Raw genomic sequence first — 142,920 nt, 5'->3', positions numbered from 1 at the left:
TTTTTGAAAACACTGTTTAATACTGTAATTGAATTGATGAATAGGTACGGAAGAAAGGATCAACCATGTGCAGGAGAGCTAAATCATCGGTTATGTTTAATTGCATATTTTATGTGAACTTGTTTTAATTTGTTACACACTTCAACTTGGTTCGATTTCAACTTTGTAGTTATTTTCCTATCTTAAATACATTATCCATATTCAATATATAAGTCTTTAGAAAATACCATCTATTTATTTTCTTAAGGAAAATTTTAACTTTCAAAAGCTGCTTATTGAAATTTGTCTTATTTAGAAAATTTGATCAACAAAAAAAAAACGGGAATTAATTGTTGTGTACAATCTCCAAGCTACCTGCTACTTCTTATTATTAATTAAATATCATCACATGTGCATGTTTTTTATATTTCAATCATTAGTGTTTAGGGAAACACAAACGAATTATCTTTCTTGTTTTGTCAAAGCATATTCATACTAAAACTAAAATTAAAAACCAGGCCAAATGCGACAATATTTGAAACACAAATATAACTTTTTAGCCTTAAAAGGTATTTATTTATTTTAAATTAAATTAATAAATAGACTGTCATATTTAAAATTAGTCGAATTATTAATTAAATATGAACAAAACTAAAAATCACATTTTTAGAAAAAATATTACAAGCTCATAAAATATGACATGAAAATTGTATATTTTTTTGATCAGTTAATTAATAATTGAATAAAGAATGTGGTTTTTTTTTTATATTTCATAATTCAAGTAGGTTTGTTTTGGTTCACCACTTACAACAATAAATATGAATTTATAAGAATGAAAGTTGAGCTGGTGTGAAGAAGTAATAAAATGAAGGTGGAAAAGTTTATTATGCAGAGAGGAAGAAATTCGAAAAAGCAGGAAAGGAAAATAAATTATGCATACGTGATGATAATGACAATGAGGAAGAAGTAATATAATTAAAAGCCAGAAAGAACTAAAAGGTGATATTTGGCATGTTTTTTGGGATCCGGGACATTAAATTATGACTGAGCTCGGGAGTTGGAAGTTTTGAAGAAGAAGTTATTGGTCTGGAATATATTTATTTTTCCCTTAAATTTATACAGTTGAGGAATATTGAAGAGGGAATCACATGTATGGTTGCATTGCATAGGAGGTGTAGCTGAGAAAAAGAGATGATAATTGAATGAGAATGAAGAAACGAAACCAGAGTTTACATTCTCATGTTAAGAAACATGTTCTTGCCTAAAAAAACCATGAAAAACAAGAATTAGAACATTGTTACGAGTTAAACTGATGTTTTGTAATGAAACATGTACATTTGATTGTGTAGTGTTTGACAGTGTTGTAATTGTGAAAAAATTATGGGTAGGAGGGACCAGCAAGAGAGAGAGAGAGAGAGCACACAATGAATGGCACCAAAAGTCAAAAAAAAGAGAAACTCAAATCAACCTAACACTGTACAGAGAGTCTCTCTCTCTCTCTCTCTCCTCTACTACACCGTTGGCACTGCAATGTGTTGCACCTCCCTCTACTTCTCTTCTGTCTAATAACAACAACTTGTCATAGATATCCTTTCCCTTTTCCACGTTTAATAATTTTGAGAAACTAAAAGAAAATGGGGTGGGATCAGATTTAACAAAGTGAAGCTCTTTTCTTCTGGAACAAGTGGCCTTTTAGTGTAGAACCGGAAGCATATATTGTACAGATTATTATTATTGTTATCCCAAATATCATGAAAATGACTACTTGCTCACATGACCCCAATACGCACATTATTCATGGGCCCCCCACGTAAGTGTAGTAACCCTCTTTTCTTTCCCCTTATTTCTCTCTCTTTCTCTCTCTCTCTCTCTCTCTCTCTCTCTTGATGTGTTTAAGAATAAAACTGGGTTGGAACAAATATTTTTGGTTCTTTTGTTACTTGTAAAGAAGCTTCCTTTGAGGTAACTACACTTGGGTTAGCTAAAACTCACATCACCCTCTTTCCCATCTCCATCTCTCTAACATATTCAGCTGTTTAGGTCAACAATAACCCCGTTTTGAATCCTCCATGCCTTGTCTTTCTTTAGGGTTTGATGCCTCATGGTCAAATATGAAGGCACCGACTCTTACAATTCTCTTCTAGTACTAAATAAGCACCTGCTTTTCTTTGTTTTCTTCACAGCCTCACATATCTATCTGCCTACTCAAATATCTTCTCAGCTCTCCAACTATATATTTATTTCTTGGTAATTTAAATAATTTCTTCCTATGTATATATATAATCTTGTCAATTTTCAGACTCTAAATTTTGCGTTTTTATTTTTTATTTTTACTTCTTTTCCTCCTCTTCCTTCTCCTCCTCTTGTTCTTCTTCTTGTTGTTCTCCTCTCTTTATGATTTCATTTTTTTTCAATTATTTGGTGACATTGTTTAATTTGGTGAGATCCAGAGGTTATAATTAGCAGAATTGAAGGTGGGGTCAGTGTGTAATTTTATGGAGTTGATGCAAGAAGTGAAAGGGTATTCCGATAGCAGAGAGGAGGAAGAGGAAGAGGAGACAGCAGAAGAAATCGTCACAAGAGAAGAAAGCAGCAGTAAGCACCACTACCCCTTTTCTTCTCCCTCTTTGTCTTTATCTCCTGCTCCTTCAATATCAAATTATACTTCTACTACTTCTGCTGCACGTCCTCATCACCATCATCATGTAATAAATATTCCTCACCAACAAAATCCATGGCTGGGGATGAATATTCATGATCATGATCATCATCTTCAGTCTCCAGAGACCACTGAATCTCACAATTCATCATCTGGGTTAGGGTTGTTACACCAGGATGCAGCAGCTTCCAATTTCGTCATCGGCAATCATCATAATCATCATCATCATCATCACCACACAACAAAGCAGCTAGATTTCATGGACTTGACACTGGGGAGCAGCAAGGACGAGGGGAATTTGCAAGGATCGGGAGGTGCTGCTTCTTCTGTGTTTGGTCATCATGCAAGTGGTAGTTCTTCTGCCGATGGTAACGTTAACAACCTGCAGCAGCCTTCTGAGAAGGAGCACATGTTTGACAAAGTTGTGACACCGAGTGATGTGGGTAAGCTGAACCGATTGGTGATACCAAAGCAGCATGCTGAGAAGTATTTCCCTCTTGATTCCTCAGCCAATGAGAAGGGGTTGCTGCTCAATTTTGAGGACAGAAATGGTAAGTCATGGAGGTTCAGGTACTCTTATTGGAACAGCAGCCAGAGCTATGTGATGACCAAAGGGTGGAGCCGTTTTGTGAAGGAGAAGAAGCTTGATGCTGGTGACATTGTGTCCTTCCAGCGTGGTGTAGGGGATTTGTATAGGCATAGGTTGTACATAGATTGGAGGAGAAGGCCTGATCACCATCACCACCATGGCCCTGACCCTTCAGCCACACTCTTCACACCTTTCTTTCTTCCCAATCAGCAACACTTCATCAGATGGGGTGCCACTGGAAGATTCTACTCCCTCCCCTCGCCAAACCCACCACGCCACCATGACCATTTGCAACAACACCTCAATTACAACACCATGTATCATCAACATCATCATCCCTTTCATCACCAATTGCAAGGTGCTGCTGGTGCTGGAGGAAATGGAACTCATCACTACAACAACTATCATGACATGAGTAGTTCAGGATCTGGCTCGGTCTATTACCTCAGGTCAACACCCCCACCAATGCCATTCACTGATCACCAAACCTTGAACACAAGACAACAACAACAAGAGGGAGGCAATGTTTCTCATCCTCCTATAATCATTGATTCTGTTCCAGTTGCTCACCACCACCATCATCACCAGCACCACCGTGGTGGCAAGAGTGGTGGTTCTAGTACTAGTACAAGTCCTAGCACTGCAGGCAAAAGACTTAGGCTGTTTGGGGTGAATATGGAATGTGCTTCTTCAACATCAGAAGACCCCAACTGCTTCAGCTTATTGTCCTCATCTTCAATGGCACATGCGACAATGGCTAATTCCAATTCACCTCCCTCTTCTTCACTACCACCTCTTCAGCTTTTGAGGGAAGACTCACTTTCATCACCATCATCAGCAAGGTTTGGGGATCAGAGAGGGGAACAACCTTCAATGCTTTTTGATCTGGATCCTTCTTTGCAATACCGGCAGTGATAAACAAATTGATGAAGAAACCAATAATGAAGAAGATACGAGTTTGATCTAAAGTCACCTGGGCTAGCTACACTTTCTTTTGCAGCATTTTTATTATATTTTAAATTTTTTTTCCCTTTCTCTTTTGTTTCTTTCATCAGCTACAAAGGAAAGAAAAGGCTCCCAGACCTTCTTGTTCTTCTGCTTCTTCTTTTGATCAGTAATTAGTTTTTAGCTTTTGCACGTTTTGGAGTCTTTAGTACGTTTAGAACTGCTCAATGAATTAATTAGCTTGGGATTTGGGCCCTGAAGAAATGGAATATCCATCGTTTCACAACCTAAAGAGGGAAATGAAATCCATATGGAGATCGATTACGTTTAGACCTTTTTCAATTGTGTATAGTACAATACAAATATATATTATATTATTATTTATTAATATTATTATAGTATATATATATATGTCTTTTGCTATTTCTATTTTAATATTGCTTCAATACTGTTCTCTCTCTCTCTTTCCGTTTACTGCATTTAATGATACACAGAAAAGCTTGTTGCTTTCTTCTTTCCTCTAATGTTTCTGTTAGCCTTGTTGGGTTGATGTCGTTCAACACACTGCTGCTTCTGCTCCTGCTGCTTAGTTAGGCATTGTAGCTTTGCAGATAAAGGGCAGAAAGTTGTACAGCTGTAAAAGGGTAATTTTTTCTGATCTTATTCCTCCTCCATTCATCTAATTTGATTACCTTTTTCCACTTACTATGCTGTAGTTACCATAAATAATTTATTCATTATATATTGATCAAGAGTACTAACCCTCCTCCCTCCATTTTTTACCTCTATATCCCTCCACATTGCTACTTACTAGCACCTTTTTTTATTTGTATTTTCTGCTGATATGCTTTTGTAACTTCTCCTATTCATCAGCCGCCTTCTTGTCTGGATTAACACTGCACACAAACGTGATATTGGGAAAGTGAAAAATTGGAGGGTGTTTGACCCCATTTACTCATGCCTTAAAGAGTAAGTAGCCTGATTCTGATGCTTATTTCAATGTTTTGTCTTTGATCTATTGATTCTTATCTTAATTTAACAGATACAGCCTTTAGACTTTTATGGATTTAGATTCCTCATGTGATGCTTAATTAGTCTTTGTAACAGTTTTGCTACTGTCAACAGTTGAAAATCAAACTCACTCGTTACTAATTATATACATTTTTTGGATTTGTCACAGATATTGTAATAATTACATTACAGCTAAGACTTTTGGACAGTGAATCAAAGAGCTTTACTTTGACAATCCAGGTGAAAAATTATTAGCTTTAGCTTCTACTCTTTCTCATTTTGTTTGCTTTAAACTTCATATTATATGACAGATATAAAACATATGCAAGGATAAGAAAACACAAAATCATTTTGATTCATTCGAGATGTGTAGCATCATGTAATTGAAGGGAAAAAAAAACTTGATACGTTTTGAAATTATCGTGTGAATTAATATAAACTGGGTAAAGAAAGTTGTGTTGTGTGTTTGTAGAACTGATGGGGCAGATTGATGCACTTTGCTTTAGGTTTACAAAATGCAAGACCTTTACATTTTACTATTTGTATATTTTGTCGAAGTTTACTTGGAGTAATAGATCATAGAAAGCACTTGTGTATACATGTTTGAAAATATTAGAGTGGCATTGAATGCAAAATACACTGTTCAAGGCATAAAAAGGAGATATCAAATGGAATGTGGTGTTCTCACACGGTGAGAAATGGGAAAGCAAAAGCAACACATAGGACAGTAAGATCAACAGTAAGCGAGACTAGACATATATAGGAGCAGGACCTTTCTTTTGGCTACACAGACTTGAATGTGATGTTTTCTATTAAAATATATATAGCAGTATCTCAGATCCTTTGGGGTAAAGTCAATTTCCATGAACCATCAAAAGCCTTGGAAGAATCCTTGTCACTGCTGGAATTTAAAGACTGAAAGAGACTAGAAATGAAACCTTTTTGGGATGATCTACTTCATTTCAAATGCTTCGAAAACCAACAAGAAATCGGTAAAAGTTACCCAGGATAAAACTAGCCAAATAAAACATCAAACTCTTCATTCTTTTCTTTGATCTATATTTTATTATATTCTCCTGTCATCTTTGATCTTGCAGACATAGTTAGATAAGGAAATAAAACAATATTAAGAAAGAAAGACACAAACATATATTAGTTTTTTGGTCATAAGGTAACAATATGAAGGTGATTTTTGTAATCCTATTTCATTTTCCAAGGAAGATTTGGGATTCAACACCTTTGTGCTTCATACATATCCATGCATGAAATACATACCTTCTGTTAATAACTAAGAGCATCCTAGAGTCATAGGTTGATTAAAGTTATCCATAAATTCAAGGGCTTAATTATTCCCTAGCTAGGATTAGGCTTCTTGTTTAATCATAAAACCAAGACTTTTATATTGATCATATAATGATATAGTATGATTATTTTTTCTTAGCAACGTGAAGGTTATCATTGTTTTGGGAATTGCATCATCCCAAGTACAGTGTTATAAAGCAATTAATGTTTCTCAGTTATACTGCGGTATTAATGTCAATGTAATTAGTTCTATATCCACTTTTAGTTAATAAGTTATTGTTTGCCCCTTGTGCATTTTATGCAGAAGGAAAAACAGAAGCTCCACCAAATCACTGAAATCAGATCTTATGATATAAGGACTCACACACCTACCATTTCAGTGAGATTTTAGAAACATTTAACCAAGGTACAGTTTTTCTGAGTACTCCAATTTATATCTCTATATATATATATATATATATATATACATATATATATATATATATATAGATATATATGCATATATTATTTAGGTCACAAACAAGATTCGGTCACTAATGTTAAGTCAGTAAACAGTAAACATCAAATAGTGTTCAATTTAGCAGAAAAACAAATATTGGCTTGATACCTCTCTCAAGAAGTTATCAACAGATGCATGCATATAATCATCATAAAAAACTGGATATAGATAATGTCTTTTTTCTGTGCGTGGTTGATTTAGTGATTCAGCATCTTTTATACTTGAAAGTGCAATTTTTGTAGTCATTTAACCTCACTGTTGTTAGAAAGTAATTTAGATGTTAACTGAACTTGTGATAGGCATTTATTTCAATGAAATTAAAAAGTATATATATATATATATATATGTATGTATGTATGTGTGTATGTATACGTATGTATGTATGTTGAATAAAATAAAGTATTGAAGGGTGTGAAATTGAAAAACAGAAGGAAAAATAACCTTTAAATTAATGCTAAATTAATAATCTGGCTCCCTGTATTTAAATTTTATTATGCATAGTTGGCTGTCATAAGGTTGGCTGCATTCACTCTCTTATAAATATGAACAATTTGGAATGTCATGCATCACAGCAACATTCATAATGTATTAGTTGAGTTTCTGGCCATGCATTAATTTAATTTTTAGTACATTCTTATTATACTTACATTAAATAAAGTACTGCCCTTATTTTATTGAATTTGTCATTTTATTATTAATGCAGTTATTGCATAAAACCAGGTATAGATGGGAAATAAATTTGAAATGACAGATAAATGTGAGTGTGGTAAATTTAAGAATACTGGGACCAGTTTTGTAGGTTTAAAAGTAAAACTTCAAAACCATAAAATTTCTTCACATGCTACTTCTGTGATCTTGAAATTTCATACAGTAGAAGCATACTTGTTTTGCTTAATAATGGTATTTCCTGTGTCTTTCAAAAGTTAATTCTAAAAAATAACACTGGAAATAATTATGTCTTACTTTTTAGTATAATTAGTCTTACTTTTCACTATATATAACCTTTTAGATTTCTATTTTTCTGAGTTCTGTTAAAGTTAATATATAATTTTTTTTTATAAAAAAGGTCACCTTAATGCATTGCAAACCATTAAAAAGTACATAATTTAAAAAATATATTTTTATTACTTGACCAAATAAATTTAGAATTATTTTTTAACTTTCACCAAATTCAATCTCAACACTATTAAGATCAGCTAAAGTTACATTCACATATTTATCTTTTATCCCTTTAATAATTATACTTTATTAAAACATTTTCCATTGAAAGGGTCATTTGATTAGGTCTAAGTTTTACCATACCACATTACTTATGATTTTTTTTACAATTTTTACTTTAATGAGTCTTATAAAACCTTTTTTTTATTATATTGTACTATTTAGTAGGTGAGAGAAAGATAATAGGTTTTTAAGATAAAAATATATTATTTTATTCTTATGATAAAGAGTGATTTAAAGTTAGTTGTCTTAAATTTTATATTATGCCAGTATATTTCAATTAAGAATAAGATCCATATTTTAAACTACCCTATTCACAGTTGAAAATTGGTTTCTTCATAAATCTCTTTCATGGAACTGATTAATATTTCAGGAATACATCAATATATATTAGGCCCTTAAAAATGTTATTGCATGAGATTTAAGCGTGTGAATATTTTGAGGCTGTGTATTTATTTTTCTGGAATGCAAATCCCAAAGAAACAATGGCAAAAATGATCAAGACTGTGATAATTCATACCTTTCTGTTCTTAACAATAGCAACAAAGTATCTGTAAGCTTTTTTTTCTTAACTAAATATGATCTTTTTTTTCTTTAATTTAAAACATCTGTGCTATCATCAACACATATGCACAATTATATATATATATATATATATATATATATATATACACACCCACACACACAACAATAATTAAACTTAAAATCATATATAAATCATACAAGTTCTCTGCCACTAATCATATTTTAATAGTTTTCATTTTTTTTATAACTTTGGTTATTTTCTTATGTCATCTATTTAAAAGTTATTTATAAACAAAGTTATTTAATAAAATTTATAGTGTAGCAAATATAATGTGAAATTAGTTTATATACGTAATACTATGTTTTAAAAAATATATATGTTAAGAACAACAAAATTTGATTAAAAAAATTATATATTAATACGTGAAGTAAATTTTAACACATTTTACGTTACAATTAATTTTTGCATAAATTATTTAAATCTATGATGATGGTTATTGCATGAATATTGCTTTGATTTTTTTTGCGTGTGTGCTCTTGAGTTCAAGAAATCTAATCGTTACTTAGCGAAATTTGCTTGAAAAAATTAATTTTAATTTGATGAATATAGAATGATAAAAAGAAATCAAAGAATTATATATATATATATATATATATATATATATATATATATATATATATATATATATATATATATATATATATATATATAAAAGCCTTAACTTAATAATCATTTAGGTAATGAGTTAAAAAATGGTGTAATATATACATACAAATGAAAGCAATTTGTGACATCATGTTTTTACCAACTGCACTGCGAGAATAGCCAAAGTGAATAGCTAAATGCATTGCATATATACATTATTAACTAAAGTGTATAAACAAGAAAACTAGTGTAATTTGTTTTTATTTTTAATATAAAATGTCATCTTAAAGTCTTACAACATTATATTATATATGTTTCTAATCATATAAAGTTTTTGGAATTATCACAAAATTTTGTTTTATTTTAAAGTCAGTTTCAACATAGATGTCAGTTTCAATATATATATATATATATATATATATATATATATATATATATATATATATATATATATATATATATATATAGACACATAATTTATGCCCAAGAAACTAAAATATTACAACGATGGACATATTTTTCCTTAATTTAGGATATGTTTGATTCCATGTTTAAATGTCAAAAATAAAAATTAATCTGTAGATAAATGAGAATTAATCAAATATGTACTCACGCAACATGATTTGCATTTGATTACAATTTACTGACTTATTAAGCTTTCATGAAAATATCTTTCTATTTTATAGAAAGTAAACATCCTTTTCAAGTAACAAAATCAAATTAATCCTCAAAATAGTCAAAATCAAAATAGTAAAAGGTGCTTTATTAGGATATAAAGGGGTAGATAAAATCATTAAAGATAACTAAAGTGTCCGTCTCCAAAAGAGTTTTTTATTAGAAACAAATATTTTCTGTCCCTAAATTAACTAGTTTAGTGTGTGTGTGTGTATTTATTATAAAATTTGGATACTTAAGTATACACACATTGTTGAAAATTTTAGTCTCATTATTTGGATTACTATTTTTACGTTATGGTGATCATTTTGTTAAGTTTAAATATAAATAATAGTAATATTTTGTTATCAAAATATATTTATTTTTCTGATAAAAAAAATGTTATTTTACTACATTTTTTTAAGATTGTATAATTATATTGAAACATTTACATTTTAAAATAGAATAAAATTCATTGAACTTTCTAAAAATTTAGTCTTTCGAATTTAATTTCAATAACAAGTTCTAACCATTTTACCAATTCCCCAAATCAGTCACACCACCTTAATCGAAATAAAATATTAAGGCGGCAAAGCGTGGTTTGAGATTTAGTTAATTATGAGAACTGTTAAACAGTCAACACTTAAGTTAATGGAATTAACTTTTGAAACTAGAATTGGGGTATTTAAGAAATACGAAAATCAAAGTCAATGATTTCCAATACTTATATATATATGTAAAATTTTAACAAAAATATATGACTATCTAATATAGTTTGAAATTGACACGTAAATATATGAATAGGTTAAAAAGAAAAAAAAAACTCACGGGCTGATATTTCTAATAAAAAAGTTGTAATAATTATGTGCAAAGTAATAAATAAATAAATATAAGATTATTTTAACTTAATAAAAATGTTACAGTCGGGGCAAATATAATATTTGAATTTTAGTTATTTTTAGAGCTAAGAAAAAAAGGATCATACATAAATTATGAGAAAATTACATGTTGGATTGTGATTATATATTATGTATGTAGTAGTGATTTATAAGAGTGAACATCTGATAAAAAAAATATGAATTAATGTTAACTTGAGAAAGCTTACAGAAAAGAAATAGAGTTAATGAAAAAATTGTAAAAGAGGCAATGGTGAAAGAAGTTAAAGATCTGAAATGAAATGAAAAATGAAATGAAATGGGGTTTGGAATGAAGGGTGCCCCACCCTAGAAAAGTAGAGGGTATATAGGCTAATTAAGAGGAAGGTGTGAGGTTGCATTATTAATATTTACGACGATGATCATAAAGTAGATTGTACCGTAAAGTCAGCAGAAGTTCTTCACCTTTTACCTCCCATAGCGTGGCCTTCCATTTATTAACTGTAAATCGGATCATTGGACGCATGCAGTGCACACCAGTGATCAATCCAAATCATTGTAAATTGTACTAAAACTTCAATGGACCACTTCCCATTCCACTTCCAATACATCTACACAACTTCTTTTGTTTTTTTCCCACCATTCTATATTCTACCAACAAATCACCATTGCCCCTTTTCGTGTTTTCGTTTTTATCATACCTTGTGAGTTTCAAGCTGTAAAGGAATCTTTTTTTTTTCTTTCTTTTATTAATTTTCAGTTAATCAAACAGGATTTCTCAGTCCTTTCTATGAAAGTGAGACTCGGTTTAATGTATATATATCTTTTTCAATAAATATTTCGCAAGATCAACTTTAGGGCTACATTTTTGTTACAGTAGCTTTCAAAGCCCTAAAACTAAAGAAGATATGTACAAGTACCAGACTTCAAAAAGCATATGTTTTAATGCTACCACCAACTTTATATGATGAAGAATAATCAAGCAAATTCATTTGGACCATGATGATGATGATGATGATGATGATTATGATATTAACAACCTGTGATTAACACTGATCTGTGATGATCATGAAATAACAACCTAAGGACAAGGGCATCGTAGGAAAAGGGAAAGATCTTAAGAAAATCTTTGTGTTTGAAAGAAGATGGTGGTGCAGGACCAGAGAGAGAGAGAGAGAGAGAATGAGTGAGGGTAAAGATCATGGGAGTGACCAGGACGAAGTGAACCCGAAAAGTGACAGATCCTTTGGGTATAAGTTTTTGCTGGGGCTTTCCATGTTTCCCAAGATGATAAGTTAACAGATCAGATGCATGCACATTGATTTCGATTGAGGACCATGCAGCCCAAAAAGGAGATAGAGAGGACCAGAGAGAGAAGAAAGAATGGCAAAGAAAATAAACCAAACAAAACCAAATCATCTTTACCACTCACAGTTACATTTGGATCCATCTACATGCACATCTTCTTCTCCCTTTCCCTTACTTTCCAATTTCAAAAATGTAAAATTATTAAGCTTTTTCGAGTTAGGTTTTTCTTTTTCTTTGCTTTGCTTACAGATCGTGTAACAGTATTTACACAACACAGATTGACTGGAAAGTTTTTATAGAAAACTTCCGAAACATCTTTGGACAAAGGCATGAGAAATGTCACTTCCAGTTCCAAAGAATCTGATAGTCAACAATGGCTGCTTTCTCAAAACGTAAGCTAAAGCATATAGGTAGAAACTTTAGAGTTATTACATTACAAGTATATGTGAGAAGGGGTTTGGCTAGCTAGCCTCCACATGTGTTGTTCTTTCCTTTTGTCTGTTTTCGTTTTATTGCACCAAATTTGAAAGGAACAAGAGAATGTAATGTGTACGAAGTTTCTTTAGTGGCACCCATGTTGTTACTTTGGGATGTGGTCTCAGACTCATGGCTCTCGATCGCTGTGCATGTGTATGTGTGTGGATTTTATATCAATATTTTTTTGGTGTGAATGACAATTAGTACTGTTATGGAACAGGTGCATGTGGAAATTGTATAAATGACGTTTTCTAGTTAGGTAATGCACTAATGCTTGATGAGACAGAGTAAAGTTGGAAGCAAAAATACTGTACGGCAGAGAGAACAAAATTATGGAAAAAGCAAAATTTAGAACCCTCTATACAACTTTTCAATTTCTCATATGCATATATATATTCCTCAACTCAAGCATTGCGTTCGAGAAGTCTGATCCGAATGTGTTATTCTTGTCTGCAACTTTGGTGTGGTGGGAAAATCAATATTCAGCATATGTGATCAGATTGAGACAGTTTAACAAAGGTAAAATGTGAATGAGGAAACTGATATAATAGTGAAATGCATTTAAAGTTATTGTACAAAATGAAGTGTATATTTAAAAGGGTTTACTGAGAAATTTGCAGTGTTGTAGATAAAGAGTTTTATGTGATAAGATTTGATGGTGGGAGAATAGAGGTGCAATGCAATGCATGGTTGACTTGAAGTACGTGGTTTTATATGAGGGGACCGAATATCAATGGTAGCCACAATTTTGCAGAAAAGATATTCAATGAGCTACCATAATGCAATGTACCATTTACTCATCGGAAATAATGAACAAAATCATTTCATTAAAACAAACAAATCAAAGGTAAGATTTTTTTTCTTTCTTTCTAGGAAAATAGCTGGAATTTAATTGTAAGTATGTTTTACTTCTGTATTTTCTCAAAGGAAATATTCAAATAGTTATTTTTCAAATTTCATCACTTGTTTCATCTCACAAAATAATTATTTGTATTTTCTAAAATCTAATTTTTTTAAAACTAAAATAACTATTATAATAAAAAAATTATCTAAAAAATTAAGCATTATTTATTATAATAATTTCATTATTTTTTTTCATAAAAAAATGTCTTTTCACTATTGTTACATAAAAAGTAATTAATCTGGTTTTTTTATTGAGTAATAAACTTATTCTGTCCATTAAAATATATGATAAAATTCAAAATGAATATAAAACACATTTCAGGATAGTGGACGTAAATAATATATTTCATGATGCATAGGATGTAAGTATTTCAATATATTTGTTTGTTAAGAGAGTATGTATATGAGTATTGTGGTGGTTATATTAATAGATTCTCACCATATTAGTCATTAAAATTTTTTTATTTAGATATAGCGTCATTGATAAAGAAAAATATTAAAAAGTTAAAAAAAAATAGTTTTAGGATATGTTTATAGATTTATGCTTTTTAAAAAAAAATATTTTCGATTAAAATAGTATAATTGATAAATAATATTTTAAATAAATTAAATGAAATTATGTTGGAGTTATATATATATATATATATATATATATATATATATATATATATATATATATATATATATATATATATATATATATATATATATATATATATATATATATATATATAGGCTAGTAAATAAAAATAATTTTTAATTCACATATGTTAAACTAACTTTATGTATCGATGATTATCCATGCAACATATCGATTAATTGTGATATAAATGTTTCTATTATTATACTTGTAAAAGTAAGTATCGTTATATCTACATATAAAGATATGTATATTTATATCTATAACATTCATTATTTTAAATAAATCAAATCTGAATAATAAATACAAATTGAAATTTTTGAAAAAGATTATTTTATATCCGTGAAAAGCTTTATGGAAGAAAAATTTTGGATATTGAAAAGATTGATAAAGGTTGATTATGAATTTTATAATAAACTAATAGTTAAGTTATCGTAGGAAAATGTTAAAAAGTTTAAAGTTATTTAAATTTTGATTATAAATTTATGTTTTTATTTGTAGTTAGTGAACTAAAGTAATTTTAAAGAAAATTATTTACATCAACAATAATTTATGTAAAATTAGGAGGATTCTTTAAAGTCTTTAAATTTAAATTTTATAGACGGAAAGATGTTACTAGAAAAAATCTTGTTAAAAATAGTCAACTATATGTCTTATTAAAAACAAGTTATTAACAAAATAAATAGATACTTAGCACTATAAAATAAAACATGATAAAAAAAAAAGTCATTACTTAAATAGTAAAAAAAAATATTATACTATATTATGACCGTTTACTAATAGTAAAAAAAATATTACATTTCAAAATATATATCTGGATTAATTCGAAAACTTGAAAAGCATATTATGAATTTAGTAATGCATTTTAGATTGTGCAACTGTAAATATGCTTTTAAATTTCACAATTCAGATCAGGTGTGGACCTATTAGGCTTTTCCAACACCCTCATGGAGGTGTAAAAATAAAAGATGGGTGGAAAAAGCAATTCTTATATTTGTTGGAACAATTAGTATAAGGCCTTAGAGACCTATGCCCTTCGGCAAGAACACTCGACCCAAATTCCCTAGGTAGGGATTGATGAACTTGGTACCGATTTGGTTTTTATATTAATTTTAAACTAACCCACCATTATTTAAACATCTGTATTATGATAAATGAGATTATTAAATCTAAACTTCAACCAAATCAACTTATTTTAACTGGCTCAATATTTTATAGCTAAAATTGAATCATATGAGTGATGTCTATTAAAATATTTAGTAATACATTAAATATCAAGGGGTGGTGGCGCAGTTGGCTAGCGCGTAGGTCTCATAGCTTTATCGAGTTATCCTGAGGTCGAGAGTTCGAGCCTCTCTCACCCCATCTTTCGTTTTAACGAATTGTTGTACTTATGGTTAACAATAAACTTTTTCTACTAAAGGTATTACTGGACTGCTGGTGGTAAGATCAATGCGTGCTAGATAATTGCATGAGAGATGTGTTTCAAATGTTTCTTCACACCTTAATTTTTCTTTTTCTTTTCCTTTTTAGCTGGTATAAATGCACAAGGCTGGTTTTCAAGTCTAATCTAACGCTTTCCCTTCTCATTCATGTCATTAATAAGTGTGTATGTATGCATGCCTTGTTAGAGTTGGATGTTTAAATGAAAGATTAACATGAATAATGATTTCTGTATTCTTATTGGCCATTTCTTTTTCAATTCAAATCTTTACAAAACTTTCTCCCCTTACACCCCAAGAAAAACAGCCAGGCTCATCGATATTGGTCATAGTAAATATGCTCAAACTTGATTCCATATACAAAAATTAGGTCCTTAAGAAAGGGAATCTTTTATGGATTTTTGCATGCTGAATTTGAATATTTCTCTAGAGTCCCTGGAGCAAAATCAGGCACCTAGTTACCATTTTAGGATCCAGAATAAACCATCCTTGCTTCAGAAAACAAAGATCAACTGAGCAATATAAAAATGAAGTGGTTGTCTAGCCAATCCTTTGTTCAACTGATATGGGAAGATAACTGCATTGTCCATGCATTCCAAAAGCTGATAAAATATATTATTAAATACTAAAATCAAAGAAAATAAACTGATTCAGCAATACACTTGGTATCCTAGAGACACAAGTTCACTACAAAAAAGTACTCTGTCCAGAAACTACAAATAACCATACAAACATCCTAGTACACAATCTATCTTAAATATACACACGACTTCATCATGCCGTTTATAATACTTTCTAATACATTTCCTATTATACATACTTTTGAATTATAATGCATAATTGTCATTATGCAATTTCTAATAAATTGGCTATTTTAGAGTAAGTTATTTTTAATAGCATATACTCTTATCCACTAATCCAATAATGGTACGAAGTTCTTAGTTCGGACCATATGAAGTTGTTCGGTCTTAGATGATACTCATCTTCCCATGACCTTTAAGTGCAAGGAAAACTAGATATTTCATTCCAATTGTTCTCAACAGGATTATATACTGTAGAGTCACATGAGGATGTCTCCACTCCCCAAAAATCGTCTTGAAATATACTTTCTTGTTTCTGACTTGCTTCTTGGTTGGAAAATAGAAGATGTGTGTCACCATCTACAACATCATATGATGTTTTAAACCTTTTTGATGAATGGTATTCATCTGAATTAAGATATTCAGTACACATAGTTGAACTATCTTCAATACTATCGTCCTGCAATGATTTCAAAAGAAAATAAACAGATGAATACATTGCTAAAAGTGCTCAAAAGAATATAACAATATCACAAACTCAAGAAAGAGTACAGTTCTCAAGTCCTATGGTCTATGTAGGGGAAGAGATTCAGGAAAGGCAAAAACGGGTATAGAAATAGATTGACTTATCTCAAGTCTCAATAATAACCCATCAATCGATCATGAATCAGAACAAAAGATCAAAGCCAACTCAAACCAGACATTTTTTTTAGTATCTTTCAAGAATCTAAACAAGAAAATCCTTCTACATTTTGAAAAATGACAAAATTCAAATCACCATAAAGCACACTACAACTTTTAACTTACTAAATCAGCGTGAAAGTTCAGAAACGAAAGAAGATACACTCATCAATGTTATTTGGACTTTGCAGAATAAATATTTACCAGTTTAGGGACGATTTCTGCATCTATATAAGAGCTTTCGCAATATGCTCTTTTCAATGACTTTGATTGAGTGACTAAATTTTCATCAGCTAATAATGAATTCCAGGATTCAAGTAGAATTTGTGTAGTTTCAAAAGGAATTTGCTTAGGATCTAATGGGGTCTGCATAGTTTCAAGAGGAGTCTGCATAATTTCAAAAGAGTTTTGTGTAGTTTCACAAGGAGTCTGCAAAGTTTCACCATGAGTCTGCATAGTTTCACAAGGGATCTGCCTAGTTTCACAAGGGCTCTGTCTAGTTTCACAAGGAATCTGTCGAGTTTCACAAGGGATCTGCCCAGTTTCACAAGGGATCTGTCGAGTTTCACAAGGGATCTGTCCAGTTTCACAAGGGATCTGCATAGTTTCACAAGGGATCTGCATAGTTTCAGAAAGAAGCTTCATAGTTTCAGAAAGAATCTGACTAATGTTTTTTTCATTTCTAAAATAGGCATCGTCATCCTTCTCAAATTCAATTAGTAACTGTTCGATTGGGGAGATGCGTTTTTCCGTTTGATGTGTTGCCTGACAGATTGTTTCCATTCCGGTAAAAGTACCTCCCTGGAAAAGAAAAAGTCATATATATATATATATATATATATATATATATATATATATATATATATATATATATATAATTAGAAGAAGAAGTATCAATTCTCGGCATGTTCGCATGTCACAGTGTATATATATGTTCATGAAAGATCCTTCAGCTTACAGATGGAACTCCTTCTGCTATTGCCTGATTTTCATAGTCAGAAACCACGCTGCTACTGGATTCCTCTTCATCACAGATCAGTGCAGCAGTTCCTTCTTCGGTCGTTTTCCCATGTTTCTTTATCAAGCAGCATAGCACAAAAGCATCCTGAAAAAATTGGAGTATAGTAAGCATTCACTTGCCACAATTCACAATAGTAAAAGGCCAAGACAAATCAGGCAAACGTATGATGAAAATTAGTGACGAATTTTGAGTGTTCTTAGATAGAAAGACTCAATTAAAAAATCCAGCAAGTCACTCCGTAAGCTTTGTCGAGAAACTAATTATTACCAACAGTCAAGATTAAAGCACATAAGTCACATGAGATATTTTAAAATTTACAAACTGTTTTACTAGTCAAAGCCAGGCTTCAAATACTCATCTGGGTTCGACTAGTTTACACTCCTACACACTGTAGTTTAGGACAGAGATTATTTCCGAGCAGAGTTACAAGTTTTTTAAAAAATGAAATACATACCTGGTTCTGGAGAAAGTTAAGAGCCTGATATTCGTGAATAACCCATTTGGAATTGACAGTGACACCTTTGGAAACATGACCACTCTGGAAAACAAGAGTCTTCTTGGTCCCAATGACAGTGTTGGTGTCCCCTGTTCTAACATCACGGGGTTTTCCCGTTGGTTTCCAGAACCCACTCTTCGTTGTCCTTTTAAACCTTTTACTATTTGAGTACTTCAAATTAACAGGACTGAAGAAAAACCATTTTGAGTCTTTGAATGGTATTACTGATTTTGCTAACATCTCTATTTAAAACAATAAAAGTTGAAGCAAAGATCAGAGCAAGAAAAAGGACAGTTTTGATTTCATGAAGAAGCATGGAGAGTTTGGCTTTCGATTATTACCTGGTATTTCCCTAGGATCCACATCGGAAAGATCTATGTCAGTCAAGACATGGACAAGGGGATGATCATCGAGCAACTTGTGTTTGAGGTAAAAGTCGACAAGTTCTTCATCTGTGGGACGAAAACCCATTCCTACAATCTCCATTGGTTTTTGTCAACACTTCACTTCACTGTGTTTGTGTTGTCTTATGAAACTGAATTTAAAATGCCACATTCACTGACTTAACTCCTTCGTTAAGAAGTTGTTGTTGGAAAATAATATTTCAATATTCGTGTTTGAGGCATACTTTCAAACTTTATAAAAAGTTCATAATATAACTCTATAAAATTAATTAACATATAATTTAAGTTAGATCACGCATTTATGTTAACTATTACTGAATAGCTCTAATAATGCATCTAAGTGATCTTATTCGTAGGTTATTTTATAAGAAAATTCAACAAATATTTGAAATGTTATCGTGATTTTAAATCCAAATACATAAATATTTGAAATTTTTGTTTCTCAATGTGTGAAGTAACAGATACAATAAGAAATTCAGTGACTTGTATTGCACTAAAACCGCGTAAGAATGAGAATCTTTTCTCTCACAACCCACGGCACTTTCTACGAAATGGACAAAATGAAATTTAACATATTTTATCATTGGTTAGGGATATAATCTGTTATGAGTCTCTATCAGAAGGATCAATGGCTTTAAACCTTGGTCCCCAAGTTTCTCCCATGTCCCACCATTTCAATGTTCTTTCAAGACTATTGGTAGTGAATTTCTATGCATCTTTTTCTTTTTATTTTGGAGGTTTGTTATTAGAAGAGTCATGCATGTGCTAACAGCTAGTGAACTCTAACTATCCATGTTATCACCTCAATTATTGTTTTCCCTTCCACGTTTTTTCAGTATATATGCGTAAATACCTTTTCATATTCAGCTTTTCCCCCAGCAAGTTATTACTTTTTTATGCATTTTACTACGCAAAATTTATTATTATTACTTTTGATTTAGATTATAACAATAACTGCTTTTACATGTATTTATATTTTAAATAATCTCAATTTTATAAGGTTTACACTCTTTAAAATTAACTATTGATTAAATTATGTTTTCAATGTAAGGTGAGATTTGATGGAAATGAACTTTTCTATGAAGGTTCTAGAAAGAAATTGGTAACAGTTAGCATTGCTGAAAGTGGTAATATGAATTTATGAAACTGTGAGACTTGCTTCCCAAGTTTACCATTTCATCGAATCTTTTTAATCAATTCTCCTTGCTGCCCCCACCATGTCCTTAAGGTGTTTGTATAGTGTTAGTTTCTTATGCTCCCCACTAGTTTTTGTCCCCTTAAAAATTGGTAACTCATTCCGTCAAAGGATAACTAGTTTTATGAGCATATGGTTATTGTTAGGGATCACAAAAACATGATAACCTAGTCTATTTAAGCTCGATCCACCAATCCGACCAAAAGAATGGACCGAGCTTAACTAATCTTTGAATTAAAAATGAGTTAAAATTTACAATCCGGTCCACCGAACTATTGGGCTATTATGCCAATTTTGATTTTCTTTTTCTGATGTAATATACATGGAAATTTACATAAAAATGAGTTAAAACGGATTGAAAAGGATTGTTGAGTTACAGGGTTTTCGAAATGTCAGACTACGATAATATATTCAGACTATGTTAATATGAAGTAGTGTGATTCAGGTTCCAAATTTTTTTAATAAAATTGAACTATTGGATTGTCGGACTGACCTCATTTGACTTATGAGTTGGCTTGTCAGGCTGTCCAGTTTGATGGACCGGATTAGTTCGGGTTTTGAATTGAAAATGTTGTTCTTACCTAGCTGTTTTGGTCGGGTTGGTGGGCTGACATGCATCTTTTAGTCTGGGAGAGTTACTCTCTCCACCACACCCTTTACCTTTTTTAACTTTTTCTTAAAACCCTAATTTTTTACTTTTTTATTCACTCAACCGCACACCACCCCCACACTCTTACTTTCTCTCTTTCTCTCTTATTCTCCTCTTCCTCTTTCCCCAATTTCTCATCTTCCTCTTTCCCCAATTTCCCATTTTCGTCAAGGTTCTCTATAACCATGTGTTTTCTGTGGGTTGGATGTTGTGCATGTGCTAGGTGCTGCTATATGCCTCTGTTATGTCTTAAATGAACAAGAAGATAAACACGAAAGGCGACAACGAATATGGGGTATCCGTAAAACACTTAAAGGGATCTCGAAATCCGTTCACAGATATTGACATTCGTTTACCCTTCAACGGATGTCGATATCCGTCGACGAATTTTGAGATCTGTTTAAGTGTTCTACGATATCCCATATCCGTTTAAGGGTGAATCTGTATTCACACCTGAGAACCTGCTATTTGACACCATCATTGGACCACTTCAACCACCACAATAGCACAGTTAGAAGGGAGAAGAAGCAAGCGAAATCTGATTTCTGTGGGTATGCTTGGGTGTGGGGGTGCATTGATACAGTGGGTGGATGTTGATGAAAGTAAATACATTTTAACCACCACGAATTAAATATTTTACAAGGGCAAAAGAGGAATGAGGAGGTGTAGGGAGCAATGTGTGGTGGTGGAGGGAGTAACACTCTTAGTCTGATTGACAGGCCGACTCGCGGGGCTTGGCCTTTTTAAACAACCAGGGCTCATTGATATTGGTCATAGTCAATATGCTCAAACTTAAGATTCCAGATACAAAAATGGGGTCCTTAAGAAAGGGAATCTTTTATGGATATCTGCATGCTGAATTTGAATATTTCTGTGGAGCAAAATCAGGCACCTAGTTACCATTTTATGATCCAAAATAAACCATCCTTGCTTCAAAAAACAAAGATCAAGTGAGCAATATAAAAATGAAGTAGTTGTCTAGCCAATCCTCCGTTCAACTGATATCGAAAGATATATGCATTGTTCATGTATTCCAAAAATTAATAAAATATATTATTAAACGCTAAAATCACAGATAATATATTGATTGAACAACACACTTGGTATCCTAGAGACAAAAGTTCACTACAAAATGTAAACTGTCCACAAACTACAAATAACCACACACTTCCTAGTTACACAATCTGCTATCTTAAATATACACGACTCCATCATGCAGTTTCTTATACTTTCTAATAGATTTGCTATTATATATTCTTCTAAATTTTATTGCATTATTGTCATTTTACAATTTGTAATAAAGTGGCTATTACAGAGCAAGTTACCTTTAATAACATATACTCCTACAATTAAGTACCACTAATCCATTAATGGAACTATGTTCTTAGTTCTCATCATATGAAGTTGTTTGGTCTTGTCTGATTTTGATCTTCCCATGACCTTTAAGGGCAAGGAAAATTAGATATTTCAATACTATTGATCTCCCAAAGGTTTATTTGTTGTAGAGTCATAACATGATGTCTCCATTCCCCATATATCATCTTGACATATACTTTCTTGATCCTCTTGATTTGCTTCTTGTTAGAAAATTGAAGACATGTGTCAGCCATGTCCAATATCATATGAAGTTGTTTGATCTTGTCTTATTTTAATCTTTCCACGACCTTTTATGGGCAACGAAAATTAGATATTTCAATATTATTGATCTCCAAAGGGTTTATTTGTTGTAGAGTCATAGCATGATGTCTCCACTCCCTAGAAATCATCTTGACATATACTTTCTTGATTCTCTTGATTTGCTTCTTGGTTAGAAAATAGAAGACATGTGTCACCATGTCCACTATCATATGAAGTTGTTTGATCTTGTGTGATTTTGATCTTCCCATGACCTTTCAAGGGCAAGGAAAACTAGATACTTTAGTACTATTGATCTCCAAAAAGTTTATTTGTTGTAGAGTCATAACATGATGTCTTGTTAGGTTTCTGGGTATGAAACCTAACTGTCTCATAGCACACACTCACACAATAGCACCCAAATGGTAAGAAAAGAATGAAAATATGTATTCACATCAACCAATGTCATGTACAACCAGTAACTGGGAGCATAATCCCCCTCCACAGGATCAAGGTTCCTGTCTATACAATTGATATAAAAAGTTGTCCCCTCTACCAAACTCCCCTTGCGTTCTTATAAAGGCAACCCACTTCTAACTACCCAACAACAATTAATTCCTAAATTGAACAATTAATTGTTCAATTGTTTTCTCTCTCCTGCATGTTAGCAAAATGATGAAGATGAAGTTTTGTTGATGTCCAAATCAAGTCAAGAAGAAATCAAGATTCAAGATGTTATGAAGACTTGTATTGCTATGGAAAGCTTTTGTAATAATTATAGTTTAGTGTCTAGGACTTAGATTATTAGTGGTTTTATGTATGCATTGAAAAGTGATGTAAAAATGTACCAAGAAGTAAAAACTGTGCAGTGCTAATCGATTAAAAGGGGTCAGTAATCGATTATTCCAGAGAGCAATGGAAAATCTCAGCATTGCATGCTAATCGATTAACAAGGGCTGTTAATCGATTAGCGCTAATCGATTAGCATGGGCTGTTAATCGATTAGCAAAGTGTCCGTTTGAAAAACTAGTCGTTTTTGAGCCGTTGGACTATCCGTTGTTTTGTCTTTTAGTGACTAATCGATTAGCAACTTAAGATAATCGATTAACACAGTGAGAAAGGCTGAAAACGAAAAATGGAAGAGCCTTTGGATGAGTCTATAAATAGACTCTCATTTCCTCTCAAGAAGAATAGCCAGAGACACAGAAACTCTTCCCTTGTGCTCAAAATACTCAGAAATTCTTGAGACTTGTGTGTTCTTGTTCGGCTTGTGAAACTCTTGTCTGTGGAGCTGGTGAAGTGCTGCTACGGTGATAGAGGAAATAACCGATTCATCCTTGGTGTGTCTAAGGAGGTGTTCGGAAGAGAATTATCTTTCGTGAAGTATTCGGAGGAGGTGTTCATCCTTTGTGAAGACTCAAAGGAGGTGTAGTTTCATCTCTTGTGGTATCAAGAGAGGTGTTTTCTAAACTCTTACAAATTGTTTCTTTGTGAGTGTAATTTGTAATTGTTTTGTGTTAGTGAAAAGGTTTATCTTGTTTGAGATAAACGACTGGACGTAGGATTGGTAAGATCCAAACCAGGATAAAATCATCTGTGCAAATTTCTCTCAACCTTACTCTTGCTTTATTTGTCTTTATTAATTGCTAAGTAAGTTTATTTGAGTAGAAATTAAAAGGCACAAGTTAGTATTAAAAACCCTCTTGGTTTGTTATTCCACGCTAACCATTCCGCTGCAGCCGCTTCTGACAATTGGTATCAGAGCTTGCTTTGATAGTCATTCAAATGGCAGGATCACATCAAACCTTTGCAGAGGGTGCATCAATCAATAGACCACCACTATTCACAGGTGAAAATTACGCATTTTGGAAGGTCAGAATGCAAATTTTTATGGAATCTATTGATATAGATATTTGGGATGCTGTTGCATTTGGTCCTTTTATTCCAACTAACAATATGCAGGAACCAAAGCCCCGTGATCAATGGACCATTGAAGAAAAGAGAAGATCTCAGAATGATGTAAAAGCCCGGAATATCATTGCATCAGCGTTGACTGTTGATGAGTTCTACAGGGTCTCTGTCTGCAAAAGCGCTAAAGAAATGTGGGAAACTTTAAGAGTAACTCATGAAGGCGGAGATGAAATTGGGTGTGCTAAAACGAATACTTTGATCATGGAAGAGAATAATTCAAGCTCTTCATCAAGCACAACATCAAGTATGGGTGATTCTGATGAGCAAGCATATATCTGTTTAGTAGTGAACGATGACGCTGGAAGCCAAGTAAGTACCTCTAGCGATTCTGATGATTCTGATCATATTGATGAAGATGAATTACATGAAATTTATAGAGAATTATTCATAGAATCAGAAAAACTAGATCTTGCTCATAAGAAATTGAAAAAGGATTTTAAAGAATTACAAAAGAAATAGGAAAAATCCTTAGAAGAAATACAAACATTAAATAGTAAAATTTCAAATGTAGAAAATGATACAAATATATCTGCTGAGTGTAAATTTTGTGATAAACATAAATTGAAAGTTGATAACATTGAAAAATCAATAGCAGATGAAAATAAAGAATTAAAATCAAATTTTAAAAATATTTTTGAAGAAAATAAAATTTTATTTTATGAAAAAGGTAAATATACTAGTAGTGATGAATGTGCTTCTTGTCAAAATTTTAAGAAACTACTAGAACAAACAACCTCAGGAGAATGTAGTAAAAATAATGAAAATAAGGTTGTTAAAAATAAGTATGTTCCTAGAATTAAAAATAAACATAATCATAGAACCCGTAGAACATGGGTAGAAAAAGGAACAACTTATAGGAACACAAACTTTGTATCATGCTTTTATTGTATGAAAAAGGGTCATACTTCAAATAAATGTAAAATTAAGCATTATGGTGTTCCAAGTGGTAGATATGTTTGGGTTATAAAATGATTTCTTTTTTCTAAATCTAACCCAAAGGACCCATACAAAATAGTTGGGTACCAAATGTTTCATATTTAAGAATATTTTTTTTAAAAAATGTTTTTGCTTTAAAACATTTGAAATAGAAGAATGTGTGCATGTTGTCTTTGATGAAATTGTAGACCTTGAGGCAAAACCTCTTGAGTCAGTTGAATTACATGCAGGCTATGATGAAGATTTGTAGAAGACAACAAATGAAGCGAAGAATGATGACAATCCTCAAGATGAAGATCTAAACAATGTTTTATAAGCTCTTTCTCCTAAAAATATTTGCTTTAAATATCCTATTGTGCATGTTTGAATGAATCTTTAAATTTGAAAATATTTTTAGCTCATATGCATACATGCTTTTATTAAGGGGGAGTATTATCTTAGGGGGAGAACATCAAACACAACTTTTTAATTATGATCAAAAAGGGGGGAAAATGTTTAAAGCTTATTTGCCTATTTGTGCTATTTGTGCTTATTCACTAACCTTTTCTTCCTTAAGTTGTGTTTTAAATACACATTATTACCAAAAGCTTTAAATCAAAGGAGTTTTTGATCATAATCAAAAAGGGGGAGATTGTTAGCAAAATGATGAAGATGAAGTTTTGATGATGTCCAAATCAAGTCAAGAATAAATCAAGATTCAAGATGTTATGAAGACTTGTATTGCTATGGAAAGCTTTTGTAATAATTGTAGTTTAGTGTCTAGGACTTAGATTATTAGTGGTTTTATGTATGCATTGAAAAGTGATGTAAAAATGTACCAAGAAGCAAAAACTGTGCAGTGCTAATCGATTAACAGGGGTCAGTAATCGATTATTCCAGAGAGCAATGGAAAAGCTCAGCACTGCATGCTAATCGATTAACAAGGGCTGTTAATCGATTAACACTAATCGATTAGCATGGACTGTTAATCGATTAGCAAAGTGTCCGTTTGAAAAACTAGCCGTTTTTGAGCCGTTGGACTATCTGTTGTTTTGTCTTTTAGTGACTAATCGATTAGCAACTTAAGATAATCGATTAACACAGTGAGAAAGGCTGAAAACGAAAAATGGAAGAGCCTTTGGATGAGTCTATAAATAGACTCTCATTTCCTCTCAAGAAGAATAACCAGAGACATAGAAACTCTTCCCTTGTGCTCAAAATACTCAGAAATTCTTGAGACTTGTGTGTTCTTGTTCGGCTTGTGAAACTCTTGTCTGTGGAGCTGGTGAAGTGCTGCTACGATGACAGAGGAAATAGCTGGTTCATCCTTGGTGTGTCTAAGGAGGTGTTCAGAAGAGAATAATCCTTCGTGAAGTATTCGGAGGAGGTGTTCATCGTTCGTGAAGTATTCGGAGGAGGTGTTCATCCTTTGTGAAGACTCAAAGGAGGTGTAGTTTCATCTCTTGTGGTATCAAGAGAGGTGTTTTCTAAACTCTTACAAATTGTTTCTTTGTGAGTGTAATTTGTAATTGTTTTGTGTTAGTGAAAAGGTTTATCTTGTTTGAGATAAACGACTAGACGTAGGATTGGTAAGATCCGAACCAGGATAAAATCATCTGTGCAAATTTCTCTCAACCTTACTCTTGCTTTATTTGTCTTTATTAATTGCCAAGTAAGTTTATTTGAGTAGAAATTTAAAGGCACAAGTTAGTATTAAAAACCCTCTTGGTTTGTTATTCCACGCTAACCATTCCGCTACAGCCGCTTCTGACACTGCACACCTATTACCCATTATAACCTATCATATTAAATCCTATCATTACACCCTGCTGCAAAACAACCTTGTCCTCAAGGTTGGTACAGTAATGCTTGTTCCCATGGCTCATTTGCATCATAGGAAGGGAACCCACTGGCTGCTGCCTCCAATTCAGGTCTCGAGGCTTGGGTGGTGGTCTATATGAAAGAATTGTTGACTCCTTTAAGAGTTGCTTTTTTGCCAGAATTCCCATGGACCCTATGATTCTTCTATATTGCCTTCTGACCTGGTGACCACTTACATGGGCCTGGATTTTAACTCTTTTCTAATGAATGATCAAGAATTCTTTTCTCTTCTTCCACCCCCAAAACCCTTTTTGTATTTTTATAGCAGCAGTACTGGCGAAGCCCTCTCCTTGCCCAAATTTGTTCATCCTAGAAGCTAAAAAGGAAAGAACTTGTTGATCTGACCATCCAATTCCTTCATCATCATCATGTTGAGCTAACTGTTTCCTCTAAATGTTAAATTGTAGCCCTGTAAAGAAATATCTCTGTCATTGGTCTTCTAGTGTTTTATATGTTTGTGACAACCATATTTTTTCCCCACTCAAGACAACTGCATCTTCTACTTTATTTCCAGCCATCATAGTCACCCTGTTCCCACCAGATTTTGCTTTCTTCCCTCTGTCTTCACCCTTCTTCACTATTTTATCATACACATCACAACCTACCCCACTATCTCTCCTAGAAACGGCAGCTTCTGCCACTTCCTGGGCAGCAACACAAACAATGCCTCCATCACAGTTTTTGTCTTCTGCACTGATATCTCTTTCTCTTTCCTTCCCAGAAAGAGCAGCTTTTGCCACTCCTTGGGTAGCAACACCAACAACTTTCTCATCAGCAGCTTCTATGATTTTTGCAGTTTGGCCTAACTTTTCAAAAACAAAACCTCTATCTCTTTCTCCGAACCCCATTATCAATGCCTCTTTCAACCATTTCCAAGAAAGGTTCTTGGTTTTATTTTTCCAGGCCCTGAACCAATAAATTGTGCCTCCCTCCATGCAGCTGTAAGCCAACCTGAGCCTCTCCTTCTCTGTGATATTTTGGGTGTCAAAAAACTTCTCAACTTGAGAGATCCATCCCAACGGGTCCAACCCCTCAAACCTGGCCAATTCTACCCGCTGCCTCCAATTCTGCTGCCCTTTGCCCCTGTCTTCCTCCAGCTCTTCCTCTGAACCATCTTTCTTTCCTCTCATGATAGCTTTCTCACTTCTTTCTGAGCCCATTATGTGAATCTTGATTTCCTGCAACATTTCTTTTATTTCTTGGATATCTCTCCTCCATTCTGCCATCCCTATTTTCTGTTCACTGACCCTTCTCTCCAAGGTATTGTCTCTTCCTTCCATGCTTCCACCCTTTCTTGATCACTTCTTGATCCCTTCTTGATCCGACAGTCCCCTCCTAAGCGGAGCAGCTTCTTGATCCTTCACCCCCACTTTGATCCGGCAGGTCAGAACAAATTGTTAGGTTTCTGGGTATGAAACCTAACTGTCTCACAGCACACACTCACACAATAGCACCCAAATGGTAAGAAAAGAATGAAAATATGTATTCACATCAACCAATGTCATGTACAACCAGTAACTGGGAGCATAATCCCCCTCCACAGGATCAAGGTTCCTGTCTATACAATTGATATCAAAAACTGTCCCCTCTACCAGACCCCCCTTGCCTTCTTATAAAGACAACTCACTTCTAACTACCCAACAACAATTAATTCTTAAACTGAACAATTAATTCTTCAACTGTTTTCTCTCTCCTGCACACCTACTACCCTTTATAACCTATCATATTAAATCCTATCATGTTTCCACTCCCCAAAAATCATCTTGTCATATACTTTCTTGATTCTCCTGATTTGCTTCTTGGTTAGAAAATAGAAGACATGTATCACCATGTCTACTATCATATGATGTTTTAAGACTTTTTGTTGAATGGTACTTGTTTGAATGAAGATATTCAGTACACATAGTTGGAATATCCTCAATATTAGCATCCTGCAATGATTTGGAAAGAAATGAACAGATGAATTCAATTCTTGAAGTACTCAAACAAATACAACAATATCACAAACTAAAGAAAAAGTGTAGTTCTCAAGTCCTATGGTTTATGTAGGAGAAGAGATGCAAGGAAAGGAAAAAATGGATATAGAAATAGATTGCCTTATCTAAAATTTCAATAATAATCCATCAATCGATCATGAATCACAAAAAATATCAAAGCTAACGCAAACAAGACATTTCACTTGTATCTTTTAAGAATCTAGTGGAGAAAATGTATATATACATTGTGAGAAATCTGACAAAATTCAAATCACCATAATGCACAATGCAATTTTAACTTAGTAAACCATGAAAGTTCAGAAAAGAAGGGAGATACGCTCATCATCAATATTATTTGGATTTTGCAGAATAAATATTTACCAGTTTAGGGACGACTTCTGCATCCATACATGTGCTTTCGCAGCGTGTTCTTTTCAGTGACTCTAATTGAGTGAAGCAATTAAGAAAACTGAACATGTTTTCTTCATCAATAATAAAACTCGCATGAGAATTCGGCAACTCCTCTTTCTTTATAGTTTCAAAAAGAGTTTGCGTAGTTTCAAATGAAAGTTGCACAGTTTTAGATGCTATCTGTGAATTTTCATATGGAATTTGGGTAGTTTTAAATGTAACTGAGTTATTTTCAAATGGAGTTTGCAAATCTTCATTTGAAATCTGGGTAATTTCATACTGAGTACTTTGAAATGGAATCTGGTTATTAGCAAAAGTCTGAAAATTTTCATATGAAATCAGGGTATTGTCAAATGGAATCTGGATATTTTCAAATGATGTCTGTGAATTTTCATATGGACTTTGGGTAACTTCATATGGAATTTGGGTAATTGCATATGAATTTTGGAGACTTTCAAATGGAGTTTCCAAATTTTCATGTGAAATTTGGGTAATTTGAGATGAAATTTTGGTAATTTCAGATGAATTCTGGATACTTCCCAAGGTTCCACATCGCAGATATCTATGTCAGTCAAGACATGGACACGGGAATCATCACCGAGCAACTTGTGTTTGAGGTAAAAGTCGACAAGTTCTTCATCTGTGGGACGAAAACCGTATCCTACGATATCTGTTAGTTTTGGGGAACACATGAGTTCAATGTTTTCATTGTTTGCGTTTGTGCTTGTGTTAGGGAACTGAATTTATCATGCCACATTCACTTCAATGTTCTTTCAAGACTATTGGTAGTGAATTTCCACGCGTCTTTTGCTTTATTTTGGAGGTTTGCTATGCTGCTCACTTCTAATCATGAACGTGACTCCAAAGTTTGAAATACTTTTTAACAATATGGAAGAGTCATGTGATTGTTGGGTTTGGCATAAATTTAAATGGATTGTAGTTAATGAATTCGTCGTTCGAGTCTTATGGACAGATAATGTATTAGTCGTTGGAGATGGTAATTAATGGATTAGTCGTTTATAATAGTTTATAGTCACTTTTGTTTGTTTTGAGTACCACAGTAGAAAATATGTGAGTCTATAAATTGTATAGTTGAATGCATGAATGAAACAAGAGGTGAATCAAGTTTTTTCACAACATTACAAAGTGGTCTCAAGAGTCAGTTTACTTAAGTATTTAAGTGTTTAAAAATAGAGAGAGCTGATATGGCCAGAGTCCCTACCCAAGTTCACAAAAGCAGTCAACTATGATAATTTGAGTCTCCAAATGAAGGTCCTTCTTTGTTCTAAAGGAAATTGGGAGGTGTTGAAAAATGGTGACGAAGCATGGGATATATTAGAGAAGGTGTACGAAGGCGATGTTTGAATGAAGCAGGTGGGACTTCAAACACTCAAGAGCGAATTAGAGAACAAGAGGACGAAGGAGACAAGAGGAATTTCCGAGTACATTAGTTAGGTTGAAACTATGGTGAACCAACTCAGTAGAAATGGAGAGACGTCCTCTAGCCGAGTTGTGCAAAAGATTCTAAGGTCATGCATGGTGTGCACGATTGAGGAGTCCAAGAACTTATCAACTGTTACGTTGAAGATCTTGTCGAGTCCCTTAAGATACACGAGTAACAAAAGAAGTAGAAGAAGAAGGCAGAGCCATTTAATCAACTTGCTGATGTGGCAAGTTTGCATCCTCTGTCTTTAGGAAATTGGGTCTTTGGTGGTTAGGAGGCACAAACTAACTTTTTGAGAGCTTGGAGGGTTACTAGGTCTTGTGGGAACACTTTCTTCTTCCTCTTAATTTTTCCATCTTCTTTCATGATCATTTTTGTAAGCTTGAGGCTCTTCATGGAAATTGAGAGTCAAACCCATCTTATTGGGGATAATAATTATTGAACTCTTATGTATTTGTGTTAATGCTTTGAATATATATATATATATATATATATATGCCACTTCCATTAAAAAGCTAGTTTTCTTATTTCTATTCTTAACGCTTGCTGAAATAGGGACATGGATAACATTATTTGTGGTTCATTAGGTATTGGGAAGTGTCTTTTGAAACCTAGACTTGAAACAAGATACCTAATGGAGCCTATATCTAAGGATGGAATCTTACCCATTACTTAACTTAAATCCTAGATCTTAATGTATGAATGAAACAACAACCGTCACAGTTTTTCCCAATAAGGGTTGTTGTCTGGAGTACAACTCCAAGTACAAATAGTGAACTCCAATTATTCTTTTGTCATCACCTCAATTATTCTTTTCCCTCCTAAGCTTTTTCAGTATCTGTGTAAATGGCTTTTCATATTCAGTTTTTCCTCCAACAAGTTATTACTTTTTTTATGCATTTTACTGTGCAAAATTTATTTTTATTACTTTTGATTTAGAGTATAACTATAACGTTTCTACATGTAATTATTTTTAAAATTATCTAGACTTTAAAAGGTTTACACTCTTTAAAATTAACTATTGACTAAATTTTATTTTTCAATGTAGGGTGAGATTTGATGGAAATGAACTTTGCTATGAAGGTTCCAGAAAGAAATTGGTAACAGTTAGCATTGCTGAAGCTGGTAATATGAATCTATGTTGTGCATTCTCTTTGTTGTTCCACCATGTCCTTAAGGTGTTTGTACATGGTTGGTTTGTTATGCTCCCCACTAATTTTTTGTCCCTTTAAAAATTGGAAAATCTTTCTGTCAAAGGATAAACAGTTTTATGAGCACAAGATTACAGTTTATGTTAAGATACCACAATACTGGTAGGAGTTAATTGTTATTCCTTTTTCACATGTTGCAAGGATCTGCAATAAGGAGAATTGAATGAGGATTTGACTCCCTGAAAAAGAAAAATAATACAATTGAGATGGTAATTAAGTTTGAGTTGTTATATACCAGTTGATTATTTCACTCTTTTCAATTGTGGATTTCTTACGTGTATCTTGGTGAATGAAGGTTGGATGTTGGAGATGGCAAAGAAGTGAATCTAGAAGCTTGTTTCACTACATAGCATATACAAAAATCACGTATGATAATACTTGTACTAATTCTAAACTGCAACAGTTGCATCTTGTTACGTGACAATCACACTGGTGCGTTCTATGCACTGTGAACTTCACCTGTGATGGCTTTATATTAAAAGTTTCAAAGCTGTTCCTTGAATTTTGTAGAAAGAAAAGGATTTTGACTATAGAAGTTGATATTTGAGTTTGTTTCTCTAGCATAGTAGTTTTTAATACTTCATTTTAATGTTGTTGAGTTGGTTCTAACTATTGTCCGATTACTATTCGGTCTTGATTCCATCTTGAGCTTACTAACTCCATTATTCTTCATTATACTTTATGTCAAATGGGGAAATCCTTCAAAAGGCCCTTTATCACCAACTTTTAAGCTCATCCCATGTCTGCACATTACAATTGATTATTGTGTACTTCTTAATTGGAGTTATTTCAACTACTTTTGTTAATCAAAGGTCTAGCCAGAGTAATTTTGAGTCTGATACATAAAAAAAGATCACTTGTAGTTAATCAATTCCTTTAAATTATGGTTCTTAAAAGTATTTTACTCGTAAAAAACTTCTACCCTTGAAAGAAAAAATATTGGCTGGGGATTGTTAATTTTGTTGACAGAAACTCTGCTCAAAGATGATTCCATTTACTGATACTGGTCACATATGTTTACATTGAGAATCAATTTCAGAACTCATGCATAGTTCTAAAATAAAATTCTGGACTGAAATGAATTTGCAGATATATGTCAATCACCTTCAACAAATCAAAATCATTTTTTTTTAAACCAATCCTACCCACCAAAACATCTTCAGTACTGGCCACATAGACTTGGTAAGATATGTTTCAATATGAATGGACACTGCTTTTAAGAACCACCAACTAGATTAGCTACAAATAAGAAAGTTCATCTAGGTTCAAAATAAAAAAAACAAAACAAAATTTGTTTAGCCTTAAGGTTTCTGTTATCACAGGTTTAAATAGAAAACTCCTTTTAAAGTTGATTTCCAAATATTACGGTGTCACCAAAATAGTCCCTCAAAGTCACCTGGTTTGTCTTTATGGAGAACTAGACTGGAGCCACAAAAGGACACACTTGATAACGATTATATATTTTTGAAACACTAATTTGGTGATTAAGAATTTTTGAAACACTGTTGTGCTATTGTGATCTTAGACAACAACATTTAGGGTTTGTATCATATTTTAATACAAAGATATTAAGATTGCAATTGGAAAATTAATGACTTATAAAAGGCAACAAATGTGAACACAAATTTCACTATAATGAGAAAGATGCATTGAGCATGCATCAATGCAAAATACAAGTGAACTGCGTGTCTTACCTATCTTACAATGATGAAATTCTTAAGACAGTTTTCGACGTTATCAAACTACAAGAAAAGGAACTATGGGAACACTCACCATCAGCCCTTCACATATACTACTTAAAGTGATAATACTTCCAAACTAACGTGATAATACACACATAAAAACCATTAAAACTACGTTGTCTTGATGACGTTGTCTCCATATAGATGAAAGAACCTTTACTATTGTTATCAGAAGATTGATGGCTTCCGGTTCTTCTGATTCACAATGAAAAAATCCTTCCGAGCCTACAAAATACATCAAGTGCAGCACGGTGTATCAATATGTTACAGTGAAAATCAGTTCAAATGAAGCATCTGCCTCATTCGTCAAGAAAGTAATCTTCATTTTCTAATGAATCTGTTTGATTTTCTCACCTCTACATGGAATACTGCATTGTTTGAAACCTTCCTCTGTGATGATTAGAAGAAAGAAAATATGCTCTTCTTTTTCTTCTTCTTTTTCTCTTGGTTTGTTTCATGGACGGAAGATGGCATACCTACATCTTCCTTGATATCCACGTCTGATAATTCAGAATCAAACCCTTTTGATGAATGGTATTCATCTAAGTTAAGATATCTATTAAACACTGTTGAAATATTCATAATATTATCACCCTGCAATGATTTCAGAAGGAAATAAACAGATGAATTCAAAATGTTCAAAATAAAGAAATCAAATCTAAAGTAATAGGACAGTTCAGAAACAAATGGAGATGCTCATTGTATCATTGGAAAAATTTGGACAATATATCTTTACCTGTTCGTAGACGACCTCAGCATCCGTATCATTACTCTGATGGTATACCTTTCTCAATGACTCCGATGGGGTGAAAGTATTGTAGAAGGTATTTATATTTTGTTCATTGTTAACATAACCGTCATGAACAAAAATATTATTCAGGAATTCCTCTTCCTGGGTAGTTTCATATGAAATATGCTCAATGTTAGATTCATTTCTAAAATAGGCATCGTGATATGAGGAGTTTGGAAAAGACGTTTCGTCTTGCTGTAAGGTCGTTTCCATTCCAGTAAAAGTAATTCCCTGAAAATACACACAAGTATCAATTGTCAGCATTTTCACATGATAGAATGTTAATATGTTAGTGAAGAATGTTCATCTTACTGAAGGAATGCCTCCTGCTATTGACTGATTCTCATAGCCAGGAACCATGATTCTACTGCTCTCCCCTTCATCACCTCCATCTTCAGTTGTTCCCCCAGGTTTCTTCATCAAGCGACACAAAACGAAAGTCCTCTGCAAAATAGATCATAATCAGAAGTTATTCCATACAATTCGAAGAAATGAAAAGCCAAAACGAATCAAGAAATGCTAAAATGTCATTGGAACTTCTTATAAATGCGAAAACTTAAAATATCCACTGATATATGTCAAAGGCTATAGAACAATGAAGAAAAATCAAGAAAGACTATTTCCAATCAGTGTTAAAATTCTCCAAAACGCATACCAACCTGGCTTTCGTGAAAGGTATGGTATTCATGAATAACCCAGTTGGACTTCTCAGCACGTGAAACGCGGCCTTTGTAGTAAACGAGAGTCTTTTTTGTGGCAATGAGAATGTTGGAGTCGGAGCTCCTAATCTCACGATCTTTTCCAGTGGGTTTCCAGAAGCCACACTTGGTTGTCCTGTTAATCCTTTTACTGTTTGAATACTTGAAACCAACAGGACTGAAGAAAAACCATTCTCGAAAATCGAATTGCACGTCTGATTCCCCGAATAACACTGTTTCAAACAAGAGAAAAAGTAAACATCAGTGAAGAAATTATAAGAGAAAGATAAAGAACAAGTGATGGTTGCATGAAGATGCATGAAGTGTTAGAGGTTTAGATTATTACTTGGTACGTCCCAAGGTTCCACTTCACAAAGGTCGATGTCGGGGATGACGTGGACTTGTGGATCATCACCGAGCAACCTGTGTCTGAGGTAATAGTCGACAAGTTCTTCTTCTGTGGGTCTGAAACCAAAACCTATAACATCCATTGTTGTAACAAAGATAGGAAGATGAGAAGCAAAGGTGGTGAAGCAGCTATTAACAAAGCTCAGTGTTTGTTTTGTGTTGTGTTGTGTTGTGTTGTGCTGTGGCAATGAATTTATAATGCAAAAAAGTCATTGACTGACTTTACTCCTTAGCTGACAAGTTACAAAAAGGAAAAGCATAGGAACTTATGTTGTGCTGTTAAGTCTTAGCTTATCATGTGGACGAATATATGATATGTTACAAATGAAAACCGAACATTCTAGAGGTTATACATAATAATAATCAACAATATCCTATTAATCCCAACACAAAAATTATCTCTGGATTTCATGACCAGGGAACAATTTAAATTTTCAGCTCACTGTAATACTTTACTTGCTTTAAGAACAATTTATTTTGCATGAAGATTTTCCACATAAATATATATATATATATATATATATATATATATATATATATATATATATATATATATATATATATATATATATATATATATATATATATATTGTCGTTACATAATTTATATGGTAAATAATGAAGAAGTTAAGAACAAGAAACTTCTGCCCACATGTCACTTTCTAATAAATATATTTTTTAAACTAATATGAAAGTAGATTTATGCACGAAATTTCCATTAAACAATTTTAAAAGAAAAAAAATAGACGTTAAAATTAACTTATATTACAATTAAAATTGTAATATATAAACTAATGTTAACTCTATGATTTGTGGTTTATTATTTTATTGTTGATATTTCTTTATTCAATGACCAATCATTTCAATTCCTTGCTCTTCCAACAACAAAAAATAGACAGAAAATTGTTTAATTAAATATGGCCACTTTTGCTTTTCTTTTGGTGGTTTATTGTTATGGTCCCCTTTACTGAGAACTTGGTCACAAAGTTTGATAACCTTTTCAAGATTTGAGTAGAGTCATGCAAACTTACTAACATTTTGGTATCTGTTTGAAACTTGTTTTCAAAGGTTTTTCGTTGCTACCATATCCACTGTCCTTTTCTATTTACTTGTGACTTTTGAGTCAATTTTTCTTTCTGGTTGGTCCCACCAATCCAAGTCATTGTATTTGTCCTTTGGTATTTAATGGTGTGGTTTGTTATGGTTCCTCAAGCTTATGTACAAAAAACACGGAAACTCATTCTATAAAAAAATATGATTTCATAATAGCCACCATAATAAGTTTCTTTTATGTCCTTAGGCTCATTTATAAATGGTAGTTTCTTATATGGCTTACCCTTCTAATTCATCTCAGAGTAGATAACATTTGTGTGTGATGCCCCTTAGATTTGCATGTTATTAAGAGGATATATATTAACCTGAATATATATAGATTTCTATACTGGTTATTAAGCATTTCTTTCATTATAGCCCAAATCTTATTAAATTTTTCATAGTAGATGTGTGATGCCCCTTATATTTGTATGTTAAGAGGAAATATATTAACGTGAATATATAGATTTGGTTTAATACCTATTTTGGTCCCTCTTTTCGAAGGGTTTGTTCAAAGTGGTCATTCCTTTTTTCAAAAATTCACTTTAGTCCTACCTTTCGTAAAAACTGTTCAAGTTGATCCTTTTTGGTAACGGCGTTAAGTTCACTAACGGTAGAACTGCCAGGTGTGCAATGTTTGATGACTTGGAACCTTTTATATGTGTTGGCAGTGTCACTTCATTATATGGGTTAAAAAAAAATTAATTTCTCAACCAGAAACCCTAGGGAGAGTTTGCTTCCCACTGCCTCTCACTGATTTGCCGCTGCAACAGGCCTCCACCCAACCAGCCACCGCGAGTTGTGGCACAAGGCGTCGCCGGCGCTGACGTTCGTTGCCGATCGAGGTGAGAGTTCCCCTCTTCCGCCGCTCGTCGCGCGATCGCTGCCACAATCTCTGCCGGCCACCGCACCAAGGTGCCTCTTCCTTTTCCTCTTCGCGCGAGGTTCTCCCTGCGCCTCGTCTTAAGACGTTGATGCCAGAAAGGGTCGCCACTCCAATGCCGGCGATAAAACTCCTCTTCCTCTGTTATGCGAAGTCAAAGGTGAAATAAATCGTCATGGTTGCACCGCTTCTACTCGGAATTCACACCCGCCATCGGCAATCACCTTCTTGTTTGTACTGCATTGTGTTGGGCGTGAGTCTTGGGGCGTGAAAAATTGATTTTCTGATTGGGGTAGTGAATGTTTTCTGTTAAGCATTGGGTTGGGGAAAAAATGGGTTTATGTTTGGGTTGAACTTCTGGAGATGAAGGAGAGGGTGTTCAGAATTCTCAGGTTGTGATGGTAAGGCGTTTTGCTTCAGAAATTGATTTTTTGTTTGATTTTCTTTCGGCGGTGGTTGATTTGGGTGATGGTGGAAGATGAGGGATATGAGTTGTTTCAAAAGATAAGCTTTAAACCTATCGGCATGGGATTTGTGATTTGGGTATGTTCATTCTGGAAATGCATTTGATTCTGCTACCATTTTCTATAGTGTTTTCTGGGTGCAAGCAGAGGAGTATCGAAGCCTTGATGTTGGTGGAATATACACTATTTTTTTATTTTACCCTATTTACACGTCATTATTAATTATATTTTTAAAACAAATTATAATGCCACATCATCAAACATTGCACACCTGGCAGTTCTACCGTTAGTGAACTTAACGCCGTTACCAAAAAGAATCAACTTGAACAGTTTTTGCGAAAGGTAGGACTAAAGTGAATTTTTAAAAAAAGGAAGGATCACTTTGAACAAACCCTCCGAAAAGAGGGACCAAAATAGGTATTAAACCTATAGATTTCTATATATAATGGTTATTAAGCATTTCTTTTATTGCAGCCCAAATCTTCATAAATATAAGAAAAAGTGCAAAGGACAAAAACAGCAAAAAAATGTCATCGTTCAAAAGAATAACCTATGGATAAGTCTATATGAGTCAGAAGGATAAAACTAGTAAAAAAAGGTTATCGTTCAGGAATAACCTATGGGTAAGTTTATATGAGATTGTGTTAGACTAAGTCAAATAAGTTGTTTAAATTGGATCTAGATTTCATTTAAGTCAAGTCAAGGTTGATAGAGTTTAAGTCAAGTTAAATATATTTTATGTTATGTTTGAAAATTGAGTCTAGTTAGTCATAATCGAAAGTTGAATTAAGTCATTTCAGATCAAAACTTGATTTGAGTCGGTTCGAATGAAAGTTAAACTAAATCAATCAGATCCCAGCCAAAGAGAGTCAAGTTGGTGGGTCAACCAATCCAAGTCAAAGGTTAAACAAAGTTTGCTTAGGTCGAAAAACTAATCAAGTCCATACAAATTAAAAGTCAAAATAAATTAATCTATGTTAAAGAACGACTCAAGTCACCCTAGATCAAAGGTGAGTCGAGTTGGTATGACCCAAAGTTAAATCAAGATGGTTTAAACAAAAATCAAACAAAATTGATCAAACTTAAAAATTTAAGTTGAGTTTAACTAAATTAAAAAATGTGTCAATTATAACCTATGATTGTAATATGAAACTAAAAAAAATGTTCATTCCACTATTTTATTAGTTAATTATTATTATTATTATTTTATTTATCAAACATAATAGACTTAATGTTTTTTTTCCTACAAAACAATCTCAATTAAGATCAGTCCAAAATCAAACAAAATAAATATAAATATTTTTAAAAATGAACTCAATCAACATAATTATTTAATAAGTTAATTCATCGAGATATAAAAAAGAGCAAAATCTTTAAATTTTATATCAAAACTCATTCATTCTTAAATCAAAATCACATAAAATATACTCTATCCCAGAAAAATCACAATAATTGAATATATTTTATTAGACACAACATTTAATACATTTTAGGCACAACAATTTAATACATAGATTAGACCCAAGAATAATTCATATTAACAACAATAATAAATCCAATAAAATTCACGTTAACAGTAAAACGCAACAACGGAAAATAAGATAATAAATAACCAATAATGTTTTTTCCAGCAAAACAATCTCAAAATAAATGCTTTTTCTCGTATGCTTTTCGATACAAAATTCTTCTTCCTCAAAAAAAAAAATACAAATATTTTTTTCAAATAGTAAATTTTATTCTTTTCATATGCCGTATATGCTCCCAAAGTAATTTATTTATAGGATCGGTACAATTATTACCAATGATAATAAGAATAAATCCAAAATCAAACAAAATAAATATAATTATTTTAAAAAAAATCATTTAACACAAAATTGTCAATCAACATAATTATTTAATAAGATAATTAATTTATCGACATACAAAAGAAATTTAAAATTTTATATTAAAACTCATTCATAATCTTTGTGTGATTAAGGATCTTTGACACGCTTTTGTTCTCAGATCTATCATGTAGTGCTGTTAAAATGAGTTAGAACATTTGGGTATATCTGGACTACCATGGTTTTGGACCGAGTAGGATTTGAAAAAAATGAAATTTTTTCATATGGGTCAATTTTCAACTTGACTCACTTAGAATCCGGCTTACCCGGATTGAACCCGTGGTGAGCGGATTCGCTCACCAACCCACCTAGTTTAATATAATTATTTATTATTTTGTCTTTCAATATTATTAATTAACATTTTTTTATTGTATTGTAAATGAGAATAAAGAAAAAGATGTTTGAAGAGACCAAAATATTATAAATTTATCCATTAAATACTCTAATCTTATAAATGCAGCAGTACACAAAAATTTTTAATATTATAACCTTATTTATTCACTTTTTAGGTTTGCTTTTGGATTACATTTGAATTGTATGTTATTTTCTTTTTATATTGAATTGTCTTTGAAGTTTAATATCATTTTAGAGTAAAAATTTTTAAATTTGAATTAAAAAAAATTATAAATTTTTTTGGATTTAAGAAAAATTATAATTAAGTGAATTAGTGAGCCAATCCGTTTAATCCACCAACCCATAGTAGGCCAGGTTGAGTTTGAATTTTTTTCAACTTACTAATAAATAAGCTGGATTGGATTGGCTTACTCAGTGACCAACCCATAGTGGGTGTGGCCGGATTGGGCTAGATGACCCATTTTAATAGCTCTATAATATAGTTCTCAAATCAAAATCACATAACATATACTCTTTCCCATAGAAATTATGAAATTATGACTCTTTTAAAAATCTTTTTCTTACAATAGTTTAATGTATATGAAACACAACAATTTAATATATTTTATTAGACAAAAGCTTTAATACATTTTAAGCACAACGATTTAATACATATATTAACCTCAAGAATAATTCATATGCACAACAATATGAAATCCAATAAAATTCACATTAACAACAATAATAGTAAAACTCAACCAACTGAAATATAAATATAATGAATAAAAAATAATGATTTTATAATACAAAACAAATACACCATAAACTATCAAATATATAATATATAATATAATTATTATTTCCTTTAAATTAACAAGATCATCTAAAACATTCTATTTTAAACCTTATCTAAATCCTCTAGCCAAATAATGTTTATTATAAAGATAAATAATTTGCTAAACGATATATAACTAAACATTATCCTAAACAGTGTAAAGAACAAATTATCCTAAATGATATAGAGAATAAACTATCTTAAACACTATAGAGAACAAACTCTCCGAAATGCTATGATTTGATATATGAATAATGCTTTTTTGTCTGTTGTGTAGTCTTTCTTTATCTGTGTATATCCTATCAAGGACAAAGTTCTTTATTCAAAGTTCTATGCTGATTTAGAAAGACGTTAAGACATACAAAGACATTATAAGATTGTTTCTTCGTAGCTTTCTATCCGACCTATACGTATAACTGAAACATAAGAAAATGATTTGAATAGTGTTTTAAAACTTTTTCGAAACTAATGTTTAATGTTACTTTACAGTGGTTAGAAGGTTTGCACTAGTAATTTAAACACTTAGGTTTAGAGAGTGTTTGGAAGGAAAACTTGTCTAAACAAAAGGTAATAAAACACACTTTGATTTTATACTGGTTTACTCAAACTAAGCTACGTCCAGTTCTCCCTTAACATTCTAATAAGAGGTTTCACTAAAAACGAGTTTAATCACTCCTGATTTACAACGCTAACCCACTGGTTAGATGAGTTTAACCACTCTTGGTATCAACATTAGATAAACTATTTAGAACGTTTAACTCCATTGAGTTAAACTTTACAAGTGTTTGAATTCACTTCTAAATATAAAAACAATAATGTGTTTTTGAGATATTACAAAACAGAAGGTTACTCTTATATAGAAGATATATGAACAATACAATGAACTTCTAAAAATTTCTAAAAGATCTTTACACAGATGAGTCTTAAAAAGAATAGCTTGGAGAAAGCAAAGAGCGTATGATATTCTTGATAGCAAAAATTCTTCATCTTCTTTTCAACAGTTCTTCTAGGTGTGTAGTGATAGAGTTAGAAGTTATGTTGCATCCTGATAGAGCAAATGTGTTGTGTACGGATGAGACAAACAAAAAGCATGTATGAAACATTCTTTAAATACCCTTCATGTCTTTAAATGTTCTCTTGATTCTGAGCATACTTTTGAATAAAGGTGACAATCTGCACAAAAAAAGATGACACAACACAATAAAGAAAAGAGTAATGGAATGTGCATGCATTTTAAAGCATTAGACGACCTAAGCATTTAGGCAATGATACAATTACCATCGTTTGATGCTAAGTCTATTATGAGTAACTTATCAAGGCGTTTAGGATATGTAGCCTTTAGCGAAATTTTTTGTATCCTAGACTGTCTAACTTTTTATCACACGCTTTTGTGATTAGACATTCTGTTAGGAACTCTATAGCATATAACACTTAACATGCATATGTTAAACGCTCTTATATTATTAGACAATGTAGTAGTTAGATGTTCTTATATTGTTTAGGCATTTTTATGGAGTAACGTTTAACACTTCTAGTAGATGTTCTGGATGATTAAATACTTATTTTGTTTTAGAAGTTTTGCTAAACTTCAAAAAAATGTTTGCTTAGATGATCTTGTCTTAAAAACAACAACACAGTTTTCTCTGCATAAGCATTGTAGCATTTGACAATGTACAAAAGGTTACAATAACTCTATCAAAAGTCGATGCTCTAGATTAACATATCTTTTTTCAATTCGCCTATAAATTGAAGATTGCATGAAAAAGACAATAACAACAATTGCCCTTACCATCAAAATAATATTAATATAAAAATTCAGGGGAAACAAGAAGTTGAATCTGGCAAAGCTGGTTAGACAACTTCTCATCCTTCCACAAAGATGCAATAAAAAAATAGATAAGACAATAAAATTTCTGGGGAAACAAGAAGTTGAATCTGGCAGAGCCGGTTAGACAACTTCTAATCCATCCAAAAATACAATATAATTAAATAACACGAACATTAACATGTCTGGGGAAACAAGAAGTTGAATCTGGCAGAGCCGGTTAGACAACTTCTAATCCATCCAAAAATACAATATAATTAAATAACACGAACATTAACATGTCTGGGGAAACAAGAAGTTGAATCTGGCAGAGCCGGTTAGACAACTTCTAATCCATCCAAAAATACAATATAATTAAATAACACGAACATTAACATGTCTGGGGAAACAAGAAGTTGAATCTGGCAGAGCCGGTTAGACAACTTCTAATCCTTCCAAAAATGCAATAAAATAAATAAGTAAAGCAATAAATAGTTTGGGGAAACAAGAAGTTGAATCTGGCAGAGCCGGTTAGACAATTTCTAATCCTTCCAAAATACAAAAATAAACAACTAATAACATACAAATGGCATAACATAATCAACATCACATTTTACAATTATCACACTTGGATATCAACACAAAAGCATACTCTCATTTAAATTCAAGATCATACAGAAACAAAATACTCCATATTCAAGATTTAAGATCAGACAAAAGCAAAATATAGCATATTCAAGACTCAAGATAATACAAAGGGAAATACTCAAAGTTAGCTCCCCTTACCTCTATTCCAAACTTAGTTTCCTCTTCTCAAACCGTTCTCCGGAAACTTCCAGAATTTCCCCTCTTCAACTAGAATTTACTCCAACTCTCTTCTCTCACAATTTCTCTAGAATTTTGGTGTAAATTTCCAGCCTCCCCCCTTGGCTATTTATAGTAAAAAAATTTACTATTCATTTTTTTATTCATTTTACTATTACAAAAATAATTTTTTATTTGCAAATTGGTGAATTCTGATCTCAAAGCTACGTGTAACACTTATCCTTTCCAAAAATAATTTTTTTTTACTATTCACTTTTTACTATTCACAATTTACTATTCACAATTTACTATTCACTAATTTTATTTTTTTTTTGTTTTTTTTCTAGTATCTAATTTCAAGGATCTTACACATTCTGTTAGGAACTCTATAGCATATAACACTTAACATGCATATGTTAAACGCTCTTATATTATTAGACAATGTAGTAGTTAGATGTTCTTATATTGTTTAGGCATTTTTAAGGAGTAACGTTTAACACTTCTAGTAGATGTTCTGGATGATTAAATACTTATTTTGTTTTAGAAGTTTTGCTAAACTTCAAAAAAATGTTTGCTTAGACGATCTTGTCTTAGAAACAACAACACAGTTTTCTCTGCATAAGCATTGTAGCATTTGACAATGTACAAAAGGCTACAATAACTCTATCAAAAGTCGATGCTCTAGATTAACATATCTTTTTCCAATTCGCCTATAAATTGAAGATTGCATGAAAAAGACAATAACAACAATTGCACATATTCTTATGTTGTCAAAATTCTCTGCCTTTGATAGTGCGTCGTCTAGCATTGAAAATATTTCTTTGTAACAAGTTTTTTAGATTTATATTGTTTCAATCATATCCTCTCTACTTGTTTTAAAAACACATATTTGTTTTTGGATAATCAAGAGTCATTCTAAACACTCAATTTAATTAACTCAAGGAGAGTTAAACGGTTCTTAGCTAATTGCGCTATTGTAAAATCAAGAGTGGTGAAACTCGTCTTAACTTATTAAAGTTGGTGGAATCCTATACGAGAGTTTAAAGGAAAACTGGACATAACTCAAGTTGAGTGAGTCAGTATAAAATGAGTTTCATCTTTGTCTTCTTTTTCCTATGTTCCTAAACGGTTTCAAAAATCCTTAAGCGTTCAATACTGTCTGTAGATCGTCTAATCCCTCTAAACAAGTCTAGTACTATTTCCGAAAAGTTTTCAAACTCCTATTCACCTTTCCTTTGTAGAGTTTACATTTTATTTCATAATTCATTTCTTCTTAATTCAAAATACAACATAATTAATTTACCACATAAAAAATTGCACATAAAAGTTAAAAGATATAATAATTACTGCATATTCCACTATAATATTTCTCTCCAACTAATATTTTCTCAAGACTACACCATTCACACTTTTTCATGATAATTTCATTCAAAATATATTAGATGATTTACCTATAGAAAATTGATCCTCATTTAAAATCAAATCCTGAAAAACTACACACATATAATTTAATGTATCAGAATCATAATATATTCACTCCATTTAAAGAATTTCTATCCAAATAGTTGTATAGATATTATTCTTAATTAACTATAAAATTCAATTACCATATATTTATTTTTATCAAAATATCATTTTCTCTACTAATTTATCCAACATTATTATAATTTATTATTTTAATACTTTGTATCATATTTTTAATTAGATACCACAAAAACCACAATTCAAAAAATTCCTCATATATTAACTAAATATTTTATTATATTCGGTATATGTTACTATACTGTCAAAACAAAATTATTTTCAACTCAAGAATTACGGTGATGTTTTGTTAGTAGATTTGTTATTTCAAAATTAAAATACAAATGGATTATCTTAAAATAGAATTAAACACCAAACCTACAAAGATTTGAGAGAACAGGATCAATTTTTGAAGTTATTTAAGCTTAGTTACTGAATTTCTTAAACTGTCAAGTAGCACCAAAGAAATTGAGTTGAGAATCCAAGAGTTTCACCACAGAAATGAATACGCCTCTAAAAACATGAATTCAATGGATAAATAGAATATTAAAAGATTCAAATTTCTGCTAAAGATAATACTAGACTTATGATCCAGAATAAACCATCCTTGCTTCAAAAAACAAAGATCAACTGAGCAATATAAAAGTGAAGTGGTTGTCTAGCCAATCCTTTGTTCAACTGATATGGGAAAATAACTGCATTAGCCATGCATTCCAAAAGCTAATAAAATATATTATTAAATACTAAAATCAAAGAAAATAAACTGATTCAGTAATACACTTGGTATCCTAGAGACAAAAGTTCACTACAAAAAAGTACTCTGTCCAGAAACTACAAATAACCATACAAACATCCTAGTACACAATCTAGTATCTTAAATACACACGATTTCATCGTTTATAATACTTTCTAATACATTTCCTATTATACATACTTTTGTATTATAATGCATAATTGTCATTATGCAATTTCTAGTAAATTGGCTATTTCAGAGCAAGTTATTTTTAATAACATATACTCTTATCCACTAATCCAATAATGGTACGAAGTTCTTAGTTCGCACCATATGAAGTTGTTCGGTCTTAGATGATACTGATCTTCCCATGACCTTTAAGTGCAAGGAAAACTAGATATTTCATTCCAATTGATCTCTTCAGGATTATATACTGTAGAGTCACATGAGGATGTCTTCACTCCCCAAAAATCGTCTTGAAATATACTTACTTGTTTCTGACTTGCTTCTTGGTTGGAAAATAAAAGATCTGTATCACCATCTACAACATCATATGATGTTTTAAACCTTTTTGATGAATGGTATTCATCTGAATTAAGATATTCAGTACACATAGTTGAACTATCTTCAATACTATCGTCCTGCAATGATTTCAAAAGAAAATATAAACAGATGAATACGTTGATAAAAGTGCTCAAAAGAATATAACAATATCACAAACTCAAGAAAAAGTGTAGTTCTCAATAATAGCCCGTCAATGACTCATGAATCACAAGAACGCATCAAAGCCAACTCAAAAAAGACATTTTACGTGAGTATCTCTTAAAAATCTACTTGAGAAAATCCCGATACATTGTGAAAAATCTAACCAAATTCAAATCATAATAATGCACTCTGAAATTTTAACTTATTAAATCAAAATGAAAGTTCAGAAATGAAAGGAGGTACACTCAGTATTATTTGGACTTTGCAAAATAAATATTTACCAGTTTAAGGACGACTTCTGGATTTATGCAAGTGCTTTCACAATATGTCCTTTTCAATGATTTTGGGAACTCAAAAGGAGTCTGCGATGGGGTATGTGTATTTTGAAATGGAATTTTCCTACTTTCAAAAGGAATCTTCCTAGATGCTAAAGGACTTGAAACTCCAAATGGAGTCTGCATAGATCCTAAAGGAATATGCGTAGTTTCAGATGGAGGATACATCATTTGAGGTGGAGTATACGTAGCTCTTAAAGAAGTCCGCATAGCTCCTAAAGGAGATTGCATAGTTCCTGAAAGAGCCTCCAGTGTATCAAATGAAGGTTGTGTAGGTTCAAAAGGAGTTAACATAGATCCAGCTTCAAACGGATTTTGGGTAGATCCTAAAGAAGTATGCATAGGTTCAAATGGAGTCTGTGCATATGGGATAGATCCTAAAGGAATATGCGTAGTATCAGATGGAGGATACATCATTTGAGGTGGAGTATACGTAGCTCCTAAAGAAGTCCGCATAGCTCCTAAAGGAGATTGCATAGTTCCTGAAAGAGCCTCCAGTGTATCAAATGAAGGTTGTGTAGGTTCAAAAGGAGTTAACATAGATCCAGCTTCAAACGGATTTTGGGTAGATCCTAAAGAAGTATGCATAGGTTCAAATGGAGTCTGTGCATATGGGATAGATCCTAAAGGAATATGCGTAGTATCAGATGGAGGATACATCATTTGAGGTGGAGTATACGTAGCTCCTAAAGAAGTCCGCATAGCTCCTAAAGGAGATTGCATAGTTCCTAAAAGAGCCTCCAGTGTATCAAATGAAGGTTGTGTAGGTTCAAAAGGAGTTAACATAGATCCAGCTTCAAACGGATTTTGGGTAGATCCTAAAGAAGTATGCATAGGTTCAAATGGAGTCTGTGCATATGGGATAGATCCTAAAGGAATATGCGTAGTATCAGATGGAGGATACATCATTTGAGGTGGAGTATACGTAGCTCCTAAAGAAGTCCGCATAGCTCCTAAAGGAGATTGCATAGTTCCTGAAAGAGCCTCCAGTGTATCAAATGAAGGTTGTGTAGGTTCAAAAGGAGTTAACATAGATCCAGCTTCAAATGGATTTTGGGTAGATCCTAAAGAAGTATGCATAGGTTCAAATGGAGTCTGTGCATATGGGATATGCCTATTGTTGATTTCCTTTCTAAAATAGGCATCGTTAGATGGGTTTGGGAAAGATGCTTCATCCTGCTCAATATCAATTAGAGACTGTTCTGTTGGGGAGATGTTTATTTCTGCCTGATATGTTAACTGACAGATTGTTTCCATTCTGCTAAAAGTATCTCCCTGAAAAAAAAAATGTAAATATATATATGAAATGACAGAAAGAAGCATAAATTCTGGGCATGTTCTCTGCATGTCACAGTGTATATATGTTCATGAAAGATGCTTCAGCTTACAGATGGAACTCCTTCTGCTGTTGCCTGATGTTCATTGTCAGAAACCACACTTCTACTGGATTCCTCTTCATCAGAGATCAGTGCAGCAGTTCCTCCTTCGGTCGTTTTCCCATGTTTCTTTTTCAAGCGGCATAACACAAAAGCATTCTGAAAAAATTGGAGTATGGTAAGCATTCATTTGGCACAATTCACAAAAGTAAAAGGTCAAGAGAAATGAGGCAATCATGCAGAAGAAATTGACGGTCTTCGATGAGAATTAGTGATGATTTTTTGTGTTCATAGATAGAAAGACTCAATTAAACACATCGAGTAAGTAACATGAGAGGTTCTCCATAAGCTTTGTCGAGAAACTAATTATTACCAATAATCAAGATTAAAGCACAAAGTCACACGGGATATCTTGTTTCGACTAGTTTAGTACAGAGATTATTGCAGGCTTCAAATACTCATCTTGGTTCGACTAGTTTACATTCCTTTCACACACTGTAATTTAGTACAGAGATTATTTCCAAAGTTTCTTAAAAAATGAAATACAAACCTGGCTTTGGATTGAGTTAAGAGCATGATATTCGTGAATAACCCAGTTGGATTTGACAGCTTTGGAAGCACGACCAATATAGAAAACAAGAGTCTTCTTAGTCCCAATGACAGTGTTGGTGTCCTCTGTTCTAACATCACGGGGTTCTCCCGTGGGTTTCCAGAACCCACTCTTGGTTGTCCTTTTAAACCTTTCACTATTTGAGTACTTCAACTTAACAGGACTGAAGAAAAACCATTCTGAGTTTTCGAATGGTATTACTGATTTTGCTAACATCTCTATTTAAAACAATAAAAATTGAAGTAAAGATCAGAACAAGAAAAAGGACGATGTTGATTTCATGAAGATGCATGGAGAGTTTGGCTTTCGATTATTACCTGGTACTTCCCAAGGTTCCACAGCGCAAAGATCTATGTCAGTCATGACATGGACAAGTTCTTCATCTAGCAACTTGGGTTTGAGGTGAGAGTGGACAAGTTCTTCATCGGTGGGACGAAAACCGTATCCTACAATCTCCATTGGTTTTTGTAAACACATGTCTTCAGTGTTCAATGAAGAAAGAAGGTTGGATGATGAAACAGGGTGCTGAATGAAGAAAGCTACTTAGTGTTTTCAGTGTGTGTTTGTGTGGTGGAAATGAATTTATAATTGCACATTCATTGACTTGACATGACTCCTTAGTTAAGAAGTTGTCGTTGGAAAGTACATTATGATAATACAAAACTCTTATTTCAAGATTCGGAATATGAGGTAAACTTTCAAACTTTATAAAAAGTTCGTAAAATTATTCTATAAAAATAATTAACATATGTATTTTAAGTTAGATCAGGCACTTATAGTTCAAATATATTGCATCTAAGTGATCTTATTGGCAGGTTATTTTATAAGAAAATTCAACATATAAAGGCTAAATATATGAAATGTTATCGTGATTCTAAAATCAAAATTGTTAAGTAACAGATAGATACAGTAAAAATGAAGTGACTGTATTGTACTAATACCGCGTGAGAATGAGAATCTTTTTCCTAACTCAGCATTTTCTACGAAATGGACAAAAATATATTTAACAAATTTTCTCATTCGATAGGGATATAATCTGTTATGAGTCTCTATGAGAAGGATCAATGCCTTTCAAAGTTATTTGAGCATTGGTTCCAAGTTTCTTCCGTGGCCCACCATTTCAATGTTCTTTCAAAACTATTGGTTAGTGAATTTTGGAGGTTAGTTATACTCATCACTACCAATCAATCAAGAACATGACTCCAAAGAAGGATATAATTTTTAAGATTTTAGTAATGTGCTAACTTCCAAGAACAGACAGTGAACTCCAACTAATTATCACCTCAATTTTTCTTTTCACATCCACGTTTTCAGTATCCGCGTGAGTGACTTTTCATACGAAGGTTCCAGAAAGCTAGCATTGCTCAAAGTGGTAATATGAATTTATGAAACTGAGACTTGCTTCCCAAGTTTACTTTTTGATCGCTTCATTCATCGAATCTTTTTAATCAATTCTCTTGGTTGCCCCACCATGTACTTATGGTGTTTGTACAGTGTTGCTTTCTTATGCTCCTCACTAGTTTTTGCACCCTTAAAAATTGGTAACTCATTCTGTCAAAAGCATAAACATTTTTATGAGCACATGATTACAGATTATGTTAAGATACCACTACTCTGAGACTCCCTAAAAAAAATAATAATAACTTTTTTGGGTATAAGCCAGGCATGTGGTGAATCTCCAACGCCACGTACTGACGATTCACAGATTGTTTGTCCATGTTATTTGGGTGTTCATGCCGCATGTTGTAGTCAATTGGGTACTGAGTCTAGTCTTTTATTCTGGTTGGATGAACATTAGAAGATATTTTATTATTATAAATATTTTAGATATCTTATATATTAATCTAATACATAATTTTTATTATATTCAAAACCATTGAATTAAGCTTAGAACTTTGACATGCATTATCTTTTCAATAAAATTCCAGGTAGCCTTCATTTTTTAATATTTTTTCATGAAGATTGTTGAGAATATAAAACAAAACTCTTAACTGTCTTAACTGTTTTACTGTTACAGTTAGATGTGCATTCATTTGTTGTTATATACATTGTCTTGTACTTTCATTGTTGGTTAATGAGAAATACACTCACTCGTTTCTCTCCTTCTCTGTCTACTGTAAAACTCTCTGCATAATATTGTTGTCTTGGAACAATAGTGGTATCAGAACTGAAGATTCGGTTCAAGAAGAAAGAAGTGGTGTGATGGCCGGATTAATTCATAGTAATCTCCCGATATTCGATGGCAAGGATTATGATGACTGGTGCGGTAAAGAAGTGGTGTGAGGCTATCCTTGGGTTTCAAGAAGTTGACGATGTGGTAAAGAAAGGACTTCAAGAATCTTTGAAAGGTGATACTAAAGAAGTGAAGAAGCAGTACAAAGAAAATAGACGACTTGATTGCAAGGCAAGAATGCTACTGCATCAATGTGTTTCTTCTACGATTTTTCAGAAAGTATCGAAAGCCACCACGGCCAAAGAAGTCTGGGATATTCTACAAGATGGGTATGGAAACTCTGGAAAGGTGAAGAAGATTCGTTTGCAATCTCTACAACGATAGTACGAGCTCTTCTGCATGGGCGAGCAAGAGACGATGATGGAGTATATTGAAAGAATTCAAGTTGTAGTCAATGCCATGAGAGCATGCGACAAAATCGTGAAGGATAAGAAGATCGTTGAGAAAATACTCCGAACCTTGACACCGCAATACGATCACATTGTGGTTGCTATAGAGGAATGCAAGGATCTTGAGGCGATGAAAGTGGAAGAGCTGCAGAACTCACTCGAAGCACATGAACAAAGATTAATTGAAAGGAAGAATGCAGAGAAAATCGTGACACAAGGAACGAGTCAGGCGTTGCAAGCGAGAAGTAATCAAAACTTCAAGAATCGTGGTAGAGGTAGAGGGAGATCACATGGTGGACGTAGCGGAGGAAGAAATATAAAATTCTTAGATCAAAACGGTGAAGATAATGGTGGTGAACAGAAGGAAGGAAGTAACAGAGGAGGTAGACACTCGAGAGGAAGAGGAAGAAAAGGGTTCGACAAAAGAAATATACACATGTTATACATGTAACAAGTATGGGCACTATTCTTCAGAGTGCTGGCACAACGAATCCTCCAAGAAGGTCAAGAATGAAGAAGCAGCTAATTTGGCTCAGGACGCTTGCGATTCGGAATGGGATCATGTAGTGTTGATGGGTGTTTCAGATAAAATTGAAGAAAAGGGCATCTGCAGTGTGATAGTGGAAGGCAGGTGTTGCTGTAAGGTTGATTTTGAGTTGCAACCAGAAGCATCACGTCATGCAGAGACGCGTAAGAAGTGCACCGAACACGCGTCGCTTAAGGTGAGCCATGCGGCGAAGGGTATAAAGGTTGAACGCGTTATGTTGTCCAACAATAACAGTGATCACACTGAGAATGATATGTGCTGGTATTTAGATACTAGGTGCTCTAATCATATGACCGAAAGAAGAGGGTGGCTTGTAGATCTTGATCCAAGAAAGAAGAGCAATGTGAGATTTGCGGATGATAGCACTGTGACGGCAGAAGGAGTTAGTAGAGTGTTGATCACCTGCAAGAACGGAGGAGTAACTTACATGGACGATGTGTTATATGTTCCAACGATGAAGAGTAACCTGTTAAGCCTTGGGCAGCTCCTGGAGAAAGGCTATACCATGTCCATGCATCAGAACCTCATAGATGTTTTTGATAAAACGCAACGTTTGGTGATCAAGGCTCCACTTGCCAAGAATAGGACATTCAAGGTGAACCTGAATGCGGCTGCAATACAATGTTTGTCTTCGGTGAATGTTGAAGAAGAGAGCTGGATAAGGCACTATAGATTCGGACACTTGAATTTCAAAAGTCTGAACTTATTAAGCAGCAAAAAACTGATAAAAGGTGTGTCCCTGATAAATATTCCTAAGAAGATCTGTGAAGGATGCGCTATGGGGAAGCAGACCAGATTGAATTTTAAGAAGGCAACACCTAAGTTTGTTAAGCAACCACTCGAGGTTGTCCATTCAGATGTCTGTGGTCCTTTCGAAGTAACGACTCTTGGAGGTAATAGATATTTCCTACTCTTCGTTGATGAATGGACTAGGAAGTTATGGATTTATTTGCTAAAATAAAAGAAAGAAGTCTTCTCATGTTTTGTAAAATTTTGTGCCATGGTGGAGAGGCAATCGGCCCTGCGAATAAAGATCATCAGAACTGACGGATGTGGAGAATTCAACTCTGGGGAGATGAGCAAGTTCTGTGATGAAAAGGGAATCACACACTAAGTTGTAGCTCCTTACACGCCTCAGCACAACGGCTTGGCCGAGAGAAGGAATAAAACTCTGGTTGAAATGACCAAATGTTTGCTTAAAGGGAAAAACTTACCACACAACCTATGGGGAAAGGCTATCACCACAGCAGCTTACCTGTTGAACAGATGCCCAACGAAGGCTTTAGCAGACTGCACACCAGAAGAGGGCGTGGACTGGGATCAAACCGTCAGCAAATAACTTGAAGATCATTGGCTCAGTATGTTTTAAACACGTTCCAAACGAGAAGAGAAAGAAACTAGGAGATAAAAGCGAAGTCTATATACTGGTAGGCTTCCATTCTACTGGCGCATACAGACTATATAACCCAAAGAAGAATGAGGTAGTGATCAGCAAAGATGTTTTGATAGATGAATCAACAATGTTTAATTGGATGGAAACAGAGACAAGTCCAATCTGTAGAGATATTGTGTCTAGTTGGCTTGAGGAGAAGAGATCTGATGAAGTCGAAGAGCTAGCAGCTGGTATGGAAGTAAACAATAGGAGATCTCAAAGAACTAGATTTCCTTCAACGAGGCTTGCAGATCACGAGGTGTTCATGGATAATGAGATAGCAGAATCAGGTGACCTTGTTCATTCCGCACTCTTGGCTGATGCTGAAACACTTACATGGAAGCAAGCTATCAACATGAAAGAATGGAAAGAATCAATGATAGAGGAATTGAGAGCTATAGAGAAGAACAAAGCGTTGGAAATGATGGAACTGCCTCGACACAAACAAGCAATTGAGGTGAAGTGGGTGTTCGAAAAAAAGTATAAACCAGATGGTAGCATAGCTAAGTTGAAAGCTAGATTGGTTGCTAAGGGCTTTCTGCAAAAGCCTGGAGTTGATTTCACTAAGGTGTTTGCGCCAGTTGCAAGGTTGGAGACAGTGAGACTTGTTGATGTTGTTGCGAATCTAAAAGGTTGGGAGACATGCCAAATGGACGTGAAATCAGCTTTCCTTAATGGACCTTTACAAGAAGAAGTATACGTGAAGTAGCCACCTGGATTTGAGAGGAAAGATGAGGAGTGGAAAGTGTATAAACTAAACAAAGCTTTGTACGGGCTGAGACAGGCACCTCGAGCTTGGAACACTCACATAAACTCTTGGCTCATTGAATTTGGATTTCAGAAGTGCACGGTTGAGTTTGGGATCTATGTGAAACAGGTTGAACAACAAGGTGTTCTATTGGTCTGTTTGTATGTAGACGACCTGCTTGTAACAGGAAGTACAGCAGAAGCTATCGAAGGATTTAAAACAAGAATGAAAGAAGATTTTGAAACGACCGACCTTGGTAGTTTGGGTTACTTCCTTGGACTAGAATTTCTGCGAACTACTGATGGAATGCTTGTGCATCAGAGAAGATATATTAGTGAAGTCTTGAAGAGATTTGGCATGGAAGGCTGCAACAGCGCGAACGTACCAGTGTTGGCTAATACCAAGCTGTCTATCCAAGCTGATGACAAAAAGGCTGATGCTACCTTGTTTAAACAGATTGTAGGATCACTCGGGTATGTGTGCAATAGCAGACCAGATATTAGTTATGGTGTTGGGCTGGTAAGTAGATTCATGAGTGATCCCAGACAATCTCATCTCTCCACTGCCAAACATATATTGCGCTACCTAAAAGGAACAATTGATTTTGGCCTCTGCTTTCCCAAGAAGACTGACGGAATGACTGGGGTGTTAAAAGCTTGGAGTGATTCGGATTGGTGTGGAGATCAAAAGGATAGAAAGAGCATGTTCGGCTATGTAGTTAATTATATGGGAGCGTGGTTTTCCTGTTATTCGAAGAAGCAGAGTGTTGTAGCATTCTCATCATGCGAAGCTGAGTATATTGCTTCAACCGAGACTGCATGCCAGTGTGCTTGGATAGAGACAATTTTGAATGAGTTGAAGATTGAATGCTGTAAGCCAATCCAGTTATTGATAGACAACAGATCAGCTATAAACCTATCTAAAAATCCTATCTCACACGGTAGAAGCAAACATATACAGACCAAATTTCATTATCTGAGAGAACAAGTTGGCAAAAGAAGACTGGAACTAGTGTAATGTCCTACAGAAGCTCAAATAGCAGACATCTTCACCAAAGCTCTAAGGCAAAGCAGATTTGAGAAGCTAAGAGATTGTCTTGGAGTTAAATCTATAAGGAGTTTAGTTTTAGAGAGGTGTGTTGAGAATATAAAACAAAACTTCTAACTGTCTTAACTGTTTTACTGTTACAGTTAGATGTGCATTCATTTGTTGTTATATACATTGTCTTGTACTTTCATTGTTGGTTAATGAGAAATACACTACACTCGTTTCTCTTCCTCTTTGTCTACTGTAAAACTCTCTGCATAATATTGCTGTCTTGGAACAATAAAGATTTGCTTAAAGATCTTCTTTATTGGATAAGAAAACAACAATGTCATTGACTGCATATTAAACATCTGACCTGACAGACATACCATCATGTTTTTGAACAGCAACAATGTTGGGAAACAGCGGTACTTGTTCCCTCCTCTGTGAACCCCAAAATGGGCACTATGCGGAAGCGTAAAAAATGAAAGCGTAGAGAAAGAGAAAATTAACACTGGAAATTTTAACGTGGAAAATCCTCTCGGAAAAAACCACGGGACCTAGTCCAGAAAATTATCTCCACTATGAAAGTAGGATTACAGTGTTTTCTCTCACTCTCTGAGGATCTCTCAATAAATATCTCACCCTCTCGGATGGTATACAAAACTCTCACTTTCCACTCACACTCACTATAACAGACTCTTTCTGTATAAATCTCTCACACAACCATCTCTATTTTCTTACTTCACCGTGGCACTTCTCTCACAATGGTATTCTTCTTCTCTGGTATGTGGCTTCACTTCTTGCATTTAGTTGCACGCTGCATCTCAATTTATGAATTGAGAAAGTGAATGAGTCCAAAAACAAGAGGCACTCATTTTCCGTAAAACAAGGAAGAAGTGGAAAACTTTAGCAACTTTTGGGTAGTGGCATTTTTGGTGGAGTGGAAACATTGACCCTTGAAATATGGTGGATGGGTCCCTTCTTTGTTTTATTTCAACAAAACTCCCCCATAAAACAAAAAATGGGTCTTCCATCCTTTCTTGACTTAATTTGAAGGTACCAAGATACCAGCACCTTGGCAACAGTCTTCAACCTTCTTGATTGGTATTGACTTAGTCATCATGTCAGACCAATTCAAGTCTGTATGGATTTTCTCTATCTTCAATTTCTTCTCATCCAGCGCTTCTCGTATCCAGTGATACCGCACGTCGATATGCTTCGAGCGTGAATGGAACATGGGGTTCTTGGTTAGATGGATGGTACTTTGATTATCACAATTCACCACATAATCATCTTGATCATGTCCTAATTCACTTAGGAAATTCTTCATCCATAGCATCTCTTTAGAGGCTTCAGTCACCGCTACATACTCTGCTTCAGCAGTAGACAATGTCACACATTTTTGTAGCTTTGACTGCCAAGAAACAGCTCCCCCTGCAAAAGTAATCAGATAACCTGATGTTGACTTCCTTGAATCGACATCTCCAGCCATGTCTGAGTCTGAATATCCGATTAGCTTTAGATCTCCATTGCCAAAACACAAGCTTCTTTTGGCAGATCCTCTTAGATACCTCAGTATCCACTTAACAGCTTCCCAATGCTCCTTTCCTGGATTCGACAGGTATCTGCTCACAACTCCTACAGCATAGCCAATATCTGGCCTTGTACAAACCATTGCATACATAAGGCTACCCACGGCAGAAGAGTAGGGTACCTTGCTCATTTCTTCTTTTTCTTCTTCATTCTTTGGACATTGCGACTTGCTAAGTTTGAAATGTCCAGCAATTGGAACACGAGCAGATTTGGCATTATGCATGTTGAACCTTTTGAGAATTTTCTCAATGTAATCTTCTTGAGATACCCATAGCATTCTTCTAGAACGATCTCTGGAGATTTTCATTCAAAGTATCTTCTTTACTGCACCCAGGTCTTTCATGGCAAAAGACTTGCTCAATGCCTTCTTGAGAGCAGCTATTTTAATTTTGTCCTTCCCTACAATCAACATATCATCAACATACAAGAGAAGTATGATGGACTCACCATTTTCATAATGCTTCACAAACACACAATGGTCTGCGGAGGTCTTCTTGAAATTATGTTGAATCATGAAGGAATCGAATTTCTTGTACCATTGTCTTGGAGCTTGCTTCAGACCATAGAGACTTTTCTTCAGACGACACACCAAGTGTTCTTTGCCTGGTTCTTCAAAACCCTCTGGTTGCTTCATGTAAATTTCTTCCTCTAGATCTCCATGTAAGAATGCTGTTTTGACGTCCAGCTGTTGAATCTCCAGGTCTAGTGTTGCTGCCAGACCGAGAATTGCTCTAATGGATGTCATCTTCACCACTGGTGAGAATATTTCATCAAAGTCTATTCCTTTCTTCTGGTTGCACCCCTTCACGACAATTCGTGCTTTGTACCTTGGGCTTGGGTTGTTCTCTTCATTCTTGAGCTTGAACACCCATTTGTTCTGCAATGCTCTTCTTTCTTTTGGTAATTCTACCAAATCATAAGTCTCATTTTCCTTTAAGGATTGCATCTCTTCTTCCATGGCTTGCAACCATTTGCCTTTGTCTTCCGTCTCCATTGCTTCTACAAAACTTTGAGGTTCACCTTCATCAGTAAAATTAACATATTCATCTGAAAAATACCTTCTTGACGGTTGCTTCTGTCTTGTTGATCGTCTCAATTGGGGTTCTTGCGGAGCATCCTCAATTGGTTGATCTTCTTCCGTCAGATTAGGTTGATCAGCTTCTTCAGCCATTTCATCAAGTTGTAACTCTGGTTCGGCTTGATGAGTCTCTCCCCCTAAGTTGTTCATCACAATAGGGCTTTGATCACTTATCAGCTTAAGTGTTGGTTTCTCCACTTTCTTGATGTCTTGGATTGTCTGATCTTCAAAGAACACCACATCTCTGCTTCGAACAATCTTTCTGTTTGCAGGATCCCATAATCTGAAACCAAATTCATCTCTTGGAGAACCAAGGTATATGCACTCTTTCGCTTTAGCATCGAGCTTTGCTCTTTCATCTTTCGGAATGTGAACTGATGCCTTACATCCGAAGACTTTCAAGTTACGATATGAGGCCTTTTTACCGGACCATACTTCTTCTGGTATCTTACCGTTTAATGGTCTTGAAGGTGATAAGTTGATCAATTGAGTTGCTGTTAGCACTACCTCCCCCCAGAATGTCTTGGGAAGTTTTGCATGAGACAACATGCTTCTGACCTTCTCGGCAATCGTTCTGTTGAATCTTTCAGCTACACCGTTCATTTGAGGTGTTTTGGGAGGTACTTTCTCATGTCTGATCCCATGAGTCTTGCAATAGTGCTCGAATGGACCTCTGTACTCTCCACCATTATCACTTCTCAAGCATTTCAACTTTCTACCAGTTTCACGTTCAACAGAGGCGTGAAACTCCTTGAAGATTCGTAGAACTTCGTCTTTTCTTTTCAATGGATAGACCCACAATCTTCTAGAGTGGTCATCAATGAAGGTAACAAAATATTGAGCACCACCAAGGGACCTTTCGGATGTTGAACAGACATCTGAATACACAAGATCCAAAATATGCTCTCTTCTACTTCTATTATCAGATTTATGGAAAGATACTCTGTGCTGCTTACCTGATAGGCAGTCTTCACATAATTCAAGTGGTTGGCCTTTTATACTCTGGAGATGATCTTTCGCAAGGATCTCTAATCCTTTATCGCTCATGTGGCCCAGTCTTTTGTGCCATAACTCCTTACTTTCTTCTTGAGCAACATTTGTCTCTCCTTTGCATATCTTTCCTTGCATGACGTACAAGGAGCCTTCCTTTTTGCCTCGAGCAACAATCATGCTTCCTCGGCTAAGTTTCCATTTTCCATCTCCAAACTGGTTGTTCATTCCAGCATCATCTAGCTTACCAACTGAGATAAGGTTTAGACGCATTTCTGGTACATGTCTTACCTCTTTCAGCACAAGTTTGTTTCCATTTTCTGTTGTCAAAGTCACTTCTCCTATGCCCACAATTTTGCTTGTGACATGATTTCCCATCTTCACTGTTCCAAAATCTCCTTTTTGATAGGATGAGAAGAATCCCTCATGAGGAGTAACATGGAAAGATGCTCCGGTATCTACTATCCAAGTGCAATCATCAAAATCAATATTTAGATAGTTTACCTCAGTGATAAGGAACACATTCTCATCATTTGATACCACCGCTGTTGTAGTCTTTTCCTCCAACTTCTTTTTGGGATCTACCACATCAGGGTGTACAGTTCCATTCTTCTGATCTCTTTTCAGGAATCTACATTCTTGCTTCTTGTGACCATCTTTTCCACAATAAAAGCATGTCAAACCTTTGGAACGAGACTTGAATCTTCCTCGTGACTTTTCACGTTTTCCTTTGCTTCTGTTTTCACTCCTTCCTCTATTCTCAACAACATTGGCTTCTGAGTGACTACTCGATCCTCTTTCTTTCCTTCTGGATTCTTCATTCAGTAAACTGTCTGTGATGTTATCCAGACTGAGCTTTCCATCTGGTGCTGAGTTACTGAGAGTGACCACCAACGTGTCCCAACTCTCCGGTAGAGAACTAAGGAGTAAAAGAGCTTGTAACTCGTCATCAATCTTCATATCCGCCTTCATTAGTTGGTTCACAATACCTTTGAAGGTGTTGAGATGCTCGATCATATTCTGGTCGTCAGTGTACTCCAACTTTACGAGTCGTCTGACAAGGTGAGCTTTATTTCTGGGAGTCTTCTTTTGAATCATTGATTCAAGCTTTGTCCATAACTCATACGCATTGGTATAAGTCGATACATGCTCAAAGAGACTTCTGTCGATGTATTTCCGAATCATAGCCACTGTTTTACGATTCAGAATCTCCCAGTCTTTTTCGGCCTTCCCTTCTGGAATTTCCGGATTTGTGATCGGTTCATACAAATCCTTGCAGTATAGATGGTCTTCCATCATCGGCTTCCAGTAGGAGTAATTATCCGCAGTTAACTTGAACATGTCTCCTTCCATCTTGAGTTTCACAGGACCGTGACTTTTCGAACCGGTAGCTCTGATACCACTGTTGGGAAACAGCGGTACTTGTTCCCTCCTCTGTGAACCCCAAAATGGGCACTATGCGGAAGCGTAAAAAATGAAAGCGTAGAGAAAGAGAAAATTAACACTGGAAATTTTAACGTGGAAAATCCTCTCGGAAAAAACCACGGGACCTAGTCCAGAAAATTATCTCCACTATGAAAGTAGGATTACAGTGTTTTCTCTCACTCTCTGAGGATCTCTCAATAAATATCTCACCCTCTCGGATGGTATACAAAACTCTCACTTTCCACTCACACTCACTATAACAGACTCTTTCTGTATAAATCTCTCACACAACCATCTCTATTTTCTTACTTCACCGTGGCACTTCTCTCACAATGGTATTCTTCTTCTCTGGTATGTGGCTTCACTTCTTGCATTTAGTTGCACGCTGCATCTCAATTTATGAATTGAGAAAGTGAATGAGTCCAAAAACAAGAGGCACTCATTTTCCGTAAAACAAGGAAGAAGTGGAAAACTTTAGCAACTTTTGGGTAGTGGCATTTTTGGTGCCCTTGAAATATGGTGGATGGGTCCCTTCTTTGTTTTATTTCAACAAACAAAAACACTTTCTGTACTGATCACATAGGCTTACTCAGATATGTTTCAAATGAATGCACACTGCTTTTAAGAAGCACCAACTAGATTGGCTACAAATAAGAAACTTCATCTCAGTTAAAAAAAAACATGGTAATACAAGAAAAGGAACTATGGTAACACTCACCATCAGCCCTTCACATATACTACATGTACTTAAAGTGATAATACTTCCAAACTAACGTGATAATACACACATAAAAACCATTAAAACTACGTTGTCTTGATGACGTTGTCTCCATATAGATGAAAGAACCTTTACTATTTGTTATCAGAAGATTGATGGCTTCCGGTTCGTCTGATTCACAATGAAAAAATCCTTCCGAGCCTACAAAATACATCAAGTGCAGCACGGTGTATCAATATGTTACAGTGAAAATCAGTTCAAATGAAGCATCTGCCTCATTCGTCAAGAAAGTAATCTTCATTTTCTAATGAATCTGTTTGATTTTCTCACCTCTACATGGAATACTGCATTGTTTGAAACCTTCCTCTGTGATGATTAGAAGAAAGAAAATATGCTCTTCTTTTTCTTCTTCTTTTTCTCTTGGTTTGTTTCATGGACGGAAGATGGCATACCTACATCTTCCTTGATATCCACGTCTGATAATTCAGAATCAAACCCTTTTGATGAATGGTATTCATCTAAGTTAAGATATCTATTAAACACTGTTGAAATATTCATAATATTATCACCCTGCAATGATTTCAGAAGGAAATAAACAGATGAATTCAAAATGTTCAAAATAAAGAAATCAAATCTAAAGTAATAGGACAGTTCAGAAACAAATGGAGATGCTCATTGTATCATTGGAAAAATTTGGACAATATATCTTTACCTGTTCGTAGACGACCTCAGCATCCGTATCATTATTCTTATGGTATACCTTTCTCAATGACTCCGATGGGGTGAAAGTATTGTAGAAGGTATTTATATTTTGTTCATTGTTAACATAACCGTCATGAACAAAAATATTATTCAGGAATTCCTCTTCCTGGGTAGTTTCATATGAAATATGCTCGATGTTAGATTCATTTCTAAAATAGGCATCGTGATATGAGGAGTTTGGAAAAGACGTTTCGTCTTGCTGTAAGGTCGTTCCCATTCCAGAAAAAGTACTTCTCTGAAAATACACACAAGTATCAATTGTCAGCATTGACAGAGTGTTAATATGTTCGTGAAGAATGTTTCAGCTTACTGAAGGAATGCCTCCTGCTATTGACTGATTCTCATAGCCAGAAACCATGATTCCACTGCTCTCCCCATCATCACCTCCACCTGCAGTTGTTCCCCCAGGTTTCTTCATCAAGCGACACAAAACGAAAGTCCTCTGCAAAATAGATCATAATCAGAAGTTATTTCATACAATTCGAAGAAACGAAAAGCCAAAACGAATCAAGAAATGCTAAAGTGACGTGATCATTGGAACTTCTTATATATGCTAAAACTTAAAATATCCACTGATATATGTCAAAGGCTATAGAACAACGAAGAAAAATCAAGAAAGACTATTTCTAATGAGTGTTAAAATTCTCCAAAACGCATACGAACCTGGCTTTCGTGAAAGGTAACAGCATGGTATTCATGAATAACCCAGTTGGACTTCTCAGCACGTGAAACGCGGCCTTTGTAGTAAACGAGAGTCTTTTTTGTGGCAATGAGAATGTTGGAGTCGGAGCTCCTAATCTCACGATCTTTTCCAGTGGGTTTCCAGAAGCCACACTTGGTTGTCCTGTTAATCCTTTTAGTGTTTGAATACTTGAAACCAACAGGACTGAAGAAAAACCATTCTCGAAAATCGAATTGCACATCAGATTCCCCGAATAACACTGTTTCAAACAAGAGAAAAAGTAAACATCAGTGAAGAAATTATAAGAGAAAGATAAAAAACAAGTGATGGTTGCATGAAGATGCATGAAGTGTTAGAGGTTTAGATTATTACTTGGTACGTCCCAAGGTTCCACTTCACAAAGGTCGATGTCGGGGATGACGTGGACTTGTGGATCATCACCCAGCAACCTGTGTCTGAGGTAATAGTCGACAAGTTCTTCTTCTGTGGGTCTGAAACCAAAACCTATAACATCCATTGTTGTAACAAAGATAGGAAGATATGAGAAGCAAAGGTGGTGAAGCAGCTATTAACAAAGCTCAGTGTTTGTTTTGTGTTGTGTTGTGCTGTGGCAATGAATTTATAATGCAAAAAAGTCTTTGACTGACTTTACTCCTTAGCTGACAAGTTACAAAAAGGAAAAGCATAGGAACTTATGTTGTGCTGTTAAGTCTTAGCTTATCATGTGGACGAATATATGATATGTTACAAATGAAAACCGAACATTCTAGAGGTTATATATAATAATAATCAACAATATCCTATTAATCCCAAGACAAAAATTATCTCTGGATTTCATGACCAGGGAACAATTTAAATTTTCAGCTCACTGTAATACTTTACTTGCTTTAAGAACAATTTATTTTGCATGAAGATTTTCCACATAAATATATATATATATATATATATATATATATATATATATATTTTCGTTACATAATTTATATGGTAAATAATGAAGAAGTTAAGAACAAGAAATTTTTGCCCACACGTCACTTTCTAAAAAATATATTTTTTAAACTAATATGAAAATAGATTTCTGCACGAAATTTCCATTAAACAATTTTAAAAGAAAAGAAAATAGACGTTAAAATTAACTTATATAACAATTAAAATTGTAATATATAAACTAATGTTAACTCTATGTTTTGTGGTTTATTATTTTATTGTTGATATTTCTTTATTCCATGACCAATCATTTCAACTCCTTGCTCTTCCAACAACAAAAAATAGACAGAAAATTGTTTAATTAAATATGGCCACTTTTGCTTTTCTTTTGGTGGTTTATTGTTATGGTCCCCTACGCTGAGAACTTGGTCACAAAGTTTGATAACGTTTTCAAGATTTGAGTAGAGTCATGCAAACTTAGTAACATTTTGGTATTGCATCACTGCGAAACTTGTTCTCAAAGGTTTTTCGTTGCTCCTACCATATCAGCTGTCTTTTTCTATTTACTTGTGACTTTTGAGTCAATTTTTCTTTCTGGTTGGTCCCACCAATCCAAGTAATTGTATTTGTCCTTAATGTTGTGATTTGTTATGGTCTCTCAAACTTCTGTACAAAAAAAACAAGGAAACTCATTCTGTCAAAATATGATTTCATAATAGCCACCATAAGATCCAAGTTTCTTTTATGTCCTTAGGCTCATTTATAAATGGTAGTTTCTTATATGGCTTACCCTTCTAATTCATCTCAGAGTAGATAACATTTGTGTGTGATGCCCCTTAGATTTGCATGTTATTAAGAGGATATATATTAACCTTAATATATATAGATTTCTATACTGGTTATTAAGCATTTCTTTCATTATAGCCCAAATCTTATTAAATTTTTCATAGTAGATGTGTGATGCCCCTTATATTTGTATGTTAAGAGGAAATATATTAACGTGAATATATAGATTTCTATATATAATGGTTATTAAGCATTTCTTTTATTGCAGCCGAAATCTTCATAAATATAAGAAAAAGTGCAAAGGATAAAAACAGCAAGAAAATGTCATCGTTCAAAAGAATAACCTATGGGTAGGTCTATATGAGTCAGAAGGATAAAACTAGTAAAATAACGTTATCGTTCAGGAATAATCTATGAGTAAGTTTATATGAGATTGTGTTAGACTAAGTCAAATAAGACGTTTAAACTGGGTTTAGATTTCATTTAAGTCAAGTCAAGGTTGATAGAGTTTAAGTCAAGTTAAATATATTTTATGTTATGCTTGAAAATTGAGTTTAGTTAGTCAGAATCGAAAGTTGAATTAAGTCATTTCAGATCAAAATTTGATTTGAGTCGGTTTGAATGAAGGTTAAACTAAATCAATCAGATCCCAGTAAAAGAGAGTCAAGTTGGTGGGTCAACCAATCCAAGTCAAAGGTTAAACAGAGTTTGCTTAGGTTGAAAAACTAATCAAGTCCATACAAATTAAAAGTCAAAATAAATTAATCTATATTAAAGAATGACTCAAGTCACCCTAGATCAAAGGTGAGTCAAGTTGGTATGGCCCAAAGTTAAATCAAGATGGTTTAAACAAAAGTCAAACAAAATTGATCAAACGATTGTAATATAAAACTAAAAAAAATGTTCATTCCACTATTTTATTAATTAATTATTATTATTATTATTTTATTTATCAAACATAATAGACTTAATGTTTGTTTTCCTACAAAAAAATCTCAATTAAGATCAGTCCAAAATCAAACAAAATAAATATAAATATTTTTAAAAATGAACTCAATCAACATAATTATTTAATAATTTAATTCATCGAGATATAAAAAAAGACCAAAATCTTTAAATTTTATATCAAAACTCATTCATTCTTAAATCAAAATCACATAAAATATACTCTATCCCAGAAAAATCACAATAATTTAATATATTTTATTAGACACAACATTTAATACATTTTAGGAACAACAATTTAATACATAGATTAGACCCAAGAATAATTCATATTAACAACAATAATAAATCCAATAAAATTCACGTTAACAGTAAAACGCAACAACGGAAAATAAGATAATAAATAACCAATAATGTTTTTTCCAACAAAACAATCTCAAAATGAATGCTTTTTCTCGTATGCTTTTCGATACAAAATTCTTCAAAAAAAAAAAAAATACAAATATTTTTTTCAAATAGTAAATTTTATTCTTTTCATATGCCGTATATGCTCCCCAAGTAATTTATTTATAGGATCGGTACAATTATTACCAATGATAATAAGAATAAATCCAAAATCAAACAAAATAAATATAATTATTTAAAAAAAAATCATTTAACACAAAATTATCAATCAACATAATTATTTAATAAGATAATTAATTTATCGACATACAAAAGAAATTTAAAATTTTATATTAAAACTCATTTATAATCTTTGTGTGATTAAGGATATTTGACACGCTTTTGTTCTCAGATTTATCATGTAGTGCTGTCAAAATGGGTTAGAACATTTGGGTATATCCGGCCTACCATGGTTTTGGACCGAGTAGGGTTTGAAAAAAATGATTTTTTTTCATATGGGCCAATTTTCAACTTGACTCACTTAGAATCTGACTTACTCGGATTGAACCCGTGGTAAGCGGATTCGCTCACCAACCTACCTAGTTTAATATAATTATTTATTATTTTGTGTTTCAATATTATTAGTTAACATTTTTTATTGTATTGTAAATGAGAATAAAGAAAAAGATGATTGAAGAGACCAAAATATTATAAATTTATCCATTAAATACTCTAATCTTATAAATGGAGCAGTGACACAAAAATTTTTAATATTATAACCTTATTTATTCACTTTTTAGGTTTGCTTTTGGATTACATTTGAGTTGTAGGTTATTTTCTTTTTATTTTGAATTGTCTTTGGAGTTTAATATCATTTTAGAGTAAAATTTTTTAAATTTGAATTAAAAAAAATTATAATTTTTTTTGGATTTAAGAAAAATTATAATTAAGTGAATTAGTGAGCCAATCCGTTTAATCCACCAACCCGTAGTAGGCCAAGTTGAGTTTGTATTTTTTTCAACACTACAAAAAAAAAGGGCATTACCGAAGGCCGAAATCCCTCGGAAACAGCCAACGAGCCGTCGGTAAATCCCTTGTCGATAACAATTACCGACGGCTTTTGGCCTTCGGTAATTACCTAAAATGGGTATTTACCCAATCCCCTGCTTTCCTACGTTGGGCCATTTGCTGGATATAGAAGGTTGTTGGATGCTTGAAGGACCAAGGTCTCCCACCATGGTGGCGGCTGCACTAGCTCTATTCCAGCACCTTCTTCTTCCAACTGTGAGCTCCTGTCTTCCTGTTGGTGTCCGTGTACTACTTCTTTCACCCAATGAATGACTTGAATTTCCTTGCAGTCGTGGCCTCCTCTCCAGTCATGACACCATCTTCCTTGTGCTCTTCTTTTTCTTCCGGACGTGTGAAGGTAGCTGCTAGACTTGGACGTTGGAACTGCACTCCTTGCTGCTGGACTTTGTGGTTGCTGCAATTGAAGCTACTAAATGCTTGTTGTGTGTGTTTCTCACTCTCAACGTGTTGGATATCATGCTGCTGATGGAGGACGGCTGGATGTGCTGCTGGACGTGTCTTTGCTGTTGTCCAGCTGCTGTACTGCAGGCCGTGAACTGCTCTTTCCAAGCCAGCTGGATTGTGCAGGCCGTTACTCTCCAAAATGAGTGTGCTCATCACTTCATTCTCTTCTATCAGCACACCGAGAGTTGCTTCTCTTTTCCAAGAATTAAAAAGATGATTTTCTCTTTTCTATTACATGGGCCGTGACACTACTTATCATGTTTGCCAACCTTTCTACAATTCCTCCAAAGAGAAACCGTGAACTTCCTCTTGCTTCAATGTGGTATCCTCTGGTTTCTTTCTCAATGAATAAGGCAGTGTGTTTTTTTTATGAATGGAAGAATCAAAACCAAAGCCACCGTGACACAACTTCAAGCCATCTGAATTCATTTCTTTTGTGTGGGGCCGTGATGTTTTTGTGCTCTTTCTCCATGCCGTAAGATAGACTTGATAGCACAAAGGATGGCTTCTTCTTTCTTCACTTAATGGCTCTTTGTGCCAAAAGTCATGAAGTGGGCCCTCCATTTTACTCTTGCTTCTTGTTTGTTTAAAAACCAAAATAAAGCAAAAACAATTGTGCTTCCATCTTCCAAAGACCGTGGCCTTCAACAAAGGTGGCCTTTGCCAAAATTAATTTTCCAAATGGGTAATAGCTTTGTGTTTTGTGGTGAACTTTCCAACATGGTGGTCCCCTCCTTTATTATGTTGTCTCCCACTTAAAGAGAAAGAAGCCTCCCATTTTGTGTGTTGTTTGCCGTGAATGCTTCCTTATGGGGCATGCTTCAATTGGAAACAATATTGCCTTCTCAAATTGGCAGCCCCATTCTCTTGGCTGGAACGTGAATCTTGAAGCCATCAAAATGAAGAGCTGCACATAATTTAATTAAAGTGGCATCCAGCTCATACTCCACGGCTTGCATTCAACACTTACAACTCATTTCTATTAACAAGTGAAGATATTTAGCTACAACAAGAGCTCACGAGGCACACCACGTTGAAGGGAGTGGAGTTGCACGGTGTGAGGAAAAGACATGGGAAAAGCACTCACGGTGCAGAAAAAGAAGCCACAACAACATGAAGAAGAAGCACACAACAGCTTGAGTCAGACGCCAAAAGAGTAGGCCGTGAGGTGAAAGGATAACAGTAGGAGCTGAAGTGGTACAACAGAGAAAGCATCCATCCAGCAAAGAAGCAAGAGTTTCTGCTTTCAAAGAAGCAAGAGTTTCTGCTTTCAAAGAAGCAAGAGTTTCTGCTTTCAAAGAAGCAAGAGTTTCTGCTTTCAAGCAAGCAGCAGAAGCAGAAGATTTTGAATATCTGGAAGATGCATGGAGGCCCCAAATGAAGGAATTAGATTACATGGGAAATCAGTTTCTGTACTGTTTAAGTTCAGAGAAAGGGAAACAAAGGTTGGAACATCAAAGGCATGGAAATGAATGTTACAAATGGAATTGCGGTGACGAAATGAAACAGATTTATGGATGGAAACAAGATAAATTGGATGCAATCAAGCCCCTACTCCATTGATCTCAAGCGTAAGCTATAGGAAGCTAAAGTAAAACCCGCAGTAGACAAAAGAATGAACCAAAGATAAAGACTGATCTTGGTCATTGAGAATGAACCAAGATCCAACAAATGTTGGCACCTCCAGAAACTCTAAGACCGCACAAAAAGAACACAATTTCTACCACACACAATGACAGAGACAAAACAACATGAAAATGAAAAAAAGAAAGAAAGCAAGCATCATTCAAGTACAATTTCTTCTCAACAAAAAATCAATTTTGAAAAAAAAACTTACCTCAGAAAGAAAAATGGACGAAGATGCCAGCCTCTGCAGACCCCGACCACGAACTTAACAAGCCCACATCACCCCAACGCTGCCATCAAGCCAACCTCGATGACCCACCACCACTACCGCAAAACGCCAACTACCACGACCCACCACCCTGCCGGAAAGACCATGCCACCAACGACCTAAGCTCTGCGAAAGAACGCCTTACGGTGACCAAAAACGGACTAGGGCTTTGGTATCGTTGGAGGAATTTCTCAATTTCGGGCACAGGAGAGGAGGAATTATTGACAATTTGGGCAGAGGAGAGGAAGCTTACAACTTTCGTATCGTTGGAGGAGCACAAGGGAAGGGTTTTGGGCAACGAAAAATAGGGTTGGAGGGAAGGGTTTTGGACGAAGCACAGGGGAAGGCCGGTGGGAAAATGAATTGCAGAGAGGAAACAACTTAAAATTCTTATAAGACATTACCGAAGGCCTCTAAGCCGTCGATAATTGACTTCACCACTGCATTACCGAGGGCTCCTAGGCCGTGGGTAAAAAGCCGTCGGAAAAACAAGCATTTCCTGTAGTGCAACTTACTAATAAATAAGCTGGATTGGATTGGCTCACTCAGTGACCAACCCATAGTGGGTCAGGCCGGATTGAGCTGGATGACCCATTTTGATAGCACTATAATGTAGTTCTCAAATCAAAATCACATAACATATACTCTTTCCCATACAAATTATGAAATTATGACTCTTTTAAAAATCTTTTTCTTACAATAGTTTAATGTATATGGAACACAACAATTTAATATATTTTATTAGACAAAAGCTTTAATACATTTTAAGCACAACGATTTAATACATATATTAACCTCAAGAATAATTCATATGCACAACAATATGAAATCCAATAAAATTCACATTAACAACAATAATAGTAAAACTCAACCAACTGAAATATAAATATAATGAATAAAAAATAATGATTTTATAATACAAAACAAATACACCATAAACTATCAAATATATAATATAATTATTATTTCCTTTAAATTAACAAGATCGTCTAAAGCATTCTATTTTAAACCTTATCTAAATCCTCTAGCCAAATAATGTTTATTATAAAGATAGTCTAGAATAATTTGCTAAACGATATATAACTAAACATTATCCTAAACAGTGTAAAGAACAAATTATCCTAAATGATATAGAGAATAAACTATCTTAAACACTATAGAGAACAAACTCTCCTAAATGCTATGATTTGATATATGAATAATACTTTTTTGTCTGTTATGTAGTCTTTCTTTATCTGTGTATATCCTATCAAGGACAAAGTTCTTTATTCAAAGTTCTATGCTGATTTAGAAAGACGTTAAGACATACAAAGACATTATAAGATTGTTTCTTCGTAGCTTTCTATCCGACCTATACGTATAACTAAAACACAAGAAAATGGTTTGAATAGTGTTTTAAAACTTTTTCAAAACTAATGTTTAATGTTACTTTACAGTGGTTAGAAGGTTTGCACTAGTAATTTAAACACTTAGGTTTAGAGAGTGTTTGGAAGGAAAACTTGTCTAAACAAAAGGTAATAAAACACACTTTGATTTTATACTGGTTTACTCAAACTAAGCTATGTCCAGTTCTCCCTTAACATTCTAATAAGAGGTTTCACTAAAAACGAGTTTAATCACTCCTGATTTACAACGCTAACCCACTAGTTAGACGAGTTTAACCACTCTTGGTATCAACATTAGATAAACTATTTAGAATGTTTAACTCCATTGAGTTAAACTTTACAAGTGTTTGAATTCACTTCTAAATATAAAAACAATAATGTGTTTTTGAGATATTACAAAACAGAAGGTTACTCTTATATAGAAGATATATGAACAATACAATGAACTTCTAAAAATTTCTAAAAGATCTTTACACAGATGAGTCTTAAAAAGAATAGCTTGGAGAAAGCAAAGAGCGTATGATATTCTTGATAGCAAAAATTCTTCATCTTCTTTTCAGCAGTTCTTCTAGGTGTGTAGTGATAAAGTTAGAAGTTATGTTGCATCCTGATAAAGCAAATGTGTTGTGTACGGATGAGACAAACAAAAAGCATGTATGAAACATTCTTTAAATACCCTTCATGTCTCTAAATGTTCTCCTGATTCTGAGCATACTTTTGAATTAAGGTGACAATCTGCACAAAAAAAGATGACACAACACAATAGAGAAAAGAGTAATGGAATGTGCATGCATTTTAAAGCATTAGACGACCTAAGCATTTAGGCAATGATACAATTACCATTGTTTGATGCTAAGTCTATTATGAGTAACTTATCAAGGCGTTTAGGATATGTAGCCTTTAGCGAAATTTTTTGTATCCTAGACGGTCTAACTTTTTATCACACGCTTTTGCGATTAGACATTCTGTAACACCCTACTATTTTAAAGGGTATTACTGATAGTAGAGACTAAATTAATTTGATATCTCTTATAAACAATCAAACTTTATTTCATTTAATCCAAAGTACAATACCAAACTTACAAACTTTAAACAATATAGTCTTCACCATTGAAATTTCAACTTATAAGTTTTACACAACATAATCTTCCCAATACAAATTTATTCTTTTTACAAAGATCCCTGAAAGTTTTTCCCCGCATCTCTCTCATCTCTAAGCTTGTTCAACCGCATCTGCAACATTATCTAATCACATATAACATGAGTTATATTATCACAGTACAAACAAATAAGGGTAAGCCAACCTTATCATAAAATCATTAAACTTGTAATAAAAATATTATAATCATGTATTTCTGCAATTGATAAAATATCATTATTCCGATGTCATTAATTCATCATTATCAAAGTCATCTTTCCCATTTCCATAATTCTTACAAGTGTACCATGCTTACTCATGAAGTCTTATGGTCAGACCGCTTTTTGCCTGCTTCCTTAAGCCTCACTTATATACTCTGTCTTACTTTCTGAAGCCTTATGGTCAGACCTCTCTCTGTCTGCTTCTATATAACTTACGAATCATATGTTTATGTCAAAGCCTTATGGTCAGACCACTTTCTGCCTGCTTTCATAAACCTCAGGTGTTACTTTGCTCATACCAAACTCTCATGGTATAACTCGAACATACTACTCCCGGTAGTAAACATCATTTCATAAGTAATGATTTCTCATATCCACTCCAACATTTCATAAAACCAACAATTCTTACCCTCTTATCCACCTAACTCAATCATGTTCATTCTTTAATCAAGAATTCATAATAACCCGTTTTGGTATCAATAAATTAAACATATTACCATATATTATGCTTCATATTATAAACTCATTTTGCCCATAACGAGTATAACTCAACATATTTTCACCAAACAAAGATCATGGATCAACCAAAATATATCAACATATCGTAGGAACTACATATTAAAGTCTGGACTCAATGTAATAATAAATAAAATATATATGAAATTTTTACCATGATAATATTATGCATCTACAATCAACTTGTTTTATTTTATTTTCATCCTAGTAGAGATTTTTCTTTACTCCAATTGGTCACCGGAGAGGACCTAGATGTCTGAACGCATCAAACTCACCTTCGACGCCAGCACATATGACTAGTCACAACTGACTGGACCAGGCCAGGGCTGCTCTATGATTAGAGATGTGCCAACTCAGGTTTTTAAGGTTCCTCTATCCTACCAACAAAGGGAGGCCCTCAATAATTAATCAATTTATTTATTTAATTTATCTACCTTGTTGTCTTATGCTCTAAATCTAAAATGCCTAATTTTAATATTTTTACTTCCTCTCACAACAACCTCAAACAGTATCTGTATATCTATTTAATACTCATATATAAGCAATTACAGAAACCCTTACTCCAAACCTTCCAACAAGATCAATTTCAGCCAACAAACTCATTCAATAAATTCATCGCATCTCAACATGTACAATTTAACAGTTTCAGTTATAACACCCAATATAATAAAAGTCATAAAACAATTTCGCAAGAGAACACCAGTTCAACATTCGTATATTTATAAATTCATACAAAAATAATTAGTTGCCCTTACCATCAAAATAATATTAATATAAAAATTCAGGGGAAACAAGAAGTTGAATCTGGCAAAGCCGGTTAGACAACTTCTCATCCTTCCACAAAGATGCAATAAAAAAATAGATAAGACAATAAAATTTCTGGGGAAACAAGAAGTTGAATCTGGCAGAGCCGGTTAGACAACTTCTAATCCATCCAAAAATATAATATAATTAAATAACACGAACATTAACATGTCTGGGGAAACAAGAAGTTGAATCTGGCAGAGCCGGTTAGACAACTTCTAATCCATCTAAAAATACAATATAATTAAATAACACGAACATTAACATGTCTGGGGAAACAAGAAGTTGAATCTGGCAGAGCCGGTTAGACAACTTCTAATCCATCCAAAAATACAATATAATTAAATAACACGAACATTAACATGTCTGGGGAAACAAGAAGTTGAATCTGGGAGAGCCGGTTAGACAACTTCTAATCCTTCCAAAAATGCAATAAAATAAATAAGTAAAGCAATAAATAGTTTGGGGAAACAAGAAGTTGAATCTGGCAGAGCCGGTTAGACAATTTCTAATCCTTCCAAAATACAAAAATAAACAACTAATAACATACAAATGGCATAACATAATCAACATCACATTTTACAATTATCACACTTGGATATCAACACAAAAGCATACTCTCATTTAAATTCAAGATCATACAGAAACAAAATACTCCATATTCAAGATTTAAGATCAGACAAAAGCAAAATATAGCATATTCAAGACTCAAGATAATACAAAGGGAAATACTCAAAGTTAGCTCCCCTTACCTCTATTCCAAACTTAGTTTCCTCTTCTCAAACCGTTCTCCGGAAACTTCCAGAATTTCCCCTCTTCAACTAGAATTTACTCCAACTCTCTTCTCTCACAATTTCTCTAGAATTTTGGTGTAAATTTCCAGCCTCCCCCCCTTGGCTATTTATAGTAAAAAAATTTACTATTAATTTTTACTATTCATTTTTACTATTCATTTTTTTTTATTCATTTTACTATTACAAAAATAATTTTTTATTTGCAAATTGGTGAAGTATGATCTCAAAGCTACGTGTAACACTTATCCTTTCCAAAAATAATTTTTTTTACTATTCACTTTTTACTATTCACAATTTACTATTCACAATTTACTATTCACTAATTTATTTTTTTTTGTTTTTTTTCTAGTATCTAATTTCAAGGATCTTACAATCTCCCCAACAACATTTATTTTCGTCCTCGAAAATTATTTATTTAAACAAAGACTATTTAACAAAAGATTACTTACAAAAGAGATATTGATTTTCGAAAACCATTGCTCTGATACCCAATAGTGTAATACCCCAATTTAGGCGTTACAATTTATTTTTCCACAAAAATACATATACAACTTTTCTTTAACAATTTTCAACACCAACAAAATATTAAGTGATTTATTACAACACAAGTCTTCTAAAATAAAATTTCACACAGTTCATAAACTTCTGAAATTTAAAATTCCACTTATCAAAGTGTTACAACTTCACCTCATCTGACTTACTTACCAAAGTAGTACAAACCAAGTTATTCTCTCTACTTATCAAAGTAGCACCGCAAGACATTATTGTCTACTTACCAAAGCAGTACGGTATAATTAATTTGCCTACTTACCAAAGTAGCATGAAACAAGATCTTCTGCCTACTTACCAAAGTAGCGCAACAAGACAATATTGTCTACTTACAAAGTAGCACAGTATAGTTAATCTGCCTACTTATCAAAGTAGCCCGATTTATATCATTCTCTTTATCTCTTCCTTCATCATCTCATCCTGCCTACTTATCAAAGTAGCACAAATTAACCAAATTACCTTTTTCAACATATTATTTATCGACAATCTGAACCAATCAAACTAATCAACAACATGTTTAGATTATATGGTAAGATTTTCAGTCCAATCCAACGGTTAATGAGGCAGAAATCATCAATTTTGTATAAATGATCCAAAAACATAAATTAAGCAATATTGAGATCCCTGAGAAGTTACGAAATTAATATCTCTAAATCGGTACCTCCGATCTAAAATCCGAACGGTCGAAGTATGTCCCTATCTGTTACGTGCTTCATACAAAAGTTTCAAGTTAATCTAACGGTTTACTAAGTAGATATGAAGGTTTTACCGAGGTAACTCAGAGACAGAAATTTAAGTGGTTCTCGGTTAAACTCCAAATACGGAATGAATTCTTCTCAGCACAGACATCTAATTCCAAATCTGAACGGTCAAGATCACCTATTATGTCTTATGAACTCCATACTAAAGTTTGGGATCAATCTAACGGTAAATGGAATATACATGAAATTTTTACCAATATAACGTAAGAACAGAATTATAGTGTTCATCAAATATTTCAAACTTTCGAAATTTCTTTCTCTAAGCATAGACCTTTAATTACAAATCCAATCGGTCACAATGTATTAATATGTCTTAGGGATTCTATATCAAATTTTGAGGTTGATCTAACGGTCAAATAGGTCATAATTCTATATTTTACTGAGACAACTTAGTAACAGAACTACAGGGGTAACTAATTTACTCAAATTTACAGGATTTATTTCTCCAAGTACAGACTTCTATTTTCAAATCCGAACAGTCAAAGTTTAGTAATATGTCTTAGGATTCACATATTAAAATTTTACCTAAATCCAACGGTAAAAACAATTAATAGAAATTTATCACCACAGTAACTCGAAAATAAGAAATTATAATCATGAAAACCAAATCTTACACAAGTCAATATATAACTACCATTACCAAAATTTTTTTTTTTTTTTAACATATTCATATTCATGATCATAACAATAAAGGATTAGCTCCCCTTCATCAAAGTCAAGCAATTGGAACCATATTTCTAACTACAAAATTCTAGAAATTAAGTTGAGTTAGCTCCCCTTACCTCTTGAAGGCTCAAACACCTTAAACTCTTCTTCAAAGAGAGCAACTCCTCTCCTCCTTGCTAGACCAAGTCAGCCTCCACACTTAGGACACTTAGAATTTCGTTCACCTCCCACCAAGGACCTCTCTACTCTCCTCCAAAACTCCAAATCTGATTTGGAATTAAAAGAAGATGCCTTAGACAACTAAGGACCCATGCACTTGGCACTTAACAATAATAAACAACCAATGGACCATTCTAAACCATTTTCCAACCCTAAAACATGGTAGGAAAGTCTCCAAAGGGTCCCAAAATGTTCTCCTAGTGCAGAACACAACCTACTCACTCCAAAAAGTTGCAACTTGTAAAAAAAATACACCTAAAATTAAGGTTGGACGCTAGCCCCTGGACAGCAAAACTATCACGTTTTCCCCAGCTCGGTTAGACCCCTTCCCGAAGTCCAAAATATGCGTATGAGTAGTCAAATTGAAGCTCTTTGAGTCTAGTTTCCAATAAAATAAGAATCAACTCAATTGATATTTTACTAAGAATAATAATTTCACTCCCCAGAGTCCCAAAATATTTTCGAAAACCATTGCTCTGATACCAAAATGTAACACCCTACTATTTTAAAGGGTATTACTGATAGTAGAGACTAAATTAATTTGATATCTCTTATAAACAATCAAACTTTATTTCATTTAATCCAAAGTACAATACCAAACTTACAAACTTTAAACAATATAGTCTTCACCATTGAAATTTCAACTTATAAGTTTTACACAACATAATCTTCCCAATACAAATTTATTCTTTTTACAAAGATCCCTGAAAGTTTTTCCCCGCATCTCTCTCATCTCTAAGCTTGTTCAACCGCATCTGCAACATTATCTAATCACATATAACATGAGTTATATTATCACAGTACAAACAAATAAGGGTAAGCCAACCTTATCATAAAATCATTAAACTTGTAATAAAAATATTATAATCATGTATTTCTGCAATTGATAAAATATCATTATTCCGATGTCATTAATTCATCATTATCAAAGTCATCTTTCCCATTTCCATAATTCTTACAAGTGTACCATGCTTACTCATGAAGTCTTATGGTCAGACCGCTCTCTGCCTGCTTCCTTAAGCCTCACTTATATACTATGTCTTACTTTCTGAAGCCTTATGGTCAGACCCCTCTCTGCCTGCTTCTATATAACTTACGAATCATATGTTTATGTCAAAGCCTTATGGTCAGACCACTTTCTGCCTGCTTTCATAAACCTCAGGTGTTACTTTGCTCATACCAAACTCTCATGGTATAACTCGAACATACTACTCCCGGTAGTAAACATCATTTCATAAGTAATGATTTCTCATATCCACTCCAACATTTCATAAAACCAACAATTCTTACCCTCTTATCCACCTAACTCAATCATGTTCATTCTTTAATCAAGAATTCATAATAACCCGTTTTGGTATCAATAAATTAAACATATTACCATATATTATGCTTCATATTATAAACTCATTTTGCCCATAACGAGTATAACTCAACATATTTTCACCAAACAAAGATCATGGATCAACCAAAATATATCAACATATCGTAGGAACTACATATTAAAGTCTGGACTCAATGTAATAATAAATAAAATATATATGAAATTTTTACCATGATAATATTATGCATCTACAATCAACTTTTTTTATTTTATTTTCATCCTAGTAGAGATTTTTCTTTACTCCAATTGGTCACCGAAGAGGACCCAGATGTCTGAACGCATCAAACTCACCTTCGACGCCAGCACATATGACTAGTCACAACTGACTGGACCAGGCCAGGGCTGCTCTATGATCAGAGATATGCCAACTCAGGTTTTTAAGGTTCCTCTATCCTACCAACAAAGGGAGACCCTCAATAATTAATCAATTTATTTATTTAATTTATCTACCTTGTTGTCTTATGCTCTAAATCTAAAATGCCTAATTTTAATATTTTTACTTCCTTTCACAACAACCTCAAACAGTATCTGTATATCTATTTAATACTCATATATAAGCAATTACAGAAACCCTTACTCCAAACCTTCCAACAAGATCAATTTCAGCCAACAAACTCATTCAATAAATTCATCGCATCTCAACATGTACAATTTAACAGTTTCAGTTATAACACCCAATATAATAAAAGTCATAAAACAGTTTCGCAAGAGAACACCAGTTCAACATTCGTATATTTATAAATTCATACAAAAATAATTAGTTGCCCTTACCATCAAAATAATATTAATATAAAAATTCAGGGGAAACAAGAAGTTGAATCTGGCAAAGCTGGTTAGACAACTTCTCATCCTTCCACAAAGATGCAATAAAAAAATAGATAAGACAATAAAATTTCTGGGGAAACAAGAAGTTGAATCTGGCAGAGCCGGTTAGACAACTTCTAATCCATCCAAAAATACAATATAATTAAATAACACGAACATTAACATGTCTGGGGAAACAAGAAGTTGAATCTGGCAGAGCCGGTTAGACAACTTCTAATCCATCCAAAAATACAATATAATTAAATAACACGAACATTAACATGTCTGGGGAAACAAGAAGTTGAATCTGGCAGAGCCGGTTAGACAACTTCTAATCCATCCAAAAATACAATATAATTAAATAACACGAACATTAACATGTCTGGGGAAACAAGAAGTTGAATCTGGCAGAGCCGGTTAGACAACTTCTAATCCTTCCAAAAATGCAATAAAATAAATAAGTAAAGCAATAAATAGTTTGGGGAAACAAGAAGTTGAATCTGGCAGAGCCGGTTAGACAATTTCTAATCCTTCCAAAATACAAAAATAAACAACTAATAACATACAAATGGCATAACATAATCAACATCACATTTTACAATTATCACACTTGGATATCAACACAAAAGCATACTCTCATTTAAATTCAAGATCATACAGAAACAAAATACTCCATATTCAAGATTTAAGATCAGACAAAAGCAAAATATAGCATATTCAAGACTCAAGATAATACAAAGGGAAATACTCAAAGTTAGCTCCCCTTACCTCTATTCCAAACTTAGTTTCCTCTTCTCAAACCGTTCTCCGGAAACTTCCAGAATTTCCCCTCTTCAACTAGAATTTACTCCAACTCTCTTCTCTCACAATTTCTCTAGAATTTTGGTGTAAATTTCCAGCCTCCCCCCTTGGCTATTTATAGTAAAAAAATTTACTATTCATTTTTTTATTCATTTTACTATTACAAAAATAATTTTTTATTTGCAAATTGGTGAATTCTGATCTCAAAGCTACGTGTAACACTTATCCTTTCCAAAAATAATTTTTTTTTACTATTCACTTTTTACTATTCACAATTTACTATTCACAATTTACTATTCACTAATTTTATTTTTTTTTTGTTTTTTTTCTAGTATCTAATTTCAAGGATCTTACACATTCTGTTAGGAACTCTATAGCATATAACACTTAACATGCATATGTTAAACGCTCTTATATTATTAGACAATGTAGTAGTTAGATGTTCTTATATTGTTTAGGCATTTTTAAGGAGTAACGTTTAACACTTCTAGTAGATGTTCTGGATGATTAAATACTTATTTTGTTTTAGAAGTTTTGCTAAACTTCAAAAAAATGTTTGCTTAGACGATCTTGTCTTAGAAACAACAACACAGTTTTCTCTGCATAAGCATTGTAGCATTTGACAATGTACAAAAGGCTACAATAACTCTATCAAAAGTCGATGCTCTAGATTAACATATCTTTTTCCAATTCGCCTATAAATTGAAGATTGCATGAAAAAGACAATAACAACAATTGCACATATTCTTATGTTGTCAAAATTCTCTGCCTTTGATAGTGCGTCGTCTAGCATTGAAAATATTTCTTTGTAACAAGTTTTTTAGATTTATATTGTTTCAATCATATCCTCTCTACTTGTTTTAAAAACACATATTTGTTTTTGGATAATCAAGAGTCATTCTAAACACTCAATTTAATTAACTCAAGGAGAGTTAAACGGTTCTTAGCTAATTGCGCTATTGTAAAATCAAGAGTGGTGAAACTCGTCTTAACTTATTAAAGTTGGTGGAATCCTATACGAGAGTTTAAAGGAAAACTGGACATAACTCAAGTTGAGTGAGTCAGTATAAAATGAGTTTCATCTTTGTCTTCTTTTTCCTATGTTCCTAAACGGTTTCAAAAATCCTTAAGCGTTCAATACTGTCTGTAGATCGTCTAATCCCTCTAAACAAGTCTAGTACTATTTCCGAAAAGTTTTCAAACTCCTATTCACCTTTCCTTTGTAGAGTTTACATTTTATTTCATAATTCATTTCTTCTTAATTCAAAATACAACATAATTAATTTACCACATAAAAAATTGCACATAAAAGTTAAAAGATATAATAATTACTGCATATTCCACTATAATATTTCTCTCCAACTAATATTTTCTCAAGACTACACCATTCACACTTTTTCATGATAATTTCATTCAAAATATATTAGATGATTTACCTATAGAAAATTGATCCTCATTTAAAATCAAATCCTGAAAAACTACACACATATAATTTAATGTATCAGAATCATAATATATTCACTCCATTTAAAGAATTTCTATCCAAATAGTTGTATAGATATTATTCTTAATTAACTATAAAATTCAATTACCATATATTTATTTTTATCAAAATATCATTTTCTCTACTAATTTATCCAACATTATTATAATTTATTATTTTAATACTTTGTATCATATTTTTAATTAGATACCACAAAAACCACAATTCAAAAAATTCCTCATATATTAACTAAATATTTTATTATATTCGGTATATGTTACTATACTGTCAAAACAAAATTATTTTCAACTCAAGAATTACGGTGATGTTTTGTTAGTAGATTTGTTATTTCAAAATTAAAATACAAATGGATTATCTTAAAATAGAATTAAACACCAAACCTACAAAGATTTGAGAGAACAGGATCAATTTTTGAAGTTATTTAAGCTTAGTTACTGAATTTCTTAAACTGTCAAGTAGCACCAAAGAAATTGAGTTGAGAATCCAAGAGTTTCACCACAGAAATGAATACGCCTCTAAAAACATGAATTCAATGGATAAATAGAATATTAAAAGATTCAAATTTCTGCTAAAGATAATACTAGACTTATGATCCAGAATAAACCATCCTTGCTTCAAAAAACAAAGATCAACTGAGCAATATAAAAGTGAAGTGGTTGTCTAGCCAATCCTTTGTTCAACTGATATGGGAAAATAACTGCATTAGCCATGCATTCCAAAAGCTAATAAAATATATTATTAAATACTAAAATCAAAGAAAATAAACTGATTCAGTAATACACTTGGTATCCTAGAGACAAAAGTTCACTACAAAAAAGTACTCTGTCCAGAAACTACAAATAACCATACAAACATCCTAGTACACAATCTAGTATCTTAAATACACACGATTTCATCGTTTATAATACTTTCTAATACATTTCCTATTATACATACTTTTGTATTATAATGCATAATTGTCATTATGCAATTTCTAGTAAATTGGCTATTTCAGAGCAAGTTATTTTTAATAACATATACTCTTATCCACTAATCCAATAATGGTACGAAGTTCTTAGTTCGCACCATATGAAGTTGTTCGGTCTTAGATGATACTGATCTTCCCATGACCTTTAAGTGCAAGGAAAACTAGATATTTCATTCCAATTGATCTCTTCAGGATTATATACTGTAGAGTCACATGAGGATGTCTTCACTCCCCAAAAATCGTCTTGAAATATACTTACTTGTTTCTGACTTGCTTCTTGGTTGGAAAATAAAAGATCTGTATCACCATCTACAACATCATATGATGTTTTAAACCTTTTTGATGAATGGTATTCATCTGAATTAAGATATTCAGTACACATAGTTGAACTATCTTCAATACTATCGTCCTGCAATGATTTCAAAAGAAAATATAAACAGATGAATACGTTGATAAAAGTGCTCAAAAGAATATAACAATATCACAAACTCAAGAAAAAGTGTAGTTCTCAATAATAGCCCGTCAATGACTCATGAATCACAAGAACGCATCAAAGCCAACTCAAAAAAGACATTTTACGTGAGTATCTCTTAAAAATCTACTTGAGAAAATCCCGATACATTGTGAAAAATCTAACCAAATTCAAATCATAATAATGCACTCTGAAATTTTAACTTATTAAATCAAAATGAAAGTTCAGAAATGAAAGGAGGTACACTCAGTATTATTTGGACTTTGCAAAATAAATATTTACCAGTTTAAGGACGACTTCTGGATTTATGCAAGTGCTTTCACAATATGTCCTTTTCAATGATTTTGGGAACTCAAAAGGAGTCTGCGATGGGGTATGTGTATTTTGAAATGGAATTTTCCTACTTTCAAAAGGAATCTTCCTAGATGCTAAAGGACTTGAAACTCCAAATGGAGTCTGCATAGATCCTAAAGGAATATGCGTAGTTTCAGATGGAGGATACATCATTTGAGGTGGAGTATACGTAGCTCTTAAAGAAGTCCGCATAGCTCCTAAAGGAGATTGCATAGTTCCTGAAAGAGCCTCCAGTGTATCAAATGAAGGTTGTGTAGGTTCAAAAGGAGTTAACATAGATCCAGCTTCAAACGGATTTTGGGTAGATCCTAAAGAAGTATGCATAGGTTCAAATGGAGTCTGTGCATATGGGATAGATCCTAAAGGAATATGCGTAGTATCAGATGGAGGATACATCATTTGAGGTGGAGTATACGTAGCTCCTAAAGAAGTCCGCATAGCTCCTAAAGGAGATTGCATAGTTCCTGAAAGAGCCTCCAGTGTATCAAATGAAGGTTGTGTAGGTTCAAAAGGAGTTAACATAGATCCAGCTTCAAACGGATTTTGGGTAGATCCTAAAGAAGTATGCATAGGTTCAAATGGAGTCTGTGCATATGGGATAGATCCTAAAGGAATATGCGTAGTATCAGATGGAGGATACATCATTTGAGGTGGAGTATACGTAGCTCCTAAAGAAGTCCGCATAGCTCCTAAAGGAGATTGCATAGTTCCTAAAAGAGCCTCCAGTGTATCAAATGAAGGTTGTGTAGGTTCAAAAGGAGTTAACATAGATCCAGCTTCAAACGGATTTTGGGTAGATCCTAAAGAAGTATGCATAGGTTCAAATGGAGTCTGTGCATATGGGATAGATCCTAAAGGAATATGCGTAGTATCAGATGGAGGATACATCATTTGAGGTGGAGTATACGTAGCTCCTAAAGAAGTCCGCATAGCTCCTAAAGGAGATTGCATAGTTCCTGAAAGAGCCTCCAGTGTATCAAATGAAGGTTGTGTAGGTTCAAAAGGAGTTAACATAGATCCAGCTTCAAATGGATTTTGGGTAGATCCTAAAGAAGTATGCATAGGTTCAAATGGAGTCTGTGCATATGGGATATGCCTATTGTTGATTTCCTTTCTAAAATAGGCATCGTTAGATGGGTTTGGGAAAGATGCTTCATCCTGCTCAATATCAATTAGAGACTGTTCTGTTGGGGAGATGTTTATTTCTGCCTGATATGTTAACTGACAGATTGTTTCCATTCTGCTAAAAGTATCTCCCTGAAAAAAAAAATGTAAATATATATATGAAATGACAGAAAGAAGCATAAATTCTGGGCATGTTCTCTGCATGTCACAGTGTATATATGTTCATGAAAGATGCTTCAGCTTACAGATGGAACTCCTTCTGCTGTTGCCTGATGTTCATTGTCAGAAACCACACTTCTACTGGATTCCTCTTCATCAGAGATCAGTGCAGCAGTTCCTCCTTCGGTCGTTTTCCCATGTTTCTTTTTCAAGCGGCATAACACAAAAGCATTCTGAAAAAATTGGAGTATGGTAAGCATTCATTTGGCACAATTCACAAAAGTAAAAGGTCAAGAGAAATGAGGCAATCATGCAGAAGAAATTGACGGTCTTCGATGAGAATTAGTGATGATTTTTTGTGTTCATAGATAGAAAGACTCAATTAAACACATCGAGTAAGTAACATGAGAGGTTCTCCATAAGCTTTGTCGAGAAACTAATTATTACCAATAATCAAGATTAAAGCACAAAGTCACACGGGATATCTTGTTTCGACTAGTTTAGTACAGAGATTATTGCAGGCTTCAAATACTCATCTTGGTTCGACTAGTTTACATTCCTTTCACACACTGTAATTTAGTACAGAGATTATTTCCAAAGTTTCTTAAAAAATGAAATACAAACCTGGCTTTGGATTGAGTTAAGAGCATGATATTCGTGAATAACCCAGTTGGATTTGACAGCTTTGGAAGCACGACCAATATAGAAAACAAGAGTCTTCTTAGTCCCAATGACAGTGTTGGTGTCCTCTGTTCTAACATCACGGGGTTCTCCCGTGGGTTTCCAGAACCCACTCTTGGTTGTCCTTTTAAACCTTTCACTATTTGAGTACTTCAACTTAACAGGACTGAAGAAAAACCATTCTGAGTTTTCGAATGGTATTACTGATTTTGCTAACATCTCTATTTAAAACAATAAAAATTGAAGTAAAGATCAGAACAAGAAAAAGGACGATGTTGATTTCATGAAGATGCATGGAGAGTTTGGCTTTCGATTATTACCTGGTACTTCCCAAGGTTCCACAGCGCAAAGATCTATGTCAGTCATGACATGGACAAGTTCTTCATCTAGCAACTTGGGTTTGAGGTGAGAGTGGACAAGTTCTTCATCGGTGGGACGAAAACCGTATCCTACAATCTCCATTGGTTTTTGTAAACACATGTCTTCAGTGTTCAATGAAGAAAGAAGGTTGGATGATGAAACAGGGTGCTGAATGAAGAAAGCTACTTAGTGTTTTCAGTGTGTGTTTGTGTGGTGGAAATGAATTTATAATTGCACATTCATTGACTTGACATGACTCCTTAGTTAAGAAGTTGTCGTTGGAAAGTACATTATGATAATACAAAACTCTTATTTCAAGATTCGGAATATGAGGTAAACTTTCAAACTTTATAAAAAGTTCGTAAAATTATTCTATAAAAATAATTAACATATGTATTTTAAGTTAGATCAGGCACTTATAGTTCAAATATATTGCATCTAAGTGATCTTATTGGCAGGTTATTTTATAAGAAAATTCAACATATAAAGGCTAAATATATGAAATGTTATCGTGATTCTAAAATCAAAATTGTTAAGTAACAGATAGATACAGTAAAAATGAAGTGACTGTATTGTACTAATACCGCGTGAGAATGAGAATCTTTTTCCTAACTCAGCATTTTCTACGAAATGGACAAAAATATATTTAACAAATTTTCTCATTCGATAGGGATATAATCTGTTATGAGTCTCTATGAGAAGGATCAATGCCTTTCAAAGTTATTTGAGCATTGGTTCCAAGTTTCTTCCGTGGCCCACCATTTCAATGTTCTTTCAAAACTATTGGTTAGTGAATTTTGGAGGTTAGTTATACTCATCACTACCAATCAATCAAGAACATGACTCCAAAGAAGGATATAATTTTTAAGATTTTAGTAATGTGCTAACTTCCAAGAACAGACAGTGAACTCCAACTAATTATCACCTCAATTTTTCTTTTCACATCCACGTTTTCAGTATCCGCGTGAGTGACTTTTCATACGAAGGTTCCAGAAAGCTAGCATTGCTCAAAGTGGTAATATGAATTTATGAAACTGAGACTTGCTTCCCAAGTTTACTTTTTGATCGCTTCATTCATCGAATCTTTTTAATCAATTCTCTTGGTTGCCCCACCATGTACTTATGGTGTTTGTACAGTGTTGCTTTCTTATGCTCCTCACTAGTTTTTGCACCCTTAAAAATTGGTAACTCATTCTGTCAAAAGCATAAACATTTTTATGAGCACATGATTACAGATTATGTTAAGATACCACTACTCTGAGACTCCCTAAAAAAAATAATAATAACTTTTTTGGGTATAAGCCAGGCATGTGGTGAATCTCCAACGCCACGTACTGACGATTCACAGATTGTTTGTCCATGTTATTTGGGTGTTCATGCCGCATGTTGTAGTCAATTGGGTACTGAGTCTAGTCTTTTATTCTGGTTGGATGAACATTAGAAGATATTTTATTATTATAAATATTTTAGATATCTTATATATTAATCTAATACATAATTTTTATTATATTCAAAACCATTGAATTAAGCTTAGAACTTTGACATGCATTATCTTTTCAATAAAATTCCAGGTAGCCTTCATTTTTTAATATTTTTTCATGAAGATTGTTGAGAATATAAAACAAAACTCTTAACTGTCTTAACTGTTTTACTGTTACAGTTAGATGTGCATTCATTTGTTGTTATATACATTGTCTTGTACTTTCATTGTTGGTTAATGAGAAATACACTCACTCGTTTCTCTCCTTCTCTGTCTACTGTAAAACTCTCTGCATAATATTGTTGTCTTGGAACAATAGTGGTATCAGAACTGAAGATTCGGTTCAAGAAGAAAGAAGTGGTGTGATAGTCGGATTAATTCATAGTAATTTCCCGATATTCGATGGCAAGGATTATGATGACTGGTGCGGTAAAGAAGTGGTGTGAGGCTATCCTTGGGTTTCAAGAAGTTGACGATGTGGTAAAGAAAGGACTTCAAGAACCTTTGAAAGGTGATACTAAACAAGTGAAGAAGCAGTACAAAGAAAATAGACGACTTGATTGCAAGGCAAGAATGCTACTGCATCAATGTGTTTCTTCTACGATTTTTCAGAAAGTATTGAAAGCCACCACGGCCAAAGAAGTCTGGGATATTCTACAAGATGGGTATGGAAACTCTGGAAAGGTGAAGAAGATTCGTTTGCAATCTCTACAGCGACAGTACGAGCTCCTCTGCATGGGCGAGCAAGAGACGTTGATGGAGTATATTGGAAGAATTCAAGTTATAGTCAATGCCATGAGAGCATGCGACAAAATCGTGAAGGATAAGAAGATCGTTGAGAAGATACTCCAAACCTTGACACCGCAATACGATCACATTGTGGTCGTTATAAAGGAATGCAAGGATCTTAAGGCGATGAAAGTGGAAGAGCTGCAGAACTCACTCGAAGCACATGAACAAAGATTAATTGAAAGGAAGAATGCAGAGAAAATCGTGACACAAGGAACGAGTCAGGCGTTGCAAGCGAGAAGTAATCAAAACTTCAAGAGTCGTGGTAGAGGTAGATGGAGATCATGTGGTGGACATAGCGGAGGAAGAAATATTAAATTCTTAAATCAAAACGGTGAAGATAATGGTGGTGAACAGAAGGAAGGAAGTAACAGAGTAGGTAGACACTCGAGAGGAAGAGGAAGAAAAGGGTTCGACAAAAGAAATATACACATGTTATACCTGTAACAAGTATGGGCACTATTCTTCAGAGTGCTGGCACAACGAATCCTCCAAGAAGGTCAAGAATGAAGAAGCAGCTAATTTGGCTCAGGACGCTTGCGATTCGGAATGGGATCATGTAGTGTGATCACACTGAGAATGATATGTGCTGGTATTTAGATACTAGGTGCTCTAATCATATGACCGAAAGAAGAGGGTGGCTTGTAGATCTTAATCCAAGAAAGAAGAGCAATGTGAGATTTGCGGATGATAGCATTGTGATGGCAGAAGGAGTTGGTAGAGTGTTGATCACCTGCAAGAACGGAGGAGTAACTTACATGGACGATGTGTTATATGTTCCAACGATGAAGAGTAACCTATTAAGCCTTGGGCAACTCCTGGAGAAAGGCTATACAATGTCCATGCATCAGAACCTCATAGATGTTTTTGATAAAAGGCAACGTTTGGTGATCAAGGCTCCACTTGCCAAGAATAGGACATTCAAGGTGAACCTGAATGCGGCTGCAATACAATGCTTGTCTTTGGTGAATGTTGAAGAAGAGAGCTGGATATGGCACTATAGATTCGGACACTTGAATTTCAAAAGTCTGAACTTATTAAGCAGCAAAAAACTGATAAAAGGTGTGCCGCTGATAAATATTCCTAAGAAGATCTGTGAAGGATGCGCTATGGGGAAGCATACCAGATTGAATTTTAAGAAGGCAGCACCTAAGTTTGTTAAGCAACCACTCAAGGTTGTCCATTCAGATGTCTGTGGTCCTTTCGAAGTAACGACTCTTGGAGGTAATAGATATTTCCTACTCTTCGTTGATGAATGGACTAGGAAGTTATGGATTTATTTGCTAAAAGAAAAGAAAGAAGTCTTCTCATGTTTTGTAAAATTTTGTGCCATGGTGGAGAGGCAATCGACCCTGCGAATAAAGATCTTCAGAACTGACGGAGGTGGAGAATTCAACTCTGGGGAGATGAGCAAGTTCTGTGATGAAAAGAGAATCACACACGAAGTTGTAGCTCCTTACACGCCTCAGCACAACGGCTTGGCCGAGAGAAGGAATAGAACTCTGGTTGAAATGACCAGATGTTTGCTTAAAGGCAAAAACTTACCACACAACCTATAGGGAGAGGCTATCACCACAACAGCTTACCTGTTGAACAGATGCCCAACGAAGGCTTTAGCATACTGCATACCAGAAGAGGCGTGGACTGGGATCAAACCGTCAACAAATAACTTGAAGATCTTTGGCTCAGTATGTTTTAAACATGTTCCAAACGAGAAGAGAAAGAAACTAGGAGATAAAAGCGAAGTCTATATACTGGTAGGCTTCCATTCTACTGGCGCATACAGACTATATAGCCCAAAGAAGAATGAGATAGTGATCAGCAGAGATGTTTTGATAGACGAATCAACAATGTTTAATTGGATGGAAACAGAGACAAGTATAATCTGTAGAGATATTGTGTCTAGTTGGCTTGAGGAGAAGAGATCTGATGAAGTCGAAGAGGTAGCAGCTGGTATGGAAGTAAACAATAGGAGATCTCAAAGAACTAGATTTCCTTCAACGAGGCTTGCAGATCATGAGGTGTTCATGGATAATGAGATAGCAGAATCAGGTGACCTTGTTCATTCCGCACTCTTGGCTGATGCTGAAACACTTACATGGAAGCAAGCTATCAACATGAAAGAATGGAAAGAAGCAATGATAGAGGAATTGAGAGCTATAGAGAAGAACAAAGCGTTGGAAATGATGGAACTGCCTCGACACAAACAAGCAATTGAGGTGAAGTGGGTGTTCGAAAAAAAGTATAAATCAGATGGTAGCATAGCTAAGTTGAAAGCTAGATTGGTTGCTAAGGGCTTTCTGCAAAAGCCTGGAGTTGATTTCACTAAGGTGTTTGCGCCAGTTGCAAGGTTGGAGACAGTGAGACTTGTTGATGTTGTTGCGAATCTAAAAGGTTGGGAGACATGCCAAATGGACGTGAAATCAGCTTTCCTTAATGGACCTTTACAAGAAGAAGTATACGTGAAGCAGCCACCTGGATTTGAGAAGAAAGGTGAGGAGTGGAAAGTGTATAAACTAAACAAAGCTTTGTATGGGCTAAGAGAGGCACCTCGAGCTTGGAACACTCACATAAACTCTTGGCTCATTGAATTTGGATTTCAGAAGTGCATGGTTGAGTTTGGGATCTATGTGAAACAGGTTGAACAACAAGGTGTTCTATTGGTCTGTTTGTATGTAGACGACCTGCTTGTAACAGGAAGTACAGCAGAAGCTATCAAAGGATTTAAAACAAGAATGAAAGAAGATTTTGAAATGACTGAACTTGGTAGTTTGGGTTACTTCCTTGGACTAGAATTTCTGTGAACTACTAATGGAATGCTTGTGCATCAGAGAAGATATATTAGTGAAGTCTTGAAGAGATTTGGCATGGAAGGCTGCAACAGCGCGAACGTACCAGTGTTGGCTAATACCAAGTTGTCTATCCAAGCTGATGACAAAAAGGCTGATGCTACCTTGTTTAAACAGATTGTAGGATCACTCAGGTATGTGTGCAATAGCAGACCAGATATTAGTTATTGTGTTGGGCTGGTAAGTAGATTCATGAGTGATCCCAGACAATCTCATCTCTCTACTGCCAAACATATATTGCCCTATCTAAAAGGAACAATTGATTTTGGCCTCTGCTTTCCCAAGAAGACTGACAGAATGACTGGGGTGTTAAAAGCTTGGAGTGATTCGGATTGGTGTGGAGATCAAAAGGATAGAAAGAGCACATTCGGCTATGTAATTAAGTATATGGGAGCGTGGTTTTCCTGTTGTTCGAAGAAGCAGAGTGTTGTAGCACTCTCATCATGCAAAGCTGAGTATATTGCTTCAGCCAAGACTGCATGCCAGTGTGCTTGGCTAGAGACAATTCTGGATGAGTTGAAGATTGAATGCTGTAAGCCAATCCAGCTATTGATAGACAACAGATCAGTTATAAACCTATCTAAAAATCCCATCTCACACGGTAGAAGCAAACATATAAGACCAAATTTCATTATCTGAGAGAACAAGTTGGCAAAAGAAGACTGGAACTAGTGTACTGTCCTACAGAAGATCAAATAGCAGACATCTTCACCAAAGCTCTAAGGCAAAGCAGATTTGAGAAGCTAAGAGATTGTCTTGGAGTTAAATCTGTAAGGAGTTTAGTTTTAGAGAGGTATGTTGAGAATATAAAACAAAACTCCTAACTATCTTAACTGTTTTACTGTTACACAGTTAGATGTGCATTCATTTGTTGTTATATACATTGTCTTGTACTTTCGTTGTTGGATAATGAGAAATACACTACACTAGTTTCTCTTCCTCTTTGTCTACTGTAAAACTCTCTGCATAATATTGCTGTCTTGGAACAATAAAGATTTGCTTAAAGATCTTCTTTATTGGATAAGAAAACAACAATGTCATTGACTGCATATTGAACATCTGACCTGACAGACATACCATCATGTTTTTGAACAGCAACAAAAACACTTTCTGTACTGATCACATAGGCTTACTCAGATATGTTTCAAATGAATGCACACTGCTTTTAAGAAGCACCAACTAGATTGGCTACAAATAAGAAACTTCATCTCAGTTAAAAAAAAACATGGTAATACAAGGAAAGGAACTATGGTAACACTCACCATCAGCCCTTCACATATACTACATGTACTTAAAGTGATAATACTTCCAAACTAACGTGATAATACACACATAAAAACCATTAAAACTACGTTGTCTTGATGACGTTGTCTCCATATAGATGAAAGAATCTTTACTACTGTTATCAGAAGATTGATGGCTTCCGGTTCTTCTGATTCACAATGAGAAAATCTTCCGAGCCTACAAAATACATCAAGTGCAGCACGGTGTATCAATAGTATGTTACAGTGAAAATCAGTTCAAATGAAGCATCTGCCTCATTCGTCAAGAAAGTAATCTTCATTTTTCTAATGAATCTGTTTGATTTTCTCACCTCTACATGGAATACTGCATTCTTTGAAACCTTCCTCTGTGATGATTAGAAGAAAGAAAATATGCTCTTCTTTTTCTTCTTCTTTTTCTCTTTGTTTGTTTCATGGACGGAAGATGGCACACTTACACCTTCCTCGACATCCACGTCTGATAATTCAGAATCAAACCTTTTTGATGAATGGTATTCATCTAAGTTAAGATATCTATTAAACACTGTTGAAATATTCATAATATTATCACCCTGCAATGATTTCAGAAGAAAATAAACAGATGAATTCAATGTGTTCAAAATAAAGACATCAAATCTAAAGTAATTGGACAGTTCAGAAACAAAGGGAGATTATATCTTTACCTGTTCGTAGACGGCCTCAGCATCCGTATCATTACTCTCATGGTATACCTTTCTCAATGACTCCGATGGGGTGAAAGTATTGTAGAAGGTATTTATATTTTGTTCATTATTATCATAACCGTCATGAACAAAAATAGAATTCAGGAATTCCTCTTGCTGAGTAATTTCATATGAAATATGCTCAATGTTAGATTCATTTCTAAAATAGGCATCGTGATATGAGGAGTTTGGAAAAGACGTTTCGTCTTGCTGTAAGGTCGTTTCCATTCCAGTAAAAGTAATTCCCTGAAAATACACACAAGTATCAATTGTCAGCATTTTCACATGATAGAATGTTAATATGTTAGTGAAGAATGTTCATCTTACTGAAGGAATGCCTCCTGCTATTGACTGATTCTCATAGCCAGGAACCATGATTCTACTGCTCTCCCCTTCATCACCTCCATCTTCAGTTGTTCCCCCAGGTTTCTTCATCAAGCGACACAAAACGAAAGTCCTCTGCAAAATAGATCATAATCAGAAGTTATTCCATACAATTCGAAGAAATGAAAAGCCAAGACGAATCAAGAAATGCTAAAATGACGTGATGAAACTTCTTATAAATGCTAAAACTTAAAATATCCACTGATATATGTCAAAGGCTATAGAACAATGAAGAAAAATCAAGAAAGACTATTTCCAATCAGTGTTAAAATTCTCCAAAACGCATACTAACCTGGCTTTCGTGAAAGGTAACAGCATGGTATTCATGAATAACCCAGTTGGACTTCTCAGCACGTGAAACGCGGCCTTTGTAGTAAACGAGAGTCTTTTTTGTGGCAATGAGAATGTTGGAGTCGGAGCTCCTAATCTCACGATCTTTTCCAGTGGGTTTCCAGAAGCCACACTTGGTTGTCCTGTTAATCCTTTTACTGTTTGAATACTTGAAACCAACAGGACTGAAGAAAAACCATTCTCGAAAATCGAATTGCACGTCTGATTCCCCGAATAACACTGTTTCAAACAAGAGAAAAAGTAAACATCAGTCAAGAAATTATAAGAGAAAGATAAAGAACAAGTGATGGTTGCAAGAAGATGCATGAAGTGTTAGAGGTTTAGATTATTACTTGGTACGTCCCAAGGTTCCACTTCACAAAGGTCGATGTCGGGGATGACGTGGACTTGTGGATCATCACCGAGCAACCTGTGTCTGAGGTAATAGTCGACAAGTTCTTCTTCTGTGGGTCTGAAACCAAAACCTATAACATCCATTGTTGTAACAAAGATAGGAAGATGAGAAGCAAAGGTGGTGAAGCAGCTAATAACAAAGCTCAGTGTTTGTTTTGTGTTGTGTTGTGCTGTGTTGTGCCGTGGCAATGAATTTATAATGCAAAAAAGTCATTGACTGACTTTACTCCTTAGCTGACAAGTTACAAAAAGGAAAAGCATAGGAACTTATGTTGTGCTGTTAAGTCTTAGCTTATCATGTGGACGAATATATGATATGTTACAAATGAAACCCGAACATTCTAGAGGTTATATATAATAATAATCAACAATATCCTATTAATCCCAAGACAAAAATTATCTCTGGATTTCATGACCAGGGAACAATTTAAATTTTCAGCTCACTGTAATACTTTACTTGCTTTAAGAACATGAAGATTTTCCACACACACACATATATATATATATATATATATATATATATATATATATATATATATATATATATATATATATATATATATATATATATATATATATATTGTCGTTACATAATTTATATGGTAAATAATGAAGAAGTTAAGAACAAGAAACTTCTGCCCACATGTCACTTTCTAATAAATATATTTTTTAAACTAATATGAAAGTAGATTTATGCACGAAATTTCCATTAAACAATTTTAAAAGAAAAAAAATAGACGTTAAAATTAACTTATATATTACAATTAAAATTGTAATATATAAACTAATGTTAACTCTATGATTTGTGGTTTATTATTTTATTGTTGATATTTCTTTATTCAATGACCAATCATTTCAATTCCTTGCTCTTCCAACAACAAAAAATAGACAGAAAATTGTTTAATTAAATATGGCCACTTTTGCTTTTCTTTTGGTGGTTTATTGTTATGGTCCCCTTTATTGAGAACTTGGTCACAAAGTTTGATAACCTTTTCAAGATTTGAGTAGAGTCATGCAAACTTACTAACATTTTGGTATCTGTTTGAAACTTGTTTTCAAAGGTTTTTCGTTGCTACCATATCCACTGTCCTTTTCTATTTACTTGTGACTTTTGAGTCAATTTTTCTTTCTGGTTGGTCCCACCAATCCAAGTCATTGTATTTGTCCTTTGGTATTTAATGGTGTGGTTTGTTATGGTTCCTCAAGCTTATGTAAAAAAAACACGGAAACTCATTCTATAAAAAAAATAGGATTTCATAATAGCCACCATAATAAGTTTCTTTTATGTCCTTAGGCTCATTTATAAATGGTAGTTTCTTGTAGTTTACCCTTCTAAGTCATTTCATAGTACATAACCTTTGTGTCTCATGTCCTAGAAATTGTGTAGGAATGGTGTAGGAAAGATGTATGAAAGTTGTAGGATTGAAGTAGGAATGATATAAGAAGACTGTAAAAAAGATGTAAGAAGAATATAAAATAGGTGTAGGAAGGATGTAAGAAGAATGTAGGAAGTATGTAAAAATGTTTTAGGAAGGGTGTAAGAAGTGTGTAGGAAGGTTGTTAGAAGAATGTGGGAAGAGTGTAGGAAGGGTGTAAAAAGGGTGTAGGAAAGATATAGGAAAGTTGTAGGAAAGGTGTAAGAAGAGTGTAAATAGGTTGTAAGAACGATGTAAGAAGGCTATAAATTAGTGTATGAAGGGCGTAAGAAGATTTAAGAAAATGTAGAGCATTGGATTACAAAGGGTGTAGAAAGGAGGTAAAAGTAGTGTAAAAAGGGTATAAGAAGGATGTAGAAAGAATTTAGAATGGACGTAAAAATGTTGTAGGAAGGGTGTAAGAAATGTGTAGGAAGGTTGTTGACAGGTTGTAAAAGTTTATGGGAAGAGTGTACGAAGGGTGTATTAGGTTGTAGAAAGAGTTTAGAAAGGGTATGGAAAATGTGTAAGAAAGTTGTAGGAATGGTGTAAGAAAAGTGTAAGAAAGTTGTAAGAAGGATGTAAGAAGGGTATAAAATAAGTGAAGGAATGATGTAAGAATTGTGTAGCAAGGGAATAAAAGGAGTTTATAAAGTGTGTGAGAAGGGTGTAGAAAGCGTGTAGGAAGGATGTGAAAATGTTGTAGGAAGGGTGTAAGAAGTGTGTAGGAAGAATGTTGGAAGGTTGTAAGAAGGATATGAAAAGACTGTAGGAAGGATGTATTAGGTTGTAGAATGAGTGTAGAAAGACTATAATAAAGTTGTAGGAAAGGAGTAGGAAAGGTATAAGGAAAGTGTAAGAAGGATGTAAGAATGATGTAAGAAGAGTATAGAATATTGTAGGAAGGGTATAAGAATAGTGTAGTGAGTGTAGAGGAAAAGTCTACAAAGGGTGTAGAAGGGGGTAAAAGGGGTGTATAAAGGGTGTAAAAAAGATATACAAAAATTGTAGAAAAGGAGTAGGAATAGTGTAAGAATAGTGTAACACGGTTGTAAGAAGGATGTAAGAACAATATAACATAGGTATAGGATGGGTGTAAGAAGAATGTAGCAACCGTAGAGGAAAGTTGTACGAAGGATGTAGAAATATAGTAGAAAGGGTGTCAAATTGGTGTATAAAGAATGTAGGAATGATGTAGAAAAGATGTAGGAAGGATGTAAAAGAATTTTAGGAAGGGTGTAAGAATGATGTAGGAAAGTTGTTATAAGGTTGTAAAAAGAATGTGGGAAAATATAGGAAAGATGTATTAGGTAGTAGTAAGGGTATAGAAAAAGTTTATAAAGGGTGTTAGAAGGTGTAAAAAGGATGTATAAAAGGTATAGGAAGGATGTAAAAATGGTATAGGATGGGTGTAAAAAGGGTTTAGGAAGGTTGTTGGATGGTTCTAAGAAGAATGTGGAAAGAGTGTACGAAATGTGTATTAGATTGTAGAAAGGGTGTAGGAATGATGTAGAAAGGTGGTAAAAAATTTGTGTAGAAAGGGTCTAGAAAGTGTATAGAAAGAGTGTAGAAAAGTTGTAACAAGGGTGTAAGAAGAGTGAAGCAATGATATAGAAAAGTTGTACAAAGAGTGTAGAAAGATAGTGGGAACGGGGTAAAAAGGGTTTATAAAGGGTGTAGAAATGTTATAGGAATGGTGTAAGAATGATGTCGGAAGGTTGTTAGAAGGTTGTAAGAAGAGTGTGGGAAGAGTGTAGGAAAGGTGTAGAAATGAGGGTAAAAGTGGTGTATAAAGGGTATAAAGCCTCGAAGCTTGGGCGTCTTCTCTGAGGCTTGAGCGCAGAAGAGAGTCGTTCACTGCCTGGGCGCCCTTTTTGGGGCGCTTGAGCGCCAAGAGCACGAAGCTTGGGCGTCCTGTCTGAGGCTTGAGCATGGAAGACCACCGCTCACCGCCCAGGAGCCCTAAGTGAGGCGCTTGAGCACCGACGACATGGGCTTGGGCTTGTTTTGTTCTGTCTTCGCTCTACTTAAAGGACTCAAGCGTCCTAGGTTTTGTATCTCTGGCTGGAGCAGCACAACACCACACTCTTCCATTCTCTGAAGGAGGATTTGGAGGCGGAAGCTTCCATCCTCTACTTTTAGGGTTTTGCTATCTCATGCTTTTCCATTATTCATCTAGTCTCACCATGTCTATGGTGAACTAAACTCTATTTGTTGTTGGGGAATGATGTAACCTTGTGAACTCTCATGTATTTGAATTGTTAGAGTTGCATGAGTGCTGGAAGGTTCCTTACAATTCATCTATGCTTATTACGTGCTTTGTTTAACTCATTCATAGCATGTTTGCATGAGTTGCATGAGTGCTGGAAGGTTCCTTACAATTCAAGTTCTTGTTGAATTCTTCTGAGAGTATTATTGCTCAGGAATGAGGGTATGAGTCTTAGTCGTCTTAAAGCTCTTGATCTTCACATTTAATTACTAGGAATGCTAGGAATTGCATGAACTGGTGATTAAGGACAGGCTTCTTCACCGAGGGATCGGGTTTAAGTGATTTTGATGGAAGCAACTCCAAGCTTCAAGAATGGAGCAGCTCCTTGGACAGAATGACGCAACGGACTGGTTGGATGAATGGCAAACGGAGGTGCACACCAGGTGTTCGATGGAAGGTTTGGTGCGGTTTTGGAGGTGTGTAGGCAGAGGTTCTAGCTCAGACGGCCTTCCAAGGGGGGAGGAAGCTAGAGATAAGTGTGCTAAGAAGGCACAAGTCAATGAACTTGAAGAAGAAGTGGCTGGAACCAATTCAACAACATTTCTTTATTCAATTCAAGTTGAGTTTACAAGTGATAAGCTCTCTTTTTATAGGCAAAGATGAGCTTGGAAGTGTGCTATGAAAGCTACAACATTTCTTTATTCAATTCAAGTTGAGTTTACAAGTGATAAGCTCTCTTTTTATAGGCAAAGATGAGCTTGGAAGTGTGCTATGAAAGCTACATCAGCCAACAAATGATAAACGTGCAGACTTCCAATGTGCAGTAGCTGTTTCCCATCCATGTGCTCCACATGTTCCTCATGAAAAAGGTGTTGACTTAAGGAAGCCACCCGGTTGCTTGTGTTCCACATTTTGCACATGTTAAATGTGTTTCTTCTTGGCTAATTGAGGATGAGCAGCAGCAAAGCTTCTTGGCAACATAAGTTTCCAAGTCTTTATTATTTGGCCTACAAAACAAGGTAAAGATATTTAGTTAAAGAATAACAAGCTAAGACTTAGAAAGAAAAGAGGACTTCCCATCCAAAGAAGTATCAACTTTACTCTAAGACCAAGAAAGGGAAGTTGAATAAAGGACTTAATCTTTTCTTTCTAAGTCTTAGCTTGTTCTTCTTTAACTAAATATCTTTACCTTGTTTTGTAGGCCAAATAATAAAGACTTGGAAACTTATGTTGCCAAGAAGCTTTGTTGCTGCTCATCCTCAATTAGCCAAGAAGAAACACATTTAACATGTGCAAAATGTGGAACACAAGCAACCGGGACCTTTATTCAACTTCCCTTTCTTGGTCTTAGAGTAAAGTTGATACTTCTTTGGATGGGAAGTCCCTAAAGGGGTTGCCATCAGATTTAGTGAGTGACGTTACCATTAATGCATAAAGAAGAATTTTTATATACATGAGAGGGAACTTGGTGAAATCTAATCCCCAACAACATATTCATCCCATATTACAAACAACATCCATCATTGTGCTACTCTGCTATTGATCAAATTGCATTCATATTTAATTTTCTGTCTTTGCATCTGAAACCAATGATCTTTATTTCTTTAAGTCTTAATTAATCGAGTTATCACACAACTGTCTAGTGCCGAGAGTCCTCTAGGATACGATACTTGGTCTTACCATTTTATATTACTTGTGCGATTTGGTACACTTGCCAATCCATCAACAAGGACCAAGTGCCAAAGCTAAAATTCACATGAACAGAACACTAACCCTTACTACAATCCCTCAACGCAACAAAGCAACGCCAACACCCTCCCTACTCCACAGCAGTCGCAATAAATGCCCCAATCACCATCCACCAACACCCTTGCAGGAGAATAACTCAACAAAAGCTCCAATCATACCGAAAATCAATCAACGCGCCGCCTCAATCATCAACTCGTCCTCACACCGTCAATGATGCATGTTGTACTGCCTCATTACCACGACTGAATGAAGGACGACAATGCAGAAAGAAACACAAACACACTTACGCCTGAGAACACCCGCGACAGTGAGACAATGCGCTTGAGGAAATGATTGGCAAGGGAGAGGGAAATAGGGCATTTGGTCAACAAGCTCGAAATGGGAGAGAGAAATAACAAATTTGGGTTTTAATGTATCCAGATACTTACCGATGGCCTAGGACCGTTGGTATTTAAAATCACCACTGCATTACCCATGGCATAGGGATTGTCGATAAAGGGCTGCCGGTAATTTCCCCTTTTTTGTAGTGGAAGGGTATAAAATAGTGTAGGAAAAGGTGTAAGAAGAGTGTAGTAAGTATAGAGGAAATGTCTACAAAGGGTGTAGAAAGAATGTAGGAAGGGGGTAAAAGGGGTGTATAAAGGGTGTAGGAACGATATAGAAAGGAAGTAGGAAAGATATTAGAAAGTTATACGAAGGAAGTAGGAATGATGTAAGAAGAGTGTAACAGAGTTGTAAGAAGGGTGTAAGAAGTGTATAGAATAGGTGTAATAAGAGTGTAGTAAGGGTAAAGGAAAGTTATACAAAGGGTGTAGAAAGATAGAATGAAAGGGGTAAAAGGGGTGTATAAAGAGTGTACAAAGAATGTAGAATGGGTGTAGGAATTATGTAAAAATGTTATAGCAAGGGTGTAAAATGATGTAGGAAGGATGTTAGAAGGTTGTAAGAAGAATGTGGGAAGAGTGTATCAAAGGTCTATTAGGTTTTAGAAAGAGTGTAGTAAGGATAGAGGAAAGATGTACGAAGAGTGAAGAAAAAGTGTAGGAAGAGTGTAAAATGAGTGTAAAAGGGGTGTAGAAAAAGTGTAGAAAAGATGTAGAAAGGTTGTAAGAAAGAAGGATTAATGGTGTAAGAATAGTGTAAGAAAGTTGTAAGAAGGGTATAGAATAGGTGTAAGATGGATGTAAGAAGAGTGTTAGAAGAGTGTGGTAAGGGTAGAAAAAAGGTGTACAAATGGTGTAGGAAAGGAGTAAAAAGTTCTTCTTACATAATTTCTACTCCCTTCCTACACCCATTTGTACACCACTTTTATTCATTTTTACACTCTTTCTACACCCTTTGTACATTTTTCCTCTTTCCTTGCTACACTCTCCTACATCCTTCGTACAATCTTGTTACACTCTTCTTATACAATTCTTACACCCTTCCTACAACTTTCTTATATCTTTCCTACATCCTTCATACACTTTTTCTATACTCTTTCTATATCATTTCTACACTCTTTCTACAACCTAATACACCCTTCCCACATCATTCTTACATACTTCTTACACAGTTTGTCCCCAAGTTTCTCCCATGTCCCACAATTTCAATGTTTTTTCATGACTATTGGTAGTGAATTTTTATGCATCTTTTTCTTTTTATTTTGGAGGTTTGTGATGTTCCCCACTGCTAATCAAGAACATTACTCGAAATGTGAATATACTTTTTACGATTTTAGAAGAGTCATGCATGTGCTAACTTCCAAGAACAGATAGTGAACTCTAACCATCCATGTTATCACCTCAATTATTCTTTTCCCTTCCACGCTTTTTCAGTATCCGCGTAAATGGCTTTTCATATTCAGCTTTTCCCCCAGCAAGTTATTACTTTTTTATGCATTTTATTACTTTTGATTTAGATTATAACAATAACTCTTTTCACATGTATTTATATTTTAAATAATCTAAATTAAAAGGTTTAAAATTAACTGTTGATTAAATTCTGTTTTAATGTAGGATGAGATTTGATGGAAATGAACTTTTGTATAAAGGTTCCAGAAAGAAATTGGTAACAGTTGTTAGCATTGCTGAAACTGGTAATATGAATTTATGAGACTTTGAGACTTGCTTCCCAAGTTTACCATTTCATCAAATCTTTTTAATCAATTCTCTTTGTTGCCCCCACCATGTGTCCTTAAGGTGTTTGTATAGTGTTGGTTTCTTATGCTCCCCACTAGTTTTTGTCCCTTTTAAAAATTGGTAATTCATTCTGTCTATGTATTGCATCTTCCAAGCATCACTTTCTATAATCAAGAATAAACCATCCTTGCTTCAAAAAACAAAGATCAACTGAGCAATATAAAAATAAAGTGGTTGTCTACCCAATCCTCTGTTCAACTGATATGGGAAGATAACTGCATTATTCATGTATTCCAAAAACTAATGAAATATACTATTAAATACTAAAATCACAGATAATACATTGATTCAACAACACACTTGGCATCCTAGAGACAAAAGTTCACTACAAAAAGTACTCTGTCCACAAACTACATATAACCACACACTTCCTAGTTACACAATCTGCTATCTTAAATATACCAGTTTCTAATACTTTATAATAGATTTTCTATTATATATTCTTCTAAATTTTAATGCACTATTGTCATTTTGCAATTTGTAATAAAGTGGCTACTATTACAGAGAAAGTTACTTTTAATAACATATACTCCTAACCACTAATCCATTAATAGTACGAAGTTCTTAGTTCGCATCATATGAAATTGTTTGGTCTTAGATGATGCTGATCTTCCCATGACCTTTAAGTGCAAGCAAAACTAGATATTTCATTCCAATTGATCTCCACAGAATTATTTGTTGTAGAGTCAGATGAGGATGTCTCCAATCCCCATAAATCATCTTGAAATATACTTTCTTGTTTCTCTTGACTTGCTTCTTGGCTGTAAAATAGAAGATGTGTGTCACCGTGTTCAACATCATATGATGTTTTAAGCCTTTTCGATGAACCAGATTCGTCTGAATTAAGATATTCAGTATACATAGTTGAAATATCCTTAATACTAGCGTCCTGCAATGGTTTTAAAAGAAAATAAACAAATGATTCACTTCTAAAAGTGCTAAAAAAAATATAACAATTTAACAAACTCAAGAAAAAGTTTAGTTCTCAAGTCCTATGATCTATGTAGCGGAAGAGATTCAACGAAAGGCAAAAACGGGTATAGAAATAGATTGCCTTTTCTTAAGTCTAAATAATAACCCATCAATCGATCATGAATCACAACAAAACATCAAAGCCAACTCAAACCACGCATTTTCTTGAGCATCTTTCAAGAATCTAAACGAGAAAATCCTTATACATTGTGAAAAATATGACAAAATTCAAATCACCATAAAGCATACTACAACTTTTAACTTACTAAATCAGCATGAAAATTCAGAAACAAAAGGAGATACACTCATCAATATTATTTGGACTTTACAGAATAATTATTTACAAGTTTAGGGACGAGTTGTGCATCTATATAAGAGCTTTCGCAATATGCCCTTTTCAATGACTTTGATTGAGGGACTAAACTTTCATTAGCAAATAATGAATTCTGGAGTTCAAGTAGAATCCGTGCAGTTTCAGAAGGAATTTGTTTAGTATCTAATGGGGTCTGCATACTTACAAAAGGAAGGAATCTGTATAGTTTCACTAGGAACCTGTATAGTTTCACTAGGAGCTTCTATACTTTCACATGGAATTTGCATAGTTTCACAAGGAATATGCATAGTTTCACAAGAAACTTGCATAGTTTCATAAGGAGTCTGCATAAATTCATGGCGAATCTGCAAACTTTCAAAAGAAATTTGTGTGATTTCACAAACAGTTTGCATAGTTTCACAAGGAATCTGCCTAATGTTATTTTCATTTCTAAAATAGGCATCGTCATCTTTCTCAAATTCAATTAGTGACTGTTCGATTGGGGAGATGCATTTTTCCGCCTGATGTTTTGCCTGACAGATTGTTTCCATTCCGGTAAAAGTACCTCCCTGAAAAAGAGAAAAAGTCATATATATATATATATATATATATATATATATATATATATAGATAGATAGATAATTACAAGAAGTATCAATTCTCGGCATGTTTGCATACATATGTTCATGAAAGATGCTTCAGCTTACAGATGGAACTCCTTCTGCTATTGCCTGATGTTCATTGTCAGAAACCACACTTCTACTGGATTCCTCTTCATCAGAGATCAGTGCAGCAGTTCCTCCTTCGGTCGTTTTCCCATGTTTCTTTTTCAAGCGGCATAACACAAAAGCATTCTGAAAAAATTGGAGTATGGTAAGCATTCATTTGGCACAATTCACAAAAGTAAAAGGCCAAGACAAATGAGGCAAACGTATGCAGAAGAAATTGACAGTCTTCGATGAGAATTAATGATGAATTTTGAAAAGATCAATTAAACACATTCTATAAGTCACATGAGAGGTTCTCCTTAAGCTTTGTCGAGGAACTAATTACTACAAACAGTCAAGATTAAGCACATAAGTCAAATGAGATATTTTAAAATTTACAAACTTTTTTCCTAGTCAAAGCCAGGCTTCAAATACTCATCTGGGTTCGACTAGTTTACACTCCTTCTATACACTGTAGTTTAGGACAGAGATTATTTCCGAGCAGAGTTACAAGTTTCTTAAAAAATGAAATACAAACCTGGCTTTGGAGAAAGTTAAGAGCATGATATTCGTGAATAACCCAGTTGGATTTGACAGTGACACCTTTGGAAACATGACCACTTTGGAAAACAAGAGTCTTCTTAGTCCCAATGACAGTATCGGTGTCCCCTGTTCTAACATCACGGGGTTTTCCCGTTGGTTTCCAGAACCCACTCTTGGTTGTCCTTTTAAACCTTTTACTATTTGAGTACTTCAAATTAACAGGACTGAAGAAAAACCATTCTGAGGTTTTGAATGCTATTACTGATTTTGCTAACATCTCTACTTAAAACAATAAAAGTTAAAGCAAAGATCAGAGCAAGAAAAAGGACAGTGTTGATCTCATGAAGAAGCGTGGAGAGTTTGGCTTTCGATTATTACCTGGTATTTCCCAAGGTTCCACGTCGGAAAGATCTATGTCAGTCAAGACATGGACAAGGGGATCATCATCGAGCAACTTGTGTTTGAGGTAAAAGTCGACAAGTTCTTCATCTGTGGGACGAAAACCCATTCCTACAATCTCCATTGGTTTTTGTCAACACTTCACTTCACTGTGTTTGTGTTGTCTTATGAAACTGAATTTATAATGCCACGTTCACTGACTTAACTCCTTCGTTAAGAAGTTGTTGTTGGAAAATAATATTTCAATATTCGTGTTTGAGGCATACTTTCAAACTTTATAAAAAGTTCATAATATAACTCTATAAAATTAATTAACATATAATTTAAGTTAGATCACGCACTTATGTTAACTATTACTGAATAACTCTAATAATGCATCTAAGTGATCTTATTCGTAGGTTATTTTATAAGAAAATTGAGACTAAATATATGAAATGTTATCGTGATTCTAAATCCAAATACATAAATATATGAAATTTTTGTTTCTCAATGTGTGAAGTAACAGATACAATAAGAAATTCAGTAACTTGTATTGTATTAAAACCGCGTGAGAATGAGAATATTTTTTCTCACAACCCGCAGCACTTTCTACGAAATGAACAAAATTATATTTAACATATTTTATCATTGGTTAGGGATATAATCTGTTATGAGTCTCTATCAGAAGGATCAATGGCTTTAAACCTTGGTCCCCAAGTTTCTCCCATGTCCCACCATTTCAATGTTCTTTCAAGACTATTGGTAGTGAATTTCTATGCATCTTTTTCTTTTTATTTTGGAGGTTTGTTATGTTCCTCACTGCTAGTCAAGAACATGACTCCAAATGTGAATATACATTTTAAGAATTCAAAAGAGTCATGTGCTAACTTCAAAGAACTGATAGTGAACTCTAACTGTCCATGTTATCTCCTCAGTTATTCTTTTCCCTTCCACGCTTTTTCAGTATCCGCGTAAATGGCTTTTCATATTCAGCTTTTCCCCCTGCAAGTTATTACTTTTTTTATGCATTTTACTTTGCAAAATTTATCTTTATTACTTTTGATTTAGATTATAACAACTGCTTTTACATGTACTTACAGTTTAAATCATCTAAATTTTATAAGGTTTACACTCTTTAAAATTAACTATTGATTAAATTATGTTTTCAATGTAGGGTGAGATTTGTTGGAAATGAAGGTTCCTATGAAGGTTCCAGAAAGAAATTTGTAACAGTTAGCATTGCTGAAAGTGGTAATATGAATTTATGAAACTGTGAGACTTGCTTCGCAAGTTTACCATTTCATCCCTTCATTCATCGAATCTTTTTAATCAATTCTCTTTGTTTCCCCCACCATGTCCTTATGGTGTTTGTACAGTATTGGTTTCTTATGCTTAAGCATTCATGTTACAGATCAAAATCTTCTACCCTTGACAGAAAAAAAGTAGGCCAGGAATTGCTAATTTTGGTGACAGAAACACTGCTCAAAGACGACTCCATGTACTAATACTGGTCACATGTTTACATTGAGAATCAATTTCAGAACTCATGCTTAGTTCTAAAATAAAATTCTGGACTGAAATGAATTTGCAGATATATGCCAATAACCTTCCACAAATCAAAATCATTTTTTTTTTTTCAAAACCAATCCTACCTACCAAAACATCTTCAGTACTGACAACATAGGCTTACTCAGATACGTTTCAATATGAATGGACACTGGTTTTAAGAACCACCAACTAGATTTGTTACAAATAAGAAAGTTCATCTCAGTTCAAAATAAATAAATAAATAATTGTTTACCCTTAAGATGTCACCAAAATAGTCCATCAAAGTCACCTGGTTTGTCTTTATGGAGAACTAGACTGGAGCCACAAAAGGACACACTTGATAACGATTATATATTTTTGAAACACTAATTTGGTGATAAAGAATCTTTGAAACACTATAGTGCTATTGTGATCTTCGACAACAACTTTAGGAGTTTTTATCATATTTTAATTACAAAGATATTAAGATTGCAATTAGAAAATTAATGACTTATAAAAGGCAACAAATGTGTACACATCTTACAATGATGAAATTCTTAAAACAGATACGGGAAAAGGAACTGTGGTAGCACTCACCATCAACATTCACATATACTACATGTACTTATAAGTTGTAACACGAGATCATACTTCCCAACAAACGTTATCAAACACACACAAAAACCCGTAAAACTACGTTGACAAGATATAACAACTGTGGAAATAGGCTTTGGCTTGATGAAGTTGTCTCCATATAGATGAAAGAACCTTTTCTAGTGTTATCAGAAGATTGATGGCTTCTGGTTTCCAAGTTCTCTCTTGAACTATTTTGAGCCTTTTCTGATTTTTCTTCTGATTCACAATGAGAAAATCCTTCCGAGCCTACACAATACATCAAATGTAGCACGGTATATCAATAGTATGTTAAAGTGAAAATCAGTTCAAATGAAGCATCTGCCTCGTTCGTCAAGAAAGTAATCTTCATTTTTCTAATGAATCTGTTTGATTTTCTCACCTCTACATGGAATACTGCATTCTTTGAAATATTCCTCTGTGATGATTAGAAGATAGAAAATATGCTCTTCTTTTTCTTCTTCTTTTTCTCTTGGTTTGTTTCATGGACGGAAGATGGCATACCTACACCTTCCTCGACATCCACGTCTGATAATTCAGAATCAAACCCTTTTGATGAATGGTATTCGTCTACATTAAGATATCTACTAAACACTGTTGGAATATTCGTAATATTATCACCCTGCCATGATTTAAGAGGAAATAAACAGATGAATTCAATGTGTTCAAAATAAAGAAATCAAATGTAAAGTAATAGGACAGTTCAGAAACAAATGGAGATTCTCATTGTATCATTGGAAAAAATTGGACATTATATCTTTACCTGTTCGGAGACGGCCTCAGCATCCGTATCATTACTTTCACGGTATACCTTTCTCAATGACTCCGATTGGGTGAATGTATTGTAGAAGCTATTTATATTTTGTTCATTGTTAACATAACCCTCATGAACAAAAATAGAATTCAGGAATTCCTCTTCCTGAGTAGTTTCATATGAAAAATGCTCAATGTTAGATTCATTTCTAAAATAGGCATCGTAAAATGAGGAGTTTGGAAAAGACGTTTCGTCTTGCTGTAAGGTCGTTTCCATTCCAGGAGATGTACTTCCCTGAAAATACACACAATTATCAATTCTCAGCATTTTCACATGACAGAGTGCTAATATGTTCGTGAAGAATGTTTCAGCTTACCGAAGGAATGCCTCCTGCTATTGACTGATTCTCATAGCCAGAAACCATGATTCTACTGCTCTCCCCTTCATCACCTCCATCTTCAGTTGTTCCCCCAGGTTTCTTCGTCAAGCGACACAAAACGAAAGTCCTCTGCCAGATAGACCATAATCAGAAGTTATTTCATACAAGTCGCGGAAATGAAAAGCCAAAACAAATCAAGCTGGTGTGTTTTGGCTTACCATGACGTGATCATTGGAACTTACTATATAAATGATAAAACTTAAAATATCCATTGACATATATGTCAAAGGCTAGAACGGTGAAGAAAAACCATGAAAGACTATTTCTAGTAAGTGTTAAAATTCTCCAAAACGCGTACCAACCTGGCTTTCGTGAAAGGTAACAGCATGGTATTCATGAATAACAAAGTTGGACTTCTCACCACGTGGAACGCGGCCTTTGTAGTAAACGAGAGTCTTTATTTTGGCAATGAGAGTGTTGGAGTTGGAGCTCCTAATCTCACGATCTTTTCCGGTGGGTTTCCAGAAGCCACACTTGGTTGTCCTGTTAATCCTTTTACTGTTTGAATACTTGAAATCAACAGGACTGAAGAAAAACCATTCCGGGAGATCGAATGGTACAGCTGATTCCGCTAATAACACTGTTTCAAACAACAACAAAACAAACAACAGTAAAGAAATTATAAGAGAAAGATAAAGAACAAGTGATGGTTGCATGAAGATGCATGAAGTGTTAAAGGTTTAGATTATTACTTGGTACGTCCCAAGGTTCCACTTCACAGAGGTTGATGTCGGGGATGACGTGGACTTGTGGATCATCACCCAGCAACCTGTGTCTGAGGTAATAGTCGACAAGTTCTTCTTCTGTGGGTCTGAAACCAAATCCTATAACATCCATTGTAGTTGTAACAAAGATAGGAAGATGAGAAGCAAAGGTGGTGAAACAGCTATTAACAAAGCTCAGTGTTTGTTTTGTGTTGTGCTGTGTTGTGCTGTGGCAATGAATTTATAATGCAGAAAAGTCATTGACTGACTTTACTCCTTAGCTGACAAGTTACAAAAAGGAAAATGCATAGAAACGCATGATGTGCTGTTAAGTGTTACCTTATTGTGTGGAAGAATATATGATATCGTATAACAAATGAAAACCGAACATTCTAGAGGTTATATATAATAACAATCAACAATATCTTAATAACCCCAAGACAAATATTATGTTTGGATTTCAGGAGACATTTAAATTTTCACCTCACTGTATTACTTGGCTTCTTTAAGAACAATATATTTTTGCATGCTGATTTTCCATATATATATATATATATATATATATATATATTCGGTACATAATTTATATGGTAAAGAATATGAAGAAGTTAAGAACAAGAAACTTCTGCCCACATGTCACTTTCTAATAAATATTTTTTTTTTAAATATAAATACAAATGTTATACCCTTTGTGGTTAATATTAGAGTAGATTTGTGCTCGAAATTTCCATTAAACAATTTTAAAAGAGAAAAAAAAATAGACGTTATTAAAATTAACTTATATTACAATTAAAATTTTAATATATAAACTAATGTTAACTCTATGATTTGTGGTTTATTATTTGAGTCTCGATCCCGAAGATTCTTTCTTCCACCAATCATTTCAATTCATTGCTCTTCCAACAACAAAAAATAAACGGAAAATTGTTTAATTATATATGGCCACTTTTGCTTTTCTTTTGGTGGTTTATTGTTATGTTTCCCTTTACTAAGAACTTGGTCACAAAGTTTGATAACATTTTCAAGATTTGAGTAGAGTCATGCAAACTTAGAACTTCTAAGTGATGTTCCCAGCACTACTGAACTCAATAGTTTGATGTCAGCTTACTCTAGTATTTTATTAGGCATGAAAAAATAAGAATATAAATAAAAACATAACTTTCAATTTCATATCTCTGAAGTTCAAAACCTTTTATTTTTGTCCCATGTAAATTTATCAAATTCTGATTTTATTTTCTTTTAAAAATAGTTATTTTTAACATTAACATTAGCTATTATCATCATAAGTTTAATATTGAAGATAAAACCAGCAATTGCCCATAGTGCGTGCTATGCACTCCTGCCTTCTTAAAATAGAAAGAAAATAAATGACATATTCTATTGTTCTACACGCTTTTGCTTTATACACACCATTGGACTATGCAGGGTGGACTATATATCGATAATTTACTTTAAAATATAAAACATATATAATTAAAATATTAATATAATTAATTGTCAAAATAACTATTTTATTGTTGAGTTTCGTTAAAAACTCTATCATTACAATCACAGAAAAAAATATGCAAAGAGCAAAGAAAACATTACAGTCACTTTTAATTTTTCTCTAAAAATTTCAAATTTTCGTCTTTTTACTTTTATTACCATATATCATCTTTATATCTCCTTATCAGTAAATATATAAAAAAAACAGCTGCAAAGTAAAATAACAAGATATTATGTAAAAAAAGACAATTATAAAAAAAGTTTTTACTAATATATAAAATAAGTGTAAGTAAAATATATACAGGTGGAAACACAAGCATGCGACACATGTATATCCACTCTTTTCTTATTATTATAATAAAATAATTAATGTGATTGCAATTATTATATAAAGAAATATGTACACCAAAAATCATGAGATAATTACATAAATTAATTTTTTTATTAATTATGTTAAAAATTCAAATTTGATACTGTTTTCTGAAACTTCATAATGTAGAACTGGTAAGAAACTTCATATAGAATAACATAAAGATATTGCTGAAAAACATATCACCATCAAATAAAGAAAGAGTAATATTTTGTTATTGCATCACTGTGAAACTTGCTCTCCAAGGTTTTTGGCTGCCCCTACCATCTGAATTCATTGCCTTTTCCATTTACTTGTGACAAAAATATAGAATCTTTTGAGTCATTTTTTCCTATATGACTGTTTCTTAATAACCATCATAAGATCTAAGTTTCTGTTATGCCCTTAGGCTCATTTATAAATGGTAGTTTCTTATGGTTTATCCTTCTCAGTCATATGATGAGTAGATAAGATGTGTGTGCATTGCATGTTAAGAGAAAATACTAATCTGAATATGTAGATTTCTAAGCATTTCTTTTATCACAACTCAAATCTTGCTGCATAAAGTTGGGCAGGGCTCGTTAATATTGGTACCAGACAATCTGCATATAATTATTCCTTATGTAAAATACAGATAGGAAAGTATACTTAAAGGATTCTTATATGACATATGCATAGATTTTCCGAAAAATCTCCTTTTCATTAGGCAGCTTGCTGCAGAAAAGCAACCATCAACTAAGTATGAGTCAGATGAAAAAAAACTCTCAACAATCCTTTGTTCAGTTATACAGGGGTGATAACTCCAGTCTTCATAAATTTAAAGTTCCTTCTTTCTCACTCTAGAAAAACTACCAAACTATATAATTCAACTCTGAAATTGCACACAATACATCGATAAACCAATACATTTTCCTATGTCAAGGACAACAGTCTGTTCTTTGTCCAGAAAATGAAGTAAACTACATACCTTATTGTTTACATATCACAAATATAATGCTCATACATAACAGCCAACAGCTATCTACATACATTGATAAGAGTAACTTATAGATGGATGATATCATATTTGATCACTTTTTTCTTTATGAAATAGACTGAGAACTAGAAGTTTCGATATAATTAATCTCTAAAGCTGAGTCACAAGAAGATGATTCCATTCCACAAAAATTATCTAAAATCATACTCTTCTTTGTTTCTTGATTTGATGATGCATCATCGATAACATCTTCGGATAATTTAAATCTTTTTGATGAATGGTATTCCTCATTATTAGAATATTCATTATAAATAGACGAACTATCCATAATATTTGTATCCTGTAATGATATCAAATGAAAATATCAGATTCATTCAATTTTAAAAGTGCTTAAGATAAATATAAGTAATATTAAAATTTACCTTTCGGATGGAATTATTGACAAAAGTATAGATATTATCTTCGTCAATATCTAAATTTTCGTCAGCTATAATTCGATTTAGAAACTCATCTTCCTTTGTAATTTTAGATGAAAATTGTATAAAACAATTTTCATTTCTAAAATAGGCATTGTTTGATGGATAATCAGGAAAAGATGATGCTTCTTCTGTTGAAGACTGTGGTATTTGGGAGACGTATGTCTCTGACTGAGAGTTAGCCTGAAAGATTGGTTCCGCTCCTGTAACCTTACCTCCCTGAAAAAATGTGTAAAAAACAACTATCAGTAACCTTACCTCCCTGAAAAAATGTGTAAAAAACAACTATCAGTTCTCAGCATGTTTCACATGACAGAGTGTAAATATGTCCATCACGGATGATTCAGCTTACAGATGGAATTTCTTTAGATGTTGCCTGATTTTCGTAGTCAGAAACATTGAGTTCACTGGGCTCCTCTTCACCACAGACTACTGGATCGGTTCCCCCTTCAGTTGTTTTCCCAGATTTCCTCATCAAGCGGCATAAAACAAAATACCTCTGCAAAATTTTGAGCACAATCAGCATTTATTTGATAGAGTTCACACAAAACAAAAGTCAATAAAAATCAGGCTATGGTTATACAGAAGAAATTGACAGTCCTTGATGAAAACTGGTGATGAATTTTGAGCACGCTTAGATAGAAGATTTAATTAAACTCTTATAGGCAGGCATTTAAGAGAGCTCATCTATATGCAGGTTCCCACTGGAATAAACTAAAAATATCTTTTTTTGATATGCTTCCAAATAAAACTCACTTAACTAAGTTAAGCAGAAAGAAAGGTCATAAGTCAATTTTACAAGAAAAAATAAGCTCTACCAGGTCCCATTTGTCTCTAAGAAAGAACAAGTAACGAAAATTGGGCGATGATTAGAGTGAAACAAAAAACATGGGATTGAAGCAAAGAATCCAATAACAACAACAACCTTCTAAAGCCAGAACAATTACCTAAACCTAAAAAATTATACAATTTAGAGACATAATAATCTAGTAGAAAGATGATTTCCAAAGAGTGTCAAAATTTCAAGAGAAGAAAAAAAACAAACCTTGCTTTCATGAAAGGTAACAGCGTGATATTCGTGAATAACCCAGATGGACTTGACACCACAGGAAACACTTCCTGTGTAGTATACAAGAGTCTTCTTTGTGGCAATCAGTGTGTTGTTGTTCCAGCTCCTAATATCACGGTCTTTTCCAGTGGCTTTCCAGAATCCTTTCTCTGTTTTCCTGTTAACCCTTTTACTGTTTGCATACTTGAAATCGACCGGACTAAAGAAAAACCAGTCTGGGTTACCAAATCGTATCCGTGATTTTGCAAGCATCCCTGTTCGAAACAATAAAAGGATCACACAACAATGACAAAGATTAGTAGAAGAATAAAGATGACAAAAGGGATGTTCAGTACTTCGATTTTTAGATTACCTGGTACATCGGAAGGTTCTACTTGGCAGAGATCAATGACAGGGATAACGTCGACACCGGAATCATCAGCCAGCAACTTGTGTTTGAGGTAGAAATCGACGAGCTCTTGTTCCGTAGGACGGAAACCGACACCAACAATTTTATCCATTGATTTTGGTGAACACTGAAATCTGTGTTTGTAGGTTGAATGAGACATCGAAAAGAAAGAAAATACGAATGGAAGAGGAGATCGATCACACAGAGATGAAGGAGAATTTATGTTATGTTGTGGCTTTTTCGCTCCTCGTTTTTATATTGCAAACACATTGACTCCTTCGCCAACAAGTTATCATAGAAAAATACAAAAAATAAAAACAAAAACAAAGAAAAAAAGATGATTGGATATTGTTGCTATAGATCTCTTACACTATCATGTGTAATAAAAATTATTACATCATACTTAATCTTTATTATTAAGGTTAAAAAAATAGTTATTTCAAAATTAATATGAAAGATAAATATCCTAAATCACTCACTAATTTCTCTTTTAAATCAATTCCCATGTAAGAAAAAACAAAAATTAAAGTTTATTAAAACTGCCAAAATATCTTAAAACAAAAACATTTTTTCTCCAAAAATTCTTTCTTGTAAATAAAGGGTGGAAGGAGTGTTTGTTCTTATAAATATATTTTTGGGCGAGTTCTTTTATAAAAAAATTTAAAAAAAAAGTAAAATAAATTTCTTCATGTATTAAAATTAGAATTTTTAAAAATATATATATAAAATAAGTTATACAGTATTATGCATAAATTAATTTTAACTTATAAAAACCAAAATTTCCATTTTCTTTTAATTTTTATGAAAATTTTACCCCAATCATGACTTAATTTTATATTACACATAAATTAATTCATATTGATTTTTCTTTCTATTTTTTATCACAGAGGATAAAATGTCAAACTAAATTAGAATAAGGTTTATCAAACCAATACTAATTGGATGAAAAAACTACCACTGTCTATATACGCGTGGTAATCCTAATCAATTGCACACTTCGTTTTAATACATAAGAAATTTTAATATTTAAGAATGATAGTATATAATTTATTCCTGAAATCTTATTTAATTGGAGGGACTTTTAAGATTAATCGTTGCAAAACTAAAATAAAAAATGTAGCATGAATTTATTTATTAGCAAATTTTAGATAATTTCATTAGATATATCTTAATAGTAACATTTAATTCAAGGAGATCCTGTACGAATTAAAAATATTATAATGGAAAAATCATTTGTAATTAAACATTATTTATATGAGAAGACATTAACTTCTGCGCTTATTTTATTATATTAATCGTGTATTTTAATTTAATATATACAACTTAAAGGATTTGTTAATTATATTATATAAAAAGGTTTAAATTTTTTATTTAAAAGTTAAAAATTATTTAATTTAGTTTAGTTTAGTCCACACCAATTCTAACACTGTCCCTAAATTAGGGCATAAAAAGTGCACTCCACCATAGCTATTTGAAACATATCAAAATTACGTATTTACCCCAACATGAGTAAATTCCTATTTTACCCTATATAGTTAGCTTCCTCGAAAAATACCTCACATCTTTAGTCTCGCTTCTAGAATGTTCTTTTTCTTCTTTTCTTCTTTAAACCTTTGATTACAATGTTTTCTTCCTTCTGTTATGCTTAATAATATTTTTAATTTATAAAATAAATATATAATAATTACTAACATTAACATTATACAATAAAAACATGTGAATTTTAGTAAAGTTACTGTGCACACTTGTCTATCCAATTTTTAAAAGAGTTAAAAATAATTAACGAAATTGAAGTATATTTACGAATACTGTTTTTCTTTTATTATACTATTTAGAAATATGTTATTGTTTATTATAAAGACACATATATTTTATCTTTTTCTGAATATTGTAAATCCATACAGAACAGAATCATAATCATAAAATCCACTTAAAAGATACTTAAAACATTGCAGTTTGACAAAATATTTTAAAATCTACATGACGGTTTTAAAGTGACGATTTTAATCACACTCCCTCCCTTAATTACCAGATAGATAGCATGTTTCTTTGTTACGATTAATTAAAACTAACTCAAGAACTACATTATGTAATTTGTGGAGATAATTATAGAAAACATGTATAATTAAGTGTCGTAAAACTCATTAATCAACGTAATTTTCTCTCATACCACTGATACCATTTTTCCTCTAACTAGGTGCAATTCTTAGACTCGTTTGATGTATACAAATACCGCGTAATAAGAATGTTCTTCCTCACACAACACGGGTCTTCCATGAAATTGAAAGGAATTTATTAAGCATACTTTGTCATTCCTTATGGATATATAAACTCTGTTATGAGTCTTCATCACTGACATTGTTGCCTTTCAAATCAATCTTTTAATTTTTGTGATTGCAGATGAAATGTATTCAGTGCTTTTCTTCCTTGGCCCACCATTTCAATGAACAAAAATAAAACAATCTCTGTGCATCTTTTTCTTTCTTTTGGTGGTTTGTTATGCTCCCCACTACTGAGCAGAAACATGATTGCAAACTTTGATATACTTTCCAAGATTTGAACAGGATCATGCTAACTTCCAACTACTAACTGTTTCATGTTTGCTACTCAATTGTTCTTCTATCCTGGACCTTTTAAGAGCTGTTAGACTGCTCTATTATTTAGGAGATCGTTGAATCTTTTATTCCTGTTTTGTAGTCATGCAGAACGTGGCAGTTTAGTCTCTGTTATGTAAGGCTTATATAAGCCACCCCTTTGCGTAAATGAATATACACATTCTCTAATAGTACATTTGAGTTCCATTTATACCTTCAGATTTAACATGCAGAATCTCACAATTTGTGTAATGGCTTTCTATTTTGAGTTCATGAAGAAGATAAGAAAGAAAATAAGTTTGATTTATCTTGTTACTCAATTATTCATATCTTGATTCCGTTTACCTTGTGATCTCACAAATGAAGCATGATTCTGAACATGCTTGATTTGGTGCTGGATTTAGTCAAATATGGTAATTCAAATATAAATTGAAACTGTTTGAGTAACTTTCATCTTTTGCGTTCGAAATGTGGATCCAAGGAAAATCTGCTGGTAACAAAATAATAGTTCTGCATGGTTTACATTGAGCATCAATTTCGCAGTCCATACACGTCTTATAACTAAATATTCTGATAAAAATTAATTTGGAAATATATATGTAAGGATCGAAGGTTTCTCTTTAGAGTGATCCTGTATAAGGGTCGAGGTATTCTAATGCAGACAGAGAATTTGCTGCTTCTGAATTTTAAAAGAGTTTCATAATGATGAGATACACAAGAAAAACTTACCATGATGCAACTTATAACGAAATAGTAATAAGGGTTTCAATACGCTGTGTAGTTTAAACTTATGATGCCTTTCACATTAGCCAGGCAACACGCTACCTTTACTTCTATGTTCTAAGATAATAATACATCCAAACTAATGACTATTAACAACACAATCCCTATGACAACATTGAAAAGATATACTGAACGTGGAAATAGGTTTTGGTTTGATGAAATCGTTTCCATGTAAAGGAAAGAACCTTTGCTATTGACATCAGAGGATTGATGGCTTCCCGTTTTGAGGATCCTCCTTGAACTAGAATTTTGAGCATTTTTCTGATCTTTCTCTGATTTCACAGTGACCAATTCCCTCCTTGTCTGCAGAATACATCACATGCAGCAAAGTATTAGGAATAGTATGTTAAAATGGAAATCACTTCAAATGAAGCATCTCCCAACTTAGATAAGAAACAGATTTTAATTTTTCCAACACAGCTGCTTGGTTTTCTCACCTCTACATGGGATACTGCATTGTTTGAAACCTTCTTCTGGGTTTGTGGTCTTCCTGCAACAGTTTTTTGTAATATGAAGTTGTCTGGTCTTGGATTACACCGATTTTCCAATCTTGCACGAGTGGAGGAAGAACTAGAAATTTCAATATGTTCATCTGCAGTTGAGTCACAAGAGGATGTCTCCACTGCCCAGAAATCATCTTGAATGATACTCTCCTTTTTTCCTTTGTGTGCTTCATGATTAGAATCTAGACTACTCATGCCACCAGAGTATTCACCAGAACAAATGTTGGCATGCTGTAATAATTTTAGCAGATAAACATATGAAGTCAATTCTTGAAGTGCTTCAATAAAGAAAAAGTCACAAAACCAAGAAAAGAGTACTTCTGGTGTCTTAGGGCATAAAGTCTAAGCAATGTGTCATGAAGCACAACAGAACTTCAAAACCAACTCAAACCAAACATTTTTTTTATCAGTGTATCTTCTATGAATCTGTAGGAGAAAAACCACTTGGTCTTGTTTGCTTCCATTTTTATTTCCTGATTTCTTTTTCTGTTTTGACTTTTCAATTACAGAACTATCACCTTCTTTTAACTATGTTCCCTGATTTCAAACATTTGTACAGTAGACACCGAAATAAAACTGTTTCCTCTACAAATCTTTCAAAATAGGATATAAATTGAAAATGAAATTGTAGTTTTGTAATTAAGTAAAATCAGAAAATAAAAGATAGAAGTAATCATACCCTAAACATTGTGACAATGTGGCAAAACACATCGCCATAACTCAATCTGTTATAAACAAAAAAGAGATACACTCCCCAATATCATTTAGAATTTGAACAATTTATGTTTACCAGATTAGAGACAACTTCAGCATCTGTGCCACTGCTAGCATTGTATACCCTGCTCAATGACTTTGGTTGGGTGGAACGATTGACAAAACAGTGTCTTCTTTCTTCATTGATGACAAGCTCTTCATCATCAACCCATATTGAATTTACGAACTCATCTTCATCATCAGTATCTCGAAATGGAATTTGCGCATTGGAGCTTTCATTTCCAAAACAAGCATCGAGTGCTGAGGGGTTTAGGAACAATTCTCCTAGATCAATACCAACTGGAGACTGTTGTTCTGGGGGCAAGAAAATATCTTCTGGAAAGTCTGGATCCACGATCACTCTAGGTGAAACATCTACTACCTAGAAAAAATTAACAAAACAAGTATTAGTTCTCAGCATGTTTCACATGCAGACTTTAAATATCTCCATCAAGAATGCTTCATCTTACAGATGGAATTTGTTCAGCTGGTATCGGATTTCCATAGTCAGGAAGGTTTGGTGCCTCAATTCCCCCTTCATGTTTTCTCTCAAATTTCTTCATCAAGCGGCATAAAACGAAAGTCCTCTGCAAAACTTGGAGGATAATCAGGAATTATTTTACACAAATCGCACAAATGTCATGCTAAACTTCAAAATCAGAAACTTATTTCTTTTCCTGAACAACTATATTCACAGCAAAATCTTAAAAAAAGGCTTCGTAGAGAATGTGGCATAATGAAAATCATTTCTCTAAGTAGAGTTGTCACGGGAAAAATTGACATTTAACAGTCTTAAATGAAAACTGATGATGAATTTTGAGCATGTTTACATTAAATATTCAGTTAAACAATTATCTAGTAAATCTGATGAGAGCTTATCCCGTAAGCTTTATCTGGGATCTCATAAAAAGATCTTATTTCGATAAACTTCCACATAAAGCTCAATGAAAGAAATTCTCCCAAATGCCCCTTTCATCATCATCAACCAAGGCCAAATGGAGAAAATTAGGTCATGACCAGAGACTGACAAAATTAAAAACATGGGATTCAAACAAAGGATCCAATAACCTTCAGAACGACCAATAGGATAGGAAATGATATCAAAGCCTAAAGAGTACATACTGTTGTGACAAAACATATCTAAACAATACCCAACAACAACAACAACAAATCCTAATCCTGCCAGGTGAATTTGGCAATCACACCATGCAATTTGGCAAAACGTTTCAGAAAGAAAATTTCCAAACAATGTTAAGTTTTCTTGGAAAAGCAAACCAACCTGGCTTTCATGGGAGGTAAGAGCATGGTATTCATGAATAACCCAGTTGGTCTTGACACCACGGGGAACGCGGCCTTCGTGGAAAACAAGAGTCTTCTTTGTCCCAATGACATTGTTAGTGCCACCAATTCGAATTTTACGGTCATTTCCGGTGGCTTTCCAGAAGCCATGTTCGGTGGTCCTGTTGACCCTTTTACTATTAGAGTACTTGTAATCCACAGAACTGAAGAAAAACCACTCTGGGTCATCGGATTTGATCACAGACTTCGCTGGCATCAGAAATTAAAACAAGAAAAGAATCAAACAACAGTGAAGTGGGTTTGATAGCATCACGATGAAAGATGTGCCAGTGTTTAGTGTTTGCATTACCTGGCACGTCCCAAGGTTCCACTCTGCAAAGGTCGATCTCTGGAATGACCTGAACAGAGAAATCATCACCGAGCAACTTGTGTTTGAGGTAATAGCTGACAAGCTCCTCGTCTGTGGGACGGAATCTGAATCCCACAGGCATGTGATCAAGTATGGAAACTATGTTCTCCATTGTTTTGGTTCAATAAACAGTAACTGCTGCTGTTTCTGTTTGCAATTGAGAAGAAAAGAAAGAATGGAAAAGTTGCAGAGAGGGTATGCGTGTAGAAGTTGAGTGAGGTTGTGTTTGTTTTCTGCATTTGTAGTGGAAAGACATTGACTGACTTTGAAGTTGATCTCACTCTCTTTTCCTTTTGGCTTAGCTGATAAGTAATCATTGGAAAATCCAAAAACAAAAACAAAAACACCCCAAGTTGTCGTATCATACATGAAAATGTTTTTTTTTTTTATTATTATTCGTGATAGAATGAACAGAATAATGTTTAAGCATGTAATAAATATTTTATATATTGTGTAAATTAGATATTGTAAAATGGCTGTATTTGCTCCTACATGTTTTCAAGGAATTGGTCAACCCATTAAAAGTGAGATTTATTTTTCCAGTAAAAAATTAAATTTGTTATTAATGTAAGAGTGAATTCATTATTAATAATATATTACTTATTCATCTGTTATTTAAGTAACTTCGGAAAGAATGATATGTCATGCAAAATTCCATTCAGACATCATGAGATTCGATTTAGCGTGTCTTCAAAATATAATAAAAAATTTACGAAATTGGTTTTCATGAAAAAGGAAAAAGATAAAGTTGAGATTCTGTACTTGTTAGGAATAACATATGATTTCACGTATTTTTATTAAAATATTATCTGGGATTTCTGAAGTGACATTATTAATAAAATTCTACATTTTTTGAATTATTGTAAAATATTATCTGGGATTTCTGAAGTGACATTATTAATAAAATTCTACATTTTTTGAATTATTGTAAAATGATTGATGAATTGGTTAAGTATATTTTAAGTTTCTAAATTTTAATATGAAATTAAAATTTATTTTTATTTAATTTTCAAATTTTAAAAATAAATATATATATATATATAATTTTTTAATTTTATTACATTAAATTTCTTTTACATTTCAAACATATTTTATATTAATATTTAAATTTTTTATTCTATTAAACATATTTATGCTTTATAATTTAACTTTTGATTAAAATATTTAAAATAATTGAATTAAAAAAATTATATTCAATCGATCATTTTTTAAATTTGATAATCAAAATATATTAAAATAAACAAATTCTAATTTTACATTAAAATTTAACTAAAATTGGGTGAAAGAAAAATTACCCATAAGCGTAAATAACTTTTGTGATAATGTTGTTTTTGTTTTGATCTGTTTCCTTTTTTCTTATTTGAGTACTGTTTGGTGGTATTAGTTTTTCCCATGCATGGCTGTATTCGAAACTTGACTTGCTTTTTGACCTAATTTTTTGTTTTGAAGCCATGAAAGATGCCTTTTTGCTTCTTACATAGTAGAATCATACGTTTTCGCAGTAGCTACATCGTAATAAAGTGTCTTCATTAATAACATATTAATAAATAAATGTAAGAATAAAAATCTTCTTTCTTAAGGCTATTATGAGCTGATATAAGTCTCTATCCACATAAATCATTAATGACCAATAATAATGTATATATATATATATATATATATATATAGAATAGAAAAGATAAATAATATATATAGAGAAATTAATCATTAGGTTTTGTTCATTAATTTCAGATTATGCAAATGTATATTTGAGTTCAAAATCTATTGACGAGTTGAAAACCCTAAAAAAATTCAGCACTTGAGACATTGAGTATAGAGTCTCTAAACTCAACATTTGGCCCATCTCATTACAACGTTAAGTTAAGAAGCTAGGAACTTCAATAATGTTATATTTTATAAATAGGATTGTTTTATTTAAAAGTGTTTTTATTCTTAATTTGAGTTGAAATTATTAAATATGATTTTCAATTTTTTTTGTCTTAATATAGTTTTTTTATCTTTTGTTAACATGAGTTTATGTTTTTTTATTAAATTGGTGATGACAATATTTAAAAAATGATGAGATATTAAGATGGTTAGACTTATACAAAGTGACACAAAAGTGGCTAGACTTATATAACATCACATGCAATTTGTATTTTCGTGTTGTCACTCTCTAAATGGTGTATAAAATAGACTCTACTACTTTTTTTTTAAGAAAAATTAGAATTATTTTGAAAAAAATATAAACAAAAAGATAACAAAATAAGAAACCACATTAAATAATTATGACAAAAATTGAGACAAAAATTTATTGAACTTTTTTTTAAATGATATAGATAAATAACAACTCAAATTTTATTATTCGTCTAACACTTTTTGTCCATTAACAATTATACATATTACTTTGTTGTGTTGAAATATTTAGTACTAATATATTTAATGAAGTTAAAATACATTAGTGATATTTTTGTAAAATTGTAATAATATATTCCTTTATTGACTAAAATATAAGAGGATACCATGCTTAGAGGCACTATATACATGTATATTTTAATTTCTTTAATCTTATTTAGTATTATTGTTTTGAAACTTTAGCATCATTCTTAATAAATATAATTGAAGCTAATTTAGAAAAAAAAAATCACATCTTATAAAAAGTATTAAATAAATTTAACCATTTGCAATTTCCAAAGTAGAGGGAACATAACTTTCATGAAATTAATAGGTAATTGAGTCACTCCATCATTCTTTACGTTTTGGGCCCTGAAAATTGGTGCAACGTCTTAAAATCAGCGTAAATGACTTTTCATTCTCCAAAGTTACAATAAACAGAAAATTCCTTTGAATTGAATTTTACCGTAAATGTATTTTTAATTCTACAAACATATGACAATTTTGTTTTTATATTCAAACTGAACATTATTCTTCCGCTAAATTTTGGTATAAAGTTTTAAATGTGTTTTTTCTACATAATGTGGATAGAAATAGAAAATATTGATGATAAGACTGTGTAAATAATATCTTTAACAATATTTGAAAAATAAATGTTTATATTGATTTTAAATTTGGGGACTAAATACAATTCTATTTCAGATTAGTGAAACTAAAAATATAATTAACTATTGTTTTTGTTAATAAATTGACTATATGACAGTGTATTTTCTCTCCAGCTGTTTAATTAAAAGAAAAAAATACAAAAAATGTTTTATTCAATTTTGGAAAAAGTAAGAGTAAAATAATAAAACTATTATAGTTCTGTATGTTTATTTTTGTGGCATACTGGAAACTATGCTTAATACTTTCTCAAAAATTAGAAGTTAGAATGAAATTGCATTGAGAAAACACAATATATAAATTCCTGAGTTTGATTTATATATTTTTCAGAAACTAAAGTATTACTTTAATAATGTAAGCTTTAGGTAATTTATGATAATAATTTAGGGTTACGTTAATTTATATGATTTAAGTTTATACTGAATATTTTTGCAAGTATTTAGAAACATTTCGTCTCTATTTTGAACATAGAAGATGCATAGTTTGTTTCGTTGTTTATTTCTGTGTTGGACTCTCCTTGTTGGATCACTGCAATCTTCTCCTAACTTCCCGCACCCCATAATAACTAATCACACCCCATATTGATATAAAAAGACTAAAATACGCCCATCATATACACATTCTAGAAAATTTTGAAAACAAATATTTCGAAAGTCAATTTTGTGAAAGGTAAAATAATCATTCTGAAAAATTATTTCCTAGAGAAAATATCATATGGATTATAGCCATTTTTGTCAAAATCAATGGATCCAAAGTGGGAAAGGGAAATAGACAATATAAATATATATGCACATCCATTTATACATTGCAAAAATATCTTTACATTGCTATCCCATTACCAGAAAAAAGCATGGCCAGGGCTTTCCAAAACTTGTTACAGCATACAGTAATTTGACTCCACAGGCTCATATACATGACAGATTAATAACTAATGGTAGGACATGTTTGGCAAGGATTAAAATTGAAAGTGAAAAAACATCACTTTTTGTTTACCCCTATATCAAACTTGTCTCAAAATTGAAATTTTTTCCATGGGTATACCTTGTATTTCACAACCTTTTTTTTGGTCAATTCTAATAGGCCTGAATACTACTAGTGCCATGAAGGAGCCAGCTAGGTATGGTAGGTGGTAGGTTCAGTTTTGTGTGGCTGAACATCTCATCCTTGCTGGTGAAAACACAGCTGTGAGTCTAGCATGATCAGAGAGAGAATAATCTTCTGGCCAATGTCCTTTCTCCACTTCACGCGGATACAGCATTGCATTCTTTATCATAAAACCAATGGCTTCTTGCTGCTGCTGCTGCTGCTCCAATTCTGTGTTAACATCTTCCATGCACCCTTTCACATTTTCCAACACATGATCTGGACATGCTGAATTCCAAATCTTCTGCTGCAATGCAAAGTCAATCATTACTACGTATATAGGAACTTTCTGGAATGTCTAATGATAAAATTTTAACATGCATTAGGCACATGATGCAATGGATTTCCTAAATATCATCCAAAAATGAAGGCTTACTATATACCTTGAACTCTTCGAAGTCGATGACACCATTTCCATCCACATCTGCATGATTCCACAGATCTTGTAATTGTTGAAAGCATAGTCCATAAGGCACACCAATTAACTTTACCTGCACAAGTTATGATATGGTGTAAGTCTATTTCTCTGTTTTTATGTTTTTGAATCTTGCTTGAGAAATTTATATCATCATATAGTGAAAGTACCTGCCGAAGTGCTTCGGAGAAACTAAAATATGTCACAGAATCAGCATAGTTGTCACCCTTCAGAAAGGCAAATGCATCATTTTCTGATGCTTTTCGCAACTGGAACTGAAATGAAAAGAGAGATAGCATTAGATGCAAAGCAAAAAGGATCATTCTTATATTCTCACTACTTCGTCACAGCAAAAATGGGGTTCGGTGACTATGAAGGCCCATAAAAAATCAAGTATAATAATTTATTCTTTTTGGTGTAAACACTTAAGATTTCTATTCTATGATAAGCACTTCTATAACCATTTCTTAAAGCCACTACATATGTGTCACACCACAAACCCTGAACAGTTGACTTGCATATTAATCATTTTATAAGTAAAAAGTCAGAAACACAAAGACAACAAAAAATATATAAAAAATTGCGTGAATCATACTCACTTTTAGTATACTAAATACAGCTTCAGCCCAACTGGTCTTCAAAGGTTTACGTGCTTGGTTGGGATTGCAAAGCCAAATGAAGTCAACACCACAGATATTTCCTCTATGATTTCGGTGACTAACCCACTGCATGATCGAAGAGACAATAAAAATTCAAGCAAGTAAAAAATCTACTAAGACCATGATTTTCATACCAGGAAAGCATGTGAAAAATTCAATCTTTTAATGAGAAAATTACCTTGTGAGCATCTGCGTAACTGTCACTGTATTGATTAGCAATATCATACGATGATACAAACCCCTGTGACCTAAGGAACTTGTAAACATGACCACGCTTGCTGCCGTTCCAGTCTCTGCATTAGATAGAGCATGAAGTTCACATCATAAGGAGATCTGTTCCAGTTAAAATACTAGCATAGCATCATAAGAAAATCTATCAATAAACTCACCCACAGAGTATGATAGGCATGGGTTTGAGCCTGTTTTCTCTCTGATACAATTCCACATACTGCAATATTTGGTAAACCTACAAGAAGGCAAATGATAGATGTAGTGTTAGGATTGAAAGCAAGTTGGCTGCACAATCATCAATGAATAAGAAAAGGGATTTATTTACATGGGTCTCACACCTGATTCAATCTCACTAGACAAAGACTTGAATCGTGAGGAAATAACAAGTGGGTGTTCACAATCAGAAACTCTTGGGGAACACTGCCTTTTTGGTTTTGTGAGGGGGAAACTGACTGAACGTGTAGCAATTGAGCAACACGATCGCCACAATCGTTGAAAAGCAACTCTCGATAATCCAAAACTCTTAGACATTCTTTATGTATAGCAGTCAGTAGACCTGCATAATAAACATGAGCGTTTGAGACACAGCAGCAAAACTACACGGAGAGAGAAGCATGGATCTTGTAGAGAAAACAATGAAACAATCCTCCAGAACCACATGGAACATTGGCACTAACAACTAGCAAACACATGAATTCAACAATTGGAAATACACATATTTAAATGAGTATGAGGATGAATGAAATCTTCACAAACTTACCATCTCCACGGTTGTTGGTTCGACCAAGCTTGAAGAGATTGTAGCCAGCATCTCCAAGTCTCTCCTCATACATGTGAACAAGCTCTTCGTTTCCAACCCAAAATTCCTATACATGAAACAGACATCATAGTATAGAGTGAGTGAGAGCTGATAACGAGAAACACCATTCACGACCAAAGAAGAATATTTCTTTACGAGACAATGCCCACAAGAAAGGAGAGAAATTTCTACCTGGAGGCACATAATGGAAGATGATTCAGAAAGCAAGCAATCGAGAATCCTCTCATTCCTGGACAACCACAATGATCTGCAGTTACTTTCACGTATGCCTTGGTTCTGTTCACAACAATAACATAGAAAATTTAGATTTCAAAGTGAAACCCTGCAAAATCACATCTTAGGACAACTCTCCATCCACACCATATGAACAGTGTGAAAACAATAAAATTAAGAAAAAGAGCACCACACACCTGAGGATCCGTCCGTTTGTAAATCGGAGCCAGAATGTTGAAAGTGGTGAATGAAACGCAAGAAGGGTCTCTCTCCACCTCTGTCACTGATGTGAAACAGCAACCCCTGTTAATTCTGGAAAGTTCTGCATCACCGCTATAACCGTTGATACCATTATGAGAAGAACTATTATCTCTTCTCAAATTAAACTTCGCGCCCGCAGCCACCACCTGAATTCAAAAATCAAAATGACCCTTTTTTTTCAAAACCACCCCCCAAAAAATCCAAATCAAATAAAATTGAGGAAAACAAGGACCCAATCACCTACCATTCTCCAGATCCTCGCCACAGTCAATAAAGGTAACACCTTGAACTTAAATTTATGTACTTTAAGAAGAAATTCGAAATCGGTCAGGGAGCTTTTTATGGTTCTTCTTCTCTTATCTCTTACTTTTGCAACGATCGCCTTTTCTCTGGCCTTGTGATGAGCAAGCAAACGCAATTATATATATATATATATATATATATATATGTATATAATATTTAAGATGAGGAGAGAGAGGGTTTTGATTTTGGATTGTGGGTACAGAAAAAGGCAAGGAGACAGGACAAGGACATGACAAGTTGAGGGTTTCAGCATTAACCTTTCATGTGATAAAATGACTTAACGAAGGAATCTTTTTCTGTGTTGTGGTTATCACTTTTTTATCGATTTCAGAGACACACTCTTGACTCTGTTACGCAACGCACACGTCTCCAACATCTCAATAAAAACGACAACTTTCCTCAACTGGGATTCGGTTAAAGTTAAAGATCATTATTCATTCCACCGTATTTTATCTTCTTCATCAACCTCTTTCTTCGGACTTTCTTTGCCCACAGTATATCCCGCAGCCGAAACGCAAAGATCCAACCTTTACCGGAGACGCCCACGTTATCTTATTCAATACTAAGAACTTTCTCGTTTTTATATTACGGTGGTGCATTAATTTGTTTGCAAGATATGTTTTTAATTTTAATTTCAAAATAAAAATTGCCAAAAACTATTATGCTATTGAAAATTGAAAAAAAAAAATAAAAAAAAAAAGAATATATATATATATATATATATATATATATATATATATATATATATATATATATATATATATATATATATATATATATATATATATATATATATATATATATATATATATATATTTAGAGGGTTTTGCTTTGGTGGAGAGGGTGGAAAAAGTAAAATTAATAAGTTATTTAATGAAGGAGAAAATACAACTTTCAAAATTTTGATTTTTTGTAACTCTTTTTATTGTTTTTATTTCTGTTTTCTTCATCTCTTATCTGTTTTCTCGTTAAATGTATTTAATGTTTACTTTATTTAAAAACTAATTTCTTGCCGTTCAGTGTGGAAAAATATAAAAACCAAAAAATTATTTTAACGTAACCTCCCCGGTTTTAAATATAAGAAAAAATAATTTATATTAATCAAAAAGATAATTCATAGTGAAATTAATTTTATTTTAAAAAATGTGTTTTGACTTTTCTTTCATAATTTTGTATATAAAAATAAAAGAAAACCTTCAAATAAATTAAATAACTCAATTAAAATAATGACATTTTAAAAATCTATTAACTCTTTAATTTAAAAACTAAACTATACCATTTAAAAAAAGGTAAAAATTTAGAAGCTTCAGTTGAACGTGACGGTTCTAAGAAGTTTGAAGTGTAACGATTGGGTTAGTTTACTTAACTATTTATAGTTTGGTCTTCCTTCAATGTCTCACACTTTTTCGTAAAAATTAATACATTAATATAATTAATCTTCGTATTAATAACAGACCTAGGTGTTTTGATTGAGTGTAACGTTAACGTTAAACAAATATGGTCTTCTTTCAATGTCTTGCATTTTTTATATCATAGAATAACGTAACAAGTCAAAGTGTTCATCACAAAGTTAGCAAAACGCTATGTATTTGTACAGTGGAGAGAAGGTGGGTATTTGGTATAGTGGAGAAAAAGTTGGAGTATAAACGTATCATTCCATTTAATAATATAAAATTATTAAATAAAATTTTAATAATACACGATAAATAAATAAAAAAACATATAAAAAATTAATATAGTTATTTATATTAATCACTTTAATAATATAATATATGTGCATTATAACAAAAAAACAACTAAAGTTGTTTAAGAATAATGATCTCAGTAATCATATTGCTCACCTTGAGAAATGATTATTGTAAAAACACAACACAACACATAAAAAGAAAGAAAAAACACAGTAAGTTAGTGTGCAAAAGGAACATCATAAAACATTTAATTCATATTAAATATTATTTCAACATGAACAAAACACTATAACTCATATAAACACTCAAAAACATTTGATATATTAAACTAAATTATTCATATACATATATTTGAATAAGGCTTTGTTGTAAATTTCTCTTATAGTGGTATTTATGATCTACAAAGTCATAAACATAAGAGTTATCATCCTACTATTTACAAGGTTAATTTCCTTCGCATCTAAGACTAAAAGTCTGAGCTAAGACTTCTTGTTATTCTCTCCCTCACCACATTCCTCTCTATATGAGTTAAATGGTTGGTAGTATATTAGGATACATCCTTTCTGAACTCTCATATGTTAAGGCATATACTAAACATCACTACCACACATAATTTCTTCTTGAAATTCTCTCAATAAACATATAACATATACTCATAAAAAAATATTCATTTCTAAACACAATTATCATTCTCATAAACATACTCAAAGATTATATAAATCATCACCAAACGGCCAACAAAAAGAAACAAAGTAAACATGCACATTAGTGTTCAGCACTAAACTTCTCGCAAAAAGTCGTGCTCAGCGACACTCCTCTAACACATACAAATTAAATTACTCCAGACCTGTAGTGAAAAATGGTGATCAACGGTACCTTGCTATCATTCAGCGTCAAAGCATTCGTAAAACTGTGTGCTCAACAGTGAAAAGAAGTGCTCAACAGAATGTTCTTAGACTTGCATAACCAAGCTTGCATTCAATGCCTAGTTAGTACCGCTCAACACTGTTCCAATTTTCAGCATATTCAAAATTGTGATTTAAGTGAACTTAGATTGATCAATTACTCAAATTCGTTCTTTCTCAAAGATTTGGTTCAACACAGTTTTAATACAATAAAAGTTATACCAATTTGTTGAATTGCTAAGCTTTTTTGTCTCCTTATTCATAACATTCCAAACAAACAAACAATCTAATTCAATCATCAAATTACACAAATCAATTCATACACTAACACTAATCAAATTCAAACAACATATCAATAAGATTAGAATTATCAAACTCACGCACACTAAAGTAGATAGTTTCCTTGCCTGAAAAACAACCAAATAGCTTGATGGCCCCTTAAAATACCTTTGAACATACCGGAAGTTCAAATTGTCGCTATGAACAACGCACTGATCAACAAAGACAGGTAGAAAGAACACAAACAGTACATGCAAGCCTACAAGTGTTGCGTGCAGAAAAGGAACCAACAAACCAAGAAAAAAATAAGAAACTAACTTACTCTATTGAAAAAATTGATCAATTGATTTTGATGAACTCATCACCAAAAGAATTTTTGTGATTTCTAATATTCAAAAAGATAAATAAATTGTAAGATATATTGCAGACAAGGAAGATGCAGTTCTAAAAATATATTTCTAAAAAAAAAAGAGTTTTAAAGAATGAAGCTGATTTATACAAATTATATTTACACTTTAAGTTTTTATTATTAAAATACTTTAGTATCATCATTTTAATCACAATATCAAATTTAAAAACACGATTTTTAAATTATTTCATCAAAACTTAATTAAAATAAAATTATTAGAGTTTTCTTCTCTATTTTTTTTATGTTTTTCAATTAATTTATTTTCCTTTCATCTAAATACACAATTGAATTAAATTTCATTTATTATGACAAATAATGTTTAAAATTATTTCCCACAGAAAATATTCGTGAGAAACTTTTACGACATAAGTTATAAATAACTACGAATACGGGGTAATAATTAAAGAAAATCATGTCATATTAAAATGATAGAAAAACATATATAGTATAAAATAGGCACAGAAAATGAAATTTATGTGTATTATTTTTCTCGTAACATAAAAAGAAATAGCGAAAAATTTAAATATTTTAATATTTGGATTAATTTTAATGTTTATAATGTGAAGCAGAGATTAATTGAATGGAGGATGATACCACCAAACACTATGATAGCAGCTTGATTATGATTGAAAACACAATCACTGATTGTATTCAGACCCTTCATTTTCTATTGCTAGGAATTAAATATCAATAATAAATGTGTTGAAATTCTTTTAGCCCACATCAATATCATTATAAATAAACAAATAACTGTCAAATCAAAAATATATTAAGATCGTAATTTTATTTTGTTGCTTTCTATCCGAGCAACTCTTACGCTACAATATTTTAAAGGTTTTACTTTTCATTTTTTTTAAATATTTTAAAATAAATTTGTTCAAAAGAAAACTGTTTCAGCAATAAACTTATTTTAAAAAAATGTATACGAAAACCTTATTTATTATAATATGCAATATATGTGTTCATTATTCAGGTTCAGAATTTAATTTTTAGAAATTCGAATTCGTAACGTAAAATAACGCCTTTTTAGAAAATTGACCAAATTCTAATTGGTTCTTTTTTTGAATTTTTCTTCCAAATTCTTTTATTAGTTTCTGAAAAAGAAAATCGAAAAATCCCATAGGAATTTAATTGTCCGGAAACTGAATTCCGGTTGAACTTCTGACATTTTGACATCATTTTTATATTTAGAAATTTAATTTCTTAAAATAAAATTTCAAAAAGATTTCTACATTCAAAGTTGAAAACTCGACTTTTCAGAAATTAAACTTTAACTAATTTTTCAGTATCAATAACATTATTTCGTACCGCAAATATTCTGTTTTATATTCTAGTTTTCAAATATAATAGGTAAATAGGGGTAGATCTTTGATCAGAGGCATTATTAATAGATATTTCAAAAGAGAAGTCATAAAATAAATACAAAAGTAATAAAATCTGAGTCGAATATAACAGATTAATATTTTGAGTTTTTAAGCTTATATAATACTTAATCTTTTTGTATCTATTTAATGTCCTATTTAAACTTATATTTAAATTTTTAATAAATCCATATATTATATTTATTTGAAATCCTTTTAAAAATTTATTGGAAAAAGAAAACTTTGACCAGTGTCCATATATTTTCATCCACCTCTATTTTATTTTTATTAAATTTTTTTACATATTTTTATTAAAAGTCTTATGTGAATTAAAAATAAAATCAATTTATAATATATATATATATATAAATTTTATTTTATAAGTTAATTTTATGAAATTAAATTAGATTTAAAATTTATTTTTTAATATTATATTAAAATTATGTGTTATTTTTTATTTTAACGAGAGATTTGTGTTTTTTATACATATTATTTCGTTTGTTATTAAATTATTTATTAATTTTTAATTATATATTAACTAATTAACTAATAGCATATCAATATTAAAGATAAGATTAATATATATATATATATATATATATATATATATATATATAAATCTTACTTATAAATTAATTTTATAAATTTAAATTATGTTTAAAGAACAAGTTTATTTTTTTTATTGCAAAAATTAGAGGAAGTGGTGGAATGAGTATTCTGAATTCATAGTCTTTTTAATGATGCATGTGGAGATTGTACCAGTTCTGTCTAAAAGGGAAGTCTGAAATTCAATGCAGCTTTAATAATCATACAATGTTCTGAAAAAGTAACACAAACATGCATCACTTGTCGGTGACACCATAAAAGTAGGAAAGAAGGAAAGAAAGAAAGAAAGATACTCAGAAGAAAGTACCAACCACATGCCTCAACCAGACACCAACAATTAATTTAAGGTTACAAATCAAAGACAAAAACACAGATACTTAACCCTAATTTTCTTTTAATTCTTCTGCCTTTGCAGCTATTATGGCTTTGTAGGGCTTAAGAAATTAAAAAATGTTGGATTCATTAATACTTAATTGTGCCGACAGATTCATGGAAAAGAGATGCAAGATGTCATGAACTACGAGGAGTTTGTCTTTCAAATTATATAATAATGTTGTCAGTGACAGAAAACTAAGTATAAGAGCGTGTGAGAGTCACTGTATGGCGGGAGCCGAATATATAGATACGTATATTTATTAATATGAAAAATTAAAATGCGACGTAAATTTTGTTAAATGTAAAAAATTTAAAATTACGTAAATTTTTATGCATATGTATATGTTTGTTTTTTGTTTATATTTAATTCTAAAATTATATTATATATATATATATAGTTAATTTGAATGTATTTTTCCGGTATTAAGACAAGTTTCAATAGTATTTGAAAACATATAGATTTATTTATTATTCTTATTTGCATGCTGTATTATATAAATGCAAGAAAACCCTATAAGTGGAAACCTTGAATATAATTACTTTCATTGACGTTGTTATTGTTGTTATAAATGACATTGAGACTAGTGTTACATGAAAACTTTTTAATTTTTTATATGACATTTAATAAGATAATAATGCTTTTACTTTTTAAGTTGCTTTATTTTAAATTATCTTATATTATAAAATAAGGATGTCATCATCGATGCTGAGTGAATCTAAACAGAAAATAAAATATTTTTTATCATCATGAAAAAAATTATTTTCTGTGGAAAAGAGAAGACTCTTGAAAGAATATGACTAACAAGATAAATGTCATAAATGATTTCTCTCATAAACTAATTTGTAGTTGTTATGATAAATTTTGATAAAATGATTTGTAGTTGTTATGATAACTTTTGATAAAATGATTTGTAGTTGTTATGATAACTTTTTTTCATTAACAAGGACTAAAACAAGTATACTTTTAATAAATAGCGGCTAAACACATATGTTTAATAATATTAAAAGAATGTACATAATGAACAAATTGTTATTAGTAAGACTTATAAGATGATCATCACTATAAAAACTAATAAATTTATCATATATAATGAGTTGGGATTAGATGAAAATGTGATCTTTATACTATACATGTCTAATTTATTTTTCTCAAATTATTACACACACACTTACACACACTTATATATATATATATATATATATATATATATATTTATATATTTATATATATATATATATATATGTGTGTGTATGTATATGTATATGTATTTGATAGAAATTAAAATTCAATTTGACTATTTTAATTAAAATTCCGGGTAGCTTAGAAAGTGCGAAATCCATAAATTAATTAAGAATTGTGTAATTTGTTAAATTATTTATTGTTTTGGTGTGTTAGAATGAAATGTGAGATCTTGAAGATTTAGTTTGTAACCCTAACCGGTTTTAACTTATCATAAACTCTATCCACCTAACTAGGTGGTGCTCATCACTCAGCTTTATCCATACAAATGTACAAAAGGTGAAGGGAACTTCAAAGTCTTCACTACCTTATATTTTTTCTATGTAACACGCGTTTGTTCATACCCAAAACGTGTGGGCCTAAGCTAGGGCAAACTTTTGCATCATCAGACCCACCTCATCTTTAATCACAGTTCAAGAAGGCTAAGTTATAACTCTGCATTGCATTGGAACCATTAACACCACCTCCAAGGTGAAAGAAGGAAACTCTCAAGAACAAGTTGATGAAGAAGAATTGAGTATTTCTTATGTTTACACGTTTCTTCTTGAACACACGAATAACAGATTTAATTACCTTAAACAGATTCTATTACTTACAATATAAGATATAATAAATTATCATAATTGAATTAAAATCAAATATATATCAGATATATTTTTTAATATGTCAGATATTTTCTAATATATTGGAGGATAATACAATTTCAGGTTAAAATACAATTATCTTCTTAAGTGTTTTTCAATTCAAAAGTTATCCTTGACTTGGCCAGAGTGCCACCACCAATCCAAATTCTTTAGGCTACCAAAATATACAAAATCCAGAGGAATATTCGAAAACATTTTGCCGAAAGGCAAAAGTACACTTTAAGTAATTATACTTACAACGGAAGAGAGCAGAACAATACTTAATTTTATATTATATTTTAGTTATAATTTCTTACACTAATGCAATCAAATGCAGGTAGTAGTGAGATGCCTTTAATAAAGAACTTTGAACGAACCAGGTGTTTATACATTTTAAAAAATAAGATACTAGTAGTTGACGAAAATCATTGGTGATCATTTAAAATTCAGTCTGTCAGTTAAAATTCGTCCTGAGAAATTTTCTTTGGGCGGCGATCGAACAGGGGCAAATCGTGACACGTGTTACAGGTAATGCTAATAATACACCCATCACCATGTGGAATAAATTCTGTGACTAAAATAAACCCATAATACAACACAGTAGAAAGAAATGAAACCGTGAACATATAGAAAGAGACCGCTAAAGAATCAAATATATTGGTTATGATAAGCCTGCAAATATGTTATCTCTTTCCCAACCGCCAATACATTTCAAGTTAAAGATTTGTTCACGGGTATACAAAGATGATAGGACTTTAGCCCAGATAAAATAAAATAAAATAAAATGATACACCAAATATAACTAAAAACAAGTTGACGCAAGATAACTATTCCAGCAAAAATGATGTCCAAAATGCAACTCTCCGAAACAAGTCATAGGAAAAACCTTCTTCGACTTGTATCCATTTCCGCCTAGAAGAGAAAAAGAGACAAAAAAATAAAAATAAAAAAAGAGTTAAGTAAGCAGGGTAAATGCTTCCCAAGGTCAGACTAAGAATTGAAAAAGCGAGTTAGTTGACAAACAAATTACCTTGTGAACCCACTCATATTCCCCACCCTTTGTGTCAAAGGTTCCATTCTGCAGGCTAATCAACTTCAACGTGAAACGAGGGCCACATTCCTGCGTTTAAGCGAAGAGCCAAGTTTGAAGACCATTATTCATATGAAACAACAAATATTACAGCTTGAATAAATCAAGAATTTAAATACTTGAAAATATAATAAACATTGGACGTTTTTAAGGTAAAACGCGTGCAATAAAAATTGAAACAATTTTTGTTAACAAAATGTGACATGCTTAATCTCAATATACATAAATAAAATTGGCTACCAATCTTTCCTGATTCAGATTGAATTGTAAAATAGATGTCATCGGACATCGGTAACACAAGTTGCAAAGTCTGTATAAGAATTTGTAAGCATCATACCATGGAGACAACTTTTACTCTGCCATAATCACATTCATCATTAACGCTCTGGAGTGTACATCTAAATAAAGATTAAATAACAAACAACTGCCATAAACAAATTAATTAATCTACACAATCTCTCCTCTATACCCTCTGATCAAGATCACAGACGTCAACAATCTGAAAGGCCAGTTTCTATTATCTAATATTGACTGAACAACACTCCACATACTATACCACTTGTTTGACAAACAAGGAAAGTAATGAGGAACATAACCATATGTAATACAGTGGTCAACATCTATTGAGCTTTTAAATGGCGGTGGCAAGTAAAAGGAAAATAAAAAAGAGCCAAGACCAACCTGAAGCCGAGCAATTACTTTCTGTTCAGGAACATTATCACTCTTGTCACCTTTGTCCTTTTTACCCTTGGACTCAGCTCTTTTAACTTCTTTCTTTTCAAAAATGTACCTTTTAAGTATGGTTAAACATAACAAAGTGTCAAGAAAGTGAAAATTACTAATATTTTGAAGCAAGTGGCGATATTGTATGTTTAACAGGTAAATACCGGTGATGCCGGAAGAAAACAAAATCTCTCTGGTTGTGGAAGGTGACTACTCGTCGGCCTTTAAATTCTGGATCTTGAGGAAAAAGAGACTGTATCAACCTATTACACAAACAATTATTATATTGAAACTAGAAACAGAGGAGATATCCGTTTATGAAAAATTCTATTAGCAAAATGGGGAAGAAATCCTTAGATTCCTTTTTGGCTATTTGCTTATTGTTTATATAAAAGTACCAGACAGGAAATATATAAAAGTATTTCTATAAGACCTGCCATTTGAATAAAGCAAAATTATAAGAAACAAAAAATTACAGATGAAACATACAATAAGAGAAAATAATCACCTTCCAATTCGAGACCCTAGACGTGTTGTGAAGTTATTCAGTACAAGCTCAGGCTTGTGACTTGTTGGAGTTCCATGATTCTGCAACGGACACCAAATGCATGTAATCAAAATTTAAATCATTTATTTTTGTTGACAATAAGTAGCATGCTTAATTTAAGTACGTAAATGAAATTGTATCAATCTCTACGGCTGATAGACAATTAATAATAAAATAACAAGTTGCAATTATGAGAATGCAAATTAAAATCACATTTAGTAGAGATTTTCAAAATAATAAAAAATTATAAATTATTGTCAACATAAAAATATTAGTGTTTTATAGATTAGATACATTACCCAAATTGAAGTACCAATACAGCATAGGTGACCACTAAGCAAAAACTAAAGGAGACAAAAAGTAACTTTAATTGCTGAGCATCTGTACACTTAGACAAGTCGCAACAAGATTTATTTCTCCCTCATTCAAGAGATTTTTAACTTATCTACCCCAAAATTCAAATTAAGCAGATTATATACCTTAATATCCTTGCGCAAAACAAGCTTCGACAACTTGAAATGAGCAGTGGGCCCATTAGGTACACCAATTATTAGAAGAGCATCTGCAAATGGGAGCAAGAATCATGTAGGGCCATGTTGCCCAGAAATCTAAGGGAGAAAAACCAACATATCCAAACAACAATCTTTAAATGTATAAAATCAGTATGGACTGAATTTTCACTGAAAGAAAAACCATACCTGGTTCCCTACGATTGGTGTGAACCACTATAACAGAAGTGAAGTCCTTATTCTTTGCATATTCTACAATCTGTGATCAAAAAAAAAAATTAGAAAAAGCTCTCAAACATGTTTTAATTTCCCCATCTATTAGGAAAAGACAGTCAGAAACCCAGCACCTTTTTTAGATCATATGTTCCTCTCTTATAGTAATGAGCATTTGGTATAACAGATAACAACTCCGATATAAACGCAGGTCCCCTCTGCAGAGTAAGTCATGTCTCAGCCAAAGGTCAGAAAAGTTATACAATTAAGAATGACGATATTCTCCCAAAAAAAGTGAACCTAGAATACAAAGAAACTAAAGATTTATTGCTTCCGAAACACTCATTTTAGATCAGACAGATATTACAAACATACACTTGAATGGAAGCGGCAAGTGGTGATTAATATCTTGGGAGTTTGTTGCTGATGCAAAATTGAACTGAATTCATCAGCATCATTTCCGGCAAACAACTGCAACAAACAAGTATTATTCATTAGTCAAAACAAATGATGTTTGAATTTTGAACAACAACAGCACTGCGCGCAAATTCAAAATAGTAAACACAAGCCCCTCGTCAAAAACTACTTTACTACATGCTATTTTCACCCTTAAACCCCACTTCTATACTACTACCAAACTCAGTGAAAAAGATGTTGAATTAACATTTAGAACCTCTAAATCAATTCAATCTAATCTGATATATAGTAATACAAACACGATAATGATTTCTAAATGACAAAACACAAAATTCAAACCACAAAATTCAAAACCAACCTCTTCGTCGTCGGGCTTGCAAACGGTCTCGTCGAACTCCCTAGTGTTTTCAATTGTGCGAGGGACCTTCTTCTCCGGAAGCTACAGAAACATGAATAATCGTTATTGTTACTGATACGTATCGAATACATTCGGAGAATTAAAAAACTACCTCTTCACCGAGTTCGAGAGCTTTCTTGACGGCTGCATCCCGAGCCTTGGCCTTAGCGCGCTTGTCGAGCTTCTTCTGGTGTTTCAGCCTCGTGTGCACCTCAGATCTCTTCTCCTTGTTCTTTATCATCGAAGGACGTAACTGATCCTTCTTCTCCGTCGCCACTGTCCTCTTCCTCTTGGAGGAAGCTGTTTCTGATTCTTCCACATCTGAGTCGTCGTTCTTCCTCCTCTTTACGCCCATTGGAATGCTAGGTTAGGGTTTCGGAAACGCAGGTATTCGTATATCTCACTTATTATTTAAATATATCAGTTTATCTTTGAAAAAGTATAAAATCTAATGAATTGATTGCAAATTTGTATAAGATTTTAAGAAAGAGCTACATAATTGTAGAGAAAATAAATCTCCAATACTAAAACCTTCTAATATTATTTGAGAATAAAAATGATAGTTATAACCCACAAAACTATTTTTTTTGGAATGGGTGGGTTTACTGTACAGGGTTTATGAAAAAGGGGAGTAATTGGTTTTTTTTTTTTCTTTCCTCAAATCTCTTCTCAACAATTCTATTACTCTGATAGAAAAATATAATTTTAAAAATTTAGCTAAAATAAATAAATTATTTATAAAAACAAATAAAAATACTGAATAATAAAAATATATATATAATATTATACAATTATCGTAAAATATTATCGATAATGAATGAAAGAATTGAAGGGAATAAATTTTAGATCATGTCCAAAGTATTTATTTGCTATCTGTATTCCAAAGTGTATTTTATTCTTTTCTTATTATATTTTTCTTTTTTTATAAAAAATCAAAGCTAATATTTTTCATCACTTAAATTTTTAAAATGTATATTTTTTAAAAAAGAATTTTTTTTTTTGGTTTTTAAACCAAGTCAAAATAATAAACTGTTTATATGATATCCAACTTAATAGATTGGGTTACATTTTTTGGTTTGAATGTTGTGATCTTAATTTTAGTTTAAAAAAAAGTAGAAAATAAAGAAAATGAAAAAAATAATTTAAAGATATGAAAAATAAAATTTAAAAAACATGAAACTTATTTAGATGAAAGGTATATTATATTTCACATTATTTTTTTATGATAAAATAATAATAAAATTATAATTATTACAATTATAAAAATAAACATACATAATTTTTAGAATTTTATTAGAAAAAAATATTTTAATTTAAAAAATATCAAGTTTGAATAAAAAATATTAATTTTAAAAAATGTGACTTAAAAAGTAAAATTGGTAAAATAATTATTTTAATTTAAAAAATAATTATTTAAAACTTAAGATTGAAACTGTAAAATAATTCTAGAGGGCTTGATTGATCCCTCTCACAATCTTCTATTTATAAGAATAAATTGATACAGAAGTACATGATAAATAGGGTAACCCTAGACACAATATAATCATGATAAATAGGATAACTCTTGACACACTATAATGATGATAAAATAGGATAAATATTCTAGGTAAAAAAAATGTATCTCTTTTATAGTAATATAAATTAGTATGTATTATTAAAAATAATTGATATGAAATTGATTTAATTTTTGTATTTTTTTCTTCATAATATCCTTAACTTTTTATTAGTTTGAACTAAAATTAATTTATCCTTTATGGCTCATTTACTGGACAAGGTGCTAATATCATAATGTATTTCTTATCTTAGGAATGAGGTGGGTTAAATTCAATGGAATGTAAAAATTTATTTTCTCCAATTAAATTTGAAAAGAGAAATTGAACAAGTTTACTTAATTTAAATTATCAATTTGAAAAATAAAAATATATCTTTTACAAGTTACATATTAAACAAGTTGTCTTAATTTAAATTATCCATTTGAAAAGTAAAAATATCTCTTTAAAATGTTACACCTAATGAAAGGACATATAAGTTTAACTTGTCTTTTTAAAGAACATCTTATTTTTCTATATTATATCCTATGTCATGTTATAAAACAATTGAAGTCTGAGGTAAAAACAATTCCTAAATTAAGGTTACTTTATCAAATATACATTAGATTAAATAAATAAATTAGTAAACATAATGTCAGGATCATTAAAATCCACTCAAGAACCGTCTTAGTGGATTACACGTGTCAAGAAGGGGTCCGACACTCAGATGGTGGAAGGCAGGTGTGAGCAGCTGAGTAGCCGTTCGGTTTTGATGGTGGAAGAAAAACTCTAAGTTTTCAAATTTCACGCCACTTTCTGCATGCACCCTTCTTCCCCAGAATTCTGAAACTTCCATTCTCTCCTCCTCTCTAACAATCTCATTCTTCTTTCTACAAATTCTTACCTTTTTGTTCCTCTGATCACCACTCAGGCACCATTTCCACTCTTCCGGTATTAAGAGCTTTCGATTGAACCGATCGGTTTGTGAAGCTGAGCTGGTAAGTTCTCCTCTTCACTCAGTCGTGTGGTTTTCTGGACATGCAAACCAAGTTCTGGTTTCATGTGTTGATCACTCTTCTAAAAATGAGTAGTTCTGATAGTGTTTTGGTTTTACTTGGTTTAGTTTTGGAGAATTGTTGAGCGTTGAGGGTAGAAGGATTTGTAGAGGTGAATCAGTAATCCTTCCTGTGAACGTTCGGTCACATTAGAGGTAAGGGAACCTTATATAATTTGATTTTTAAATTCTCGTTTTTGAATGTTGGCATGCTCGTTTGATTGTTAAATGAAATATGAAGTATGATTGTTGATATGTTTTGATTGTATGAAGTATGAAAATTTACTATGATATGGATGTATGAAATGATGAAGATAGATGTTGAGAAATGAATTGATATAAATAATTCTAAGCATGAAATTCTATATGAAAATTTACGTTTGTCACTGAATGGTATTTGACCGTTCGGTTTCCTCGTGGACTCGGTTGGAACTGGATTCCTTCATTTGGATGGAATTCCAGTTGAGGACCGAGCGTCTTCGTTTAGTAAAATTTGTATATCAGCGTTCAACCAAGGACATTCGTTCCTTGGTATTCTGTTCTAAATTTAAGTATATCTATATGTATTTATATATTTCGTTCGTTCTTGAACATTAGTTAATTGATATCGTATATTTATCAAGCCTTTATTCTATTAATTAAGTAGTGCTCGGTCTTACACCAACCGTTCGAACTATGTAGTGCTCGGTCTTACACCAAGTGCTCATACTATTTAGTGCTAGGTCTTTCACCAAGCGCTCGTACTATTTAGTGCTAGGTCTTACACCAAGTGCTCGTACTATTTAGTGTTAGGTCTTTCACCAAGCGCTCGTACTATTTAGTGTTAGGTCTTTCACCAAGTGCTCGTACTATTTAGTGCTGGGTCTTACACCAAGCGCTCGTTCTTCTTTCCGTAATCTATTTTGATAATAAGAGCGTTCGCCCAAACTCAATAGTGTTCACTTTCTACTGTGCTCGGTCTTCGACTGACATTCGGTTTTCTTGATGATAAACTCATAAATAAGCTAAGTATTGATAGCGCTCGGTTTCTTCATATGATTCTTTTAAGTACTATCCTTTGAATGTCTTGCAGTGTTTGTCTCTATTGGTTTCAGCCTAGAGTCTTAGTACTCGACCTAGGCTTTTCGGTGTTCGGTTTGAACTCTCAAGAGTCAGTTCATTAAATTGCGTCACTTTGTAAATAACATTCGTTTCTATTCGTTCTTGTGAAATATTATTGTACTCGGTTTCTTTCTCAACCTCGGTAGTAACTCTCTCGGTCTTAATCTGTTTTGGTCTCGCTCCAAGTGTTCGGTCTCGTTCGGGGTTGAAGATGTACGTTCGGTATTTGGAATCCTAAGGGATTTTTGTTCAAATTGATTGGATTTGAGATTTTGAAAATGTAAGATGATGGAATATGATGTAGAAGAAATGAGTATGGTTATGAACGAGTATTCCGGGGAGGAATATCTCATGAATGTATATTGGAATTGGTAAAGTATGAATGTGGGCATGCTAAGCTGGCGGTTCATCCTGATATTCCGTGATTACTCGTTCTCACGCAAAGAAGGGTAAGTCATGTGTGGGAGTGGCAGGAGGTCCTAGTTCTTATGGTTAATTTGGACAGATAGGACTAACCTCGGGTGGCAACTGTTGAGGGTATCCCAATTACTACATCACCCGGGTGCACGAACGTCATAACTACACAGAATTCATACAGTCCGAACAGTCAGAGTCGAGTATTAGGCTTTGTATGTAGAAGTGAATGAACTAGCTCGTTTATTTGAATTGTGTGAAATCTATGTTGATATTTGAATTGAATTACATAAGCTTACCCTATGTTTCTTGTCTTGTCTGTTTTGTACGTTCAGTTGTCTTTCTGTTGTAATGATCACCCGTGTGGATGTGAGTAGAAGGAGACGAGCTGTTGGAAGAAGCGCTGAAAGAAGAAAATTTAGTAGAGATAGAAGTTAAGACCGAACAGTAGAACCGTTCGGTATAGGTCTTTTGTAAACCGTTCGGTCAGGATTGCATCTTTGTACATTTTTAACTTTCTCGTTATTTCTATAAGGTCTTTGGGTCGTTAGCGCACAACCTATTTCTTATAAGACTAAGCTGTAATATTATTAGATGTGATTATTCTATTATATGGTTTTACACTGTATTTTTGAGATGGTACACAACAAATATTTATATTTGTTAAAAAAGAAAATATATAATTAGCTTCTATCATAATTAAACAATAAAAAAATTTGTTTTTTTTTTAATTTTAAGTTTCAAATCCTAATTTTATTTTCAAAGATAAAATTACCTCACTTTTAAGTATTCACAAGCAAGAATAAATTTATTCAACTTTAGATAAAAAAGATATCCGTACTACTTAATTAAGTTTAATTTGATTTTCACTTTAAAATAAATTAACATAAGAATAAAAACAAATTGATTTAAGTTGAATAGTCCATTTTATTGAAAATGAAGATGCACTAAAAATTAATAATCAATATTAATAATCATCTGGCCATACGAAAAAAAAATTTGGAAAAACCATTTAATTTATTTTGTCTACTTTTATACATTAATATTATAAATAATTAATTTTAAATAGTTCTGCAATTAAAAATCAGAACAATTGATGAAATTTGAAACACAATACTAAACCAAATTTGTCGGTATTCGAAGTTAATATAAACTGATATTTAATTATTATATTTTTTTAGAATTATTTTTATTCTTTATCCAAGGGTGAGATTATTTTCAAATTTGAAATTTTATTATGTCAAAGGAATGAAGAAATTGTAATCCTCTCTTGAAAATGATATAACAATTTCTATAATATATTGTTATATATTATTAGTTATTTGAATTGTTGGTTTCAAGATACTAATTTTAAGGCACGGGCTTAAGCCAATCCCTTTTCTTTCCTCACCTCCTTGTTGTTTCTTTCA

General features: G+C 33.1%; 15 protein-coding genes and 1 non-coding gene across 23 annotated transcripts; 4 read left to right on the top strand and 12 right to left on the bottom strand.

Moving 5' to 3' along the window:
• The first annotated feature begins 1,922 nt into the window (after positions 1-1,922).
• On the top strand, positions 1,923-4,560 carry LOC108347756 (B3 domain-containing transcription factor NGA1). Of its 3 annotated transcripts, none has more exons than XM_052868000.1 (3): positions 1,925-1,941; positions 2,163-2,226; positions 2,430-4,560. In XM_052868000.1, exon 3 carries the CDS (start codon positions 2,475-2,477, stop codon positions 4,140-4,142), a length of 1,668 nt encoding a protein of 555 aa, XP_052723960.1. In that variant the 5' UTR covers positions 1,925-1,941; positions 2,163-2,226; positions 2,430-2,474; the 3' UTR covers positions 4,143-4,560. The 3 variants fall into 3 exon arrangements, with proteins under 3 accessions (XP_017442688.1, XP_052723960.1, XP_017442690.1); XM_017587201.2 differs by lacking the exon at positions 1,925-1,941 and having other exon boundaries at positions 1,952-2,226; positions 2,430-2,574; positions 2,800-4,560; XM_017587199.2 differs by lacking the exon at positions 2,163-2,226 and having other exon boundaries at positions 1,923-1,941.
• Positions 4,561-15,508: 10,948 nt separating this feature from the next.
• On the top strand, positions 15,509-15,595 carry TRNAM-CAU (transfer RNA methionine (anticodon CAU)). Its single transcript is given in 2 exon segments — positions 15,509-15,546; positions 15,560-15,595. It is a non-coding gene; the product is annotated as a tRNA-Met (tRNA).
• A 666-nt stretch (positions 15,596-16,261) lies between these two features.
• On the bottom strand, positions 16,262-19,264 carry LOC108346333 (NAC domain-containing protein 82). Its single transcript, XM_017585395.2, has 5 exons — positions 19,012-19,264; positions 18,629-18,912; positions 18,112-18,258; positions 17,358-17,954; positions 16,262-16,932 (listed from the first exon to the last, which is right to left on the bottom strand). Exons 1-5 carry the CDS (start codon positions 19,154-19,156, stop codon positions 16,669-16,671), a joined length of 1,437 nt encoding a protein of 478 aa, XP_017440884.1. The 5' UTR covers positions 19,157-19,264; the 3' UTR covers positions 16,262-16,668.
• A 14,748-nt stretch (positions 19,265-34,012) lies between these two features.
• On the bottom strand, positions 34,013-36,127 carry LOC108346383 (NAC domain-containing protein 1). 2 transcript variants are annotated; one of them, XM_017585464.2, is made up of 6 exons: positions 35,918-36,127; positions 35,533-35,804; positions 35,186-35,317; positions 34,820-35,104; positions 34,438-34,677; positions 34,013-34,308 (listed from the first exon to the last, which is right to left on the bottom strand). In XM_017585464.2, the coding sequence occupies exons 1-5, from the start codon at positions 36,060-36,062 to the stop codon at positions 34,483-34,485; spliced, it is 1,029 nt and encodes a 342-aa protein (XP_017440953.2). In that variant the 5' UTR covers positions 36,063-36,127; the 3' UTR covers positions 34,013-34,308; positions 34,438-34,482. The 2 variants fall into 2 exon arrangements, with proteins under 2 accessions (XP_017440953.2, XP_017440952.2); XM_017585463.2 differs by having other exon boundaries at positions 34,013-34,677.
• A 10,111-nt stretch (positions 36,128-46,238) lies between these two features.
• Positions 46,239-49,932, bottom strand: LOC108346438 (uncharacterized). Its single transcript, XM_052867999.1, has 5 exons — positions 49,675-49,932; positions 49,298-49,575; positions 48,760-48,906; positions 47,318-48,646; positions 46,239-46,972 (listed from the first exon to the last, which is right to left on the bottom strand). The coding sequence occupies exons 1-5, from the start codon at positions 49,832-49,834 to the stop codon at positions 46,709-46,711; spliced, it is 2,178 nt and encodes a 725-aa protein (XP_052723959.1). The 5' UTR covers positions 49,835-49,932; the 3' UTR covers positions 46,239-46,708.
• An 11,378-nt stretch (positions 49,933-61,310) lies between these two features.
• Positions 61,311-63,557, bottom strand: LOC108346384 (NAC domain-containing protein 62). The gene is made up of 6 exons (XM_052867998.1): positions 63,356-63,557; positions 62,965-63,242; positions 62,612-62,743; positions 62,252-62,536; positions 61,870-62,109; positions 61,311-61,740 (listed from the first exon to the last, which is right to left on the bottom strand). The coding sequence occupies exons 1-5, from the start codon at positions 63,498-63,500 to the stop codon at positions 61,915-61,917; spliced, it is 1,035 nt and encodes a 344-aa protein (XP_052723958.1). The 5' UTR covers positions 63,501-63,557; the 3' UTR covers positions 61,311-61,740; positions 61,870-61,914.
• Positions 63,558-81,637: 18,080 nt separating this feature from the next.
• LOC108323679 (uncharacterized) lies at positions 81,638-85,331 on the bottom strand. Its single transcript, XM_052867997.1, has 5 exons — positions 85,074-85,331; positions 84,697-84,974; positions 84,159-84,305; positions 82,717-84,045; positions 81,638-82,371 (listed from the first exon to the last, which is right to left on the bottom strand). Exons 1-5 carry the CDS (start codon positions 85,231-85,233, stop codon positions 82,108-82,110), a joined length of 2,178 nt encoding a protein of 725 aa, XP_052723957.1. The 5' UTR covers positions 85,234-85,331; the 3' UTR covers positions 81,638-82,107.
• A 1,664-nt stretch (positions 85,332-86,995) lies between these two features.
• On the top strand, positions 86,996-87,950 carry LOC128194056 (uncharacterized). Its single transcript, XM_052868653.1, has 2 exons — positions 86,996-87,761; positions 87,853-87,950. Exons 1-2 carry the CDS (start codon positions 86,996-86,998, stop codon positions 87,948-87,950), a joined length of 864 nt encoding a protein of 287 aa, XP_052724613.1.
• Positions 87,951-90,249: 2,299 nt separating this feature from the next.
• LOC128194054 (secreted RxLR effector protein 161-like) lies at positions 90,250-90,870 on the top strand. Its single transcript, XM_052868644.1, has one exon. The coding sequence runs from the start codon at positions 90,250-90,252 to the stop codon at positions 90,868-90,870; it is 621 nt and encodes a 206-aa protein (XP_052724604.1).
• A 244-nt stretch (positions 90,871-91,114) lies between these two features.
• LOC108347435 (NAC domain-containing protein 96) lies at positions 91,115-93,490 on the bottom strand. Its single transcript, XM_017586668.2, has 6 exons — positions 93,283-93,490; positions 92,892-93,169; positions 92,543-92,674; positions 92,177-92,461; positions 91,826-92,065; positions 91,115-91,692 (listed from the first exon to the last, which is right to left on the bottom strand). The coding sequence occupies exons 1-5, from the start codon at positions 93,425-93,427 to the stop codon at positions 91,871-91,873; spliced, it is 1,035 nt and encodes a 344-aa protein (XP_017442157.1). The 5' UTR covers positions 93,428-93,490; the 3' UTR covers positions 91,115-91,692; positions 91,826-91,870.
• Positions 93,491-101,100: 7,610 nt separating this feature from the next.
• On the bottom strand, positions 101,101-104,023 carry LOC128193851 (NAC domain-containing protein 62-like). Of its 4 annotated transcripts, XM_052867995.1 has the most exons (5): positions 103,810-104,023; positions 103,427-103,710; positions 102,889-103,035; positions 102,387-102,750; positions 101,653-101,785 (listed from the first exon to the last, which is right to left on the bottom strand). In XM_052867995.1, coding segments are annotated over exons 1-5 (942 nt in total). In that variant the 5' UTR covers positions 103,955-104,023; the 3' UTR covers positions 101,653-101,783. The 4 variants fall into 4 exon arrangements, 3 of the variants coding, with proteins under 3 accessions (XP_052723956.1, XP_052723954.1, XP_052723955.1); XM_052867996.1 differs by lacking the exon at positions 102,387-102,750 and having other exon boundaries at positions 101,101-101,785; positions 103,810-104,021; XM_052867994.1 differs by having other exon boundaries at positions 101,645-102,750; positions 103,810-104,021.
• A 1,790-nt stretch (positions 104,024-105,813) lies between these two features.
• On the bottom strand, positions 105,814-108,324 carry LOC108347236 (NAC domain-containing protein 96). Its single transcript, XM_017586401.2, has 6 exons — positions 107,855-108,324; positions 107,465-107,742; positions 107,100-107,231; positions 106,733-107,017; positions 106,352-106,591; positions 105,814-106,218 (listed from the first exon to the last, which is right to left on the bottom strand). The coding sequence occupies exons 1-5, from the start codon at positions 107,997-107,999 to the stop codon at positions 106,397-106,399; spliced, it is 1,035 nt and encodes a 344-aa protein (XP_017441890.1). The 5' UTR covers positions 108,000-108,324; the 3' UTR covers positions 105,814-106,218; positions 106,352-106,396.
• A 2,235-nt stretch (positions 108,325-110,559) lies between these two features.
• LOC108346924 (NAC domain-containing protein 90-like) lies at positions 110,560-112,846 on the bottom strand. The gene is made up of 5 exons (XM_017585994.2): positions 112,574-112,846; positions 112,198-112,475; positions 111,505-111,651; positions 111,099-111,371; positions 110,560-111,016 (listed from the first exon to the last, which is right to left on the bottom strand). Exons 1-5 carry the CDS (start codon positions 112,767-112,769, stop codon positions 110,783-110,785), a joined length of 1,128 nt encoding a protein of 375 aa, XP_017441483.1. The 5' UTR covers positions 112,770-112,846; the 3' UTR covers positions 110,560-110,782.
• Positions 112,847-115,928: 3,082 nt separating this feature from the next.
• On the bottom strand, positions 115,929-119,230 carry LOC108346302 (NAC domain-containing protein 6-like). The gene is made up of 6 exons (XM_017585342.2): positions 118,891-119,230; positions 118,522-118,790; positions 117,713-117,829; positions 117,280-117,624; positions 116,424-116,720; positions 115,929-116,289 (listed from the first exon to the last, which is right to left on the bottom strand). Exons 1-6 carry the CDS (start codon positions 119,060-119,062, stop codon positions 116,044-116,046), a joined length of 1,446 nt encoding a protein of 481 aa, XP_017440831.1. The 5' UTR covers positions 119,063-119,230; the 3' UTR covers positions 115,929-116,043.
• A 3,524-nt stretch (positions 119,231-122,754) lies between these two features.
• Positions 122,755-126,163, bottom strand: LOC108347478 (uncharacterized calcium-binding protein At1g02270). 2 transcript variants are annotated; one of them, XM_017586747.2, is made up of 11 exons: positions 125,973-126,163; positions 125,665-125,874; positions 125,426-125,530; positions 125,195-125,300; positions 124,773-124,990; positions 124,593-124,669; positions 124,382-124,496; positions 124,144-124,269; positions 123,715-123,819; positions 123,513-123,620; positions 122,755-123,373 (listed from the first exon to the last, which is right to left on the bottom strand). In XM_017586747.2, exons 1-11 carry the CDS (start codon positions 125,973-125,975, stop codon positions 123,122-123,124), a joined length of 1,425 nt encoding a protein of 474 aa, XP_017442236.1. In that variant the 5' UTR covers positions 125,976-126,163; the 3' UTR covers positions 122,755-123,121. The 2 variants fall into 2 exon arrangements, with proteins under 2 accessions (XP_017442236.1, XP_017442235.1); XM_017586746.2 differs by having other exon boundaries at positions 122,755-123,376; positions 125,973-126,161.
• Positions 126,164-134,152: 7,989 nt separating this feature from the next.
• On the bottom strand, positions 134,153-138,002 carry LOC108347479 (uncharacterized). The gene is made up of 11 exons (XM_017586748.2): positions 137,526-138,002; positions 137,375-137,455; positions 136,975-137,070; positions 136,734-136,817; positions 136,576-136,645; positions 136,357-136,439; positions 135,839-135,918; positions 135,495-135,593; positions 135,289-135,397; positions 134,548-134,637; positions 134,153-134,429 (listed from the first exon to the last, which is right to left on the bottom strand). Exons 1-11 carry the CDS (start codon positions 137,766-137,768, stop codon positions 134,391-134,393), a joined length of 1,074 nt encoding a protein of 357 aa, XP_017442237.1. The 5' UTR covers positions 137,769-138,002; the 3' UTR covers positions 134,153-134,390.
• Positions 138,003-142,920: the final 4,918 nt, after the last annotated feature.

Source organism: Vigna angularis, chromosome 9 (assembly GCF_016808095.1).
Source record: "Vigna angularis cultivar LongXiaoDou No.4 chromosome 9, ASM1680809v1, whole genome shotgun sequence".
In the NCBI taxonomy this organism is placed as follows: domain Eukaryota; kingdom Viridiplantae; phylum Streptophyta; class Magnoliopsida; order Fabales; family Fabaceae; genus Vigna; species Vigna angularis.
Note: the sequence above shows the minus strand (reverse complement) of the source record. Positions and strands in the feature narration are given on the sequence as shown.

Coding starts and splice junctions, on each gene's coding strand:
- LOC128194056 (XM_052868653.1), top strand. CDS start 86,996: ATGGCAAGGATTATGATGACTGGTGCGGTAAAGAAGTGGTGTGAGGCT. Junction 87,762..87,852: donor GGAAGGAAGTAACAGAGTAG/GTAGACACTCGA, acceptor ACTATTCTTCAG/AGTGCTGGCACAACGAATCC.
- LOC108347435 (XM_017586668.2), bottom strand. CDS start 93,427: ATGGATGTTATAGGTTTTGGTTTCAGACCCACAGAAGAAGAACTTGTC. Junction 93,170..93,282: donor GGAACCTTGGGACGTACCAA/GTAATAATCTAA, acceptor TGTTTGAAACAG/TGTTATTCGGGGAATCAGAC. Junction 92,675..92,891: donor TTACCTTTCACGAAAGCCAG/GTTAGTATGCGT, acceptor TCTATTTTGCAG/AGGACTTTCGTTTTGTGTCG.
- LOC108323679 (XM_052867997.1), bottom strand. CDS start 85,233: ATGTGTTTACAAAAACCAATGGAGATTGTAGGATACGGTTTTCGTCCC. Junction 84,975..85,073: donor GGAACCTTGGGAAGTACCAG/GTAATAATCGAA, acceptor TGTTTTAAATAG/AGATGTTAGCAAAATCAGTA. Junction 82,372..82,716: donor CAGAAGTCGTCCTTAAACTG/GTAAATATTTAT, acceptor AAATCATTGCAG/GACGATAGTATTGAAGATAG.
- LOC108346333 (XM_017585395.2), bottom strand. CDS start 19,156: ATGGAGATTGTAGGAATGGGTTTTCGTCCCACAGATGAAGAACTTGTC. Junction 18,913..19,011: donor GGATCCTAGGGAAATACCAG/GTAATAATCGAA, acceptor TGTTTTAAATAG/AGATGTTAGCAAAATCAGTA. Junction 17,955..18,111: donor TAGCAGAAGGAGTTCCATCT/GTAAGCTGAAGG, acceptor TTTCTTTTCCAG/GGAGGTACTTTTACCGGAAT.
- LOC108346302 (XM_017585342.2), bottom strand. CDS start 119,062: ATGGAGAACATAGTTTCCATACTTGATCACATGCCTGTGGGATTCAGA. Junction 118,791..118,890: donor GGAACCTTGGGACGTGCCAG/GTAATGCAAACA, acceptor TTCTGATGCCAG/CGAAGTCTGTGATCAAATCC. Junction 116,290..116,423: donor ATGCAGTATCCCATGTAGAG/GTGAGAAAACCA, acceptor TGTATTCTGCAG/ACAAGGAGGGAATTGGTCAC.
- LOC128193851 (XM_052867994.1), bottom strand. CDS start 103,954: ATGGAGATTGTAGGAATGGGTTTTCGTCCCACAGATGAAGAACTTGTC. Junction 103,036..103,426: donor TTAACTTTCTCCAAAGCCAG/GTTTGTATTTCA, acceptor CAATTTTTTCAG/AATGCTTTTGTGTTATGCCG. Junction 102,751..102,888: donor TAGCAGAAGGAGTTCCATCT/GTAAGCTGAAGC, acceptor TCTCTTTTTCAG/GGAGGTACTTTTACCGGAAT.
- LOC128194054 (XM_052868644.1), top strand. CDS start 90,250: ATGGAAGGCTGCAACAGCGCGAACGTACCAGTGTTGGCTAATACCAAG.
- LOC108346383 (XM_017585463.2), bottom strand. CDS start 36,062: ATGGATGTTATAGGTTTTGGTTTCAGACCCACAGAAGAAGAACTTGTC. Junction 35,318..35,532: donor ATACCTTTCACGAAAGCCAG/GTTGGTATGCGT, acceptor TCTATTTTGCAG/AGGACTTTCGTTTTGTGTCG. Junction 35,105..35,185: donor TAGCAGGAGGCATTCCTTCA/GTAAGATGAACA, acceptor GTGTATTTTCAG/GGAATTACTTTTACTGGAAT.
- LOC108347478 (XM_017586746.2), bottom strand. Junction 123,820..124,143: donor CTGTATTTAGTATACTAAAA/GTGAGTATGATT, acceptor TTTTCATTTCAG/TTCCAGTTGCGAAAAGCATC. Junction 123,377..123,512: donor TCGACTTCGAAGAGTTCAAG/GTATATAGTAAG, acceptor TTTGCATTGCAG/CAGAAGATTTGGAATTCAGC.
- LOC108347756 (XM_017587199.2), top strand. CDS start 2,475: ATGGAGTTGATGCAAGAAGTGAAAGGGTATTCCGATAGCAGAGAGGAG.
- LOC108346384 (XM_052867998.1), bottom strand. CDS start 63,500: ATGGATGTTATAGGTTTTGGTTTCAGACCCACAGAAGAAGAACTTGTC. Junction 62,744..62,964: donor TTACCTTTCACGAAAGCCAG/GTTCGTATGCGT, acceptor TCTATTTTGCAG/AGGACTTTCGTTTTGTGTCG. Junction 62,110..62,251: donor CTGAGGTCGTCTACGAACAG/GTAAAGATATAT, acceptor AAATCATTGCAG/GGTGATAATATTATGAATAT.
- LOC108347236 (XM_017586401.2), bottom strand. CDS start 107,999: ATGGATGTTATAGGATTTGGTTTCAGACCCACAGAAGAAGAACTTGTC. Junction 107,743..107,854: donor GGAACCTTGGGACGTACCAA/GTAATAATCTAA, acceptor TGTTTGAAACAG/TGTTATTAGCGGAATCAGCT. Junction 107,018..107,099: donor TAGCAGGAGGCATTCCTTCG/GTAAGCTGAAAC, acceptor GTGTATTTTCAG/GGAAGTACATCTCCTGGAAT.
- LOC108347479 (XM_017586748.2), bottom strand. CDS start 137,768: ATGGGCGTAAAGAGGAGGAAGAACGACGACTCAGATGTGGAAGAATCA. Junction 136,646..136,733: donor GAACATATGATCTAAAAAAG/GTGCTGGGTTTC, acceptor TTTTGATCACAG/ATTGTAGAATATGCAAAGAA. Junction 134,638..135,288: donor AAGTAATTGCTCGGCTTCAG/GTTGGTCTTGGC, acceptor GCTTAAACGCAG/GAATGTGGCCCTCGTTTCAC.
- LOC108346924 (XM_017585994.2), bottom strand. CDS start 112,769: ATGTCTCATTCAACCTACAAACACAGATTTCAGTGTTCACCAAAATCA. Junction 111,372..111,504: donor CATCTAAAGAAATTCCATCT/GTAAGCTGAATC, acceptor ACATTTTTTCAG/GGAGGTAAGGTTACAGGAGC. Junction 111,017..111,098: donor TCAATAATTCCATCCGAAAG/GTAAATTTTAAT, acceptor ATATCATTACAG/GATACAAATATTATGGATAG.
- LOC108346438 (XM_052867999.1), bottom strand. CDS start 49,834: ATGTGTTTACAAAAACCAATGGAGATTGTAGGATACGGTTTTCGTCCC. Junction 48,647..48,759: donor CAGCAGAAGGAGTTCCATCT/GTAAGCTGAAGC, acceptor TTTTTTTTTCAG/GGAGATACTTTTAGCAGAAT. Junction 46,973..47,317: donor CAGAAGTCGTCCTTAAACTG/GTAAATATTTAT, acceptor AAATCATTGCAG/GACGATAGTATTGAAGATAG.